This window comes from Aquarana catesbeiana, linkage group LG01 (assembly GCF_042186555.1).
Source record: "Aquarana catesbeiana isolate 2022-GZ linkage group LG01, ASM4218655v1, whole genome shotgun sequence".
Taxonomy (NCBI): domain Eukaryota; kingdom Metazoa; phylum Chordata; class Amphibia; order Anura; family Ranidae; genus Aquarana; species Aquarana catesbeiana.
The window spans coordinates 21,652,428-21,796,606 of record NC_133324.1 but is presented as its reverse complement, the minus strand read 5'-3'; the positions used below and the strand labels follow the sequence as shown (position 1 = coordinate 21,796,606).

At 44.9% G+C, this 144,179-nt stretch overlaps 2 protein-coding genes across 3 annotated transcripts; one reads left to right on the top strand and one right to left on the bottom strand.

Annotated features, from left to right (window-relative positions):
- The first annotated feature begins 57,641 nt into the window (after positions 1–57,641).
- On the top strand, positions 57,642–108,874 carry LOC141131556 (vomeronasal type-2 receptor 26-like). The gene is made up of 5 exons (XM_073618996.1): positions 57,642–57,706; positions 79,739–80,030; positions 94,367–94,597; positions 105,360–105,483; positions 107,952–108,874. The coding sequence occupies exons 1-5, from the start codon at positions 57,642–57,644 to the stop codon at positions 108,872–108,874; spliced, it is 1,635 nt and encodes a 544-aa protein (XP_073475097.1).
- Positions 103,364–133,917, bottom strand: LYRM2 (LYR motif containing 2). Of its 2 annotated transcripts, XR_012242495.1 has the most exons (4): positions 133,762–133,917; positions 125,862–126,002; positions 111,287–111,446; positions 103,364–103,657 (listed from the first exon to the last, which is right to left on the bottom strand). XR_012242495.1 is itself a non-coding variant. In XM_073618157.1 (3 exons), the coding sequence occupies exons 1-3, from the start codon at positions 133,801–133,803 to the stop codon at positions 120,507–120,509; spliced, it is 264 nt and encodes an 87-aa protein (XP_073474258.1). In that variant the 5' UTR covers positions 133,804–133,917; the 3' UTR covers positions 117,978–120,506. The 2 variants fall into 2 exon arrangements, 1 of the variants encoding a protein (XP_073474258.1); XM_073618157.1 differs by lacking the exons at positions 103,364–103,657; positions 111,287–111,446 and adding an exon at positions 117,978–120,587.
- Positions 133,918–144,179: the final 10,262 nt, after the last annotated feature.

Here is a 144,179-nt window from a genome sequence, read left to right as displayed (position 1 = left end):
TTTGCCCCGTTTCCATTGGATTTTATCTATTGCTTTGCGCCTTTCTTCTGAATTATTACTAATTATAAAATAATCTGCCCCAACTTTAAACTCTCCCGGTGTGAGATCATAATAGATCAGATTCGCAGGGTAAATCACAGAGGGTAATTTCTCCTCTCTCATTAAAGAAGACCTTCTCTCCGGTGGGGTCGATATAATCAACTGTCCGGATGTATCTCCAAAGCTTTCAAAGGAAAAAAAAAATGCATTATTCCCATTTCATTCCCCCAAATTCACCACCTCGAAGTAACGATAGGCTCTACAGGAGAGGCTCATCAAGGGCTTGTTTACAAGTGTTTTGATTATGAAAAACGAACCAATGCTCTTTAGCTCTAATTAGCGTTCCTATAGCATTTATGATGTGTTTATGATGTGTTTTCGTTGTGTTTATGAAACAATGAAAAAGTTTCATGAATGCTCAATAGGTGCCCAAGCACTAGTGGGAGGTGCTTAAAGGGGATGTGATGTAGAGGAAATGATCTACTTTGACGTGGGGTTATGCAACGAGAGGGAGAAACAGAAGCACCTCTAAGTGTAGACTTTTAAAAGATTTATTAGGTAGAGTGCCAGAGCAACTTACATTTTCCAGGTTAAAATGGGATCAGTCTGTCATGCTCTGTCAGCTTCTCAGACTAACCACTACTCTCGGTCCCCGAAGCTGACTGAGTGTGGATGGAGACCAGGAGAGAATGCTCGTGGAGCGCAGCGTTAGGGGTGATCATGACATGTTTTTTGAGCATGCGCACTGAGAATGGTCTGGCAGGAGAGATCCTTTGTTGGGTTAGGCTGGGTATGCAGAGCAATGGAATTTCATATATATATATATATATATATATATCGCTATCTACTAGTGACAATCGGTGATACATGTATCACATACCTGGTGCTGGAGGCCACTGGAGAGAGGGCTTCCCTTGTGGCAAAGTTCCAGACTCCGCTGAAGGTGGAACAGGAGGAGTCAGGCCCATAGTAGCACAGGCATACCTTCCAACCGTCCCGGATTCGCCAGGACTGTCCCGGGACGTGATGCATGTCCTGGTGTCCCGGCAAATGAAGGCTTTGTCCCGGGGTGGAGCCAAATGCTGGAACAAGTTCCAGCACTTTCGCCCCAGTGGCTTGCCTGCATGCACTAGTGCGAGCAGCAGTAAGACCTGCCGTGTGGCTTGTGCGGGGTGTCTGGCTATAGCTGTGTAAATGTAAATGGTGTGGGGTTGTTTTTCAGGGGTTGGGATTGGCCCCTTAGTTCCAGTGAAGGGAACGCTTAAGGTGTCAGCATCCCAAGGCATTTTGGACAATTTGATGCTCCCAACTTTGTGGGAACAGTTTGGGGACGGCCCCTTCCTGTTCCAACATGACTGCACACCAGTGTACAAAGCAAGGTCAATAAAAACATGGATGAGCGAGTTTGGGGTGGAGGAATTTGACTGGCCTGCAAAGAGTCCTGACCTCAACCCGATAGAACACCTTTGGGATGAATTAGAGCTGAGACTGCAAGCCAGGCCTTCTCGTCCAACATTCTGTGCCTGACCTCACAAATGTGCTTCTGGAAGAATGGTCAAACATTCCCATAGACAACTCCTAAACCTTGTGGATGGCCTTCCCAGAAGAGTTGAAGCTGTTATAGCTGCAAAGGGTGGGCCAACTCAATATGGAACCCTACAGACTAAGACTGGGATGCCATTAAAGTTCATGTGCGTCTAAAGGCAGGTGTCCCAATATTTTTGTTAATATAGTGTATATCTATATATCCATATATGTAAACGTTTCCATTACCATGCATGCCCAGCTTGACAAAGGAGTGCACTTGACAGACCATTCCCAGCGTGCATGCTCAGAAACGCATCGTGAACACGCCCGGTGACGTCATCAAGCCCGATGCTGTGGTCTACGAGTGTTCCAGCCCTCTCTCCTGGTTTCCTTCCACGCATAGCCGGCTCCTGGGACCCAGACGACCGGCTGGTTTGAAAAACAGCTGATAGCGTGACAGACTGATCTCACAGGAGATGGATCTGTTTTTACCCTGGAAAATGTAAGTTGCTCTGACACATCTACCTAATAAATCTTTTAGAAGTCTACACCTAGAGGCGCTTCTGTTTCTCCCTCTCTTTGCATGTACCTTTTGGAGATCCCTTCTACTTCCAGAAGAGGCTTGTCCTAAGTCGCCGACATCCTCAATTATCCGCAGCTTTGTATGTAGGATGTGGGATCAGGTTGTGGTGTGATAAAAGATGTTTTTGTAAATTCTCTAAGAGATGGATTTGTGTTCTTTGCTCTTTTTGACACTTGACTTGGTCCAGCTCAGCTTTGCTGACACAAAAAGCTTTGCCACTGACAATTAGGCATGTGCAGAACAAAAGAATGTACTTTGTTTCCATTTGTTATTTTCATCAATTCATTTAGTTAAAACCATTGAATTCATTTTCAATGTTTCGTTTATTTGAATCGATTTGATTCGAATTCTAATTTTACATAAATTTGTTTAGTTAAATTTGAATTTTGGAAGATGGTTGTATTCTTTCTATTCCATTCTCTTCTATAGTTTTTTTCTATTCTATTTTTTCTATTCTTTTAATTTCTTTTTCTATTCTATAATTTCCTATTATATTCTATTCTTTTCTATTCTATTCAAATTCAATTAAAATTTTTTGGAAATCTGAATTTCGGAAGATGGTTATATTGTTATAGTCTTTCTATTCTATTCTTTTGCTTTTTATATTCTATTCTTTTATATAATTTCATTTTCAATTACTGTATATTCTTTTCTATTCTATTAGTTTCTGTTCTATTCAAATTACATTTTTTTTCTATTTGAAATTCGAAGATAGCTATATACAGTACTATTTTATTCTATTCTATTGTTTCTTCTATTCTATTCTTTTATTTTCAATTCTAATCTATTCTTTTTTATTCTATTCAAATTCAGTGGTTACTGGTGGTCATTTTTTTGGGGGGGGGCAGCAAACAGTAACACCGGGTCGGGTGGGTCTGGTGCACTGGTGTACCCTATCTATGGAGGGCAGCGCTTCTCCCGGGCTTCACCGGTAGCTTCCCTTTCTCTGCTCTCCACGGCCATTGTGGCGGCTTCCGTTTCCTCCCTCCTCCTCAGCGGCCAATTGGGACTCTTCTCTTTTCGGCCAATCAGAAAATGGGTCTCAGACCTGCTTCTGATTGGCCGGATTGAGGATCAGTGTTTCAATAGCGAATTTTCATTCGCTGTTGTAATGCCGTGTACACACTGTCGGACTTTCTGGGAAACTAGGTCCGACGTACTTGCCGCCAGACTTCCGTCGGACTACCGCCGGACTTTCTGAACGGACGGACTTGCCTACACACGACCGGACTTTCCGGAATCCAGTCTTCCCGACGGACTTCCGCCGGACTTTCAGAATGAACGGACTTTCCCACACACGGACAAGTCCATTCATTTTGAACATGACTCGGGAACAACGGGACTAGAAAAGGAAGTCAATCTCACCGCTTCTATCGGCGAGATTGAAACCTTGAGAGCCCCGTCGCAGGCATCCCAGGCCCTTAGGTCTGATATGGAACTTTAAGGGGAACCCCCATGCCGAAAAACCGGCGTGGGGGTCCCCCCAAAATCCATACCAGACCCCGATCCGAGCACGCAGCCCGGCCGGTCAGGAAAGGGGGTGGGGACGAGCGAGCGCCCCCCCTCCTGAACCGTACCAGGCCGCATGCCCTAAACATCGGGGGGTGCTTTGGGGGAGGGGGCGCCCTGCGGTGCCCCCCCACCACAAAGCACCTTGCCCCCATGTTGATGAGGACAAGAGCCTCTTCCCGACAACCCTGGCCATTGGTTGTCGGGGTCTGCGGGCGGGGGGCTTATCGGAATCCGGGAGCCCCCTATAATAAGAGGGCCCCCAGATCCACGCCGGTTTTTCGACATAGGGGGTTCCCCTTAAAGTTTCATACCAGACCTAAGGGCCTGGGATGCCCCCCGCGCTCGCCGCAATAGGAAAATTTGTTTTTCCTATTGCAGCGAGTGCAAGATGCAGTACCCTGCTCCTCCGTCGTATCTGGTCCGTCGGACCAGCATACAGACGAACAGGCTTTCCGTCAGAAACTGAGTCCGGCGGAGTTACGACGTAAAGATTTGAAGCAAGTTTCAAATCTAAAGTACGTCGGATTTCCGACCGAAACGGTCCGTCGGAAGTCCGATGGAGACCACACACGGTCGGATTGACTAAATCCGGCGGCGTCCGTCGGACTTTTGTAGGTGAAAAGTCCGACCGTGTGTACGTGGCATAACACCTGGGTGGGCTCCTGGCGCTATACTCTGCACCAGGTGTCCACCCTATTTTGAAGCCTATTAGATCCTCTAGCTTTAATTAGGTGCTTCAAAAAACACCCCCGCCACTGTAATTCACGCGCCCGGCATCCTGAAAGGGGCCAGACACCTGAATAGGGGGGTGGAGGTGTCCTGTCAAAATAGCGGCCGTGGTTAGAGCATAGGGGTCATGGATAGAAGTGGGTGGCGCTCCGGCGCCCCTAATGGATGGGCCGTCCAAGTAACAAAGACACAGATGCTGGTATCATGTTGAGCTTAACAGAATCCTGCAATAAAATGATCTACTGCTTTATTTATACTGTAAACATGAATAACAAAGGAAGTTGGTGGCTTCAGAATCAGCCAATCAAATACTTGTATTCTTTCAAAAGAACCAATCACACACTTGTATATATTCAAATAGAATTCCAGTAGTGACGTGTGCTGAGCCATGTGGCCAGCCCCCTGTGAGACACAAAGTGTCTCACAATTTGAACACTAACTACATGGCTCTGAACACGATTGTGTGCACATTCCTACCGCTACTAATGACGTGAGCCATACTCTATCATGGCTCAGTGGGCCATAATTTTGTATGGTTATGCTATGGTTCCCATGTACGCAGATCTGCTTACTAGGAGCGTTAATGCAGTCACCATGAAGTGGCCAGTCTCGTGGTGAGGCATGAACGAACATCCTTAAAAGAGCAAACAGATCTGAAGGTTTCCGCAGCCAATGGTCTTCCACCAACGTCTGTGTGAATACACCCACACGAGCGTATTACAGCAAAACTGTCACTGGGGGACATCTGACAACATACATTAATAAAAATTTACACAACAGGTATTATTCTTTCTATTTTATTATATTCTATTCTGATGTTTTTTTCTGTTCTATTCTTTTTTTTCTATTTGAATTCAAATGTATTCTGTTTGAAATTTGAATTTGCAGAAGATAGTTATATTCTTTCTATTTTATTCTATACTATTCCTTTATTTTCTATTCTATTTTATTTTGTTCTTTTATTCTCTATTCTGTTTTACTCTATTATTTTCTATTCTATTCTAGTCTATTCTATTCTATTCTATTCTTTTATTTTCTGGTGACTGTGGAGGCCATTGGAGTACAGTGACCTCATTGTCCAGTGGTGAGATGATTTGAGCTTTGTGACATGGTGCATTATCCTGCTGGAAGGAGCCATCAGAAGATGGGGACACTGTAGTCATAAAGGGATGGACATGGTCAGCAACAATACTCAGGTAGACCGTTGTGTTTAAACGATGCTCAATTGGTACTAAGGGGCCCAAAGTGTGCCAAGAAAATATCTCCCACACACCATGACACCACCACCACCAGCCTGAATCGTTGATACAAGGCAGGATGGATCCATGCCTTAATGTTTACACCAAATTCTGACCCGACCATCTGAATGTCGCAGCTGAAATCGAGCCTCATCAGACCAGGCAACATTTTCCAATCTTCTATTGTCCAATTATGGTGAGCCTGTGTGAATTGTAGCCTCAGTTTCCTGTTCTTAGCTGACAGGAGTGGCACCCGGCGTGGTCTTCTCCTGCTGTAGTCCATCTGCTTCAACGTTCAATGTGTTGTGCATTTAGAGATTGTATTCTGCATACCTTGGGTATAATGAGTGATTATTTGAGTTACCGTTACCTTTCTATCATCTGGAACCAGTCTGCCCATTCTCCTCATTCTCCTCTGACCTCTGACATCAACAAGACATTTTCCTCCACACAACTGCCACTCACTGGATATTTTCTCTTTTTCGGACCATTCTCTGTAAACCCGAGAGATGGTTGTGTGTGAAAATAACAGACAACCCGTCTGGCACCAAAAACCATGCCACGTTCAAAGTTCAGAGTTGTTGCCATGTGATTGGCTGATTAGCAATTTGTGTTACCAAGCAATTGAACAAGTGTACCTAATAAAGTGTCTGGTGAGTGTATATTCCATGCTTGTTTGTCCCCAAGTGATAGCAATACATTTTTTTTCATACATTTTTATTACATTTCAACAAATAACACAATTAAATTGTTATAAAATAAATACATTTAAAAAAATAATAATTAAAGCACATCCCATCCCCTGTGTATGTAAACAGTGATTGCTCATTGCACACCACATAGGAAGTATTGCTGAGAAACATCAGAGTGAGAGCAATAATTGTAGGGACTTAATTGATGGTAACACTAAACCGATAACCTGTAAAACCTTTTAAAGTATAATTTATAAAAAAAAAAAAATAATTAAGTATCATAGTTTTGCGCCATTTCACGGGCACATGTAAATTGAATCTTGACATGTTTGGTATCTGATTACTCAATAGAACCCCATCCTTTATATTTTATAAAAATGTATTTATTATATTGTGTTTGTGTGCGCCAAAATTCATTTTAGTGTATATATATATGTATGTGATTCTGCGCTTCCGCCTGGAGGGCGCACGTACACGCCACCGGGGGGGGGGGTGCGCTTCTGCTGTGATTACAGCAGAGGCCAACCTGCAGCTGCTGGGCACTGGACATCTGCCGATTGTCGGGCAGAGACACAGAATGTAGCTCTGCCTATGTAAACAATGCAGACCTCCGTTCTGACAGGGGGAAAGGAATGGATTGTGTGTCCCTGCAATGCAGGGAATAAAATCCATCACTTCCCTTATTAAAAACAGCACACATAGTACACATAAACACTGGTTAGGCACACAGTTAACCTTTGGTTGCCCCTGATGTTTAATCTCTTCCCTACCAATGTCATTAGTACAGTGATAGTGCATATTCTTAGCACTGATCACTGTATTAGTGTCACTGATTCCCGCAAAGTGTCAGTTAGTGTCTGATTGTCCACCACAATATCGCAGTCCCGCTAGAAGTCGCTAATCACCAATTACTAGTATGTAAAAAAATAAATACAAATTACAGTAACACATATCCCATAGTTAGTAGAAGCTATAACTTTTGCGCAAAGCAATCAATATTTGGATTTTTCTTTTTTACCAAAAATATGTAGCAGAATACATATTGGCCTAAATTAATGAAGACATTTGATTTCTCCACCCACACAGCCGCATCATTCATTCACACGGCTCTGTGTGTGTGAATAAACTATAACCTTTGTAATTGTCGGCTTGTAGTTCTCAATGCTCCACAGCACCATGGTAGTTCATTGATTCTTCCTGTTAGATTGCATCTGCTTGCCCGTACGGGATGTACAAGCACACGGATACACTGGCAGATCTGCAGGAGACCTGCATGGCACCAGAGATCTGCTGACTACAGGTGCAATGCTTTACAGGCTTAAAGTGCATCCTTAACCCCTTCAATACCAGGCACTTTCCCCCCTTGCTGCCCAGGCCAATTTTCAGCTTTCAGCGCTGTCACTTTTTAAATGACAATTGCGCGGTCATGCTACACTGTTCCCAAACAAAATTTTTTATCATTTTGTTCCCACAAATAGAGCTGTCTTTTGGTGGTATTTGATCACCTCTCGGGATTTTATTATTTGCTAAACAAATTAAAAAAGACAGAAAATTAAAAAAAAAAAAATTCTGTTATAAAATTTTGTAAATAAGTACGTTTTTTCCTTCACTGATGGTCACTGATGGGGCTGCACTGATGGGAAATGATAAATGGCGGCACTGATGAGGTGACACTGATGGGCACTGATGATGGGCACTGATAGGCAGCACTGACAGGTGGCACTGATATGTAGCACTGATGGGCATTGATAGGCGGCCCTGGTGGGCACTGATAGGCGACACTGATGGGCACGAAAAGGCTGCACTGATGGGTACTTATGGGTGGCACTATAGGTGGCACTGATGGGCACTGATAGGTGGCATTGATGGGCACTGATGGGTGGCAGTGATAGCTGGCACTGGCAGGCATTGCTGATGGGCACTGATTGGCATCTGCCTGGGCACTGATTGGCATATTGGCTGGTTGTCCAGGGTGGCATACCTGGTGGGCGTCCTTTGTGGGCATCTCTGGTGGTCCTGGCGGCATCCTTTGTGGGCATCCCTGATGCTCCTGGCAGCATCCCTAATGGTCCTGGGTGGGCATCTGCAGGGGGGCTGCGCTGATAAACAATCAGCACAGACCCCCCTGTCAGGAGAGCAGCCGATCGGCTCTCCTCTACTCACGTCTGTCAGACATGAGTGAGGAAAAGCCGATAAACGCCTCTTCCTGTTTACACTGTGATCAGCTGTGATTGGACACGGCTGATCACATGGTAAAGAGCCTCTGTCAGAGACTCTTTACCGAGATCGGTGTTGTGGTGTGTCAGACTGACTTCATATGACTCCCAGTCAGGATAACTGAACCACCGCCCGGCCGCCATTTTGCTATAGGCCGCGTGGGAAGTGTTTAAAGTGCTAGTCTCTGCTGGCAAAGCCACACCTCCTATGTAAATCTACACTCACTGGCCACTTTATTAGGTACACCTGTCCAATTGCTTGGTAACACAAATATCTAAACAGCAAATTCGCTGGCAGCAAATCAATGCACTTAAGCATCTAGCACAGTGAAGAGGACCTGCTGAAGTTCAAACCGAGCATCAGAATGGCAAAGAAAGGGGATTTAAAGTGGTTGTAAACTCTTTACTATCACTTTTACCTACAGATAAGCCTATAATAAGGCTTACCTGTAGGTACCGTGAATATCTTCTAAACTTGCACCGTTTAGGAGATATTCACTATATCCGCATGTGCCAACGTCATCGGCACATGCGCAAGAAGAAACGGATTGCTCGTGCGATGCATACTAGCTCATTATGCTTTTGTCTTGCAGGTTGTTTTTTTTTTTTTTTTTTTTTTTTTGGAGAGTTTACAACCACTTTAAGTGACTTTGAACGTGTCATGGCTGTTGGTGCCAGACGGGCTGGTCTGAGTGTTTCAAAAACTGCTGATCTACTGGGATTTTCACACACAACCATCTCTCGGGTTTACAAAGAATGGTCAGAAAAAGAGAAAATATCCAGTGAGCGGCAGTTGTGTGGAGGAAAATGCCTTGTTGATGTTTAAAGGTCAGAGGAGAATGGGCACACTGGTTCCAGATGATAGAAAGGCAACAGTAACTCAAATAACCACTCGTTACACCTGAGGTATGCAGAATACCATCTCTGAACGCACAACACATCCAACCTTGAAGCAGAAGGGCTACAGCAGCACAAGACCACACCTGTCACCTATGTACAGGAAACTGAGGCTAAAATTCACACAGGATCACCGAAATTGTACAATAGAAGATTGGAAAAACGTTGCCTGGTCTGATGAGTCTGGATGTCAGCTGCGACATTCACATGGTAGGGTCAGAATTTGGCATAAACAACATGAAAGCATGGATCTATCCTGCCTTGTATCACTGGTTCAGGCTGGTGGTGGTGGTGTAATGGTGTGGGGGATATTTTCTTGGCACACTTTGGCCCCTTAGTACCAACTGAGCATTGTTTAAACACCACGGCCTACCTGAGTGTTGTTGCTGACCATGTCCATCCCTTTATGACTACAGTGTCCCCATCTTCTGATGGCTCCTTCCAGCAGGATAATGCACCATGTCACAAAGCTCCAATCATCTCACCACTGGACAATGAGGTCACTGTACTTCAATGGCCTCCACACTCACCACATCTCATCCAATAGAGCACCTTTGGAAATGTGGTGGAACGGGAGATTTGTATGATGGATGTGCAGCCAACAAATCTGCAGCAACTGCATTATGCTGTCATGCCACTATGGACCAAAATCTCTGAGGAATGTTTCCAACACCTTGTTGAATCTACGCCATGAAAAATTAAGGCAAAAGGGGGTCCAACCCGGTACCAGCAAGGTGTAGCCGGTCAGTGTATATCCATCAAACTTACATTTTCTCTTAATCCATATTTTTCAGATTTATTTTTTCTCAATTTCATATTATTTAATGCCTGGGCCAGCACGTATACTGCAGTATAGATGAAATAAAATTTAGCATTATGCTTGTTAGTAAAGTGATATGCGATGGATTCTGCCCTAGTGCAGGTCGCATTATGGGGAAATCCTGATAATTGAAATATATTGTTTTTAATCGGGTCAGAAGAAGAACAATGAAACTTCTTAAGCCAAATGTCCTCCAGCAATGGATCAGTTGGGCGTTTGGATGGTCTTGCATTATCCATGTAAACATCTAATCCCGGAATGTAGCGAGCAGGATAGATAGGCATTATGCTGCAGTTAAATAATTTTCTTAGGCTGAGGTCTGAATAGCCAAGGACATTCCATGACTGATTGAGGATTAATGTGATATTTTCTTTGAGAGCGTTCAATTCCTCGAAAAAATCAATATATTCAATTAGAAAACGACCACACACAACAATGACACCCGTAGTTGACTTCCCAATAACCATTGCCTTCTGCCTGTTTATGTCTTTATTGCTGGTCAGGTAGATGACAAATTCTATACAGATCTCGTGTCTGGTCATCTCTTTTCTCAGTTCCCGTAGTTCCGATTCTCCGGTGCCGTCACTTGATGTGATAATTCCAACCCAATTCCATCCAAAAATGTCCAATAATTCTAGAACCCTCTCATACCAAACCAAGCTACTAGGAACGGTGTGGTAAAAGTTTTGGAACTTCTCTCTGTCACTCAGGAGAGGATTGGTGACTCGATGGCTGATCTCAAGAAACACAATATAGGAGGCTTATGTGTTATTTCCATATCTGAGATATTTTCTGTCGGGGGCCTTTGATGAAAAGGTAAATGACATGATGGAACAGAGAGGGAGCATAAGGAGTGTGATGCTACATATGCCTTTGAGAACACATTTCACAGTTCATATAGATTAACCACTTCCCGACCAGCCTATAGCAGATTGACGGCCGGGCGGTGGTTCTGTTATCCTGATTGGACATCATTTGACGTCTGCCAGGATAACATGCTTTCGCGGGCCCATGGGGGCGCGCAGCGTTCGTTGGTGCTGTGTGTCACTCTGACACACCGCATCTCCGATCGTGGTAAGGAGCCTCTGACGGAGGCTCCTTACCACGTGATCAGCTGTGACCAATCAGGAAGTGCCGGTAAACGGCTTTCCTTGGTTCGCGCTGACACGCCGATCAGTGGCTCTCCCTGTCAGAGCGGGGGTCTGTGCTGATAATCAGCACATTAATTATCAGTGCAGCCCCCATGAGAGGTGCCCATCAGCTGCCAGTCTGTGCCCCATCAGTAACACCTGTCAGTGCCCATCAAAGTGCCAATCAGTGCCCATAAATGTGCCAATCAGTGGCCCATCAGTAATGCCTATCAGTGCCCTTCAGATGCCAATCAGTAATGCCTGTCAGTAGCTCCTCATCAGTGCTGCCTATCCATTGCCATCCATCAGTGCCCATCAGTGCTGCCTATTAGTGCCCATCAGTGCCACCAATCAGTGCCCATCAGTGCCCATCATTGCCACCTATCAGTGCCCATCAGTGCCACCTATCAGTGCCCATCAGTGCTGCATATCAGTGCCGCCTATCAGTGCCCATCAATTTTACATATCAGTGCCTCCTCATCAGTGCCCATCAGTGCCACGTTATCAGTGCCCATCAGTGCCACCTCATCAGTGCCCATTAGTGCAGCCTCATCAGTGCCCATCACTGAAGGAGAAAACAAAATTTTATAACAGAAACAAAGAAAAACGAAAAAAAAAAATCTGTCTTTTTTAGTTTGTTTAGCAAAAAATTAAACCCCAGTGGTGATCAAATACCACCAAAAGAAAGCTCTATTTGTGGAAAGAAAATGATAAAAATTGTGTTTGGGTACAGTGTTGCATGACCGCGCAATTGTCATTCAAAATACGACAGCGCTGAAAGCTGAAAATTGTCCTGGGCAGGAAGGGGGCAGAAAGTGCCTGGTATTGAAGTGGTTAAAAAGTTTTTTTATTAACGTTTATACAGATAAAAGATGCCTCATAGCATTAAAAAGACACACGATTAATACCATACAGTATAGAGTACATATCATGAAGACACAGAGGTATGTGTTCATTGTTAGCTTGGTCTGGTCAACGTGTTTCGTGGAACTCACGTTTTTCTCAGGACCATTCAAGCACATATAGTATGTAACTCTTAACTTTCATGAGAGTACGTGGCTCATACAGGCATCATAGCAATAAAAGAAAAAGCTGACATAGATCTCCAGATGGGGATAACGCCTACTGGTCCATGGGCATAGCCCACCACATTCAAATCTGCAGTAGCTAGTATTACATAGTTACATAGTTACATAATAGGTGAGGTTGAAAAAGTCCATCAAGTCCAACCTATGTGTGTGATTATATGTCAGTATTACATTATATATCCCTGTATGTTGTGATCGTTCAGGTGCTTATCTAATAGTTTCTTGAAACTATCGATGCTCCCCGCTGAGACCACCGCCTGTGGTCCGCCATTTCCAGTACATCCTTCCTGAGGACTGGTACCCAGAACTGGACAGCATACACCAGGTGCGGCCGGACCAGAGTCTTGTAGAGCGGGAGAATTATCCTTTTATCTCTGGAGTTGATCCCCTTTTTAATGCATGCCAATATTCTGTTTGCTTTGATAATACCATGATATTTAAAAAGTCATAGTATGGAAACAGGAATCTTGGATAGACAAGAGATAGCAGATATGGGTATTTATACACTTGTATAGTCAATAATGCTGACATTCCCAGAATGGTCAAAGTCCTGTATCCAGATCTCTCCCATGTATCACTACATCAACGGCCATAACGAGTCCATCTCAATCAAGTGGAGAATGAAGAATGAATGCTTTGAAGCACAGATTTCAGGTGGCACAGTACCTGTAAAGTGGTAGTAAACCGTGGAATTTAGAAACACAAATCCCCTGCAATGCAATGGCATGATGTACTAGTATGCATCACATACTAGCACATTGTGAAATACTTTCCTTAGAACGAAGCCCTCCAGGGGTACACTGTCACCACTGACAGGGCTTCCATCTTCACCAGGTCTTCCTTCTGGGTTTGCTGGCTCCAGCAGCTTGAATAAACGAGCCCCGATAGCGTCACTCTTGCATATGTGCGCAGGAATCATGGCCATGGCACAGCGCTCTGAAGGAACGGCGCAGGTATGCCATTCCTTCAGAGTGCATGCGCTGGTGACGTCACCGGCTCCTAAAAGAGCAAATATCTACTAAATGGTGCACATTTAGGAGATACTCATTTTGCCTACAGTTCTAATCAAGGTTGTCAAATGATGTTTCAGATGGAGCCAGATAAATATGGACCATGAGTGACCCCAGGAGGTCTGTAAAGGGGATTAACTATATATAAAAATATAGAAGTAGTATATTTAGTTAATCCCCTTTACATACCTCCTGTGGTCACTCATAGTGCATATTTGTCTGGCTCTTTTGGAAACATCATTTGACAACTTTGATTATACAGTGGAACCTTGGATTACGAGCATAATCCGTTCCAGGAGAATGCTTGTAATCCAAAGCACTCGTATATCAAAGCCAGTTTCCCTATAGAAGTCAATGGAAACAAAGATAATTTGTTCTGCATTGAATTCTATTACATGCAATACCGCATGTGGCCAGAGGTGGGGGGGCGCCGGAGAGCCTCAGAGATACTCGGGGACAGCTCGGCTGAACTCGGAAAGCCTCGGAAACACTCGGGAACGGAGTATTTCCGAGTATTTCGAAGTCATTCAGAGTATTTCCGAACGGCTCCGAATGGCTCCGAACCATTCTGAGTGTCCCTGATGCCCCCCCACCTCTGGCCAAATGCGGTACTGCACTGCCCATTAGCTTGAATTATGCTTGTTTTGCAAAACACTTGCAAACTGAGTCAGAGTTTTAAAAAAAAAGTTGCTCGTCTTTCAAAACGCTTGTTAACAGCGTTACTCGTAAACCAAGGTTCCACTGTATATTCTTTTGTATTTGGTAGTAATTATGGGGTAAGCATCAGCATTTCTGAATATTTGCACACAATTTTGAGATCCATGTATATTTTTATTTTTCCTTTATTTCATTTAGTGCCATGACCTTTTAGCGGACGGTACATCCCCTGAAGAAGCCCAGCGGGTAAAACATGTTAAGATTCACCACCCTAATACCGCTATGGACTAAAGGACTATAGGAGATGACTGTACTCAATTTTTTATGGATATATTGTTTTTTTACATTTTTTCAATAAATATTGCAATTTTAATGAATTCTCTATAGTTGTTGTGTTGCTTGTCCCAAGGATCCCCCTGTCTTTACCCTAATCAACTCAAGGGATGTGGTGCTTTACTTAAATGACTACACACCCACATTAATCCATATATAGCAGTCTTGTGACTTCTATCAGTGTATGGTTAAAGCTTCTAGGAGGAGTTTTCATTTTCCCCTGATTGTCCTATGAGGATACAGGACCCCTGACCCTCTGTCTGGACAGTGCTGATTGGCCCTGTGCTGATCACATGCACTCTCCCAAGAAAAAAAAACCTATCTAGCAGTACACACCAAACTGAGCATGTGCAGCTTGTCCCCTAGCATCTGTTCTATCAGGAGATGGATCGGGGACAGTGGAAGAAGGGGAGGATCAGAGTAGACAGGATCAAACAGCCTTTTTACACAATGCAGAGGATTAACCCCTTATAAATAGCAGTCTTGTGACTTCTATCAGTGTATGGTTAAAGCTTTTAGGAGGAGTTTTCATTTTCCCCTGATTGTCCTATGAGGATGAAGGACCACTTACTCTCTGTCTGGACAGTGCTGATTGGCCCTGTGCTGATCACATGCACTCTCCCAAGAAAAAAAAAATATCTAGCAATACACACCAAACTGAGCATGTGCAGCTTGTCCCCTAGCCTCTGTTCTATCAAGAGATGGATCGGGGACCGTGGAAGAAGGGGAGGATCAGAGAAGACAGGATCAAACAGCCTTTTTGCAGAGGATTAACCCCTTAGGTTCCACAGTAAGTATAACAAGCATGCTCTACTGCATATACAGACTGATTTTACTGTTGTGGGTTTAGCAACACTTTAAGAGGCATAGTACATTTTTTGAGGTTGTTAATTTTTTCACAAATTGTGGCAAAATTAAGAAATTGAATAAAATGTGTTTTTTTCACACACACACACACACACACACACACACACACACACACACACACAGAATGGGCATAATTAAAGTTACACCCCATTACATTCAATTCTACTACTCTTTCTGTGTATGGGAATACCACATGTGTGAAACCTTTTCACAACCTAAATGAATAGAGGGGCCCAAAATCCAAAGAGCATTTTAGGACTTTCAAGGAGAATAAATTACGCTTATAATTTCCTGAAAACCTATCACCAACAGAAACACCCACAGATTGACAACATTTTGAAAAGAAGACACCCAAGATATTTTCTGAAAGGCATTATGATTTTTTTGAAAATTTTATTTTTACCACAAGTTTTTGAAAACTGTAGAAATAAAAATGTCAATTAATAGGATATTTCTAACTCACAGCATAGGCATACGTAGAATTACACCTCAAAACACATTCTGCTACTCCTCCCCAGCATGGGGATACCACATGTGTGAGACTTTTTCACAGCCTGGCTACACAGAGAGGCCCAAAATCCAAGGAGCACCGTCAGGTTTTCCTGGCCCATATATTACACATCTAATTTGCTGACTGCCTATCATATTTTTGGAGGCCCTGGGGAACCACAAGATGACAACATTTTTGGAAAGCAAACCCCTTAAGTATTTTTCTAAGAGGCTTGGTGAGTCTTTTGAAGACTTCATTTTGTTGGAACAAGTTTTTGAAAAATGCAAAAGAAAATTATTTTTTTTAACACAAAGTGTATTGACATATTTCTCACACACAGCATGGGCATACTTAGAATTTCACCCCAAAGCACATTCTGCTATTCCTGCTGAGTATGGGAATACCACATGCGAGACTTTTTCAGGGTTTGGACTGATTATGTATGAGATATTGTATCTGATGTATCACAAATGAACTGTATTGGTCGCCTCTCTTCAAGTGTCAGGGAATATAGCTTAGTGTAGCATGTCCTTTAGCAGTCCCAGTTCTTATGAGATTAGCACACCTACTGGTACGTGACTGCCCTCACTCCCTTTTCACGCACATGAAATGGAATGGCATCCTAGTCTTAGTCCGTAGGGTTCAATATTGAGTTGGCCCACCCTTTGCAGCTATAACAGCTTCAACTCTTCTCGGAAGGCTGTCCACAAGGTTTAGGAGGGTGTCTATGGGAATGTTTGACCGTTCTTCCAGAAGCACATTTGTGAGATCAGGTATTGATGTTGGGTGAGAAGGCCTGGCTCGCAGTTTCCGCTCTAATTCATCCCAAAGGTGTTCTATTGGGTTGAGGTCAGGACTCTGTGCAGGCCAGTCAAGTTCCTCCATCCCAAACTCACTCACCCATGGCTTTATGGACCTTGCTTTGTGCACTGGTCCAGATCATTTGGTGGAGGGGGGATTATGGTGTGGGGTTGTTTTTCAGGGGTTGGGTTTGGCCCCTTAGTTCCAGTGAAGGGAACTCTTAAGGCGTCAGCATACCAGGATACTTTGCACAATTTCATGCTCTGAACTTTGTGGAAACAGTTTGGGGATGGCCCCTTCCTGTTCCAACATGACTGCACACCAGTTCACAAAGCAAGGTCCAAAAAGACATGGATGAGTGAGTTTGGGGTGGAGGAACTTGACTGGTATAATTTTCCATAACCTTTTATGGCATAGATAGAATATCCAAACACAGGAGAGGTACATATCTTAAACAGGGGGTTTCCAAGAATGGAACTTCCTTTATTTCATTTGGTTATACCGGCTGGCTGCATAGTACCCAGCCGGTATGAATATAGCTTTAGATTTAAACTGCTTTCTTACTAACGAATAAATTGGGTCCCTTAATGAATTAAAAAGTGTTTTTAGGTTCCCAACATTTCATCATTGGATAATTAGGTGTGTAACATGGTTAGATTATGTTCCATTAACTGGTTGGTGGTTTAATTATAATAAAAGGAAGACATTAATTTTCTTTCATTTTGTTTTTTAAAAAAAAGATATTTTTCATAATTTTTGACAATTTAAAAAAAAAAATTGTTTTATATTTTTTATTGTAATTCAAATGTATTACATTACATAGTGTGCAAGTATTGTATTAATATATAATTATTGTTTATGAATCATGTTAGAGCTATGTGGGATTTGTATATTATGCAAGGGTGCCTAATACAGAGATTGTAAGATCAATAGATAGCTGCATGAATTGTTTGGTTTTTTTTCCAATACGAGTGTGGAGAGTGGAGACTTGCATCTCCACCAATCGCAGTCATTTCCTAGCCACATAGGGCGACATTCACGCTTCCTGATGACGTCATTCTTACGAAACGCGTACGTTGAGGCGCTTTCGGATCCCAGCTTCCGGTCTCTCTCCCAGCACGAGTGGAACGCACATCGTTTTGGAAGTGAAGCCCAGTGGTGAGAGGTTCCCCTATTACAATTTATGCAAGCTATTCTCAGTGCCAGGCTAAGGCACCTACAAATGTAAGCAGGCACCCCCGTTTTTTGTTTATATTCGTTTGAAATAATAAAGAGTATTGCGCTATGGATTATCTTTTTTTTTCCTTATGAGATAATTTGGAGGAAAGGAGGGCACAGCACAGAGATCTCATCCATTAGCCCCTTTTTTTAATTAAAGAGGTCATATCCATCTGGTAAGCAATTTTTTATATCTGAGCACTTCTGGGGGTGTTTTATGTTTACGGTGAAGGATTTCCTTTCTGCTATCAAGATTTAAAGTCACCAATAATTCACTGTATGGACTTTATCACAGTTATTTTCATTTTTTTTTTCATTTTTTTAAAAGGTTTTGTTGTATTGGCACATATATTGTTGCACTTTATATTTTAATTGATTTATTCAAGTCCTGTAATTTTTTCTGGAAGGTAGTAGATACCGCACATAGCACTTTTTAGCACATGTCATTTAATGTTATGTGATCTATTGAGATTAGATACATATTATAATCTCACAGCGCCCCCTGTCACTCATATTTTCAAATTGCACAGTGTTTTACATTGTTTTTTGGGGAGCAGTTATATATACAATTAGTTTGGTTATTTCTGAAAGTATTATTTTGGCGCCAGGTTTCTTTCCTTCATTAACATTGCATGTGCCTGCAAAACAGCATCAAACTTCCTTTGACCTATATTTTCAATAAGTGAAGTCCCTACATGTCATCAGTTTATAGTTAACCATGAATACTGGTCCTAGAATTCTTGCTGTCATACTCGTGGGCGTGGCGATATATAATATGTGTAGCCGAATTAGAAATGTGCAATTCGTTTAGTTCCAAATTCGTTTTTTAACAAATTTCGACAAATTTGTTACTTCGTAAATATCCGAATTGACAAATTTTTCAGAATATCCGTAAATTTGAATATTCGTAAATTCGTAGATACGGAAAAATTACAAAATTCAGAAATTCGAAAATACGAAAACCCGAAAATCTAAAATAATGATAACTAACTAATAATAACTTAAGTATTTGTTTAACAAATTTTGACAAATTAGTTAATTCAGAAATATCCAAATTAACGAAAACCCGTTTAACAAATTTTTCCGAATATTTGTAAATTCGAATATTCGTACATTTGATTATCCAAAAATTCGGAAATTCGGAAAGTCGAAAATACGAAAACCCAAAAATCTAAAATAATAACTAACTAATAATAAATTAAGTTTTATTTTTTTTAACAAATTTTGACAAATTCGTTGATTCAGAAATATCCAAATTAACAAAAACCCGTTTAACAAATTTTTCCGAATATTCGTAAATTCATATATTCGTTAATTTTGAATATTCGAAGATTCGTAAATTTGAAAATACAAAAACCCGAAAATCTAAAATAATAATAACTAACTAATCATAACTTAGGTATTATTTTTTTTAACGAATTTTGACAAATTTGTTAATTTGAATTAACGAAAACCCGTTTAAAAAAATTTTCCGAATATACGTAAATTCGAATATTCGTAAACTCATAAATTTTGAAAACCCAAAAATCTAAAATAATAATAACTAACTAATCATAACTTAAGTATTAGTTTTTTTAACAAATTTTGACAAATTCGTTAATTCAGAAATATCCGAATTAACGAAAACCCATTTAACAAATGTTTCCTAATATCCGTAAATTTGAATATTTACAAATTCGTAAATACGGAAAAATTAGAAAATTCGGAAATTCGAAAATACGAAAACCCGAAAATTTTAAATAATAACTAACTAATAATAACTTAAGTATTCGTTTTTTAATGAATTTTGACAAATTCGTTAATTCAGAAATATCCAAATTAACGAAAACCAGTTTAACAAATTTTTCCAAATATCTGTAAATTCGAATATTCGTAAATTTGAATATTTGAAAATTCGTAATTCGTAAATTCTAAAATACGAAAACCCGAAAATCTAAAATAATAATAACTAACTAATAATAACTTAAGTATTAGTTTTTTAAGGAATTTTGACAAATTCATTAATTCAGAAATATCCAAATTAACGAAAACCCGTTTAACAAATTTTTCCGAATATTCGTAAATTCAAATATTCGTAAATTTGAATATTCGAAGATTCGGAAATTCGAAAATACAAAAACCCGAAAATCTAAAATAATAACTAACTAATCATAACTTAAGTATTACTAACTATTAAATTATAGGTGTTGGAATTTCCTTTCAAATTTGGCTGTTAGTGAATGTAACGAATACAAATTTATCCGAAGTTACAAATTATCTTAAATAATGTATGCCGTATCTAAATGAATAGAGCGTAAAAAATGAATAATAATAAATAACAATAATAAAAAATTGTTATTATTATTTATTATTCAATTATTCCGTTCCGTTTGTTTAGATTAGTTATTTCGGATAATTCGTAACTTTGGATAAATTTGTATTAGTTACGTTCACTAAAACAGCCAAATTTGAAAGGAAATTCCAATACCTATAATTTAATAGTTAATTATCATTAGTTAGTTAGTTACTCTTTCTAAATTTCGGATTTTCTTTCTTATTTTCAGATTTTCGAATTTTCAAATTTACGAATTCTCGAATTTACGAATTGTTTAATAGCCAGTATGGCTCCTTATGCTTGATTCCGAGCATGTGTGGAATTTTGTGCGACGGACTTGTGTGCACACGCTCGGACTTTCCGACAACAAGTTTTGTTGGCGGAAAATTTGAGAACCTGCTCTCAAACATTTGTTGGTGGAAAGTCCGACAGCAAATGTTCGATAGAGCATACACATGGTCAGACTTTCAACCATCAAGCTCACATCCAACATTTGTTATCGGAAAATCCGATCGTGTGTACGGGGCATTAGTGTTGGTGGTGGTGGGGGCTCCAGATATTTTGGGCGGTTTAGGTGCTTGGGTGTAAATTTATTTTTTTATGCCTTTTTCTCAGCAAACTTTATTTATTATACAAATTTTTTGTGACAGGTTCTTATTAATAGGGCATCAGGGATCTATTAGACCTCCGATGTCCCACTTGCCCTCCATTGAAGCTAATGGACAGCAGATAGGACACCATCAGCTTCTTCCCAGAAACAGCGTAACAGCCAGACCCAGAGAGTCACATACTACACATCACTCCTGGGTTCTTAATAGGAAGGGGTGAACATTCATTGGTCTCCCTACCCTCTACATCAGCCTTTCTCAACCTTTTCAGCACAGAGGAACCCTTAAAATAACTTTCTGGCCTCGGGGAACCTCTGCTAATATTCCTGTATCTACATCTCATGATACATTAATGTGATGATCAGTGGGAAGAATTCTTCTTACACTTGTGGTCGCTGGGAAGAATTGCCCCCTTCTGGACAGCTAAAAAGATCAACGGTGTCAGTAGGAACTTTTTGGCAGGCAGAACTTGTTCATTGCTCAAGGAACCCCAAGCAACCTCTGGAGGAACCCTAGGGTACCATGGAACCCTGGTTGAGAAACTGTGCTCTACATAATGGAACCTGCCAAGCCGGATTCTACAAATCTGCCTTGATCAGAACCCAAGTATGTTCAGCTCATCCCTTCTTCATAGAAAGAAGTGTTCTTGAAATTTTCAGAAGAGACAACCTACCTGTGTGTACTGGTAAACATTCAAGAGCTCAGCCACGGCAAGTGTTGATGGGAAAATGGTATCACCCACAAAACCAGCGACTTCAGGTCTTTCCACACCAAAGTAGTTTGGAGCTTTCCTCTTATGACCAGAGAGTATCTTGATAGTGGATTCGATGGCCTTCAGACTGTACCCAGACGTGTCAAACAAGTGATAACCCAGAGTAATGTTGGGAAGGAGATGGGGATCCTTGTTGATGTCATCAATGGCAAAGAAAAATGCCATCAAGTATTCATATTCTTCTGGATCCAAACTGTGAAGGGTTTAAAAAGTCAAACATATAAAACTCATGATGGACTTTGAAGAAATTAACAAATAATGGCTTTAGATGTGTAACATGGCAGCAGAGATAAAAGAAATGCCAAATATTCTTTACAAAACACTTCCTAATACAGTTATTTTTTGGAAAATTCCAATGAATAAAAAAAGACATATTTGGCTACAAATCAAAACTCTCCTTCTATATCATACATCACAGGACATGGGAGGTTAATTATGGATTTCTTTCCAGAGCACTGACTAGTGTGAACCTGGCCTCAAGACTAGTACACGTGGGCCGAATGTCGGGCGGCGGAGGATGGTTCAATAGAAACCGGACATCGTTCGGCCCGTGTGTATAGCAGCCGGTCCGACAGAAGCCTTCTTCGAAGGGGCATGATTGAAAAAGGTCTGCTGATCATCAAACAACCAGCGCTCTCATCCAATGGATGACCGCTGTGTTCTGGTGGGGGGGCGTCTCCCTATCAGAACACAATAGTAGACATGTGCAGAACAAAAAATCTTGTTTTGTTTCGTTTCGCTATTCACATAAATTTATTTAGTTAAATTCATTTAAATCGTTTATTTCGTTTTGGGAATTTGTTTTGTTTCAAATTTGAATCGATTTCAATTTTTGTAATCAAATTACCTTTGAATTCCATTTAAAATCAAATTTATTCTATTCGAAATTCAAATTTTGGAAAATGGTTATTTTTTTTTTATTCCATTCTATTCTATTGTTTTTTCTGTTCGGTTCTTTTCTTTACTATTGGATTCTATTCTTTTCTTTTCTATTCTATGCCAATTTTATTCTATTTGAAATCTTAATTTATTCTATTTCAAATTAGAAAGTCAGAAAATGGTTATATTGTTATATTCTTTTTATTCTATTCTTTTCTATTGTTTATTCTATTCTTTTCTATTCTATTTTATTTTTTATTTTATTCTATTCTATTCTATTCTATTTGAAAATTTGAATTTCAGAAGATGGTTAAATTATTTCTATTTTATTCTATTCTATTTTATTTTTTATTTTATTCTATTTTATTTATTCTATTTTATTCTTATATTTTCTATTCTATTTTATTTTATTCTGTTCTTTTATTTTATATTCTATTTTGTTCTGTTTTACTCTATTCTTTTATTTTATATTCTGTCCCTTTTTTTCATTCTTTTATTTTGTATTCTGTTTTGTTTTACTCTATTATATTATTTTATTTTCAATTCTATTCTTTTTGCCATTACCGACATATCCATCTTTAACTGCTTGCCGACCGCCAGCTATCAATTGATGGCCAGGCGGCGCAGCTCTCGTTGCGGGAGGGCGTCATATGATGCCCTCACTTTCCAGGTCCACCAGGGGGCGCGCACCCGCCTTGTCACTGGGTACGCGGTGCACGTGCCCGGCGGCCGCGGTGTCCGCCGGGCACCCGCGATTGCCCGGTAACACAGCAGGACCGTGGATCTGTGTATGTAAACACACAGATCCATGTCCTGTCAGGTGAGAGGAGACCGATGGTGTGTTCCCAGTACAGAGGAACACCGATCGGTCTCCTCCCCTTGTGAGTCCCCTCCCCCTACAGTTAGAAACATTCCCTAGGAACATAAATAACCCCTCGATCACCCCCTAGTGTTAACCCCTTCCCTGCCAATCACATTTATACAGTAATCAATGCATTTTTATAGCACGGATCGCTGTATAAGTGTGAATGGTCCCAAAAATGTGTCAAAAGTGTCCGATATGTCCGCCGCAATGTCACAGTCATGATAAAAATCGCAGATCGCCGCCATTACTAGTGAAAAAAATAATAATAATAAAAATACCATAAATCTATCCCCTATTTTGTAGACGCTATAACTTTTGCGCAAACCAATCAATATACGCTTATTGCGATTTTTTTTTTTACCAAAAATATGTAGAACAATACATACCGGCCTAAACCGAGGAAAACATTTGTTTAAAAAAAAAAAATTGGATATTTATTATAGCAAAAAATAAAAATTATTGTTTTTTTTTCAAACTTGTCACTATTCTTTTGTTTATAGTGCAAGAAATAAAAACCGCAGAGATAAATACCACCAAAAGAAAGTTCTATTTGTGGGGAAAAAAATGATAACAATTTCATGTGGGTACAGTGTAGCATGACCGCGCAATTGTCATTCAAAGTGTGACAGCGCTAAAAGCTGAAAAATGGCTTGGGCAGGAAGGAGGTGAAAGGGCCCAGTATTGAGGTAATTAACAACTTAAGGACCGGAAGATTTGCCCTTAATGACCAGGCCATTTTCTGCGATACGGCACTGCGTCGCTTTAACTGACAATTGACGTCCTTTTTTTCCCCACAAATAGAGCTTTCTTTTGGTGATATTTGATCACCTCTGCGGTTTTTATTTTTTGGGCTATAAACAAAAAAAGAGTGACAATTTTGAAAATAAAAACAGTATTTTTTACTTTTTGCTATAATAAATATCCAAAAAAAAAAAAAAATGTCTTCATGAGTTTAGGCTGATATGTATACTTCTACATATTTTTGGTAAAAAAAAATAGCAATAAGCGTTTATTGATTGGTTTGCACAAAAGTTATAGCGTCTACAAAATAGGGGATAGATTTATGCCATTTTTATTATACTTTTTTTTTTTTTTTTTACTAGTAATGGCGGTGATTTCCAAATTCCGAATTTCCGAAATTTCGAATTTCCGAATTTTGAAATTTCGGAAATTGAAAAATTCGGAAATTCGGAAATTTCGGAAATTAACTAATTTGTCAAAATTCATTAAAAAAAACTATATCGGAACTAAACGAATTGAACATGTCTAAAATTTAGGCCAATATGTATTCTGCTACATATTCTACAAAAATCCCAATAAGCGTATGTTAATTGGTTTGTGCAAAATTTATAGTGTCTACAAACTATTGGATTTTTTTTTCTTATACTAGTAATGGCGACGATCAGCGACTGCGATATTACGGAAGGCAGTCGGAAGACTAATGCCGCGTACACACGGTCGGACTTTTCGTCTACAAAAGTCCAACGGACGCTGACGGACTAAAGCTGGCTGGTAATCCGATCGTGTGTGGGCTTCTCCGGACTTTCAACGGACTTTTTTAGCCTCAAATCCGACGGACTTTAGATTTGAAACATGCTTCAAATCTTTACGTCGTAAGTACGACGGACCCCGAAATCCGCTCGTCTGTGTGCTAGTCCGACGGACAAAAACCCATGCTAGGGCAGCTATTGGCTACTGGCTATGAACTTCCTTATTTTAGTCCGGTGTACGTCATCACGTACGAATCCGTCGGACTTTTGTGTGGTCGTGTGTAGGCAAGTCCGTTCGTAAGAAAGTCTGCCGCAAGTCCGCCGAAGGTACGTCGGAAGTCTGTCGGACAGGCTGTCGGACTTTTGTAGACGAAAAGTCCGACCGTGTGTACGCGGCATAACTGACACTTTGTGGGAATCAGTGACACTAAAACAGTGATCAGTGCTAAAAATATGCACTGTCACTGTACTAATGACACTGGCTGGGAAGGGGTTAACATCAGGGGCAATGAAAGGGTTAAAGCGTTTGTTACCCCAACACTTCATACTCCTGATATGTGCCTCCTGTACCGTGTGTTTGTGTAATATGTGGGAGAAGCTTTTACTAGGGGAAGGCATTGATCCATGTACAAAAAGTTAGCCACTGCCCCCACCTATAGCTGGTCTTTGCAACAAGGAGCATCGGAGAGCAACACTTGGTCAAAAAATGGTCAAGGAAAAATCCATGGAAAATTCCAAGCTCTACTTACCGATCAGTCTGTGGACAACCGAATTGACCTATATAACTGTATGCGTTTAAACAGGGGTTCAGGCTCTCTGCCTAATGATCGGCGGGTGCTGGCGGACATCGAGTCCGCAGTACCTGCAGATTAGCTCCCGATGTGCCTTATCACAGCAGGAGCGGGTTACCGGCTGCAGGCATGCACGCCCCAGGCCCAGAAGCATCGGATCACGTACCTAGTATGTGATCCGGAGCAGAGCAGCCGCCCTGCCGCAGTATATGTGCGGTGGGCGGTCGTAAAGTGGTTACATTTGCAGATATTGGCTGTTAAAGGAACCTGACAAGTAAAAAAAAAATATTTTTTTTTTTTACTTTCAGTAGATTTTTTTTAGATTTCCAAATTTTTACAAGGAACAATGTCAACACAGACAACAATAGGAGAAAGAAAAAAAGGAAGGAAGCTCCAGCTAAGTGTAGTATCCCGTTTAGAAGTTTTAATAACAATGGATAAAAACCACTCACAAGAGATAAAGGGCTCATCTGGTGCAGAGTCTGGAGGTGTAGGTTCCTCCTTGATCCTACCTGTAGGACTGCTGTGACAAATTCCAGCTGCTGGTAAAGGAGGATGGCCAGCTCTGGAGCCTGGAGGAGCCCCGGGACACCACGCTAACCAGTGTGGAATGCACAATGAAAGTGAGGTCACCAGAGAATGGGGGACCAGACGAGAAGGCAAGACACAAGGCTACACGCTCGGAGCATTTAGCGCTTCTACAGAGCTTCTAAAGGCCGGTAGAAGGAGCTAGATGCTCCAAGAATGTAGCCTTGCCTTCTCTTTTTCTCTATCTCTCTTTCTCTCTTTCTTTTTTTCTTTCTTTCTTTCTTTATATGAAGATCCATCATCTGCTGAATACTAGTACCATGCATGAGGATCCGCCATCTTCTGAACACTAGTACAGTACATGAGTTACCATCATCTGCTGAACACTAGTACAGTACACGAGGATACAGTATCTCACAAAAGTGAGTACACCCCTCACATTTTTGTAAATATTTTATTATATCTTTTTATGTGACAACACTAAAGAAATGACACTTTGCTACAATGTAAAGTAGTGAGTGTACAGCTTGTATAACAGTGTAAATTTGCTGTCCCCTCAAAATAACTCAACAACACACAGCCATTAATGTCTAAACCACTGGCAACAAAGGTGAGTACACCCCTAAGTGAAAATGTCCAAATTGGGCCCAAAGTGTCAATATTTTGTGTGGCCACCATTATTTCCCAGCACTGCCTTGACCCTCTTGGGCATGGAGTTCACCAGAGCTTCACAGGTTGCCACTGGAGTCCTCTTCCACTTCTCCATGACGACATCACAGAGCTGGTGGATGTTAGAGACCTTGCACTCCACCTTCCTTTTGAGGATGCCCCACAGATGCTCAATAGGGTTTAGGTCTGGAGACATGCTTGGCCAGTCCATCACCTTTACCCTCAGCTTCTTTAGTAAGGCAGTGGTCGTCTTGAAGGTGTGTTTGGGGTCGTTATCATGTTGGAATACTCCCCGGTGGCGGCAGCACTCATGCAGCCCCAAACCATGGCAGTTCCACCACCATGCTTGACTATAGGCAAGACACACTTGTCTTTGTACTCCTCACCTGGTTGATGCCACACACACTTGACACCATCTGAGCATGCAGCCCAGCCGGTCAGGAAAGAGGATGGGGACGAGCGAGCGCCCCCCCCCTCCTGTACCATACCAGGCCACATGCCCTCAACGCTGCGCCCACCCACCCCAAAGCACCTCGTCCCCATGTTGATGAGGACAAGTGCCTCTTCCCGACAACCCTGGCTGTTGGTTGTCGGGGTCTGCAGGCGGGAGGCTTATAGGAATAAAGAGGCTCCCAGATCCCAACCCCCCACCCTATGTGAATGAGTATGGGGTACATTGTACCCCTACCCATTCACCTGGGGAAAAAAGAGGCTCTCCGGCCTCTTCTCCCGGTCTCCAATTTTTCTGCCGCTCTCCGGTTCTTCTGACGGGCTCCTCCGCTATCTTCTGCTCTTTTGCCGCTCTTTTGCTAGCGGTGGCCTGGTCTTCTCCGTCGTCTTCTTCCCTCCGGTCTTCTTCCGATGTTGACATGATGCTCTCTCCCGCTGTAATGCCGGGTGAGCGGTGCGCAACGACTAATATTGGCATGGGGTGTGGTCACCGGGTGATGTCATCCGGTGACCCCGCCCCTTATGCCGTCATATTCCCATTATGCACCAGGACTGTGACGTCATAAGGGGCGGGGTAACCGGATGACATCACCCGGTGACCACGCCCCATGCCAATATAAGTCATTGTGCACCGCTCACCCATCATTACAGTGGGAGAGTGCATCGTGTCAACATCGGAAGAAGACCGGAGGGAAGAAGGCGACAGAGAAGACCGAGCCACCGCTAGCAAAAGAGCGGAAAATAAGCAGAAGATATCGGAGGAGGCCAGAGAGCACGGAGAAGAAAGAAGAGACCCCCAAAGTCGGAAGAGACCCCCCCGGAGCTGACTAATAAACTACTTTAAAAATCTGTGTAGTGTGTTTTATTTTTGACACTTTTTTCCCCAAGTGAATGGGTAGGGGTATGATGTACCCCATACTCATTCACATAGGGTGGGGGGCCGGGATCTGGGGGCCCCCTTATTAAAGGGGGCTCCCAGATTCCGATAAGCCTCCCGCCCGCAGACCCCGACAAACAACAGCCAGGGTTGTCGGGAAGAGGCCCTTGTCCTCATCAACATGGTGACAAGGTGCTTTGGGGTGGGGGGGTGCAGCACCCCCCCTGCCCTGAAGCACTTACACCCATGTTGAGGGCATGCGGCCTGGTACGGTTCAGGAGGGGGTGCGCTCGATCGTCCCCACCCCCCTCCTGACCGGCCGGGCTGCGTGCTCGGATAAGGGTTTGGTATGGATTTTGGGGGGTCCCCATGCCGTTTTTTTGGAGAAGGGGGTCCCCCTTAAAATCCAAACCAGACCGAAGGGCCTGGTATTGTCTGAGGGGTGAACCCCACGCCAATTTTTTTTTTCATTTTGGCGAGGGTTCCCCTTCATCCTCAGCACACAAGTCACACCGCAAGTCGGATCATGATGATCCGACTTGCAGTGCGACTTCTATTCAAATCAATGGGCTCCCATAGGGAACCATTGATTTTGAATAGAGGTAGAGAAACGCAGTTAAAAGCTAGCGCCGCTAAACGTGCATTGATGGAAATGCAAAACGCTGATAAAATCGCGTTTTTAAAGCAGCGTTTTCCTGCCAGCAATCCGACGTTCAGAACGGCCGTTTATGAGCTCCAGTGTGCATGGAGCCTTATACAAGCTGTACACTCACTTCTTTACATTGTAGCAAAGTGTAATTTCTTCAGTGTTGTCACATGAAAAGATAGAATAAAATATTTACAAACATGTGAGGGGTGTACTCACTTTTGTGAGATACTGTACATCATCTGCTGAACGCTAGTATAGTACATGAGGATCCACCATCTGCTGAACACTAGTACAGTACATGAGAATTCATCATCTGCCGAACACTAGTACAGTACATGAAAATGCATCATCTGCTGAACACTAGTACAGTACATGAGGATCCATCATCTACTGACCACTAGCAGAGTACATGAGGATCCACCATCTTTTGACCTCTAGTACAGTACATGAGGATCCACCATCCGCTGAACACTAGTACAGTACATGAGGATCCATCATCTGTTGAACACTAGGGATTGGCTTTATGTTCGGGTCGAACATGAGTTAGACTCGAACATTGGCTGTTCGCCAGTTCGCCGAACAGCGAACAATTTGGGGTGTTTGCGGCAAATTCGAAAGCCACGGAACACCCTTTAAAAGTCTATGGGAGAAATCAAAAGTGCTAAGTTTAAGGGCCTATATGCATGGTATTGTCAGAAAAAGTGTTTGGGGACCTGGGTCCTGCCCCAGGGGACATGTATCAATGCAAAAAGAAGTTTTAAAAACGGGCATTTTTTCGGGAGCAGTGATTTTTATCATGCTTAAAGTGAAACAATAAAAGTGTAATATTCCTTTAAATTTCGTACCTGGGGGATGTCTATGGTATGCCTGTAAAGGGGCACATGTTTCCCGTGTTTAGAACAGTCTGACAGCAAAATGACATTTCAAAGGAAAAAAAGTCATTTAAAACTACTCGCGGCTATTAATGAATTGTCGGTCCGACAATACACATAAAAGTTAATTGATAAAAACGGCATGGGATTTCCCCACAGGGGAACCCCCCAACCAAAATTTTTTAAAAAATGACGTGGGGGTTCCCCTCAAAATCCATACCAGACCTGAAGGTATGGTTTTAGGGGAACCCCGGGCCAAATTTTTTTTAAAAAATGGCGTGGGGTCCCCCAAAAATCCATACCAGACCCTTATCCGAACAGGCAGGCCGCAGGAAAAGAGGGGGGACGAGAGAGCGCCCCCCCTCCTGAACTGTACCAAGCCACATTCCCTCAACATTGGGAGGGTGCTTTGAGGTAGCCCCCCAAAGTACCTTGTCCCCATGTTGATGGGGAGAAGGGCCTCATCCCCACAACCCTTGGCCGGTGGTTATGGGGGTCTGCGGGCGGGGGGCTTATCGGAATCTGGAAGCCCCCTTTAACAAGGGGACCCCCAGATCCCGGTCCCCCTGTGTGAATTGGTAATGGGGTACAAATGTACCCCTACCATTTCACAAAAAAAGTGTCAAAAAGGTTAAAAAACACAAGAGACGGTTTTTGACAAGTCCTTTATTAATTTCTTCTTCGTTCATCTTCTTTCTTCTGGTCTTCCTTCGGTGTTCTTCTTCTTCCTCCATCTTCTTCTTCTCCATCTTCTTCTTCCTCCGCTCTTCTCGTCCCGCATCTTCCTCCAGGCATCTTCTCCACTCCGTCCGCACGATCCGCCTCAGTGGGAGTCTTCCACCGTGTGACACTTCGGTTCTTCTGACATTTCTTATATAATAGAGGGCGGGGCCACCCGGTGACCCCGCCCTCCTCTGATGCACTGGGACTTCCCTGTGACTTTCCCCGTGTTGTCAGAGGGGGGCGGGGTCACCCATTTACGTAAACGTCAGTGGCCCCACCCTCTCATGCCCTCTCGTCCCCCCTCTTTTCCTGTGGCCTGCCAGGTTGCGTGCTCGGATAAGGGTCTGGTATGGATTTTTGGGGAGACCCCACGCCATTTTTTTTATAATTTTGGCACGGGGTTCCCCTTAATATCCATACCAGACCTAAAGGGCCTGGTATGGAATTTAGGGGGACCCCCACACATTTTTTTTTTTAATTTTGGTTCGGGGTTGCCCTTTGGGGAAATGGGGGCATGTTGGACTATTGCGGTACAGTAAATATTGGTAATAACTGTACCGCAATAGTCCAACATGCCTCCATTTCCTTTGGTCACCTGACTGGGCATCAGGCTCCCAATTTTACTAATTATTGATTTCTGGATGATGGTACATGTCCTTATTTTTACTTATCTCAGTATTTTACCATAGAGGCCACTCGTCTACCGTTTTTATCAATGAACTTTTATGTGTATTGTCAGACCGACAATTCATTTTAGCCGCGAGTAGTTTTAAATGACTTTTTTTCCTTTAGAAATTTCATTTTGCTCTCGGACTGTTCTAAACACGGGAAACATGCGCCACTTTACAGGCATACTATAGACACCCCCCAGGTACGAAATTTAAAGGAATATTTCACTTTTATTGTTTCATTTTAAGCATTTTTAAAATCACTGCTCCCGAAAAAACGTCCGGTTTTAAAACTTTTTTTTGAATTGATACATGTCCCCTGGGGCAGGACCCACACTTTTTATGACAATAATTTGCATATTAACCTTTAAAATTAGCACTTTTGCTTATTCATGTTTATGTCCCATAGACTTTAACGGTGTTCGCGTGTTCGAACAAATTTTTTGCCTCTTCGCATGTTCTGCTGCGAACCGAACAGGGGGGTGTTCGGCTCATCCCTACTGAGGATCCATCATCTGCAGAACACTACTTCAGTACATGAGGATCAACCATCTGCTGAACACTAGTACTGTACATGAGGATCAATCATCTGCCGAACACTAGTACAGTACATGAGGATCCATCATCTGCTGAACGCTAGTACGGTACATGAGGATCCGTCATCTGCTGAACACTAGTACAGTACATGAGGATCCGTCATCTGCTGAATGCTGGTACAGTCCATGAGGATCCGTCATCTAGGTCCAGATTAAGAACATCATGAGCCTGGTGCTGAGGATTTTGGTGGGGCTTTTTATAAAATAAATAAAAATGCAAACTATTTTTGTTATAACAAATTAAATTAAATGGAGAGAGGGAGGATGAGAGAGAGAGAGAGAGGAGATGAGAGAGGGGTGAGGGGTAAGGGAGGGGGGATGAGAGAGAGAGAGAGAGAGGATGCGCATGAGCATGCGTGGGAGTGACAGCAACGCAGCCCGGCCAAGACAAGGCACAGAACCCGGAAGATGGAAGTGCCCGGGACCCGCCGGATTGATCACAGCACAAGAGGGATCAGTCTGACAGGTAAGTACAGTAATGTGCTAATATGCTGTGCATACTAGTACATTATGGCATAACCTACTTCAGAGCCTCTAAAAAGTAGTAATGTTAGCGAAGTTTACTACCGCTTTAATATCACAGGATCCTAGGAAACTCATGGGGCCCCCTACTGACCCGGTGGCCCTTGGGCAGTTCCCAAGTGCAAAGTTGACAACATTTAAAAAATGTTTTCAGGGACACTTTTTTTACCAGTGGTATATTTAGAGTAGCTGACTTCCCCTATGTTCTTCTATACATCATAGTAGTAATCACAAAATTAAATGAGTACGAATAATGGGCACAACAAATATGAGGACTGAGAAGATTTCCTTTAGTTCAACTAACAAAAGTGTGCCCATTCTAGAGCTGGTAACATTGAGGATATTCAATATAATTTTAAAGAACTGTTTTTGTGGGTAAGAGGCATAGGGGAGGAGGATGGATGTTATAAAAGTGGGAAGTATGTGCAGGTGAGGGAGAGGAATGTGGAGGGTATAAAAGTGGGCATTATATACAGGAGAGGAGTGTGGAGGGTATAACAGTGAGCAGTATGTACAGGATAGGAGTGTGGAAGGTATGACAGTGAGCAGTATGTACAGGAGAGGAGTGTGGAGGGTATGGCAGTGGGCAGTATGTACAGGAGATGAGTGTGGAGGGTATGACAGTGAGCAGTATGTACAGGAGAGGATTGTGGAAGGTATGACAGCGGGGAGTATGTACAGGAGAGGAGTGTGGAGGGTATGACAGTGAGCAGTATGTACAGGAGAGGAGTGTGGAGGGTATGACAGGGGGCACTATGTATAGGAGAGAAGTGTGGAGGGTATAATAGTGGGCACTATGTATAGGAGAGAAGTGTGGAGGGTATGACAGCGGGCACTATGAGCAGTTGAGGAGAAATAAGGAATCTGAAAAGAAAAAAATTAAAGGTTTGTGGAAGGATGTTTAGAGACCAGCCACAGTCGATCTATGTATGGGCTAGCTGGTTGTACACAAGTCAATCTTTTAACCGACTTGAGTACAACCAGCCTGTCAGCTTTTTCCCAAAACAATCAGTACTGCCAGCTATAGTTAACAACACTGATCATTGTATTCTGTGGGTAGGGAAGGCTCCCCAGTGGCAGAACACAATAACACTGTGGGAGTGATTCCCCCATCCGCAGGTCAGCAGGTGAGAGGGTGTGTGGGGACCGGCTGGGGAGAGAGGTCTGTCTGGCGGGGGGGTGAGGTGGTCATAAAGGGATATTAATCAGCGGGTGGGGGGAGTAACTGGGAGTGATATCTTTTGGGGTAGGGTCTGTCATCTGCAGGTTGGGAAATGGTCACCTGTGATATAAGTTGAAGGGGGGCCAACATGGGAAGTCGCTGGGGAGTGATCTGGTTGGTGAGGAGTGTGAAATGAATGATGTGTTTCAAGTTTCTTTCACATTTGCGGTCATGCTTACTGCCCTCTGAAAAGTGATCTGTGGTGGATTGATTTTCAACAAGTGGTATAGCAGCAGCTGACAGGCGGGCATGAGGTGCTACTGCCACCTCCTTGTTTTTTTTTTTACATTGCTGAATGGTAGTTTTACATTGCTGGACTATGCTGCTACTGCAAGCGAGTTTGGCTTGCAGTTGTCGATTGGCCCCATTGCAATCAATAGGCGAGTTTGACAGGCGGTGCTGCCTGTCAAACTCTGCAGGCTCCAAGCTTTCCCCTGAGCTCAGTGCCTCTGACAAGAAGTGAGGAGAGGCACTGTGAGCTCATCCTCTCAGTCTGCTGCAAACAGAGTGTGCCAGTTTGTATTTAAACTGCCTGCTCTGTATGTAGCTTCTGACAGGCTGCACAAGGAGCCCCGTATCTCTGGAACCATAAATCGAATGAGCCCCAATTTTGACCAGTGGTGGGGTAGGTCTTCAGCTACATACCTTTCAAATTTGGGGTTTCTGTGACCCCTGAAGTCAATCATTTTTTTTTTAAATTTCTTTAGTGATTTTTTTTTTTTTTTTGGTAAATGGGCCTATCTTAAGGTAAGGGGCCTGGAGCTGCAGCTCCAATAGCCCCTATGTTAATCTGGCCCTGCCGTCATCTGCTGAACACTAGTGCAGTACACACGGCTCTGGCATCAGCTGAACACTAGTACAGTACGAGGATCCATCATCTGCTGAACAATGGTACAGTACATATAGATCTATCATTTGCTGAACACTAGTACAGTGCATGAGGATCCACCATCTGCAGAACACTAGTACAGTACATGAGGATCTATCATCTGCTGAACACTAGTGCAGTACACACGGCTCTGGCATCTGCTGAACACTAGTACAGTACGAGGATCTGCTGAACAATGGTACAGTACATAAGGATCTATCATCTGCTGAACACTAGTACAGTGCATGAGGATACCTCATCTGCAGAACACTAGTACAGTACATGTGGATCTGTCATCTGCTGAACACTAGTACAGTACATGAGGATCTATCATCTGCTGAACACTAGTACAGTACATGAGGATCCACCATCTGCAGAACACTAGTACAGTACATGAGGATCCATCATCTGCTGAACACTAGTACAGTACATGAAGATCCATCATCTGCTGAACACTAGTACAGTACGAGGATCCATCATCTGCTGAACACTAGTACAGTAAATGAGGATCCGCCATCTGCTGAACACTAGTAAAGTATATGAGGATCCATCATCTGCAGAACACTAGTACAGTAAATAGGATACATTTACAGAATTATTCTGAATACCAGAAACATGCAGCTTCAGCTACATACCTTTCAAATTTGAGGTTTCTGTGACCCCTGAAGTCAATCGTTTTTTTTTTTAATTTCTTTAGTGATTTTTTTTTTTTTTTGGTAAATGGGCCTATCTTAAGGTAAGGGGCCTAGAGCTGCAGCTCCAATAGCCCCTATGTTAATCCGGCCCTGCCGTCATCTGCTGAACACTAGTGCAGTACACACAGCTCTGGCATCAGCTGAACACTAGTACAGTACGAGGATCCATCATCTGCTGAACAATGGTACAGTACATATAGATCTATCATTTGCTGAACACTAGTACAGTGCATGAGGATCCACCATCTGCAGAACACTAGTACAGTACATGAGGATCTATCATCTGCTGAACACTAGTGCAGTACACACGGCTCTGGCATCTGCTGAACACTAGTACAGTACGAGGATCCATCATCTGCTGAACAATGGTACAGTACATAAGGATCTATCATCTGCTGAACACTAGTACAGTGCATGAGGATACCTCATCTGCAGAACACTAGTACAGTACATGTGGATCCGTCATCTGCTGAACACTAGTACAGTACATGAGGATCTATCATCTGCTGAACACTAGTACAGTACATGAGGATCCACCATCTGCAGAACACTAGTACAGTACATGAGGATCCATCATCTGCTGAACACTAGTACAGTACATGAAGATCCATCATCTGCTGAACACTAGTACAGTACGAGGATCCATCATCTGCTGAACACTAGTACAGTAAATGAGGATCCGCCATCTGCTGAACACTAGTAAAGTATATGAGGATCCATCATCTGCAGAACACTAGTACAGTAAATAGGATACATTTACAGAATTATTCTGAATACCAGAAACATGCAGCTTCAGCTACATACCTTTCAAATTTGAGGTTTCTGTGACCCCTGAAGTCAATCGTTTTTTTTTTTAATTTCTTTAGTGATTTTTTTTTTTTTTTGGTAAATGGGCCTATCTTAAGGTAAGGGGCCTGGAGCTGCAGCTCCAATAGCCCCTATGTTAATCCGGCCCTGCCGTCATCTGCTGAACACTAGTGCAGTACACACAGCTCTGGCATCAGCTGAACACTAGTACAGTACGAGGATCCATCATCTGCTGAACAATGGTACAGTACATATAGATCTATCATTTGCTGAACACTAGTACAGTGCATGAGGATCCACCATCTGCAGAACACTAGTACAGTACATGAGGATCTATCATCTGCTGAACACTAGTGCAGTACACACGGCTCTGGCATCTGCTGAACACTAGTACAGTACGAGGATCCATCATCTGCTGAACAATGGTACAGTACATAAGGATCTATCATCTGCTGAACACTAGTACAGTGAATGAGGATACCTCATCTGCAGAACACTAGTACAGTACATGTGTGTCACGGAACGCCCCACACTCCGCTTGAGTGCTTCCGTCATATACCGCTTCCTAAGTTCTGGAACACGAGTCCAATGGATCTGGCTATAGGAACCCCCAAGAACTAGACAACAACAGTCTTGGAGTACATCAGAACTGCCTTTATTTTGAGATCTCACAGACCTTTATACAGCAGGGATGACTCAAAGCTAACCTAATTAACATGACCTAATTTACTACAAAATGTACCCAGACCAGATGACAGTCTTGTGGGCACCGAGCTTCACACATTAATACAATTAACAATACAAACAACAATCTCCCCCCTCCTCAGCCTAGACCATTTGTCTATTAGCCAGGGCTGGTGGCTAATGTGATCAGCTCTCTCAATTAACATAAACACATGTTGATAACACCAGCATCTCCTCACAGGATGTGTCCCAGCAGAATGTGAATCAGTCTTATCAGCAGGGGGCTGCTGGAGGAATCCCCCCTCCCTCTTCAGGGACACAAATATACAGTAAGGAGTCCCCATGCAATATATACATGACTGAGTCCGATTAATACAGTTCAGACTGGATTTCTCATTCACCTCAAATGCTAGGGCCCATAATCGGTGGGCAACAGGCTTGCACACAGTCCTCTCCAACAGCCTCCGCTCTGGCCATGCCCGTGACATTTCTCCCCTTTCGGCAGGAGACTAACACAGGAGGAGACCCCAGACGGGTTGACTCCGAAGTTAGTAAACAGCTCCAGTCCTCTACTGCCTGTACCCACACATTACCCCAAACAAATTATCCCAAACAGTGCATTACTCACCCAGCCATCCTCTGCCTCTCTCAGAGAACATATCTGCCGCTGGGGAGAAGACAGGGTGACTGGGCTCACTCTGTCATGCTGTTGGGGATCTGGGCCCACTGCCCAGCATCCCTGGGGTATACAGGTGGAGACTGAAGTCCCATCCACCTTCACAGGAAATCCATCCTCTGTTAGTTGAGGGCAGAGTCCAGCAGTCCTCGGCCCTGTTGCCAGCCCTTCTGCTGGAAACCCCACACCATCTGTTCCGGCTAACTGTTGGAGAGGGAGGCCGACTGCCCCGCCTCCCTGGAACTCTGTAGTTGTTGCCGGTGCTGGGCAGAGGTTGGTAGCACTCTGCCCTGTTGCCAGCACTTCTGCTGGGGACTCCGCATCCTCTGCTCCGGCTAACTGTTGGGGCAGGCAGCTGGCTTCCTCCACTCCCAAACTGTGTAGCTGCCATTGGGGAGGTGAGCCGGCTGCTTCCTTTTCCATTCCCTCATCTGGCTGCTGGGACGACATGTCGATGGTACTGTCTCCCAGGTACACGGATCTTTGCTGGGGAGGAAAGCCCACTTCCTCCACCCTGGCCAACTGTTGGGGAGGGACAACACACACCTCCTCTCCCTTCTCCCCCTGTATCTGCTGCTGGGAAGTGATTGCCATCTTCTCACCCTGAGCCTCCACAATTGCTGCAGGTGTGGGGCAGAGGTCTTGGACCCTCTGTCCGGTTGCCAGCACTTCTGCTGGGGGTTTGCCAGGTGGTTCCTCCTCTACAGAAACGTCTATTAAATCCCCAGTCTCTGGAATTGGTAAAAGTGTGGGACAGAGGTCTTGGACCCTCTGTTCAGTTACCAGATCTTCAGCTGGTATTTCCTGATAGTCCCAGGCAAAGGGAGCCCAGCCCTGGCACTGAGCAATGTCTAGCAGCCGTCTGTAGGCGATCTCTAGCTCCCATTCCTGAACGGCCAGAAACTCCAAATCTTCCTGTGCCCAGTGCACTTCCGAAATGTTCAGTAGCCCTTCTCTGAAATCCATGATTTCGTCCACCCGCCGCTCCAAATCACTCCCAAAGTTAGGGTCCCCTGTCAGCTTCACAAACAACAGTCCCAAGCCGCCGTAGCTTAAGCCTTCCGTTGGGCTGTCATCCGCTATCCAGGGACATGCTTGGGATACATGCCACCGGAGGGCTCTGTAGCTCTCATCCAGCTTTATCTCTGCCCAGACCAGCCTGCTTAATTCAGCTGTCTGCTTCTTGTGTGGTTTTTCTCCCAAAAACCGCACCCGCAGTCCGTACTGCGACCAGTACCTTTCCTCGATGGAGGGGAGAACTTTTCCCTGGTGTCGCTGCTCACGGGCTAGCGCTTCCTTCCAGAGTTTGCAGCGAATAGAATCACACCATCCCAGCAGGACCTGCTCCGATACTGGTCCTCTGTGCTGTATCTGCATCTCTCGCAACCTCCTTCTGAATTCCTCATCCATGGCGGCTGGTATCTGTACCTCTCCTCTCCTGCTATCTGGACCTTGGATCCAGATGGAAGTTTGGATGTCCCAGACTGTAGGAAGCTTTCCCGCTGCTTGCCACCAATGTCACGGAACGCCCTACACTCCGCTTGAGTGCTTCCGTCATATACCGCTTCCTAAGTTCTGGAACACGAGTCCAATGGATCTGGCTATAGGAACCCCCAAGAACTAGACAACAACAGTCTTGGAGTACATCAGAACTGCCTTTATTTTGAGATCTCACAGACCTTTATACAGCAGGGATGACTCAAAGCTAACCTAATTAACATGACCTAATTTACTACAAAATGTACCCAGACCAGATGACAGTCTTGTGGGCACCGAGCTTCACACATTAATACAATTAACAATACAAACAACAATCTCCCCCCTCCTCAGGCTAGACCATTTGTCTATTAGCCAGGGCTGGTGTCTAATGTGATCAGCTCTCTCAATTAACATAAACACATGTTGATAACACCAGCATCTCCTCACAGGATGTGTCCCAGCAGAATGTGAATCAGTCTTATCAGCAGGGGGCTGCTGGAGGAATCCCCCCTCCCTCTTCAGGGACACAAATATACAGTAAGGAGTCCCCATGCAATATATACATGACTGAGTCCGATTAATACAGTTCAGACTGGATTTCTCATTCACCTCAAATGCTAGGGCCCATAATCGGTGGGCAACAGGCTTGCACACAGTCCTCTCCAACAGCCTCCGCTCTGGCCATGCCCGTGACAATGTGGATCCGTCATCTGCTGAACACTAGTACAGTACATGAGGATCTATCATCTGCTGAACACTAGTACAGTACATGAGGATCCACCATCTGCAGAACACTAGTACAGTACATGAGGATCCATCATCTGCTGAACACTAGTACAGTACGAGGATCCATCATCTGCTGAACACTAGTACAGTACGAGGATCCATCATCTGCTGAACACTAGTACAGTAAATGAGGATCCGCCATCTGCTGAACACTAGTAAAGTATATGAGGATCCATCATCTGCAGAACACTAGTACAGTAAATAGGATACATTTACAGAATTATTCTGAATACCAGAAACATGCAGAACCCACATATGGTGTGATCTCTGAACATCCTACACTGAGCACTGTAGCGGCGCCCCCCGTCACATAGCAATTATTCTCTATTGTCACAGCTACCTGACAAAGATCGTTTTACATTGTATTTACCAGTCTTAGCTGAGATAATGATCTCTTTTGCTTGCAATAAAACAAAAGACAATCCCCATAGTTTTAAAGTGCACAATCATGATCCATTTCTGCCTGAGCAATCAGCATTTTGTGCCTGTAACCGAATACGAGTAGCGGCCTGAGCTACGCACACACACGCACATGCACACACACACGCACACGCACACACACTTATTTAGATGGCAGTGTGTAGTAAAACTAATATATGGCTGCCAATTTGTGATGTTAAAAAAGTTGGAAACATACTTACTGTAAACAAACGTATTTTAAATCAAATACACCATCACTCACTTTCAAATATTGAATAGAATTGTGTACAGAGAAGAGTCCTCCGATGATCACGTCTCCTGTCTGGTAATACTCATATTCAAATAAAGGATACAAACAGGAGAGCCAACACCCAGATAAAAGCCTTTCATATTTAAATGGAATGAAATGATATCCTTGCAGGACAGACAAAAGTGGGAAAAAGGTAAAGAGGATCAGAAAGTAATCCTTCGCAGACGACATCGCCGACAGCTGTGTATTTCTTCCACACCGGAGGGGCACATCTCCAGCACTTTATATACAATATCTGAGATTTCTTTAGACTGGAAGAGACATGTCTGAGGAAAACGAATCCAGTAACACAATTACCAACATCTAAAATTATTTTTTGAACTGAATATTAATATCAATCCTCTGCTTGCTTCACTCCAGTTATTGACAACTGTTGTCACATTCAGTATCTGTGAATGGGATCACAGCCAGCTTACAATAACTCTTTTATGGGGAAGGTTAAAAACTGCTACCAGATTTAATATATGGTCACCTAGAGCAGTGGTTCTCAACCTCAGTCCTCAAATACCCCCAACGGGCCATGTTTTGGGAACTTCCCTTAGATAAAATAGCTCTTATCATTACCATGTCGTTGATATTGATTTAACCACAGAAAAAGATATCCCCCTTGAACTGGGACTTTAATAGACCACCAACTCTTGCAGTAAAATATGTAAATTTTATTAATGTACTTAAAAACGGACATGAAAACGTCTATAACATACAAAAAAGAACATGCATTCCATGCAGAATAAATATGAAATCAGAACAGGAATTATCCAAATGTGATATTAGATGTACTCTCCTGGGGTTGAAGTACCCCAATATCCGACGCGTTTCTAGTATTCTGATACCTTCATCAGGGGATTGGGAGCTGCAAGCATTTTATAAATGTATGGATTCCGGTGGAATGACTTTGTGTTCAGGCAGCACCTATGACCTCCAAAGTTCAATAATGTGTTTTTCATGGATGTCAGACCCAGAGCCTAAATAGGTTGTGTACATAATGGGTTGCCATTGTCCGGGTTCATTGGATGAGCCAGAGTGGGATAAGCATTAGTTGGAGCCTGTATTATGCCGGCTGTATGCCAGGTGGATAAATATCCAAAAAAGGCTCTGGGACAGACCCTTGGTGTGTCCGGGTCCAATGGGGGGTGCCTTCCGATCGTGGTGCTCCGTCTCATTGGACCCGGACACACCAAGGGTCTGTCCCAGGAGCCGACCACGGTGCGCCTTTTTTGGATATTTATCCAGCCGGCATACAGCCGGCATAATACAGGCTCCAACGAATGCTTATCCCACTCTGGCTCATCCAATGAACCGGGACAATGGCAACCCATTATGTACACAACCTATTTAGGCTCTGGGTCTGACATCCATGAAAAACGCGTTATTGAACTTTGGGGGTCATAGGTGCTGCCTGAACACAAAGTAATTCCACCAGAATCCATACATTTATAAAATGCTTGCAGCTCCCAAGCCCCTGATGAAGGTATCAGAATACCGGAAACGCGTCGGGTATTGGGGTACTTCAACCCCAGGAGAGTACATCTAATATCACATTTGGATAATTCCTGTTCTGATTTCATATTTATTCTGCATGGAATGCATGTTCTTTTTTGTATGTTATAGACATTTTCACGTCCGTTTTTAAGTACGTTAATAAAATTTACATATTTTACCTCAAGAGTTGGTGGTCTATTAAAGTCCCAGTTCAAGGGGGATATCTTTTTCTGTGGTTCAATACGCTAGGGATGGGACCACCATACTCTATACTTGTCATGATGAAAGCCCCCCCCCCTTTTGTTGATATTGATTTAAAGCAGCTGTGCAAAGTAAAGGAAAACATGGCCAGTTGGGGGTACTTGAGGACTGAGGTTGAGAACCACTGACCTAGAGGTTCCTGCAGATACCTACAGCACCGCATACAGTAAGTTCCAATCATTTTGCCTGAATGTTGAACCACTCTGACTGCCAGAAGTCCGCCACTTTCCAGTAGTGTTAAAGCTTGATCACCCCTTTCTTTCTCTAATGCCCCGTACACACAAGCGGAATTTCCGTTGGAAAAATCTTGGATGGTTTTTCTGACGGAATTCCGCTCAAGCTTGGCTTGCAAAAACACGGTCACACAAAAGTTCTCTGAACTTTCGACCGTCAAGAACGCGGTGACGTACAACACTACGACGAGCCGAGAAAATGAAGTTCAATGCTTCCGAGCATGCATCGAATTGTTTCCGAGCATGCGTCGAACTGTTTCCGAGCATGCGTGGTTTTTTGCACGTCCGAATTGCATACAGACGAGAGCATTTTCGGATAGGAACTTTTTCCAACCGAAAAATAGAGAACCTGCACTCAATCTTTTACTGGCTGGAATTCCGCCAGCAAAAGTCCGATGGAGCATACACAAGGTCGCATTTTCCGACCAAAAGCTCTCATCGGAGTTTTGCTGGGGGCATTTCCGATCGTGTGTACGGGGCTTTACACATTCCTATTGGTCAGTGAAACAGCTCATTATATGGCCCAATAGGAATGTGAGGGGGGAATGCCTAGCTTCAACACTACCAGAAAGTGTCGGAGCTTGGCTTATTATAATGTTCTTGAATTAGGGCAGAAAGTCTTAAACTTGGGGGTCATTGCAGATTCCTTTATTTCTTTCATTTCCTTATTTTCAGGATGAAAGGGCCCTGAATTTGAGCATGGTCTCAATAAGGACACATACACTATATTACCAAAATTATTGGGATGCCTGCCTTTACACGCACATGAACTTTAATGGCATCCCAGTCTTAGTACCTGTAGGGTTCAATATTGAGTTGGCCCACCCATTGCAGCTATAACAGCTTCCACTCTTCTGGGAAGGCCGTCCACAAGGTTTAGGAGTGTGTCTATGAGAATGTTAGACCATTCTTCCAGAAGCGCATTTGTGAGGTCAGGCAATGATGTTGAACGAGAAGGCCTGGCTCGCAGTCTCTGCCCTAATTCATCCCAAAGGTGTTCTGTCGGGTTGAGGTCAGGACTCTGTGCAGGCCAATCAAGTTCCTCCACCCCAAACCCCCTCATCCATGTCTTTATGGACCTTGCTTTGTGCACTGGTGCTCAGTCATATTGGAACAGGAAGGGGCCGTCACCAAACTGTTCCCACAATGTTGTGAGCATGAAATTGTCCAAAATGTATTGGTATGCTGACGCGTTAAGAGTTCCTTTCACCGGAACTAAGCCCAACCCCTGAAAAACAACCCCACACCATAATCCTCCCTCCACCAAATGATTTGGAGGGGTGGCCAAATACTTTTGCCAATACAGTGTGGATGAGCGATTTTGGGGTGGAGAAACTTGAATGGCCTGCACAGATTCCTGACCTCAACCCGATAGAACACCTTTGGGATGAATAAGAGCAGAGACTGCAAGCCAGGCCTTCTTGTCCAACATCAGTTCCTGACCTCACAAATTTGCTTCTGGAAGAATGGTCAAACATTCCCATAGACACACTCCTAAACCTTGTGGACAGCCTTCTCAGAAAAGTTGAAGCTGTTATAGCTGTAAAAGGGCGGGCCAACTCAATATTGAACCCTACGGACTAAGACTGGGATGCCATTAAAGTTCATGTGCGTGTAAAGGCAGGCGTCCCAATACTTTTGGCAACATAGTGTATCTATGAATGGGAACACAGCCAGCTTACAGTAACTCTTTCATGGGGAAAGATAAAAACTGCTACCAGATTATATTTGCAGGCACATAGAGGTTCCTGCAGATACCTAAAGCACCACATACATTCTAGCCATTTTACCTGAATATTGAACCACTCCAGAAGTCCAGAAGTCCACCACCTCCTAGTAGTGTTGATGCTTGATCACCCCTTTCTTTCTCCTACACAATCCTATTGGCCAGTGAAACAGCTCATTGGCCCAATAGTGAGGGGAAAATAGCTAGCTTCAACACTACCAGAAAGTGTTGAACCTTTGCTTATTAGAATGTTCTTGAATTAGAGCAGAAAAGCAGACTTGAGGGTCACTGCAGATTCCTTTATTTCTTACATTTCCCTATTTTTAGGGTTAAAGGACCCCAAATTCGAGCAAGGACTGGACAAGAACACATATTTATCATAATATGCTGGTTTGTTCTCAAGACTCTAAAAATTAGGGCAAAAAGGGATGAGCTGAAGGTTAAGATCAAGCTTTGGCTGTTTAGGTGTTTGGACAAATGGCCAAATATTTGCCTGTTCAGTAGGAATCAAACGTCACGAATAATAGCAGTAATAGTGCCGCTAATACACATGACAACTTCCCAAGGTCAATGGTTGCTGACCACTTGCTGCCCGGCCACCGTCAAATGATGGAGGGATGGTGCGGCTCTTGTTCTGGGTGGACATTATATGACGGTGCACCTAGAGCGGTCACTCTTGTGTGCCCCCGGGGCGTGCAGCATGTTGATGGCGGCCGCGCTGTATTGCTAGGACACTGCGCAACCTCGATCTCTGTAAAGAGCCGTTGACGCAGCTCTTTAACTATGTGATGAGCTGGTCCAATCACAGCCGGTCACATGTAAATGCGGAAATGTCATAAATTGGCTCTCCTCGCCTCACACTCACAGAGTGTGTGGCGAGGAGAGCCGATCAGCAGCATCTCCTCGCAGAGGAGAACATGGAAGGTAATCAGGGCATTGATCATCAGTGCCCTGATTACTGGAAAGCTGCAGCAGTGCCACCAATCAGCGCCAATGAGTGCCACCAATCAGTCCCCATGAGTGCCACCAATCAGCGCCAATGAGTGGCACCAATCAGTCCCCATGAGTGCTCATCAGCGACACAAATCAGTGCCCGTCGGTGACACAAATCCAGCCCATTACTTGTGCCAGTCAGTGCTGCCATTTAGTGCCCATCAGTGCCTGCTTATCAGTGCTGCCCATCAATTCCCATCAGTGCTGCCTATCAGTGCCGCCAATCAGTGCCCATCAGTGCCGCCAATCAGTGCCCATCAGTGCTGCCTATCCGTGCTGCCTATCAGTGTCCACCAGTGCCCCCTATCAGTGCCGCCTATAAGTGCTCATTAGTGCGGCATAATAGTGCATCCTCATTAGTGCCATCTCATCAGTGCCCATAAGTGCCACCTCATTAGTGCCACCTCATCAGTGCCCATAAGTGCCACCTCATTAGTGCCATCTCATCAGTGCCCATAAGTGCCACCTCATCAGTGCCCATCAATGGAGAAAAATTACTTATTTACAAAATTTACTGACAGAAACTAAGAAAAACTTTTTTTTCTCCATTTTTGGTCTTTTTTCATTTTTTTTGTAAAAAGTAAAAAACCCAGCAGTGATTAAATACCACCAAAAGAAAGCTCAATTTGTGTGAATAAAATTATTTAAAAAAATATCTGGGTATAGTGTTGCATGATACAGTTGTCATTCAAAGTGTGAGAGCGCTGAAAGCTGAAAATTGGGCTGGGCAGGAAGGGGGTGAAAGTGCCCGGTATTGAGGTAGGTAACGGAGTTGTAAAGGCAGAAGGTTCATTCTATGCATTAAAATAAAAAATCCTTCTGTGTGTAGCAGCCTCCCCAGCACCCCCTAATACTTACCTGAGCCCCACCTCTGCCCAGCGATGTCCGGACATGCACTGTGAGCTGTAAGGTCTTATATAGACAGGTGTGTGGCTTTCCTAATCAAGTCCAATCAGTATAATCAAACACAGCTGGACTCAAATGAAGGCGTAGAACCATCTCAAGGATGATCAGAAGAAATGGACAGCACCTGAGTTAAATGTATGAGTGTCACAGCAAAGAGTCTGAATACTTAGGACCATATGATATTTCAGTTTTTCTTTTTTAATAAATCTGCAAAAATGTCAACAATTCTGTGTTTTTCTGTCAATATGGGTGCTGTGTGTATATTAATGAGGAAAAAAATGAACTTAAATGATTTTAGCAAATGGCTGCAATATAACAAAAAGTGAAAAATTTAAGGGGGTCTGAATACTTTCCGTCCCTACTGTAAATTCAAGCAGCCAGCACAATATCGGTGAACAACAATAAGGCAATATATAAAATAGGTGCAGCGCTAGAAAAATAATCCATAGACCCTCTGTACATCAGGTGTGGATAATGATCATATAGTCCAGAAACCATGAATCAGACCGAGACAGAAGTACAGTTAAATCACACTTGTTTAATAATAAAAGTAAATAGAACAAACGTAGCCAAAGTTCGGTAACCGGAACGGATAGTCAGACAAGCCAGAAATCAGGAAGCCAGGGATCAGCGTAGTGGAACAGGAAGCAGAATCTGGAGCTAGAAGGAATGTCAGCCAAGCAAGTCTTTAACAGGAATGCAGGAGATAGTCTCTGTGATGTTGACCAAGGCGAAGGCAGAGATCATCTGGGCTGGACGGCTTAAGTAGGCAGGACTGACGAGCAGGATATCAACAGGTGAGTCACTGTGGAGAGATGGGAGCTGGCAGTTAGCCGACAGTTGAGCAGCCATCTCAGAGAAGGAAGGGCTGAGCCCAGCCCTGACAGTACCCCCTCCTCAATGAGCCCTCCCCCTCAGAGGACCACCAGGCTTGACGGGATATTACTGTTAGTATTGAGGAGGATGGTAACATCAATACTACTTTATATTGAAAGGAGACAGCTGGCAACACTCTCCTACATGCTAGTAGTTTAGATGTGATCTTTGTTTTGAACCTTTTTATCTTTTGAATATAGACCCTCCATCACCTACTGGGTATTTTTTGTCAGGGCCTCGACAATAGGCCTCCCTAATAGGGATATCTGCTACATTGAGACATTTTAGGTTGGTATGTGCTAACTGACCTACCAATGTGATCTTTCAACTGGCTCATACCGGTACTTAGTAGTTTCTTATAATGTTTCCCTCTCAGATGTTACCCTTTCCCTCTCAGTTGGGAGAAACGCTCCTTTCTGACATCTAGTCACAGCACTTCAGGATCAGGCCTATATGTACTTGGTAGGTGCTACTTACATATTTTCGGTCACGCTTGATGTGATCACCTATATGGCTACGCCTTTACCCTGTCTATATCTCCTAGATATTTTTCTTGGCTGATGTCCTATGCCACAGTGTGCCAAAATATATAGTCTTATCACGGGGCTTGAACTCTGCTCTCCGATATGTGGTTGGTCTAGTCACTACTATTTAGTAGGTGAGAACTATTTTTAGCATTGTTCTTGTCAGGGCTGGGCTCAGCCCTTCCTTCTCTGAGCTGGCCACTCAGCTGTCGGCTAATTGCCAGCTCCCATCTCTCTCCACAGTTACTCAGCTGTTGATGATATCCTGCTCGTCAGTCCTGCCTACCTAAGCCGTCCTGTCCAGAGGAGCTCTGCCTTTGCCTTCGTCAACATCACAGAAATCTCCTGCAATCCTGTTCAAGACTTGCTTTGCTGACATCCCTTCTGGCTCCAGATCCTGCTTGCTGTTCCACTACATTGATCCTTGACTTCTGGCTTGGCTGACTATTCGTTCCTGTTACTGAACTTTGGCTATGTTTTGACTATGTTTGTTCTTTTTACTTTTATTATTAAACAAAGTGTGATTTAACTGTACTTCTGTCTCGACCTGATTTCATGGTTTCTGACAGTTCTGATCTTAAAGGATCCTATATGTTTGTATTACTATTTCGAATATTTAGGAAATTTCATCTATATAAATCAGTTTTTTTTTCCAGATTTTTGAAACTGGTTCTATAGTTGCGTATAGCCATTATAAACAACCTTTCATGCATTGACCTCATTTTGTTAAGCTCAAAACTATAGATCTTTGAATGTTTGTTCAGTTTTGTAGAGTCTCCCATATCCTTGGACACAGACCTACCAGGCAAGCATACAGTCAGGTCCATAAATATTGGGGCATCGACACAATTCTAATCTTTTTGCCTCTAAACACCAGCACAACGGATTTGAAATGAAACTAACAAGATGTGTTTTAACTGCAGACTTTCAGCTTTAATTTGAGGGTATTTACATCCAAATCAAGTGAACGGTGTAGGAATTACAACAGTTTGCATATGTGCCTCCCACTTTTAAAGGGACCAAAAGTAATAGGACAATTAGCTGCTCAGCTGTTCCATGGCCAGGTGTGTGTTATTACCTCATTATCCCATTTACAAGGAGCAGATAAAAGATCCAGAGTTAATTTCAAGTGTGCTATTTGCATTTGGAATCTATTGCTGTCAACTCTGAATATGGGATCCAAAGAGCCATCATTAGGCTGAAAAAACAAAACAAACCTATCAGAGAGATAGCAAAAACATTAGGTGTGGTCAAATCAACTGTTTGGAACATCCTTAAAAAGAAAGAACGCACTGGTGAGCTCAGCAACACCAAAAGACCCGGAAGACCACGGAAAACAACTGTGGTAGATGACGAAGAATTCTTTCCCTGGTGAAGAAAACACCCTTCACAACAGTTGGCCAGATCAAGAACACTTTTCAGGAGGTAGGTGTATGTGTGTCAAAGTCAACAATCAAGAGAAGACTTCACCAGAGTGAATACAGAGGGTTCACCACAAGATGTGAACCATTGGTGAGCCTCAAAAGCAGGAAGGCCAGATTAGAGTTTGCCGAACAACATCTAAAAAAACCTTCACAGTTCTGGAACAACATCTTATGAACAGATGAGACCAAGATCAACTTGTACCAGAGTGATGGGAAGAGAAGAGTATGGAGAAGGAAAGGAACTGCTCATGATCCAAAGCATACCACCTCATCAGTGAAGCATGGTGGTGGTAGTGTCATGGCGTGGGCATGTATGGCTGCCAATGGAACTGGTTCTCTTGTATTTATTGATGATGTGACTGCTGACAAAATCAGCAGGATGAATTCTGAAGTGTTTCGGGCAATAGTATCAGCTCATATTCAGCAAAATGCTTCAGAACTCATTGGACGGCGCTTCACAGTACAGATGGACAATGACCCGAAGCATACCACAAAAGCAACCAAAGAGTTTTTTAAGGGAAAGAAGTGGAATTTTATGCAATGGCCAAGTCAATCACCTGACCTGAATCCGACTGAGCATGAATTTCACTTGCCGAAGACAAAACTGAAGGGAAAATGCCCCAAGAACAAGCAGGAACTGAAGACAGTTGCACTAGAGGCCTGGCAGAGCAACACCAGGGATGAAACCCAGCGTCTGGTGATGTCTATACGTTCCAGACTTCAGGCTGTAATTGACTGCAAAGGATTTGCAACCAAGTATTAAAAAGTGAAAGTTTGATGGATGATTGTTAATCTGTCCCATTACTTTTGGTCCCTTAAAAAGTGGGAGGCACATATACAAACTGTTGTAATTCCTACACCGTTCACCTGATTTGGATGTAAATATCCTCAAATTAAAGCTGAAAGTCTGCACTTAAAGCACATCTTGTTCATTTAATTTCAAGTCTATTGTGGTGGTGTATAAAGCCAAAAATATTAGAATTGTGTCAATGTCCCAATATTTATGGACCTGACTGTATGTGTGTCCGTGTATTTGTTTTGTGTGTTGTTGTCTGTCTCTCTTGGATATGTAATGAAATAATTACTGTTGTGTCTATACAAATATATACCGTATGCAACACTTATACACAATTCTTTGTCTCTGTTTTTTAAATATACTAGCACCAACCCAGTACTTGTCCTGAGGAAGCTAATATCTAGTGAAATGTGTCGACGAGCAAGTGTGAAGGGGTTATAGGATCAAATTCTTCTACTTTAATACGATATGAGATATCTTTATACTTAAATCCAACATTCATAACTGCATTATTGGGTAACTGGTAACCTGTGTTCATATGGGGTATTGAATGGATGTTTTTCCGTGTGTTTTAATCATATTGTAATAAAATTATATTTTTTACTAAATTACCCTCTCAGTGCCCACAAAGTCCACTTATTTTTTTGAGTCTCTCAATCCTTTATTGTTTGCAAATATGCATAGCCTTGACAAGCTTCAGTTGGCCTGCACCTGTAATTCCTGAGGCTTTGCACTGAATATTATTTACTATAGATATTTACTGTATATAGCACAAACAATGTATGCATCACTTTACGTATATTGTACATTCACAACAGTCCCTGCCCTCAATGAGCTTACAATCTAAGGTCCCTAAATCACATTCATATATACTAGGGCCAATTTACCTACTAGCATTTCTTTGCAGTGCAGGAGGAAACCCACACAGGGGTTTAATAAGTTATTGTTATTAAATGTAAAGCTAATAAATGCTTATTTATTATATACTGCATATTAAATAATAGGTGTAATAATAGCAAACATATTATCATTATTATCATCATCATCGTCATTATTTCATTATCATGTTTTATTTTATTTATTTTTTAATTAGTATTACTTTACTACTATCCACCTAAACTAAATGGGTGAATGAATAGTTAAAGTGAAGGAGACATAGTAAGACTTGTATGATGACAGTTTGTATTGCAAAGCAGATGGTGATCGGTAAATTCAGCGTCTGTTTCCTGGGGGAATCCGGCAGAAACTTTCATCCAATAAAATCTCAGGTTTGTTGTTCTTTGGTGACTTTTGTTCTATTGTGAATGGAGCGGTCCCACCACTGTAATCATGTGCCGGTCTTGTGGTGTCTCTATTGAGCACTCAGCTCAGGTGTCAGTAGTCCCCGGAGAACGGCACACAGAAGGTTTACAATCACTCTAAAAATGAAGAATGATGTCACCGGCTTTACTATTCTCTACAATCTTCTGCCATGTGTGAGATGTTGTCATCATATGGTAAACAGCCTCCAGAATATCACCTATCAGGGGAATCCAACACAACACGGAAATTAAAGATACAAGAAATACAACATTCTAAATGTGTCTCTAAACTTTCATCCAATAGAACAAACTCCGGCTGTTCCCTGAAGAAGATGTCTAATAATACGTTACTAAAGAACTGCTTACCAGTATCAGCAATGCTGAGAAATAAAAGTTATAACATTTAGTACTTTCTTTTGCTGAATATTTAACTTATACAAATGTAACATTCAGATACAATTTTTATAAAAGGTCTAATATTTTTCTGCATAGTAGATGTTAAACTACATTTAAACCCTATTAGCTATATTTTGATAGCAATAACAAATAATAAAATAATAAAAACAATAACAGCAACAACAATATTTAATAATATTAAAAATAATAATAACAACAATAATAACAAAAACAATACCCTGTTTCCCCGAAAATAAGACCTAGCGTGATTGTCGGTGATGGCTGCAATATAAGCCCTACCCCTCAAATAAGCCCTAGTTAAAGTCCTTGTAGGTCTTATTTTCAAGGTAGGGCTTATTTTCAGGGAAACAGGGTAGGGCTTATTTGGGGGGTAGGGCTTTTATTGCAGCCATCACTGACAATCACACTAGGTCTTATTTTCAGGGGAAACAGGGTAATAACAATAATAATAATAACATTACATTATTATTATAATTATTTTTTATTTTTTTCACAGAAAAGCAAACATTTTAAAATCCTGTCAAAAAGTTTCCTTCATGGTCCCCACAGTCCCTGCATTGTGTGGAAATCTATGGTCAACTCAGCCATCACCTTATACAAGGAAACTTATTTGAATAGGGGATGCCCTAAGAAATTTAACAAAGTATGGGATGTCTGGCTGGAATCTGAGACCACTACCACAGGGCAGGATAGCCCTGCGGATAGCCTACCTTAAACCATCAGACCCTTACCCGGTTGCAGCTAGATCCTCTATGCCAAGGTGCCTGATGAACTACAGCTGTCAGAAACCATGAATAAGACTGAGACAGAAGTACAGTTAAATCACGCTTGTTTAATAATAATAAAAAAGGAAAACAGAGTAAACATAGTCAAAACATAGCCAGAGTTCAGGAACCGGAACAGATAGTCAGACAAGCCAAAACATCAGAGAGCCAGAGAACAGCGTAGTATAACAGCAAGCAGGATCTGGAGCCAGAAGGAATGTCAGCCAAGCAAGTCTTTAATAGGAATACAGGAGAGAGTCTCTAGAGATGTGACCAATGCGAAGGCAGAGATCATTTGGACTGGACAGCTTAAGTAGGCAGGACTGACGAGCAGGATATCAGCAACAGCTGAGTACCTGTGGAGAGATAGGAGCTGGCAATTAGCCGACAGCTGAGTGGCCAGCTCTGAGGAGGAAGGGCTGACCCCATCCCTGACAGTACCCCCTGCTCAATGACCCTTCCCCCTCGGAGGACCACCAGGCTTGAGGGGAAGACATTTATGGAAATCATGGAGGAGGACAGGGGCATGTACGTCCGAGGATGAGACCGAAGAGCGTACCCCTTCCTATGCACCAGGTACTATATGTGCCCACGGAACCTACGGGAGTCAACAATGGACTGTACATCATACTCCTCATGGTTCTCACCCTGTACAGGGTGAGGACGAGGCACCGAGGTGATAAAGCAGTTGCAGACCAAAGGTTTTAATAAGGAGACATGAAATACATTTGATATACGCATATTAGAAGGAAGGTCTAATGCATAAGCCACTGAGTTAATCCTGCGAAGAATACGGAAAGGCCCAATAAACCGAGATGCAAACTTCAGAGAGGGAACACGAAGTCGGAGGTTGCGAGATGACAGCCAGACCCTGTCCTCATCCTATTAGGAAGGCGCAGCATGGAGTCTATTCCTATCATTAGCATGTCGCAAAGCCTCCTGGACTTGTGCCCAAGTGGAACGAAGACCACGGAGATGCTCCTTTAATGCAGGAATACTCTGTGGAACAAATTAGTCAGGCAACATGGAAGGTTGGAAACCATAGTTCGCCATAAACGGAGACAATCGGGAAGCAGAATTCAAGGCACTATTGTGAGCGAACTCCGCCCATGGTAAGAGGTCTGACCAGTTGTTATGATGGTCAGAAATAGAGCAACGTAGGAATTGCTCCAAGGACTGATTGGCTCCTTCTGCAGCCCCATTAGACTGCAGGTGATACGCAGAGGAGAAAGCAAGTTGAATTCCCAACTGTGCACAAAAGGCTCACCAGAAGTGGGACACAAACTGACTACCCCTGTCTGAGACAATCACTTTGGATAGCCCATGTAAGCGAAAGATCTCCAGAGCAAAAATGGAAGTCAGTTCCTTAGAAGTGGGCAACTTCTTAAGTGGAATACAATGAGACGTTTACGAGAACCGGTCAACCACCATAAGGATAACTGTGTTGCCCTGGGAGTTGGGTAACTCCACAATGAAATCCATAGACAGGTGGGTCCAGGGCCTCTCTCCATTGGGTATGGGTTGTAGGAGGCCCACTGGAAGGTGTCGTGGAGTCTTACACTAAGCACACACAGAACAGGCAGCTACGAAGGCGGTTACATCAGCATGTACACTAGGCCACCAGAATTGTTGGGAAATGGCCCAAAAGAGTTGATCCTTCCCAGGGGAGCCAGCAGCCTTGGGAGAATGGTAAGTCTGGAGCACGGCAGTACAGAGACTCTCTGGGACAAAGCAGAGGTTACAAGGTTTCTCAGGAGGAGCATGGACCTGAGCAGCAAGAATTTTGTCACCCAAAGGAGAAGTGAGACTGGTGCGAGCCATAGCCAGAATATGATCAGGAGGAATCACAGGAACCGAAACCGACTCCATCTTGGAAGTGGAGGAAAATTGTTGTGACAAAGCGTAAGCCCTTACATTCTTAGTACCGGTAAGAATGAGACAATGTAATTGAAACTAGACAAGAAAAGAGCCCATCGCACCCTTCTGGGAGAGAGGTGTTTAGCCTCAGACCATAATGTGAGATTCATATGGTCAGTAAGAATGAGAACCGCCACAGTGGTACCTTTAAGGAGATGTCTCCATTCTTTCAGAGCTAAAATGATCACTAACAGCTCTCTGTCACCAATCTCGTAATTGCACTCTACAGGTGGCAATTTCTTGTAAAAGTAGCCACAAGGATGCATAGCACTCTCAGAGGTAGGACGTTGAGATAGAAGGGCGCCAAATCCAGTCTCAGAAGCATCAACCTCAAGGATAAATGGTAATGTAGGATTAGGATGTGCCAACACAGGTGCAGAAACAAAGGCAGCCTTGAGACTCTCAAAGGCCTTAATGGACTCCGGAGACCAACTCTGTGGGTTACTGTCCTTTCTGGTCATATCAGTCAGGGGCTTGACCAGAGATGAGAAGTTACGAATAAACTTCCGATAATAGTTGGCAAAGCCAAGAAAACGCTGCAGAGGATGTAAACCCATGGGTCGGGGCCACTGTAGGACTGCTGAAAGTTTCTCTGGGTCCATCGGAAAAACCAGTAGTGGAAATTACATAACCCAGGAATTTAACCTGTTGTCACGTACCTAGTGGAGATTGGGCTATAGAGAGGGCTTCTCTTGCACCTCCTGTCCAGCCCCCCTGGTAGAGATGACAGGGAGTGAAAGACACGGAGTGGCATGAGGGCAGATGTAGGTAGCTCTAGTCGGGTCTTGGCAGGAACCCGATGGTCATGGATCACCGGATCGACACCGAGAACAGGAACTTTGTGTTGCTGGATCAGCAGGCAGAAGCGTGGTCGAAACGTATGCCAGGGGGTCATCAACAGCCAAGCAGAGCAGGTACAGGAATGTGAGGCAGAAGAAAGAACAGCATACAGGCCAGGTTCGGTACACAGTCGGGCAGCGAGGTACAGGAGCATGAAGCAGGAACAAGGTCAAACACAAGCCGGGGTAACAGGAAGGCAGGCAGAAGTCCAAGGGAAGGTTCAGGTACAAACTGGGTCAAGCAAAGCAAGACTGGAACAGATCAAACACAGGTAAACAGGAACAAGCTGAAAGACCACTCAGCAATATATGTGTGTCATTGCTCCATTTAAATAGACTTGCTGGCGCCAGTGCGTGTGCGTCCACACTATTATACACTATTCTTGTCGCACACACTACTGTGCCCACACCTGTGCGCCAACGCGTGTCTATCAACCGGACTTCTCTTACTTTGCCTCCCCCATTGGGCAACCTCCGGATGCCCATCTGCAACTTCTTTTCGGGGTGAGCCTGAAAAAAAGCCTGTATCAACCTCTTGGCATGTAAATTGGACTCTGGTTCCCAAGAGTTGTCTTCAGATCCATAGCCTTTCCATTTAATCAAAAACTGGATTACATTTCTACTCTTTCTACAGACTAAAATGGTCTCAACCTCATACTCCTCATTACCGTCAACTAAAGTAGGTGTAGGTGGACCCGACTCACGACCAGGGAAAGGATCTAACCTTGCATTTTTCAGTAATGAGACATGGAAGTACGGATGAATCTTGTAATTCTCAGGGAGTGACAGTTCGTAGGCTGCAGGGTTGATTTGTCTTTTGACATAAAAGGGCCAATATATCTAGGTCTGAGTTTCTTGGATGGACAAGATAATTTTAGGTTGGTAGTGGATAACCAGACCTTGTCTCCAACCTGAACTTTTAGGTCCCCTCTTCTTTTCATATCAAAGAATTTTTTATTGTCTTGTTGTGCTTTGGAGGTGTTTCTTTGTAGAACTTATTGTTCGATTGAAGGATGTTTAACCTTTCTTGAACTGCAGGAACCAAGGAATCAGGCAAGATGTCAGGCAGATATTGTTCCAGAGTCTGGTTTGTACGTTCAGCTTGACCATTAGTCTGGGGGTGGTATGCAGAAGAAAAGTACTTTTCAATTTTCAACATCCTACAAAGCTCTTTCCAAAACCTGTATGTAAATTGCACCCCCCGATCCGAGGTGATGCTCTTAGGTACCCCATGGAGTCTCACTACTTCCCTGATAAAGGTGCGGGCGGTCTCTGTTGCTGACAGAGTTCCTAACAAAGGAATAAAATGGGCCATTTTGGTCAATATGTCTACAATCACAAAAATGGTGGTAAATTTTTCGGATGGCGGTAGTTCAACAATAAAATCCATATTAATCATTTCCCAAGGCCTCTTAGGAATGGGTAGTGGTCTTAATAGGCCCCAGGACTTGATTTTTTCGCTTTTGTTTCGGGCACAGACCCCACAGGTGCTCACATAACTCTTGCAGTCAGGCCTTAAACCTGGCCACCAAAAGGAACGATGCACAAGCTCCACCGTCTTGGTTACACCCAAATGTCCTGCCAAGGGATGGTCATGACAGAGACTCAGGATCTTGGGGCGCAGACTCGAGGGTACAAACACCTTTTGATCGTATAGGAATAATCCCTCTTGTTCCTGAAAACAGATACTTGGTGGTAGAATGTCCCTTGCGGATGCCTGCTTGAGCTGGGTGATCAGGTCTACTTGTAATAGTAAAAAACTTTGAGCCGGCAGGATCGTGTCTGCCTAATGAGGTACTCCTTCTTCTGGGTACATTCGTGATAGGGCATCAGGCTTGCCATTCTTGGAACTCGGTCTAAAAGTAATGTGGAAGGAGAAGCGAGAGAAGAATAGCACCCACCTGGCCTGCGGAGGTCTTAACCACTTGGCTGTTCTAAGGTATTCAAGGTTTTTGTGATTGGTAAAGATCAAAATGGGGTGGGCTGCTCTCTCCAACAAATAACGCCATTCTTCCAGGGCCGTCTTTATGGCTAATAATTCACGGTCACCCACGTCATAATTTCTCTCTGCGGGGCTACGTTTTCTAGAAAAGAAAGCAATAGGATGTAGCAGTGACATCCCTTGGCGCTGTGACAGGATGGCACCCATAGCATTCTCAGAAGCATCTACCTCAAGAACATATGGTGATGCAGGGTCTGGATGTTGTAGGATGGGAGCCAAGGTAAACAGAGCTTTCAGCTGGTCGAAGGCGGCTTGCGCTGCAGGTCTCCACTGAAAGTGGGTATTCTGTTTCTTCAATTGGGTGACAGGAGCGATAATGGCGGAGAAATTTTTAATGAACTTGCGGTAGAAGTTGGCAAATCCAATGAACCTCTGTGTACTCTTACTGTCTGTAGGAGTGGGCCATTCTAGGATGGATTTGACTTTGTGGGGATCCATGGAGATGCCTGAAGTAGAGATGATAAGTCCCAAGAGTTGGATAGTGTCCTTCTCAAATTGGCACTTCTCGACCTTTACGTATAGTCCATGGTCTCTTAGCCGACCAAGAACCTTTTTCACATGTTCGCGGTGTGCCGAGAGGGAATTAGAAAAGATGAGGATATCATCTAGGTATACGATAAGAAATAAATCAAGGAAGTCTCTGAAAATGTCATTGACAAAATGCTGGAATGTTGCTGGGGCATTACACAGCATGAAGAGCATAACAAGGTACTCATAATGTCCGAATCTAGTGCGGAAGGACGTTTTCCATTCATCCCCTTCGTGGATTCGTACTAGGTTATATGCCCCTTGTAAGTCAAGTTTTGTGAACACAGCAGATGTTTTAAAACGTTGAAAAAGTTCCCAGAACCAAGAGCAAAGGGTATCTCTTCTTGATGGTGACTTTATTAAAATTCCTGGTAGTCCCGCACAAGGGCGCAGGGTATGATCCTTCTTTTCCACAAAGAAAATTCCAGCGCCCGCAGGGGACGTGGTAGGCCGGATGAAACCTTTCTCCATGTCCTCGTCAATGTACTGTCGTAGCACCTTAAGTTCCAGTTCAGAAAGGGGAAAAATGCACCAAAAAGGGATTTCAGAACCAGACAACAGTTCAATGGGGCAGTCATACGGGCGATGGGGCAGCAGAATATCTGCCCTTTGTTTAAAAAAGACCTTCAGGAATTTGTGATAAACTGCAGGTATGAGCTGTGCCACAGGAGAGTCAATATGTATGCCCAGAAGAGGTGCAAGTATTGTGGAAATGGGGTGAAGGCAGGACTGCTGGCAGAGTATGGAGGGTAGACTCTGCGGTAGCAGTGCGCTGGGGGTCATCATAGAGCTGGGCCATTGCTTCGAAAAATGAAGAGTGAGACCAGGACTGAGCTATTCTGTTCTAGGAGTTGGTGGGCCCAAGACTGTGATTCTCTGAGAAGTAGGGGGATATGACAAATCCCACCTCGGTGGTTTCAAGTGAGAAGGTTCTTGGCTGCAAAGCAAAGTATAGTTCACAAGAGTTCTTAAACGCACAAAACTTGTGCCGATCGCCGGAGAATCGCTCTAGTGCAGGGACTCAGGGTTCTGGTGTTGGCATGATGCTTGCGGATGGGAAAACAATCTGTTTAGATGTGGGGTAGCCAGGTGTGATAGCAGGTGCAGGAGTTGCTGAAGCAAAGGTTTTGATGCCACCTTCCAGCTGTAGGTGACTCTTTTGCAGGGAGCTGACTGCCTGTGTGAGGGAGGCAAGTTGCAGACACAGCAATTCCAAAGGTGAGGCCCCTCCCTCAATCTCCGACACCTGGCTGAGTGGTACTGTCAAGTACCTGGTGGAGATTGAGGTGTAGAGAGGGCTTCTCTTGCACCTCCTGTCCAGCACCTCTGGTAGAGATGACAGGGAGTGAAAGACACACAGTGGCACGAGGGGCGATGTAGGTAGCTCTGGTTGGGTCTTAGCAGGAACCCGATGGCCACGGATCACTGGATAGACACCGAGAACAGGAACTCTATGTTGCTGGATCAGCAGGCGGAAGCGTGGTCGGAAAGTAAGCCAGGGGGTCATCAACAGCTGAACAGAGCATATACCGCAACGTGAGGCAGAAGCAAGAACAGGATACAGGCCAGGTTCGGTACACAGTCGAGCAGCGAGGAACAGGAGCATGAAGCAGGAACAAGGTCAAAAACAAGCCGGGGTCACAGGAAGGCAGGCAAAAGTCCAAGGGAAGGTTCAGGTACAAGCCGGGTCAAGCACAGGAAGACTGGAACTGATCAAACACAGGTAAACAGGAACAAGCTGAAAGACCACTCAGCAATGTATGTGTGTCACTGCTCCATTTAAATAGACCGGCTGGTGCCAGTCCATGCACGTGTGTGCGCACATGTGCCTGTTCGTGGCCTTGCACATTCACGCATGCCCCAATACACACTATTCTTGGAGCACACACTACTGTGCCCGCGCCTGTGCGCCAACACGCATCTAACAACCGGACTCCTCTTACACCTGTTCACGATGGAATTCGCACTTCTCTAATTTACAATAGAGATTGTTCTCTCTAAGTTTCTGAAGCACACGACAAACATGTGTGTGGTGGCTCTCCAGGGACCTGGATAATATGAGAATATCGTCAAGATAAGACACCACACATAACTGCAACAAATCTTGGAGGACATCGTTAATAAATTCCTGGAAAACTGCCGGGGCGTTACAAAGGCCAAAAGGCATTACGAGGTATTCATAATGGACTGTTCTGGTATTAAACACAGTTTTCCACTCGTCGCTCTCCTTAATCCTCACAAGATTATATGCCTCTCTCAAATCAAACTTTGGGAAAAGTGTTGCTCCCTTGAGGCGGTCAAATGAATCCGTAATCAACAGAATCGGATAGGCATTCTTAATCGTGAAACAATTGAGACCCCTATAATCAATACAAGGTCTCAGTTCACCACTCTTCTTCTTCACAAAGAAGAAACCAGCACCAGCAGGAGATGAGGATTTGCGGATGAAACCTCGAGAAAGTGCATCTGCAACATACTCCTCCATGGCCTTATCCTCCAAGACTGACAAAGGGTAAACCCGGCCACGAGGGAGTATGGCACCAGGTTGAAGGTCAATTGCGCAATCATAGGACCGGTGTGTAGGCAAACTACCGGCTTGAGCTTTGTCAAAGACATCGCTAAAATCGTGGTACTCCTCAGGGAAGGGAGGAGAGTGAAGAGGTGCACAGAACCTTGGCTACCTTCTGGAAGCATGTCTTACTGCATTGTGGCGAACAGGAGAGAACATCAGCACGGAGCCAATCAAAAGAGGGGTTGTGCCTCTGTAACCAAGGATAACCATTAACCAGCGGAAACTTAGGTGAGGAAATAACTTGGAATTGGATTATCTCATGGTGAATAGCCCCTACGACCGTGGACAACGGAACAGTGCCATGAGTCACATGGGCAGGCTGTAGAGGTCTCCCATCAAGAGCCTCAATGGCAAGTGGAGTGTCACGCAGCTGCAGCGGAATCAAGTGCTTTGATACAAAGGCAGCATCAATGAACAGGCCTGCAGCCCCAGAGTCGATTAGCCCCTTTATCTCGATGGACGACTCAGCCCAAGAATAGGTAACCGAAACCAGGAGCTTATCCTTCAGGATAACTAGGGACAAAACAATGCCACCTAAGGTCTGTCTATGACAGGACCTCAAGGTTCGGGCATTCCCTGTACGGGTAGGACAAGACTTCAAAAAGTGACCTGCCTGGCCACAATAAAGGCACAATCTCTCCCTCCTCCTAAGGGTTCTACCATCTGCAGAGAGACGTGTGAAGCCCAAGTGTATGGGTTTATCTTCACTGACTGACTCTGTACCAGGAGGCATGGGAGGTGAGGGTGGCAAGGGTGGGACTGCAAAGCTCGGAGACAAATGTACAGGAGGCTTCCGCAAGCGCTCCTTAAAACAGAGTCTTTCACTGAGTCTGGAGTCAATAAGGATGGCAAAATGTGATCAACTTCTCCAGCTCAGTGGGTATATCTCGGGCTCCTATCTCAGCCTTGATGGTATCCAAGAGACCATGAGAAAAAGCAGCCTTGAGGGCCTCATTGTAACATACAACCTCTGCTGCCAGAGTATGGAATTCAATGGCGTAATCGGAAACAGTTCTCATACTCTGTTTGATGGACACGAGGCACCTGGCAGCAGAAGATGCGGAAACGTCAAATACACTTTTAAAAGAAGCCACAAACTCAGGGTAACTCAAGACAACAGGTTTTTGCGTCTCCCATAGAGGGTTTGCCCAGGCCAAGGCTCTCTCAGAAAGAAAGATATCACGAAACCTACTTTGCTTCTATCCGTGGGAAACACCTGGGGCCGCATCTCAAAGTATATCTCAACCTGGTTGAGAAACCCTCTGCATTGGACTGGATCGCCCCCAAATCTCCAGGGAAGCGGAGCAGAACCAGACATACCTCTTATAAAGGTAATACTTAAGCCGGATGCCTGCACAGAGACTGGAGCAGCAGCAGGGATGGCCTGCAACACAGGTTGTACTGGAGCAGCCACAGTGGGAGATTGCAGGTGAGCCGTGCGACTCAGGAGTGTTTGTAACGCCATGGCAAACTGATCCATATGGTGATTCTGCTCATCCACTCTGGAAAAAATATTACCAACAAGTGGATTGACTGCATCTTGTAAATTCATGGCCTTTGCCTTCTGTCAGAAACCATGAATTAGACTGAGACAGAAGTACAGTTAAATCTCACTTGTTTAATAATAATAAAAAAGGTAAACAGAGTAAATGTAGTCAAAACATAGCCAGAGTTCAGGAACCGTAACGGATAGTCAGACAAGCCAAAACGTCAGAGAGCCAGAGAGCAGTGTAGTAGAACAGCAAGCAGGATCTGGAGCTAGAAGGAATGTCAGCCAAGCAAGTCTTTAATAGGAACACAGGAGAGCATCTCTAGAGATGTGACCAACGCGAAGGCAGAGATCATCTGGACTGGACAGCTTAAGTAGGCAGGACTGACGAGCAGGATATCATCAACAGGTGAGTCACTGTGGAGAGATAGGAGCTGGCAATTAGCCGACAGCTGAGCAGCCAGCTCAGAGAAGGAAGGGCTGACCCCAGCCCTGATAACAGCATATTGTATGCCCAAGTACGATTTTATTTTTCTGTCCTCAAACTTTTGGGGTGCGGTTGTGGGGGTGACGAACGTCCTTTAAGGAGGCAACTGCTAGACTCCCTCATTCTGCTTTGGAATACCCTCCATGTGCTTGAGCACTTTGAATACCCATTTGGCAGCAAGCAATGGGATGTTTAAGTTTAGTTTGTTTTTCTCTTGATATGTTTTGTGTTTGTTTCTGTTTTGAGCCGGGGTATGCCCAGAGGCTCTGTTTTGTATCTCTTATATCTGCCAACAATAAAAAGAATTTGCCCAAAAAAAGTCCCTTTATACAGCTTATCAAATAGCCAATAGCCAATATGTATCAAGTTCAATTACAAAAAACATTTTTACCTTTCAGGTCTAGCCTTAATAATTCATCATAGTTAAATATTTACATAGTTAGTGAGGTTGAAAAAAGACACAATTTCATCAAGTCCAACCTGTGTGTGTGCTTTAGGTAAGGTGACCTAGTCCAACAGTTTACGAGCTTCATCTGTGTTTATGGGTTCGTTCGCATAAAGATTGGTATAATATAATTCTAGAATTTCATGTATGTCCTTGGGTAAAGAGGAGAGGGTGCCCCTGGCATTTTTTAGGGAGGTGATGTGGGTAGGATGATATGTGCCCTTGCATAACCTAGCTAGCAACTTTCCTGCTTTGTTTCCAAATTTATGGAATTGTAGGTCTGTGTGTGAGAACTTGATGTGTTCTAGGTTTTCCACTTAGATGTTGAAAAGCCTCTTGGCTTTGTGTCACAAAAATAAGTTGTTAGGGGTATGTTGATTGTTTAACCGAGTTTGTGCTACTCGTAGTTTCTCACTAGGGATGAGCCGAACACCCACCGGTTCGGTACGCAGCAGAACATGTGAACAGGCAAAAAATGTGTTCGAACACGTGAACACCATTAAAGTCTATGGGACGCGAAAGTGAAAAATCATAAGTGCTAATTTTAAAGGCTTATATGCAAGTTATTGTCATAAAAAGTGTTTGGGGACCTGGGTCCTGCCCTCGGGCAAGGGTTGTGGGGATGAGGCCCTTGTCCCCATCAACATGGGGACATCCTCCCCATGTTGAGGGCATGTGGCCTGGTACGGTCCAGGAGGGGGGGCGATCTCTCGTCCCCCCCTCTTTTCCTGCAGCCTGCCAGGTAGCGTGCTCGGAAAAGGGTCTGGTATGGATTTTTGGGGGGGGACCCCCACACCATTTTTTTTATTTTGATGTGGGGTTCCCCTTAAAATCCATACCAGACCTGAAGGGTCTGGTATGGATTTTGAGGGGGACCCCTATGCCATTTTTTTTTTAAATTGGCGCAGGGTTCCCCTTAATATCCATACCAGACCTAAAGGGCCTGGTATGAAATTTGGGGGGACCCCACTCAGTTTTTTTTTTTTAACTTTGGTTCGGGGTTCCCCTTAATATTCATACCAGACCCAAAGGGCCTGGTAATCGACTGTGGGGGAATCCCATGCCATTTTTTTCAATGACTTTTATGTGTATTGCAGAGACCCGACAATTCATTATAGCCGCGAGTACTTTTAAATGACTTTTTTTCCTTTAGAAATGTCATTTTGCTCTCGGACTGTTCTAAAGACGGGAAACATGCGCCACTTTACAGGCATACTATAGACACCCCCCAGGTACGAAATTTAAAGGAATATTTCACTTTTATTGTTTCACTTTAAGCATTATTAAAATCACTGCTCCCGAAAAAACGTCCGTTTTTAAAACTTTTTTTTGCATTGATACATGTCCCCTGGGGCAGGACCCAGGTCCCCAAACACTTTTTTGACAATAACTTGCATATTAACCTTTAAAATTAGCACTTTTGATTTCTCCTATAGACTTTTAAAGGGTGTTCCGCGGCTTTCGAATTTGCCGCGAACACCCCAAATTGTTCGCTATTCGGCGAACGGGCGAACAGCCAATGTTCGAGTCGAACTCATGTTTGACCCAAACATAAAGCTCATTCCTATTTCTCACTAGCTTCCCAGTATTGTTTTTGAGTGTTTTTCTTGTAGGATGCTACATATGATATTATCCTACCTCACAGGAAGCTTTACCCACTTGCCAATATAGATTAGGGTTGGTTTTATGGGGGGCATTTGTTTCTGCATATTGAGACCATGCGTCTTCCAGCATTCATTTGAAGGGTTCATTTTGTTTTAGATAAGATGGAAAACGTCATTGTCTGGTATTATCGTGTGGTAAAAAATCTTCCAGGGCTAATGAAACAGGGCTATGATCTGAAATTATCAGGTCATGTATTGTAGATTCTCGTATTCTTGGTAACAGGGAGGCTGTGCAAAAGAGGTAATCTAAACTGGCAAAGGAATTGTGTGCATGAGAGTAAAAAGTATACTCTCTGTCTTTTGGATGTGATATTCGCCATGAGTTGACTAGCTGTAGGGCATCAGTCATCTGAGACAGTAGGGTGTCACGACAATGTGTATTGTCTAGTTCTCTAGTACAGGTTATTTGGTTGTCTGCAAGCTGGTCGGTAAGTTAAGCTTGGTTTTTTCCTTGGATTTATCCTTGGCCTTGTTTATACCTGTTGTTAGCCTTCCAATGCTTCTTACTGCGATAGCCAGCTATAGATTGGGGCAAGTGGTGTCCTTTTTGTATCACTGTCATGTTTTTTGGTCAGGCAACGCACTGACACCTTTGCAGCCATTGTTCAGTCCACCTGCTCTCACCTATCCATCAGAATGCATGTGCCTCCACTGTGGGGACACTTATAAGTTAGTGTTAAGTGCCACAGATACCAGGGTGCCTTGTCCTAAGGATTTTTATTCTCTTGATTGGGGATCTTAACCCCTTAATGTTCCAAGAAACTATTTTCATATGATTTGCAGTGGGGTTTATAGTGGTAAGGCATTCTAGTGATTTTTCCCGCGATTGGGAGAGGTGAATGAATTTCAGGTGTATGTATCACATAGATGGGTTCGTGGCATGTAGGATGGGGACAATTCCTCGCTAGTAGAAAAAAAAGTGGAAAAAGGTGTGAAAAAGGAAAGAGAACGAAACTAAAACAGAAAACCATTTAACTCATTGACCTCACTTTTTTCCGCATGTATCTTCCAGTAAGGCCACCAGCACACAGGCATGTGGAACAAGGATAATGCCTGGCTGCAGTTCCCCTGGTATAGCAGCAAAAAGGAGGGTATGGAGTATATATGATCAAGGCTGGATACTCCCCCTAGTGGAACTCACTGGTAGTGGAATATGTTTGAGGTCTTTCAGACTTATTACTAATGTGAATTTATTTCTAATGTGGTAAAAAGCTATGGATGAGTCAATAGACCGACATCATCATGAATACACTGTGTAGGTGTATAAAAGTACCATCTAGTGTCTCCTGGGGAGGAATAAAAAGCATATTACCATTAACATGGGGGAGGACCAGAGTATAAGATTGCTCAGCGATGAGTGGGGCCTGCAGGAATGTTTGATTTCAACTTTTTAGGAGAAACCTTTCTGGGGCTTCTTGGTTCCCTGGGCCCCTGCTTGGCTTTCTCTTGAAAAGAGTCGGCTGCTGTTGATCTGGATGACAGGGAACGAAGAAACGCAGCGGATTTTTCTGGAGTATGGAATGTAAGTTGTTCCCCATCTGGGGCTTGCAAGTGTAGAATGGCTGGGTATGACAGTGTGAATCGAATGCCTTTCTTAAATAGCTCTGAGCAGACTGTTTGGAATTCCTTACGTTTGCGGGATACCTCTGCTGAGTAGTCGGCAAAGATTAGGAGCTTGTGCCCTTCAATTTCTACAGATCGGGCTTTTCGGAAGCTTTGCAGGATAGTTAGACGATTCGCATAATTAAGGTATTTGACAATCACTGGTCTGAGTTTGGTGCGATCGTTTGCTGGGGCGCCGATTCAGTGTGCTCTTTCAGTTTGCACAAATGTTTAACAGAGATCCAGGCTTATAAATTTCTTGAAGACCACTGATTCTTAAATTGTTTCTTCTCGAGCGGTTCTCTAAATCTTCTATTTTTTCATGCAGGAGTTCTTGCGCCTGCGTATACTTTTCTATGGCAGCGTTCGTTTGATATTGTTCATCTTCCAGTGATGAAATACGCTGTTCAGCTTCTGTCAGCCTCTGGGAGTGCTCCCCTATCTCTTTCATGGGCTCTGCTCTGTCCACGGCTGAGGTAATAGTAGGGGTCAGAATTGCGGCTACTGCCTGGGCTATTTTTCTATAAGAATCCTGTGGGTCTTGTGTCCCTATCTGACTAGCCTCCATACTGTCACCCGTCATCTCCCTGAGGTCCACTGTATCGTTAGTGCCTGGGAGTGAGTCATCCCGTGAGGGAGATGGAGATCTCGCTATAGCGGCCATCTTGGGATCCAGGGCTGCCTGTGAAGGAGACGTGTGCCGCAATAGAGAGCCCAAGCATGATCGGGATTGTGACAGGTACCATTCCATACCGCTGAACACAGGGAGGTGGAAGGAGAGATCTGGTGGTAGAGGAACTGCCCTGGGAGTGTAGCTACTGGCTCACCCATCCACTACATACGGCACTGACTGGAGTGGAGCTACTGGCTCACCCATCGACTACATACGGCACTGGAACTGGAAGTCCTACGCAGTTTAAGGTTAAACCGCTTCTCTTCTAATTGTAGTGAATGGCCGCTTGTCTTTTTAAAATCCCTTGCGCAGAAGAGTTTTATCCCTATTGTGGGGTCACCAGTATGGTATTTGCACATTGAAATCATATCCCCTCTCAAGCGTCTCTTCTTCAGAGAGAATAAGTTCAGTGCTTGCAGTCTTTCCCTGTAGTTGAGGTCCTCCAGTCCCTTTATTAGCTTTGTTGTCCTTCTCTGGACCATCTCTAGTTCCATCACATCCCTCCTGAGGACTGGTGCCCAGAACTGGACGGCATACTCCAGGTTCAGGCGGACCAGAGTCTTGTAGAGTGTGAGAATTATAATTTTATCTCTGGAGTTACATAGTTACATAGTAGGTGAGGTCGAAAAAAGACACAAGTCCATCAATTCCAACCTATGTGTGTGATTATATGTCAGTATTACATTGTATATCCCTGTATGTTGTGGTCGTTCAGGTGCTTATCTAATAGTTTCTTGAAACTATCGATGCCCCTCCGCTGAGACCACCGCCTGTGGAAGGGAATTCCACATCCTTGCCACTCTTACAGTAAAGAACCCTTTACGTAGTTTAAGGTTAAACCTCTTTTTTTTTAATTTTAATGAGTGGCCACTGGCCAATACCTTTATTCCATATGCTCTTAAACCACTCCCATTTTTCCTCTGTTTTCTTTGTTTCTAGGATTTTATCCAATTTAATATCTTCTAGCAAAGAGTGCAGTTTAGGGAAGTTGTCTCTTTTAAAGTTCAGTGTCTTTGTATTACCCTTGTGTTTCCTATTTGTGTGATTTATGCTGAAACGAATTGACCTGTGATCACTGTTTCCTAAGTTGCCCCATATTTCCACATCCGCAATCAGGTCTGTATTGTTAGTAATCATTAGGTCTAGTAACGCATTGTTTCTTGTTGGTGCATTTACCATCTGACCCATGAAATTGTCCTCCAAAACATTTAGGAAATGGCGAGCCTTAGCCGAATGCGCGGTTTCTTCCGCCCAGTCTATGTCGGGATAATAAAAAATCCCCCATTATAATGACACTTCCCATCCTTGCTACATTTCCAGACTGTGATAGGAGGTCCACCTCCCCCTCCTCCCCCTGGTTAGGGGGCCTATAATGTACTCCCAGTATTACTTTCCCCTTAGTTCCCTCCCTTTGAAACGCTACCCGTAAGGATTCCACCTCCCCCTTGCACATTCACTTGAACATCATTCCTGATATACAGGCATATCCCTCCCCTTTTTTTACCCTCCCTATCTCTGCTATATAAGGAATACCCTTGAATGGTTGCCAGCCAATCATGGAAGCTGTTAAACCAAGTCTCTGAAATTCCCACAAAATCAAAATCCTCCTTATACAACAGCAGCTTTAGTTCTTCCAACTTGTCTGCCAGACTCCTGGCATTAGTGAACAAGCCTTGTAGTTTTGGCCAGTTGCGTAATTTCTCCTTGTTGGTTGTTCTGAGGCTGCAATTAGGGTTTGTTAATTTACTTACCTCGGTTTAGGTGCTTAAGTCAACCTACTACTAATGCCCCCAATACTACCCTCTTAAATTTGTTCCACATTGGCTATCTCTACGTCTGGACCCTCCCCCCCATTGCCTAGTTTAAAATCCCCTCTAATTTTTCGGCCATCTTCTCTCCCAGCCGAGCTGCACCCTCCCCATTTAGGTGCAGTCTGTCCCTGCTAAAGAGTCGGTAACCAACTGAGAAGTTGGCCCAGTTTTTCAGGAACCCAAAACCCCTCCTTTCTACACCAGCTCCTCAGCCACTTGTTAACTTCCCTAATCTCCCTCTGCCTTTTTGGTGTGGCTCCAGGTACCAGTATTATTCCTGAAAATACTATCTTGGAGGTCCTATTCCTCAATTTAGCTCCTTAAAATCGTTTTTTAGAACACTCCATCTTCCTCTGACTTTGTCTTTGGTGCCAACGTGCACCATGACAGCAGGGTCTTCCCTGGTCCCTCCCAGTAATCTGTCCACCAGATTCGTGATGTGCCGAATCTGCTTCTCACAGTACATAGTGCTTGATATAGAAAGATTAATTTTGGTGATATTATCTTTCAATTTTATATAAAAATTTAAAAAATGTTTCTATATCCACAAAGAGGTCCAGCAACATGGACGGGAATGGTATTTAAAATTCACAGCACACCGGGCAAATAAGATGGTAGCTGGAAAGGATGCAGGAAGGGACACAAGTCTGTAACTGGTGGTGGCGTCCCATGTCCTGCACCTTGGTGATGGTGTCAGTGAGGTCACTCTTAATGTCCTTAAGTGGTCACTCCTCAGAACCACCAGTCCCCTTCAAGCATCCCAGAACCAGTGCTGCAGCTTTGCAACTTGTATTCCTGTGGGACAAGGACCACGCTGGGACACAGATTCTGGAGACACTCTAGGGACAGGCAGGCTGAGGCTATGCCAGCTTGTGCCAGGCCAGAAGTGACCAGAAGAGTAAGCTGCAATGAGGCTCAAAATCACATTAGTATTCATGCTGGCACCTACATGGTGTAATAGAATGGCCACTGGAGACACAGCTACAGGAAGAAGAGGACACCTTCCTATTGTCACAGGGCCAATGAAATGCTTTGCCTTCTGCCTCCATCCCTGTGTGGCACAGGCACCAGGTGGAGAAAAAAAAATAAAAGGAGGAGGGTTGGGGCACTGCTGGTGAGGATGAGTAGGATTGTGCCACTGGTGGTGTGGAGGATGGTTGGTGGGGGCATTTGGGGTGACTTCTTTTGGAATGTTTAACTTTACCCCAATTCAAAAGAATATTGGTATGGGGATCTCTACTCCAGCATCCAAGAAGGGGCACAAAACACCAAAACCTCTTTGCCACACCTCCTAATCAAAGCTGGAGCCACTAGCCTGTAGACATGGGTGTTTTCCTACCCTCCCAAGATGGGAGTCTTGGTCTGCAGATTTGTTACTTAAAGTGTTACTAAACCCATGACCCAGCATTTACTATATCTGGTCTCCCACAGTACACAGAACATGGAAATGCAGTAGGTTTAGTAAATATAAACTGCTAAATACCTTTTCTCATTAGCAGTATATAGCAGTCTTGTGACTTCTATCAGTGTCTGGTTAAAGCTTGTAGGAGGAGTTTTCATTCTACTCTGACTGTCCTATGAGGCTGCAGGACCCCTCAAAAGCCAATGATGCGTTTCAAGGGTGCCGGAAAAGAGGGGACATCCTTGAAACGCGTCAGCTGCTTTTGGACTACACATCCTACCATTGTAACTGGCCAGCTGATCTTGCTGGATGGTGCAATTGATGGGCTGTACATTATATGCTTGACTCAATACTCGTTTGTGAGTATGAATTTTTATCCTTTATAAATTAAAGTGTTGCAAAGGTAATGCACAAGGCTGGTGCGCCCTCTGTTTGTTTTTCTTTTTAGAGTTTCTTCTGGATTTCCCCTGACCTGTTATGAGTGGCAGCACAGCTGGCGTGGTGGTTTGATTAGTGAAGACTGCTTTATACCATTCCTTCCAATCTACCACATGGCCATCTCTCAAGCTCAGGAGTTCTTTGGCTTTTTTCTGTACTGACCCCTGATCCCCTGTCTGGACACTGCTGATTGGCTCAGTGCTGATCACATGCACCATCCCAAGGAAAAAAAAAAAAACTCTCTAGCAAAACACCAAACCAAGTGTGTGCAGAGTGACTCCATGTCTCTGTTCTATCTGGACATGGATTGGGGACAGTGGAAGAAGGGGAGGATCAGAGAAGACAGGATCAAACAGCCTTTTCACACAATGCAGAGGATTAACCACTTAGGTTCCACAGTGAGTATAACAAGCATACTTTACTGCATATACAGACTGATTTTACTGTGGTGGGTTTAGTAACACTTTAAGTCAACGTTGCCTTTTGTGTATTGCATATCCCAGCACAATTCTGCACAACAGAGGCTGGCATCAAAGCCCCCTACGTATATTTTGTGCCGCCGTTTGCCATACCTGCTATAACATTTATTTAATCTGGAAGTTTTATTCCAGTGCGCTGGAGCAAAAACTGCATGAGAGAAAACCAAAGAGCCTATGCTGGGCAATCCTCCCACGTGGCTTGGTTCTGTTTTTCCCACTTGTATCTGACACCAGCAACGCTGCCCTTTATATAAGGTTGAAACTAATACATATTTTTCTTATTCAAGGAGTGAGAGGCTCATCGTCTCTGAAACAATAATAGAAAGGCCAGCAAGATGACCGAACACTGGTCAAGCCCCGCTTATATTCCCTCCCGTCAACGGTATTGTTTTATGCAATGTTATTTATTTATTTAGAATAATATTTCAAGATTGGCATGTGTTTATCGTTCAAGATTTTTTTCACAAAATGTTTTTATGTGATATTTTTTTTTCATTGTAAAGCTCTTTCTGTGCTGAACAAGCAAAAACAGAAGGTTGGGATGGCGCAGCTGTAACTGAAACATTTACAAGCAGGGCTGGGACCAGAGGTGGGCAAGAGGGGCGGGAGTAGTGACAGCAGCTTCAGTAAACAAAACAAGTGCCAGTGTTATTTTCGGGTCTGGTATGGATATTGAGGGAAACACCATGCTATAATAAAAAAAAATAAAACGGCATGGGGACCCTCCATAGTCCATACCAAACCCTTATTCAAGCATGCAGCCTCCCCCACCCCCTTCCCGAACCATACCAGACCACATGCCCTCAACGTAGGGGGTCCTTTGGGGGAGGGCAACAGCAATAGTACTAATACACCCAGCATAGATTTCTAATTCCCCGTACACACAATCAGACGTTGCAACAACAAAACCGCGGAATTTTGTTCGAAGGTTGTTGGCTCCAACTTGTCTTGCATACACACGGTCACACAAATGTTGGCCAACAATTACGAACCTAGTGACGTACAAGATGTACGCGAGCCGATAAAAAGGAAGTTCAATAGTCATGTGATATCTCAATCACGAATGCTAGTTTTACAAGACCAAGGGGTTCCGGCTCGTACTTGATATCGAACATGCATGGACTTTTGTGCGACGGAATTGTGTACACACGATCGGAAAGTCCGACAACAAAAATTTGTTGGTGGAAAATTTGAGAACCTGCTAGCCAATATTTGTTGGCGGAAAGTCCGACAACAAATGTTCGATGGAGCATACACACGGTCGGACTTTCCATCAACAAGCTCACATCCAACATTTGTTGTCAGAAAATCCGATCGTGTGTACGGGGCATAAGAGTAAAGATATGCAGACATACCAGCAGGTGATTAGTGTAACTTTATATATGATAAAGTGATGGCATTACATACAACCAAAGCAATAACAAGAAAAATGTACATATGTCTGAGAAGAACAGTGTATATATGTATCTATATACAGTGCCTTGAAAAAGTATTCATACCCCTTGAAATTTTCCAAATTTACCAACACAAAGTGGCACATAATTGTGAAGTGGAAGGAAAATTATAAATGGTTTTCAAAATTTTTTAGAAATAAATATGTGAAAAGTGTGGGGGGCATTTGTATTCAGCCCCCTTTACTCTGATACCCCTAACTAAAATCTAGAGGAACCAATTGCCTTCAGAAGTCACCTAATTAGTAAATAAAGTCCACCTGTGTGTAATTTAATCTCAGTATCAATACAGCTGTTCTGTGAAGCCCTCAGAGGATTCTTAGAGAACCTTAGTGAACAAACAGCATCATGAAGGCCAAGGAACACACCAGACAGGTCAGGGATAAAGTTGTGGAGAAGTTTAAAGCGGGATTAGGTTATAAAGAAATATCCCAAGCTTTGAACATCTCACGGAGCTCTGTTCAATCCATCATCCGGAAATGGAAAGAGTATGGCACAACTGCAAACCTACCAAGACATGGCCATCCACCTAAACTGACAGGCTGGGCAAGGAGAACATTCATCAGAGAAGCAGCCAAGAGGTCCATGGTAACTCTGGAGGAGCTGCAGAGATCCACAGCTCAGGTGGGAGAATCTGTCCACAGGACAACTATTATTAGTATTATTATACAGGTTTTATATAGAGCCAACAGTTTGCGCAGCGCTTTACAACATGAGGGCTGACATTACAGTTACATGACAATTTGGTACAAGAGGATTCAGAGGGCCCTGCTCATTGGAGCTTACAATCTAAAAAGGAAGGGTCAAATGATACAAATGTAATAGCTGTGGGGGGATGAGCTGATGGAGGAAGTAGAACAGTGTTAGTTAGAAGCAGGATAGGCTTCATTAAAGAGAAGGGTTTTCAGGGATCGTCTAAAGATGGATAGATTAGGGGACAGTCAGACAGATTGGGGTAGGGAGTTCCAAAGGATGGGAGAAGCTCTGGAGAAATCCTGGAGGCGAGCATGGGAGGAGGTGACAAGGGAGCTAGAGAGCAGGAGGTCTTGGGAGGACCGAAGCGGCTTGGTTGGTATTTTGTGACTAGGTTAGTGATGTAGCTGGGGGGGCAGAGTTATAGATGGCTTTGTAAATTATTGTTAGTACTTTGATTTTCATTCGTTGGAAGCCAGTGGAGGGATTAGCAGAGAGGGGTGGAGGACACTGAATGGTTGGTAAGGTGGATGAGTCTTGCAGCGGCATTCATTATAGACTGAAGGGGGGATAGTCTATGTAAAGGTAATCCAATGAGGAGGGAGTTGCAGTAGTCGAGGAGAGAGATAACCAGAGCATGAATTAGAAGCTTGGTGGTATCATTAGTTAAAAAGGGGCATATTCTGGAAATGTTGCGGAGGCTAAGGTGGCATGATTTGGACAGGGATTGTATGTGGGCCTGAAAGGACAGTTCGGAGTCTAAGGTTACCCCTAGCACCACGGCATGTGGGGACGGACTGATAGATGTGCCATTGATCTTGACAGAGAAGTCAGGGGAATGGGCACGTGGGGGAGGAAATATTAAGAGCTCAGTTTTAGATAGATTCAGTTTGAGGAAGTGGTGTGACATCCAGGCTGATATGTCTGTTAGTAGATCAGTGAAGCATGAGGAGATTGATGAGATGAGCTGAGGGACAGAGAGATAGATGTGGGTGTCATCAGCATATAAATGGTAGTGGAAGCCATGGGAGGTTGTCAGCTGACCCAGGGAGGACGTGTAGATCGAGAATAGTAGAGGTCTAAGGACAGAACCTTGGGGGACCCCAACGGTAAGAGGAGTTGGAGAGGAGGAAGTAGAGTTGTAAGTCACACAGAAAGTGCGATGAGATAGGTAAGATTCGAACCAACGGAGAATGCAGCCATGGAGTCTAAGCAAATTGAGTTTTTTGAGGAGGAGGGGGTGGTCAACTGTATCAAAGGCAGCAGAAAGGTCCAAGAGTAAGAGTACGGAATAATGACCGTTGGTTTTTGGCTGTTAGTAAGTCGTTTGTGAGTTTTAGGAGAGCAGTTTCTGTGGAGTGCTGTGGGCGAAATCCAGATTGAAGGGGATCAAGAAGGTTATTCTCAATGAGGTGGTCGCTCAGTCGGTTGTAGACTAAACGTTTAAGGAGTTCGTTAAGATTGATTGGGTCTATTAGTCGTGTAATCCACAAATCTAGCCTTTATAGCAGAGTAGCAAGAAGAAAGCCATTGTTGAAAGGAAGCCATAAGAAATCCCATTTGCAGTTTGTGAAAAGCCATGTGGGGGACACAGCAAACATGTGGAAGAAGGTGCTCTGGTCAGATGAGACCAAAATTGAACTTTTTGGCCTAAAAGCAAAACGCTATGTGTGGCAAAAAACTAACACCGCACATTACCCTGAACACACCATCCCCCACCGTGAAACATGGTGGTGGCAGCATCATTTTGTGGGGATGCTTTTCTTCAGCAGGGACAGGGAAGCTGGTCAGAGTTGATTGGAAGATGGATGGAGCCAAATACAGGGCAATCTTAGAAGAAAACCTGTTAAAGTCTGCAAAAGACTTGAGACTGGGGCGGAGGTTCACCTTCCAGAAGGACAACGACCCTAAACATACAGCCAGAGCTACAATGTAATGGTGTAGATCAAAGCATATTCATGTGTTAGAATAGCCCAGTCAAAGTCCAGACCTAAATCCAATTGAGAATCTGTGGCAAGACTTGAAAATTGCAGTTCACAGACGCTTTCCATCCAATCTGACAGAGCTTGAGCTATGTTGCAAAGAAGCATGGGAAAAAATGTCACTCTCAAGATGTGCAAAGCTGGTAGAGACATCCCCAAAAAGACTTGCAGCTGTAATTGCAGAGAAAGGTGGTTCTACAAAGTATTGACTCAGGGGGGCTGAATACAAATGCATGCCACACTTTTCACATATCTATTTGTAACAAATTTTGAAAACCATTTATCATTTTCCTTCCACTTCACAATTACTGTATGTGCCACTTTGTGTTGGTCTATCACATAAAATCCCAATAAAATACATTTACATTTGTGGTTGTAAGATGACAAAATGTGGAAAATTTCAAGGGGTATGAATACTTTTTCAAGGCACTGTATATCCAGATATATAACTAAAGGCCTTTAACACCAATACCTCCAATTAGGCCCTGTGGCACAGTTCAGTTGCAGTGGCTCCTGATGAGCTGGCTTGCAAGGCCTAACACAATCCGGCTTGAGATGATGCGTGGAGCAGTGGCTTCCTGGGGACGCTTGTACAGATGAACACACTGATGGCGAAGAAGTCTGGAACACGCCACTTGCTAGGCAAATCAGGTTTATCTAGCCTATCTCTTGGTCCCTAACCTCTTGACTATAGGCTAGTAATGCTACCGGACCTCTACCTATCTGAATGTCCGTCGGAAGCCTATCCTCTCGCTACCCTGAGCTGTTTACAATTCCCTAGGCTAATACTAGCTAGGAACCGCCCAGACCAAAAAGGGACACTGTTGCTTTAAATAATGAAGTGACAGATATACATTCAACACAAACCAGTCACTTGATAGGTTATTATCAAATGAGCTTTGCTCCTATACACTTATGAATAGCCTTTTAGAAACCATTAAATCATGCCGAGACAAAAGTACAGTTAAATCACACTTGTTTAATAATAAAAGTAAAAAGAACAAACCTAGTCAAAAAACAGCCAAAGTTCAGCAACCGGAACGGATAGTCAGCCAAGCCAGAAGTCAGGGATCAATGTAGTGGAACAGCAAGCAGGATCTGGAGCCAGAAGGGATGTCAGCAAAGCCAGTCTTTAAACGGGAACGCAGGAGATAGTTTCTTGTGATGTTGACCAAGGCGAAGGCAGAGATCCTCTGGGATGAACAGCTTAAGTAGGCAGGACTGACGAGCAGGATATCATCAACAGCTAAGTAACTGTGGATAGGAGCTGGCAATTAGCAGACGGAAGGGCTGAGTCCAGTCCTGACATAGCTCAAGTATATTGCAGTATGCAAATAGAAAGTTTGAGTGCATCAGAAAATATCAGCTATCTCTGATTCCCACACAGGAGTGACAGTAATATAACAAACATTGAGCTACACAGTGCAGTAACACTTGCCTATTGTCCCTTTGCAGCCTGGATGGATGCAACACACAATCAGCCTCAAGCACCCCCTGGCTTGCTCAGCATGTGTCTGCACACTCTCGCCTTCACTTCCTGTAAGACATCCATATATATAGCCTTGAGGGGTCTCCTGACCCATAAGCAGGGATGTAGGAAACAACCTCTTAACAGGAAGAATCTGTTTGTGACAAGAACTCTATGATAGCTACCAGGCATGAATATAAACAACCTCACAGACAGTGTACAAGAGAACACGTCCCTACACAGTGAAGTGTCATTTTTTTGATCTGTTAAACAATGGTGGTGTGCCCTCTTCTTTACACACCTATCCTTTCTATGTCTTTTGAATTTTTGTTTTACTGCTTTAAAAACTAATAAAGTCTGTTCTTCAAAAAAAACAAAAAACAAAACAAAAAAAATGTTTTAGTTAAGTAGAGAAGACAATGGCATTATTGCTCCTTGATTGAAATAAAAAAATTGGAACTTATAGTAAAGCTCCCATTGCAAAGACTGGATAACTAAATGAACACAAGTCCACCTGATTTACTATAATTCACTTTACTTCTCGAGTAAATAAATCACATTGCATGAAGTATACACTTACAAATCTGCCATGTAAAAACTGCATTTACCCAGAAATACCCAGCATTTCATTTTTTATGGCTTTGGAAAATCAGTAGAATTATCATACAACCTAAAGTAATAATAAAAGCTGATTTATTTTAAATAACAAACACGTCATACTCAGGGGTGGCCCATCCATTGTGGGCACACGGGCACCACCTCCCCTACCCACCACCGCCGCCCTCCCTATCCATGCACCCAGCCCCATTCAGGACATGGGCACATGAATTCTGATGGCGGGGGTGGGCGGGGGGGGGTGTTTTTTGAAGCACCTGATTAGAGTCAGAGGCTCTAGAAGGCTTCAAAATAGGGTAGGCTTGGGATGCAGAGCATTGCGTCTGGAGCCCATCCAGGTGTGTTGGGACAGCTAATGAATATTCGTTGTTGCAACACCGATCCTCCTCCAATCGGGAAGCGGGTCTGATACCCGTCTGAAAGGACAGGCAAACCTATTGGATGCCTAGGAGGAGGGAAGGAGACACACAGCGGAAGTGAGGATTAGAAGAAACAGGAGCCGCTGCCAGATGCCAGCCCCAGCCTAATGTCCACTGATGCCCCGATCCCTGCCCGCTGCCCCGATGTGCCCACCGATTACCCGATATCCCCGTCGCTGCCTGATGTGCCGCTTCTGCCCAATCCCTGCCACTGCCCGATGTGCCTGCCGCCTAGATGGGGTAGGTACCAGTGGACCGGCAGACAGCGAGAGGGGGTGGGGGGTTTGAGGTGCTGCAGGGGGGGTGGTTGTTTGCAGCCCCCCCCCCAAACAATAAAACACCAACCGCTACTGGTCATACTTACATGCTCTGTACAGTGGATTTGCACAGAGCAGCCCCGATCCTCCTCTTCTCAGTTTCCCTGCTGGTGCTCCAGACTCCACCCCCCCCCACCAAGTGCCCCCATAGCAAGTCACTTGCTATGGGGGCACTTGTAAGTGCTCTCTCTTGAGCCTTACTCTGTGTGTCCATAAGAGATGCAGAGTGGGGCAAGGCCCCATCTCCCACCTCCTCACTAGCTCTGATTGACAGCACTAGGAGCCCATGGCTCCTACTGCTGTCTCAGCCAATCAGGAGGCGGAGACCCGGGAGAGCCGCTGCTCTTGTGCACAATGTTGGATCGAGATGGGGCTAAGGTAAGTATTAGGGGGGCTGAGGGGGCCACTGCACACAGAAGGTTTTTGTTACCTTCATGCATAAAGGTTGAGCCTGAAGGTAAAAAAAATACCTTGAGCCTTTACAACCACTTTAAGCTGAACCAGATGTGAAATATAGGAATAAATCAACTTTATTAGTCAGACTGTCCATTATAGATGTTATTTTTGGTTTAGATTGATGTTACCATTATGAAATCAGTTCTTTGTTCTGCAGCTGAGTGTGTAGATGTAAAATAGTCTCACTTTGTGTATATAAAGTGCTGCTGACTCCTTCTCTCCTCCTGTGCTGAGGATGTGAAGATCTGCCGGTGACCACACTGTGTCAAGCAATAATCTGGTGTCTACCATGCTCTGGTCTCCTGTCCACTCCGCCTGTTACCTTCTGATTGTCCCCCTTCCAGTCATATATTATGGAGTGATGATATCCTGGAGCTCAGACTCTAACTGTAGACTCAATGCCTCAAAGTTGATATTTGAGTATGAGTATTACCAAGAGGGAGATGTGATTGTTGGAGGATTGATCTCTGCTCACTCAGGAGCCAGATTATACGATAATAGTTCGTTATCTTTTTTCTGTCATGAGTAAGTCTTTGTTATCTGTTTTTGCTTTCCACGTACGTTTCTGAATTAGAGGGAACCTGTCAAGAGGTCCTTTATCCCGGGCAGGGTTCAGGATCTCATCCAGGTCTGGAGGCTGTGATTGCCCCACTTCTGGAAGCAGAGCCACTGTTAGGGCAGAGCACATTTCTGGGGCTTCACTCACTGATAGGTCTGTCCCGGGGCTAGCATTATCCGCTAGGAAGGAATAGAGCAGGTAAGTAAAAAACAATGTGTTATAAAGTTTTCAAAAGTTTCAGCAACAGAGCAGATCTCATACAAATCTCCAGTCTGCTGTATGAGGTGATCAAAGCCATAAGGTGAAGGAGATCACATGTACTAGAAGCCAACGTCACATAGTATCAATATAGTCTCATATGAGCACAATCAAGTGTCTCTCTTATCAGGTTTCAGACCCATCATCCTGACATTTTGTTGCTCTTTACATACTGAAGACTGTGGTCATCCAACACAACACTAACCAGACAACATATGTATGAATCAGGGGTAAAACAGGGCCAAGGTATACCACTGAGGGCACTAGAAGGTCCAGCCTGGCTCTGGCATTGGCAGACAAGTTGTGATGCCAACTGCTGAATCAGTAAGCCGGCGAGCACCACAACAAGCTTGCCAGTGCCAAGCTGGACTGTCAGTAGCACAAGCAATAGAAAACTCAGCTTAGCCTCAGTAAACTGTCAGTAACACAAGCAATGCAAAATTTAGCCCAGCAAGCCTCAATCACATACTTTGCCAGTTGCCACACAGAATCACAGACAGTCTCTCACTGACTCACGATTACCTAGTATGGACAGCAGAATGCCAGCAGCAGCACAGCAGTCTGAGCAGTGGTAAGTCTGAGGACACTCTCTGAGACTAGGCCAGAACAGAAAGAGTGACATACCTGGACAAGACAGTAGCAGTTCATCCATGTGGGGGGCCGGTGGCTACACAGCACTTTACAAGCACTCTGCGCTCCAGGGCCCAGACAAAGCTCCTCTCCCAATCCCAAGGTGGGAGTGTCACTGTAAGCCAACGGGAATACATGGTGTGCAGTGGGCAGGACTACACGCACTGGTGATAGATCTGTCAGCCTTCAGCCCGAGCCCGATAGACCGGCCTGGCGGTGTACCACAACATGCGTGCGGGTATGCCTAATGATCTATTATACTTGCTGCAGCGGAATTATTACACTCTGTCTGCCACTCACTGCAGTGTTGCCTGTCGCTGGTGCCATGTGCAGCTGCAGAGCAGGGACACCATGTATTTCATTTTGGCCCTGGGGGTTTGAACACCCCGGACCCCCCCCCCCCTTATCTACGCCCCTGAACCAGAGGTATCATTGCTGAGCTCTCGATCTTCAGCCAGTATAGCTTGTTTAGCTGCTGTTAAATATTATATATCTTTTCAATTCCTATTTTTTTTTTTATTCATCTCATAGTCACTTGCTCAGTGTTGCTGATGTATCTGCATAGGTTGAATTGATGAGACACACACATTACCACCATCTTTATCTCCTGCAGTTTACACATACATTTTCGAAGCCTGACAGCTAAACGTACAGTACCTGTGTACCGTAAATTGATACAGCAATGAAAATGCTTTGAAAAAGACAAACCAGTTTTCTCCAAGGTGCTGAAACCATTCCATTGTCGTTTGTAATAGTTCTTTATTTCCCACAGCCTTAAAATTGGAGAGTATAAAAGTATCCTTGCAATGATCTTTGCTGTTGATGAAATTAACAAGGACCCCGATCTTGTACCCAACGTTACTCTGGGTTATCATATATATGACACTTGTGGATATCCAGAGAGAACCTTAGGATGTGTCCTGCAGATATTGTCTGGTAAAAAGACTGAGGCTCCTAATTATTCCTGTAGAAGACACGGGGAAGTGGCTGGTTTTATTGGTGACTCCAGTTTACATACAAGTCAAGCCATGGCCCAGCTACTTAGTCTGTATCGGTACACACAGGTAAGTGGTCAGTTCACTATATATTGCAGGTAGGTGCACACCCTCCTTCATTAATTAACCACAATATCACTCCAACCAGGCAAAAAAAAGTTGTATTGGATTAGTTGTATTAGTGTTTCATAGTAACATAGTTAATCTGGTAAAAAAAAAAGACACAAAGTCCATCTAGTTTAACTGAAAAAAATAAAAAATACAACCTCATATGCACAATCCTTCACCCACAGTTGATCCAGAGGAAGGCGAAAAGGAAGGAATCCAGAGGAAGGCCCCGGGAAAGCATGATCCAATTGGCTACAGCAAGGGAAAAAATTCCTTCCTGATCCCCTGTGAGGCAATTGGATTTTCCTTGGATCAACTTTACCTATAAATGTTAGTACCCAGTTATATTATGTTCATTTAGGAAAGAATCCAGGCCTTTTTTTAAAGCAATCTACAGAGTTTGCCAGAGCCACTTCTGGAGGGAGTCTATTCCACATTTTCACAGCTCTTACTGTGAAGAAACCTTTCCGTATTTGGAGATAAACTCTTATTTCCTCAGATGTAAAGAGTGCCTCCTTGTCCTCTGTGATGACCTTAAAGTGAATAACTCAACACCAAGTTCACTATATGGACCATTATGTATTTATACATGGAGATCATATCCCCCCTTAATCTCCTCTTCTCAAGAGAGAATAAATTCAGTTCCTCTAATCCAGGGATATGCAATTAGCGGACCTCCAGCTGTTGCAAAACTACAAGTCCCATCATGCCTCTGGGTGTCCTGCTTGTGGCTGTCAGAGTCTTGCTATGCCTCATGGGACTTGTAGTTCTGCAACAGCTGGAGGTCCGCTAATTACATATCCCTGCTCTAATCTTTCCTCATAGCTGAGTTCCTCCATGCCTCTTATCAGTTTGGTTGCCCTTCTCTGCACTTTCTCCAGGTGCCCAAAACTGAACTGCATATTACAAATTAGGTCTTACTAATGATTTGTACAGGGGCAAAATGATATCTCTCTCTGGAGTCCATACCTCTCCTAATACAAGAAAGGACTTTGCTCACTGTAAATTTATTTTTTAGACAAACTTTTGCAGCCAGATTCAGCAGCTTTTTGATAATGAATATGTGGAATTACAGCCTCCTATCATATGATTCTGCACCGTATTACCATTCTCCTGTTCTCCAATGTTTGGAGGTGAGGATGGAATTGACTTACAGAGGGGGCAGTCCTGCAACCAGAAATCACACCGGATTTCATTGCAGAGATTTCACCTTACTTTGTATATAATCACAGGGACAGCAAATGAGAGAGCATCTATTGTTCAAAGATCCCAATCCTTTCCCATGCTATCCAAAATGAACAAAAAAAAATGATACCTGTTTTACATCAGTGCATGGCCACAGTGGCGTCGTTAGGGGGGGCAGGCGGCACCGGGGCACACCCGCCAGAGGGGTGACACCTGTATACAGCGGAACCGCTAAGGCCACACGGTCCTCCCACCTACACTGATGTCTCCCTGGCTACCTCACACAGCGGAGCGGAACAAAGCCGCCTCCCCCTCCTCTCTGTTTACATATACAGGAGGGGTGCGGCTTTGGTTGGCTCCGCTGTGTGAGAGGGAGGAGGGAGTCCAAGGGACACACTGCTGTATCCTGTGCTGTTCTGAGGTCTGTCAATTTTAATGTCTGCACTGATGGAGGAGGAGGAGGAGCAAGGGGGGGTGTCTGCACTGATGGAGGGGGGTCTTAACTGATGCAGGGGTGGTCTGCACTGAGGGGGGTTGGCACTGATGGAGGGGGGTCTACACTGATGCAGGGGGGGTCTGCACTGAGGGAGGTTTGCACTGATGCAGGAGGGGTCTGCACTGAGGGGGGTTTGCACTGATGGAGGGGGTCTGTACTTATGCAGGGGGGTCTGCACGGGGGGGTCTGCACTGATGGAGGGGGGGTCTGCACTGAGGGGGGTCTGCACTGATGGAGAGGGTGTCTGAACTGAGGGGGGTTTGCACTGATGCAGGGGGGGTCTGCACTGAGGGGGGTTTGTACTGATGGAGGGGGGTCTGCACTGATGCAGGGGGGGTGTCTGGACTGAGGGGGGTTTGCACTGATGGAGGGGGGCCTGCACTGATGGGGGTTGGCACTGATGGAGGGCGGTCTGCACTGATGCAGGGGGGCTGTCTGCACTGAGGGAGGTTTGCACTGATGGAGGGGGGTCTGCACTGAGGGGGGTTGGCACTGATGGAGGGGGGTCTGCACTAAGGGGGTTTGCACTGATGGAGGGGGTCTGCACTGATGCAGGGGGGTCTGCACTGAGTGGGGTTGGCACTGATGGAGGGGGGTCTGCACTGAGTGGGGTTGGCACTGATGGAGGGGGGTCTGCACTGAGGGGGGCCTGCACTGATAGAGGAGGGGTGTCTGCACTGATGCAGGGGAGGTCTGCACGGATGGAGGGGGGTCTGCACTGAGGGGGCCTGCACTGATAGAGGGGGGTGTCTGCACTGATGGAGGGGGGGTCTGCACTGAGAGGGGTCTATACTGATGGAGGGGGTCTGTAATAAGGGAGGGGGATCTATACTGAGGGATGGGGGTCTATACTTAGTGGGAGGGGTCTGTACTGAGGGAGGGGATCTATACTGCAGGAGGGGGGTCTGTACTTAGTGAGGGGGTCTATACTGAGAGAGGGGGGTCTGTACTGAGGGAGGGGGTCTGTACTTAGTGGGGGGTCTATACTGAGAGAGGAGGGTCTATACTGAGAGAGGGGGGTCTGTACTTAATGGAGAGGGGTCTGTACTGAGGGAGGGGGGTCTGTACTGAGGTTGGTCTATAGTTGGTAAAGGGGGGGTAGACACCAATTTTTTCCGCACCGGGTGACACCAACCCTAGTGATGCCACTGCATGGCCAGATATAAATCAAGAGACTCATAAAGAAAGGACACCCAATGGGAATGTAATAATGATAAAGTATTACGCTGCAATCCAGTATATATTATATATACAATGTACAAAAGTCATTAAAATGCCCAAAAAAGAGCAGTTACATACTGTATTTACTCAAATGTATGAGACTGTGGGTGTCAATACTATTGGCATCTAGACTATAGGAGATAACATGCGCTGTCCCATACACTGGGCAAAAATGCATGGTAAACTCTGCATCAGATCTCCATCAGTTTATCTCACAATATCTAATAAAGAATGGCACTGATCCAGAAAAGAAAACCCCACATAGCATAAATCATGAATGTATTAATAGCTGTATATACTATATATGGTGTGTTCATGTCAAATACCATTTCACATATCCCTGCATACTGTGTTCGCTAAGGTATTTTAAAATTATACTCCCCTCTGACACCACCAATTGTGAAAGGGAGTTCCACATCCTTACTGCCCTGACAGTGAAGAACCCCTTACACAGTTTAAGGTTAAATTGCTTATCTTCCAATTTCATTGAGTGGCTGCGTGTCTTCTTATACTCCCTGAGACGAGATGGAAGACTAGAATCACTATGAAGATATTTGTATATCTCTATCATATCTCCTCTCGAGCGTCTCTTCTCAAGAGAGAATATGTTTAATGTTTGTAGTCGTTCCTCGTAAACTGAGATCCTGCAGTCTCTTAATTAGCTTGGTCGTCCTTCTCTGGGCTCTCTCCAGTTCCAGCACCTCCTTCCTGAGGACTGGTGACCAGAACTGGACGGAATACTCCAGGTGTGGCCGAACCAGATTTTTATAAAGTAGCAGAATTATCATTTTATCTCTGGAGCATATCCCCTTTATTATGCATGCAAATAACATTAATCCTCATTTGCCATGTAGTTGCCCACCCCGTTATTTTATTGAGGTCTTCTTGTAAAATTTAAATATCCTACATTGGTATTATTGCCCTGCTTAGCTTCATATCATCAGCAAACACTGGGATTGAACTATTTATACCAACCTTTATATCATTTCTAAATATATTAAACAGAATTGGTCCCAGAACAGAAGCTTGTGGTACTCCACTTACAAGTACTCACTATTTATCACCTTTGGACGACTTCCTGTAACCAGTTTTCTGTCCAGGTACACACCTTGTGGTTCATGCCAACAGAACTCAATTTATAAATTAAGCATTTATGTGGAACTGTATTGAATGCTTTTGCAAAATACAAATATTCCATGTCCACAGGTCTTCCCTAGATGACAGCTCACCTCCTCGTAGAATGTTAATAGGTTGGTCTGGCAAGAACGACCTTTCATAAATCCATGCTGATTACTACTAATGATTCTGTTTTCATCTGCATTTTTTTTGGATATAGTCCCTTATCATCCTCTCCAATAGTTTACATACTATCAATGTTAGACTGACTGGCATTTAGTTTCCATGTATATATCTTGGTTCTTTTTTAAATATTGGTACTACATTTCCTTTTCTTCAATCAGCTGGTACCTCATGTCAGTATGCTGTCCATAAAAATTAGGAATAGCAGTCTAGTTATAATCTGACTGAGTTCTTTGAGGACTTTCGGGTGTAAGCCATGTGATCCTGGTGATTAATTTGCGTTAAGCTTTTCATGTCTTTTTCAAACATCAGCTCCTGTTAGCCACAAGGGTACACTCTGTGATCTTTTACCAATGATACAGTCTTTATTAGAAGAGAAGAAAGCATATAGTACATTTGCTTTCTCCTTATCATTTGTAACCAACTTCCCCTGATCATCCTTTATGGGACCAATGTGCTCTGACCTCGCTTTTTTACTGTTAATATATTATATTTTGGGGGAATTTTTTTTACTCTCCTCCACTATGTGTCTCTTTTGTCAATTTTAGCTGCCCTCCTTTTGCCATCCTTGTAGTTTTGGAATGCCGACAATGACCCCTCTGCCTTATAATTTTTAAAGGTAATTTTTTTCTTTTGAATATATGTTTTTATGTAAAAGATTAGCCACCCAGGTTTAACCTTCACTCTTCTATCTTTTTTGCCCTTTGAAATACACTGGATCATACCTTTAGTTAATATGTTCCTAAAGTGCTCCCATTTTTCATCAGTATTCAATGTTTCTAGGATTTGGTCCCATGTAATATAGTATTGTAGTATTGAGTGCAGTTTAGAAAAGTTTGCACTTTTGAAATTCAGGATTCTTGTACTACCCTCATGCCTCCTTTTCCTATGATTCATGGTGAATGTAATTATCCTGTGATCGCTGGTTCCCAAGGTGTCCCATATTTCCACATCTGCGATCAGATCTGTGTTATTTGTAATTAATAAGTCTAGCAATGCATTCTTTCCAGTTGGGGCATCTATTAATGGCACATAAAGTTGTCCTGTCAGACATTTAGGAAATGGCGAGCCTCTGATGTGCTAGCTGTTCCTTAAGCCAAGTCAATATCTTGATAGTTAAAGTTCCCCATTATAATGACATTTCCCTGACATGCTGCCATTTATATCTGTGATAGGCAATCCAGCTCCTCCTTCAGGTTAAAGCGGAGTTCCACCCAAAAGTGGAACTTCCACTTTAAGGCCTGCTACCTGACTCCCGTTTGTGAAACAGAGCTTTTGGGGAGGAGGGGGGAGCAGGTAACTGATTTTGACACCTGTTATATATAAGATACCTGTTCCCACTTCCTTTCTGGTCATCTTAGGTGATAGGAAGCAGAATTTCTCTTTCCCAAAGTCTTCTGGGACACGTGACAGGTCCTGAAAGACTTCGGGACCAGTCACAGAGCGTGTGCAGGCGCAGTGGGCACCCTGCTGTGAAACCACAAGCTGTCAAGGCCAGGTGCCCATAGTAGAGATGACGGCGTCGTTGTTGGAGGACTCAGGAGAACACGCCTGTGGTGAGTACACCGCTGGATCGTGGGACAGGCGAGTGGCTGTTTATTATTTTTTAATAAACAAACAAATGACTGGAACTCCATTTTAAGGGCCCTGTACATACCCCCAAAATTAAGTTCCCATTTGTCCCTTTCATTTGAAGCTCCACCCACAGCTACTCCACCTCCTCCCTTGCCCCAATTGCAATGTCATCCCTCACGTTCACTAGTAAATCATTCTTAATATATAGGCACACGCATGCCCCTCTTATACCCTCCCCGTCCTTCGGATACAAGGAATACCCCTGGGTAATTGCCAGCCAGTCATGTCAGCTGTCAAACCAAGTTTCTGATATTCCCTCAAAGTTGAAATCCTCCTTGTGTATCAACAGCTCCAGTTTGTGCATTTTGTTAGCTGGGCTCCTGGCATTTGTGTATGTGCCTCTCAGTTTTGTATGGGTGCATATTATTTCCCCCTTAGTTGCTCTGTGGCTGTAATTTTGTTCTGCAAACTCACTCAGCCCTGGTTTAGGTGTTATAGTTATACTACCACTAAAGCCTCCATTAGCACCCTCTGACCTTAGCTCATTGCTGGCTCTTGCTTTTTCTGAGCCCAACCGCCTAGTTACATAATAGGTGAGGTCGAAAAAAGACACAAGTCCATCAAGTCCAAACTATGTGTGTGATATGTCAGTATTACATTGTATATCCCTGTATCTTGCGGTCATTCAGGTGCTTATCTAATAGTTTCTTGAAACTATCAATGCCCCCCGCTGAGACCACCGCCTGTGGAAGAGAATTCCACATCCTTGCCGCTCTTACAGTAAAAAACCCTCTACGTAGTTTAAGGTTAAACCTCTTTTCTTCTCATTTTAATGAGTGGCCACGAGTCTTATTAAACTCTCTTCTGCGAAAAAGTTTCATCCCTATTGTGGGGTCACCAGTACGGTATTTGTATATTGAAATCATATCCCTCTCAAGCGTCTCTTCTCCAGAGAGAATAAGTTCAGTGCTCGCAACCTTTCCTCATAACTAAGATCCTCCAGACCCATTATTAGCTTTGTTGCCCTTCTTTGTACTCGCTCCATTTCCAGTACATCCTTCCTGAGGACTGGTGCCCAGAACTGGACAGCATACTCTAGGTGCGGCCGGACCAGAGTCTTGTAGAGCGGGAGAATTATCATTTTATCTCTGGAATTAATCCCCTTTTTAATGCATGCCAATATTCTGTTTGCTTTGTTAGCAGCAGCTTGGCATTGCATGCCATTACTGAGCCTACCATCTACTAGGACCCCCAGGTCCTTTTCCATCCTAGATTCCCCCAGAGGTTCTCCCCCAGTGTATAGATTGCATTCATATTCTTGCCACCCAAATGCATTATTTTACATTTTTCTACATTGAACCTCATTTGCCATGTAGTTGCCCACCCCATTCATTTGTTCAGATCTTTTTGCAAGGTTTCCACATCCTGCGGAGAAGTTATTGCCCTGCTTAGCTTACTGTCGTCCGCAAATACAGAGAGTGAACTGTTTACCCCATCCTCCAGGTCGTTTAAGAATAAATTAAAAGCCCCTCTAACTTTTTGGCTCTTCTTCCCCAACAGAGCTGCACCCTCCCCATTTAGGTGTAGTCCATCCCTACTATAGAGCTGGTAACCGACTGAAAAGTCAGCCCAGTTCTCCATGAACCCAAAGCCCTCCTTCCTGCACCAATTCTTCAGCCACTTGTTAAGTTCCCTGAATTCCTGCTGCCTCTCTGGTGTGACTTGAGGTACAGGCAGTATCACTGAGAATACCACCTTGAAGGTCATTTTCTTCGATATAGCTCCTAAGTCCCTGATATAATTTTTTAGGATGCTCCACCTTCCTCTAACTTCCTGTACCATGAGAGCTGGGTCCTCCCCAGCCCCACCCAACAATCTGTCCATCCGATCCGCGATATGTCGGCAGGGTGAAATAGGGAGAAATAGGAAGAAATCCGAGTCCAATGAGATTTCAAAATCTGTATATTTTTATGATGTACGCCTCAACCAAAAGGTCTGGAGTGTATCGCATTTCCAGAAGATGTGCAGGAGGTCTTTTATGACCAGTCCGCATCTTCAGCAGGTGTCTGAGATTAGTGGACACAATCAGAGGAGTCTATGGAGATTTCAATACCATTTGTCAGGATTTTAAATACGGATTCCTGAAATTTAGTGCATGAGGGGGGGCTAGGGAGGTTTTGTGTGCTAGTATATTTGTACCCTTATTGGATTAGTTGACAACTCATTTTACTTTACAGATTGATTATCAAGTCACTTACCCTCTCCGGAGTGACAGAAAATTATATCCAACTTTATACAGGATGACATCAAATAATCAGGTTTTTTATGCTGCCATCATAAAATATTTGCAACATTTCGGATGGAACTGGGTTTGGTTGGTGGCACCAGCTGATGGCAGTAGTGATAAGGAGATAGAAGAACTGAGTAAGATGATGAACCACAATGGCATCTGCATTGAATATGTGACAAAACTTGCTATATACCAGAATGAAATAGCAAAGAAAAGGACACCTACTGAGGAACCAACAGCTAAGGTTGTAATCATATTTGGCCTTTTATCAAATTTTCTCTTTTCATTTCATGGCCTGCAAATTTTTAAAGAAAACATTACTTTAGTTCTCCATGAGTCCCAGGATAATATCAGATATGGATTAGAGCTTTACTTTTCAGCAGTAAACTGCAGCTTAATTTTTCTTTGGCCTCAGAAATTAATCCCCGGACTGAATTCTTTCATTAATGGAGTCACTTCATTTACCCGTCCAACTGACCCGATACAAGAAGAGCTCTTGTTTTACATATTTAACTGTCTAATGAGGCGCCCCACCAACAAGGTGTTTTTTAAAAACATCCCAAATTATACTGCAGGGAACTGTACAGAAGAACTCAGTATTTGGACAACCTTTTCTGGAATAGAGGATGGAAAACCTTCCTTTGCATACACAGCGGTGTATATTCTGATTAACGCCCTGCATAGCTTGATGGAAGTTAAGTCTGGGAATTTGGGAATAAGTCAAGTAGTAAGTTGGATTTTTATCATTAGAGATGAGTGAATTGATCTGCCAAGTGGCCCAATAGCTAGTGTTGAGGACCATCCAGGGCAGGGAGGGGACAGTAGGATGTGGTGGATGAGAAGAGAATATTTTTAGAAAGTGGAGGATTTTATCTTACTGATAGTACATCCTGGGGTTAAGGGTTGACATTGAGATATGAGGCTACAGAATTCTGCAGCCTAAAGCTCAAACAGCTTTGCATCCATGCCAAGATTCATTCTTACTTGTGTCTAGAATGACAAGAATATAGCAAGTGCTACAAAGAACACACACAATATAGGAAATTCAGACAGGGCCGCCATCAGGAAGGACAGCCCATACACTTATGCCGCGTACACACGAGCGGAATGTCTGACAGAAAAAGTCAGACGGAAGCTTTTCATCGTCTATTCCGATCGTGTGTGTGCCTCATCGGACTTTTTTTATTCGAAAATTCTGATGGACCTGGAAATGGAACATGTTCTAAATATTTCCGACGGAACCAATTCCTATCGGGAAACCCGTTCGTCTGTATGCTGTTCCGACGGACCAAAAATGATGCATTCTCTGAAGTAAGTACGAGACGGAAGCTATTGGCTACTGGCTATTGAACTTCCTTTTTCTAGTCTAGTTGTACTTCACCGCGTTCTGGACGGTCGGACTTTGGTGTGACCGTGTGTAGGCAAGACCGCTTGAGCGGAGTTCCGTCGGAGAAACCTTCGGAGTTTATTCCGACAGCAAAACCGGTCGTGTGTACAGAGCATTATAGGGTGCCTGGCATCCCGAGGGGGCCAGCAGAAGGAAGGCGTGGGTGTACAGACGCTCTGTGGCTGCTCTGGCTTTCTGCATGCGTGTGAGTCAGCAGCTCCTGCTGCTCTGTGTCATTGAGCTGACATCAGGTTCTTTTCTGCCACCTCTGGCTACTTCCTGCATGTGCACTCCTCGTGTCTGCTGCTTGTACTGTATTGCGGACTGTTCTTGGCTCTCTGTGTCTCAGCGACATGTGGAAACAAGAGCTGAGAACAGGAAGACCACCTTACAAGTAAGGGCTGTTGTACAAGTGAAGGGTGTGTGTACATGTGTGTGTGTGTACAGGTGTGTGTACATGTGTCTGTGTGTGTGTGTGAGTACAGATGTGTGTACAGGTGTGTGTGTGTATAGATGTCTGTGTGTACATGTGTCTGTGTGTGTGTACGTGTGTGTGTACATGTGTATGTATACGTGTGTATGTGTGTGTGTGCGCATGTGTATGTGTTTGTACATATGTGTGTGCACAGGTATGTGTGTGTGGTGTGTGTACCTGTGTTTGTGTGTGTGTCTGTGTGTGTACATGTGTATGTGTTTGTTGGTGTGTGCACACGTGTGTGGGTACATGTGTGTGTACATGTATGTGTGCGTACATGTGTATGTTTGTGTGTGTGTGTACATGTACTTGTGTGTATACATGTGTGTACATGTATGTGTGTATAAATCATGTGAGTGTATACGTGTGTGTGTGTCTGTCTGTGTACATGTCTGTGTGCGCATGCCTGTGTGTGTCTTTCTCATATATACATATGTGAGGAGGGGCTGAGTGCATACAGGTGTGAGGGGGGGCTGAGTACGTACAGGTGTGAGGGGGGGCTGAGTACATACAGGTGTGAGGAGGGGTCTGAGTACGTACAGGTGTGAGGAGGGGGCTGAGTAAGTACAGGTGTGAGGGGGGGCTGAGTACGTACAGGTGTGAGGGGGGGCTGAGTACATACAGGTGTGAGGAGGGGGCTGAGTACGTACAGGTGTGAGGGGGGCTGAGTACATACAGGTGTGAGGAAGGGGCTGAGTACATACAGGTGTGAGGGGGGGGCTGAGTGCATACAGGTGTGAGGAGGGGGCTGAGTACGTACAGGTGTGAGGGGGCTGAGTACATACAGGTGTGAGGAGGGGGCTGAGTACGTACAGGTGTGAGGGGGGGCTGAGTACATACAGGTGTGAGGAGAGGGCTGAGTACGTACAGGTGTGAGGGGGGCTGAGTACATACAGGTGTGAGGAGGGGGCTGAGTACGTACAGGTGTGAGGAGGGGGGCTGATTACGTACAGGTGTGAGGAGGGGGGCTGAGTATGTACAGGTGTGAGGAGGGGGGCTGAGTATGTACAGGTGTGAGGGGTGGTGAGTGCATACAGGTGTGAGGAGTGGCTGAGTGCATACAGGTGTGAGCAAGGGCTAAGTGCATACAGGTATGAAGGGGGCTGAGTGCATACAGGTGTGAGGGGGGGCTAAGTGTATGCTGGTATGATGGGGCTGAGTGCGTACAGGTATGAGGGGGGCTGAGAACATCCAGGTGTGAGGGGGCTGAGTGTGTACAGGTATGGGGGGGGCTGAGTGCGTACAGGTGTGAGGGGGGCTGAGTGAATACAGGTATGAGGGGGGATGAGAGCGTACAGGTGTGAGGGGGGGCTCAGTGCGTACAAGTGTGAGGAGAGCTGAGTGTGTACAGGTGTGAGCAGGGGCTAAGTGCATACAGGTGTGAGAGGGAGCTGAGTGAATACAGGTATGAAGGGGCATGAGTGCGTACAGGTGTGAGGGGGGCTGAGTGCACACAGGTGTGAAAGGGGCTGAGTGCATACAGGTATGAGAGGGGCTGAGTGCGTACAGATGTGAGGAGGGGCTGAGTGCGTACAGGTTTGAGGAGGGGCTGGGTGCGTACAGGTTTGAGGAGGGCTGAGCATGTACAGGTGTGGGGAGGCTGAGTGCGTACAGCTGCTGGATTAGGATGTCTCTTTGCTGAATATATTTGTTTTTTTGTTTTAGAGGTTTTTTGTTTTCTTAGATGTGCTAGGGGAGGATAGATTGGGGGGAGGGGGGGTTCCTGGAAAACGTAGTATAGTTAGTGTTAGTGTAGGGTCCTGTTCAAAAGAGTCTACCTTGTCGTGGTGGCAGGCTTCATATTTCTTGGCCAAAGTATAATTCCTTGCTGTTTGAAAGCACCGGTGACTTGGGATACACTTTTCATTTTCGTATATTAAAGTGGTTGTAAGCCCTTACAGACAACTTTTCACTACATGTAAGCCTATAATAAGGCTTAACTGTAGGTTCTGGAAATATCTCCTAAACCTGCACGATATAGGAGATATATACCATATCCCCGTCCGCCAATGTCATCAGTGCATACGCACTTTAGAAAGGGCACAATCGTGATGTTTCTATAGAGCCCGCAGAAGTGACGTAACGCGACTCCAGCCAGTCACAGATCTGGAGTCCGTGGCCCCAGAAGGAAGAGGGGTGAAGATGGATGCTTCCACCAACGGGAACATCTTGGACATCACGGGCTTCGTTTGCAGGTAAGTTATGCTTTTACTTTGCAGGGGAGTAAAGAGAAAGTAAAACTCAGCAGGATTTACTTCCTCTTTAAGTTGTAATGCCCCGTACACACGGTCGGATTTTCCAATGGAAAATGTCCGATCGGAGCGTGTTGTCGGAAATTCCGACCGTGTGGGGGCTCCATCGGACATTTTCCATCGGATTTTCCGACACACAAAGTTTGAGAGCAGGATATAAAATTTTCCGACAACAAAATCCGTTGTCGGGAATTCCGATCATGTGTACACAAATCCGACGGACAAAGTGCCACGCATGCTCAGAATAAATGAAGAGATGAAAGCTATTGGCCACTGCCCTGTTTATAGTCCCGACGTACGTGTTTTACGTCACCGCGTTCAGAATGATCGGATTTTCCGACAACTTTGTGTGACCGTGTGTATGCAAGACAAGTTTGAGCCAACATCCGTCGGAAAAAATCCTAGGTCCAATCGTGTGTACAGGGCATTAGAGTGTTAAAATAAAAGTGGGTGCACTGAAGGACTCAGTGGGATGGCCAGTGGGCGGATTCGGTGGGATGGACAGTGGGTGCGCCCTGGGGGAATGTTGGTGGTCAGGCCCGGGAAGAGACCAGGTCTAAAGCTATGCAAGGTGCCCCCAAAATCTCTGATGGCTTCCTTTCTTGGAGAAAGGCCATCGAGTACACCAAAACATTGTAGTCTGATGCCTGAAAACCAAAGAGCAAAAAACGAGCACAAGATTGGTGTTATGTGGCAACTATTCAGGTTTCACATTTTGTTCTTTGCAATTGCAATAATGAAATAAGAGTTCTGAATTGTTGTTGCGGACAGCAGTTCCTATATTATGCTCTATGTTCTTTTCTCCATTTTTCAAGGAATCATCCCTCTTTAACAAGTTGTAGACCTTATGTATATTACACATGTCCAAGAAAACTCCATCCTAATACTTGTGTAGTACACCCTGCTCCTCCAACTGTCCCACAGCTCTTTGGCCACAGTTAACAGCAATTACTGGCTGTCATTTTGACATCTGGGACTTGTTCTCTATACCTGGAGCAGATATTTATGTTCCTGTTTAAACCGACAATCACAGGACAGCATATGCAGTGTTCATGAGAGTTACAATGTAGCAATAATATTATTGTAATTATTGTAATATTATTGTACTCGATGACTTGGGGGTACAAAAATGTGCAACAGCAGCCATTCTTAGGCAGTGGTCTCCAAACTGTGGCCCAGGCTTTGCGGCTTGCTTTTATCCTGCCCATAGGATATTATTCTCCCCATTGTCAGCAACAGTGGGGCATAGCTCCGGCCATCGACACTGATAATGGGGCACTAGGCCTCTCACTGACACCAACAATGGGACAATATTCTTCAAACTAATACCAATGGGCCATAGTTTGGAGACCACTGCCTAAGAGTGGCTGCTGTTGCACATTTTTGGGAAAAGATCCTTGGACAAATCAGTGGCTTCTGCAGGGAAGTGCTGCATCAGCTACAAGGACTTTTGTTTTAAAACTTACACTGGCCAAACTAGAAAAAAATATTATTTTGTTTTCATTTATTTACATTGTTCATCTATAGCAGCCTTTCTCAATCCTTTAAACATGGAGGAACCCTCGAAATAACTTTTAGTTCTCAAAGAACCCCTGCCAATGTTTATAATAATTACAGCTCACAGCCGGGGGGGGTCAATAGATCAATGCTTCTTACATTGTGGTCAATGGAAAGGATTCTCCCCTTACCAACAGCTAAAAAGATGGTTGGTGTCACCGGATACATGTCTGAGAGGCAGAAACAGCTCATCGTTCAAGGAACCCCTATCAACCTCTATAGAAACTCTAAGGTTCCATGGAACCCTGGTTAAGAAAGGCTGGTCTATATATTACATAGAAAATAAAATTACATAAAAGTAAATAAAGCATGTTCTTTGTTAGCACATGCGCACTGCAACTTGAATGATTAGTTCGTTGTGCTGCTTCTTTCTTCTCCAATCAGAACTCTGCTGTACTGGGACTGCTAGAAGTCAAATTCAGGAACCTACGCTCTTTGAATTTAGCAAAACACTTTCAATGTTGTATTGACAGATACAGAGCTGCATTATGTGTACCTACTGCGTTCGACTATAAGAACTCTTGTAACTGTTTATATGTGTTTCCATCCCTCTTGGAAAGCTGCATCGCTTTGTGAGGAACATTCATTACACCGACCCAACCGGAGAAGAAATCTTCTTTAACAATGACGGGGAAGTCCAATCCAGGCTGATTTTAGCCAACTGGATCATTCATAAAAGAGGAAAAGGTTATGAATCCACTTTCCAACCACTGGCCAGCTTTGATGGCAGTAAAGCCATAGAGGAAATATTCAACATTAACCCAGAAGATATCGCCTGGAAGGGCGGCACAGTAAGAAATTAAAAAATATTTGTGTTTTGTGTGCACAGAGAAACAAGTACAGTTTTAATTACGAAGATGGCTCAAAATGTTAAAATGTTTTAAATCTTTTTTTCTTCACAATTGTGTACATTCAGCTGCTTATGAAAAAAAATTAAAGGCCTTAAGTACAAAGGCTGGCCGGAGGCTAGCCTGTATTTGTGGGAGGGGTCTGAGAGGGCTATTTAAGCCTCCTCCTCTGTCAGGCCAGGGCTCGTTGGTGTTCTGGGTGGACGCACGTCACTTCCGGCCTCTTCACAGAGCGACGGTCAGCCGCAGCATGGTGTTGGTTCCTCTCCCAAGGACCACTCAGTCCCCCCACTGTCATCCCTGGGTTCCACCACTGCCCAGTCTGTCCCCCTTACAGTCCCATGCTCCATCCAGCATTGTGGGGGGGGTGCCCGCCCGCTTCTCCTGGGGGGGTCAGTCCATCCATCCTCCACCCACTTTCCCCAGGGCCCCATGTAGTCTGCGTGCAGCCCGCCCATTGTTCCCGGCGCTCATGCCGGGGGGGAGCCGTCCTTCCCCCCCAGAGCTCCATGTGACCGTTTGTTTGTCATGTCTCATTGTATTAGCGTTTCTGCCCCGGATTTCCAGCGTGCAGCCCGACCGCTTCTCCCGGCGCTCATGCCGGGGGAGCGGGGGGGGGCGTCCTTCCATCCTCCACAGCTCCGCGTGGCCTGCGTGCAGCCCACCCACTTCTCCCGGCGCTCATGCCGGGGGAGCGGGGGGGTGTCCTTCCATCCTTCCCAGCTCCATGTGGCCAGCATGCAGCCCGAGCTTCTCCTGGTGCCCATGGGGTGGGGGGGGGGCGCGTCGCGGCCGTTCATCCATCTTTCACTCACCCACTTCCCCAGGGCTCGGTTTGGCCAGGGCACCGCCCGCCCGGTTCCCATGGGTTTGGGGGGGGTGTCATCTGTCCATCCTCCACCTTCGCTGGGCTCAATCCCGCATGGTCGGGGGGGCACCGCTCGCTTCTCCCTCATCCCTGGGTTTCCTGCCAGCGCTGGGGGGCCGGCCACCCGCTTCTCCTGGGGCTCAGGTGGAAGACTACACGAATATACATTCGGTTTCTACATCAGTATATTCCTTATTTTACTACTTTGTTTATTTAATGTTATTGCATTAGACTTTTCCTTATGTATATTTTTGTATATTTGTATCAATAAAATCATTTTTATTACTTTGTTGCCTTTAACGTCCCACCACTTCCTGAGGGGTTATTCTTTTTTCACCCGCTTCTCCTGGGGGGAGCAGGGGGGCGTCTGTTCGTCCATCTTTCATCCACCCACCCACTTGCCACTCACCTGCCAGATCACCTCACCTCCCTGGAACTCACACCGTGCATCACAGAGGAATCGCCCGCACGCTTCCCGGTTCTCATGGGGGGGGGGGCGCTCACCCGACTGCTCACCTCCCGGTACTCACGTGGGGCATCATGGGGGGGAGATCCCTGCACGCCTCCCGGGCATTCACCGCTTCAGTCACAAGTGTTTCATCATGGCGTTTCGGCCCCAGGATTTCTGTCATAGCGCTTCAGCCTCAGGTTTCCGTCACAGCATTTCTATCTAGGGGTTTTAGTGTCAGCGTTTTGCTATCATAGCGCTCCTGTCGTAGTGTTCCTGTCATAGCGTTTTCTGCCTCAGCAGTTCTGTCGCAGCATTCTCCCCCCAGCATTTCTGTCAGGGTGTTCTGCCCCAGTATTTCTGTCATGGCGTTTCTGCCCCAGCATGTCTGTCGTCACGTTCAGCCCTGCATTTCTGTCATGGCGTTTCTGCCCCAGCGTTTCTGTCGTCATGTTCAGCCCTGCATTTCTGTCAGCATTTATACCTCAGCATTTCTGTTGTAATGTCCAGCATTTCTGTCTTGGCGTTCTGCCCTAGCATTCCTGTCATAGTGTTCTGCCCCAGCATTTCCATCATAAGCGTGCTACCCTGGCATTTCTGTCTCAGCGTTTTTGTCTTAGCGTTTCTGCCCCAGGATTTCTGTCTTAGCGTTCTGACCCGGGATTTCTGTCATAGCGTTCTGCCCCAGCATTTCTGTCACAGCGTTCTGCCCCAACATTTCTGTCACAGCGTTCTGCCCCAGCATTTCTGTCACAGCGTTCTTCCCCAGCATTTCTGTCACAACGTTCTTCCCCAGCATTTCTGTCACAACCTTCTTCCCCAGCATTTCTGTCACAACATTCTTCCCCAGCATTTCGGTCATAGCGTTCGGCCCCTGCATTTCTGTCATAGCGTTCGGCCCCTGCATTTCTGTCATAGCGTTCGACCCCTGCATTTCTGTCATAGCGTTCGGCCCCTGCATTTCTGTCATAGCGTTCGGCCCCTGCATTTCTGCCATAGCGTTCTGCCCCTGCATTTCTGTCATAGCGTTTGGCCCCAGCATTTCTGTCATAGCGTTCAGCCCCTGCATTTCTGTCATAGCGTTCGGCCCCAGCATTTCTGTCACATTGTTCGGCCCCAGCATTTCTGTCATAGCATTCGGCTCCAGCATTTCTGTCACAACGTTCTGCCCCAGCATTGCTGTCATAGCGTTCTACCCTTGCATTTCTGTCATAGCGTTCTCCCCCTGCATTTCTGTCTCAGCGCACAGTCTCGGCATTTCTGTCAAGCCGTTTCTGCCCCAGGTTTTCTATCACAGCATTGCTGCCCAGGATTTCTGTCACAGCGTTTTTGCCCAGGATTTCTGTTATAGCGTTTCTGCCCCGGATTTCTGTCATGGCGGCATTCTGCCCCAGCATTTCTGGCTTGGCGTTCAGTCTCAGCTTTTCTGTCTTGGTGTTTCTGCCCCAGGTTTTCTGTCATTACATTTCTGCCTTAGCGTTCTGTCATAGCGTTTCTGCCCCAGGATTTCTGTCATGGCATTTCTGCCTCTGCGTTTCTGCCCCAGGATTTCTGTCATGGCGTTTCTGCCTCTGCGTTTCTGCCCCAGGATTTCTGTTTTTGCTTTTCTGCCTCAGCATTTCTGTCATAGTGTTCTGTCATAGTGTTCTGTCATAGCATTCTGTCATAGAGTTTTGCCCCAGGAATTCTGTCATTGCATTTCTGCCCCAGGATTTCAGTCTCAGCATTTGTCATTACGCTCTGCCCAGGGTTTCGGTTCTCACGTTCCTGCCTCGCCTTTCAGTTTCAGCATTTCTGCCGTAGGGTTTTCTGTCAACATTGCTGTCAGTGCGCTTCTGCCCCAAGATTTCTGTCATAGCGTTTCTACCTCAGTGTTCAGTCTCAGCATTCCTGTCACAGCGTTTCTCAGAGGGGCGTTGTTGTTCAGTCACGGCATACTCCGGTAGCTGTTTTTTATCTTGTTTGTCATGTCTCATTGTATCTTTGTTCATGTTTGTACCTGGGTCAGTTAGCTAGGGCTCATATGTCAGGATCTGTCACGTCTACAGATCCATACGGGCTGAGGTTTCGTTTGTTAATGATTGTTGACCACAATCTTCTCGCCTGTATAACATACGTCATACGATGGACGTTCATTCACCATACCTGTACGATTACCCACCACGGTCTGTGGGTACACCAGCCCTGAGTTTTCAGTTAATTACCTGTCTCTGCGCAGCAGGTTACTCAGGCTCATTCACTACTTACACGAGGGGGGGGGTCCGTCATCAGCTTCATTCACGCGCAGTGGTCTTGACATTTCTGCTCATGTTCTCATACTTGGGTAGGCACAGAGGGGGATTGCTGTTCTCGTGTATTGTTGCCTGTCATTTCTCTTGTTCATGTTCTCAGGTTGGGCCGCATTGGCACTCATCATCCCCTTGTTGGTCCTTAAGTGGTAGGTTTGGGCAAACGTCGTCATGATTCTGGATTCTACTCTCGGGCCTGATATCTTGTCTAGGATGTGGCCTGGAAGACTGCTCAGGTCCAGTCATCTTTTTCGTTCCCCAGCCAGTTTCAGGTAGGGGGGTTTCAGTCACTTTGGGTATGACTGTTTCAGGCCATGGGACTTATTTCCCCCAGGGTGTGGAGTCTGGCCCTCCTTCCTCGGTTCAGGATTCAGACTCGGCTGCAGCACGACCCGATCAAATCAAGTGGGACCAGCATTCGATGTCTGGCATGGTTTCTCCATGTTGTCAGTGCTTATTGCCATAGGAATTGGGCCTCATCTACCTACTCCATCACATCCTTCAGGTATTTAGCATTTTGAACTCCTGCCAGTTGTCCTTTGGCACTTACCCTCGCTCTTTCTCATACCAGTATGGATAGGCCAGGGCTTGGGGGGAGGGTTTCACGGAGCACTTCCCAGGGTCTGGTTGAAGTTTTGATCTTCTCGGCTATCATTTTGCAGGGGCTCCTCGGGACAGCCATGGCTCCCCTTCCCCCACGCATTCTCTCATTCACAGCAGTTCATTCTCATGTCTGGGTCGTCTCGGGCTTCAGGCTCTGTCCAATCGTTCATGGGACGTTTTCGTTGGGTTCTGGGTAGCTTCGCAGGTTTCTATAAGGGGTTCTGTCTCATCACAGGGTCAGGAGTCGGGGGTTTCTCCTGTCATAACGGACAATTATCAGATATATACTGTTGCCATCCGGGCGCACGCTACTCCACTTGAAGGAATTTTACCTTTCCCTTTTTCACCTAAATTTGTGTCTTTTTGTCCTCTTTTCAGGCATACTGACCAGTCAGACCAAGGCACACCTCAGGCTTCCGTGTCTAGGAGTATCACTTTCTAACTCGAAGACTCTGACTACAAGTACAAAGGCTGGCCGGAGGCTAGCCTGTATTTGTGGGGGGAGTCTGAGAGGGCTATTTAAGCCTCCTCCTCTGTCAGGCCAGGGCTCGTTGGCGTTTTTGGGTTCCCACCCACCCGTTTCCCCCAATCTTCATACTTACTCATAATACTTTTTCTTACATTCAGGGTATGCCCTCTTTTCAGGCATACTGACCAGTCAGGCCAAGGCACACCTCAGGCCTCTGTGCTTAGGAGTATCACTTTCTAACTCGAAGACTCTGACTACAAATGTATTTTAAAAACAATGGCAGACAAATCAGTCTTGGAATTATTGTCACATTACTGACACATGCTGACACTGATAAATCTTGGTATCTCACCATCAATGGCCTTTCTGAAGTCTTCAGGCCGGTCATGTGAAGCGTAGGCTCTCTTCCTCTGTGCCTCTTCTCATGCACTGGCTGGTCCTTTAAGTATAACTAAAGGCTCCTGTATGACAGTCTAAACAACTACCAAATCCAGTTACTATGTGATGCACAAGCCCCATAAACTTAAAATGTCCTTTACCTTTCCTGACTGAGCCAAATCCTCCTTCATTTCTATCTCACACATTCCCCTCCCAGACACTGCAGCTCACAGTGGGAGGCTTTGAGTAACAGGGGCAGTGCTGACAATCCAGAAATAAGTGGGCAGAACTAAAAATACCGTACTGGTGACCCCACAATAGGGATAAAACTTTTCCACGAAAGGGAATTTAACCCCCTTCCTGCCCAGGCCAATTTTTAGTTTTCAGCGCTGTCGCACTTTGAATGAAAATTGCGCGGTCGTGCAATGTTGTACCAAAACAAAATTGATGTCCTTTTCTTCCCACAAATATAGCTTTCTTTTGGTGGTATTTTATCACATCTGTGGTTTTTATTTTTTGCGCTATAAACAAAATAAGAGCAACAATTTTGAAAAAAACACAACATTTTTTTACTTTTTGCTATAATAAATATCCCAATTTAAAAAAAAAAAAATTTTTTCCTCAGTTTAGGCCAATATGTATTCTTCTACATATTTTTGGTAAAAAAAAATTGCAATAAGTGTATATTGATTGGTTTGCGCAAAAGTTATAGCATCTACAAAATAGGGGATAGATTTATGGCATTTTTTTTTTTATTACTAATAGTAATGGCGGCGATCTGCAATTTTTTTTTCGTGACTGTGACATTATGGTGGACACATCGGACACTTTTGACACTATTTTGGGACCATTCACATTTATACAGCGACCAGTGCTATAAAATTGCACTGATTACTGTGTAAATAAATGTGCAAGGCAGGGAAGGGGTTAACACTAGGTGGTGATCGAGGGGTTAACTGTGTTTGCTAGGGAGTGTTTCTAACTGTAGGGGGAGGGGACTCACAGGGGGAGGAGACCGATTGGTGTTCCTTTGTACTGGGAACACGCCATCGGTCTTATCTCACCTGACAGGACGTGGATCTGTGTGTTTACACACACAGATCCACGGTCCTGCTCAGTTATCGGGCATTCGCAGGTGCCCGGCGGACATCGCGGGTCCCGAGCAACGTGGCACGCGCCCTCTAGATGGCGGGGAAGCCCAAGACGTCATAGGACGCCTACCCAGGATGGGAGATCCCATCTGTGAGTGTCATATTACTATGGGCGGGTAGGGAAGTGGTTAAAAGGACAAGCGACCATTCACTAATGTTGGAGGAGAAGCGGTTTAAGCTTAAACTGCGTAGAGGGTTTGTAACGAGCCCCTTGCTCGTTCGGTTCCACTCTCCCGACACTCCTCTGCAGCTATAGAATCAGACTGCAGATCGCGCCATCTGATTGTTCGGTCATCCGATGCTCCAGGATTAGAACTACAGCTATGTGCCATTTTAACCCAGTTGTGATAGCTCAGAACGAACACCAGGCAGGCTGTATGTAAGTTCAACCAGGAATCTCTTTTATTCAACAATACAGGCTCTTTTATACACTAACAGTGGAGGTGCATACCTCCTGCTCATATTACTTTAACAATACACCTGTAACCTAAATAACCTAATTAACATGAGCTAATTAACTAATCCCTTTAGACAGCCTAGATGACTCAGACATGACCTTTGTCCCAGACTGGCCGTCTTGTAGTTCAGAAAATCCAATCAACATTATCACAATAGTAGAGTTAATTAAACTCAAACAACAATGGGGATCTAATGACTCTTAGATCCCATACTAGAGACTTATTTACAATACACATTTTAGCAGACAACAGACAGGTAGCTGGAATTGATGACATTAGCATTTAACAGTAGGAGTCCCAACTGTATGAATCAGTCACTATTCCAATATGGCAAATCCAGGGTCCCCAGAGTCTGTGTGTCCTGGGGGACCAGGACCCGAATCCACAGTAATAACGCCTCAAGGGTCCCCAGGCATACAGCTCACAAAGAGCACCTTTCTTCCCCCAAATGCCAGGGCCCACGATCGATCGGCAAGAGGCTAGCATACAGTCCCCTCCAAAAGTCTCTCTCCCGGCTAAGTCTGTCACAGGGTTCTTTACTGTAAGAGCGGCAAGGACATATAATCACACACATAGGTTGGACTTGATGGACTTGTGTCTTTTTTCAACCTCACCTACTATGTAACTATGTATGTAACTAGGTGTGGCAAAGTTCAGATTGACAAACTATTGGAGAATCAGCAGTGACAATGCTAATAGCCACGCCCCCTGCAGCATTTTCTCCTCCCAGTGCAGTACAAACAGATATAGCCTACATGAGGGTGGTAACTCTGCACTGACTTCAGGAGCAGTGCAGCATCATTGTCACCCCATCATAGGAAGCTGGACATCACTAGTGAGAGCAACAAGACTTTGGGGTAATTTATGGGAGCAAAAGAGAAAACTCTGCGTGCAGATACACCTATAATTATGTTCTGCAGCATATATATTTTTTTGAGGCCATAGTTTTACTGTATTGTGACTTCAGGGGCCCCACCAAGATCTCTGTTCAGAATCAAGCCCTATGGCACTGACAGGCAGAGGGTTTAATGATGCTGAGCGTCATGCAACCCGGTAGAAGATGGGTGCTGGAAACAAATCAGTGACTGTAATCAAAGTCATATGAAGGGTATTTTTTGCGGAAGAAGTCATCAATGACAGCCAACGTATAATTATCAAGAATATCTGTTATCTGTCCTCATTATTCATAAATAGTTGTTGGAAAGTAAACAACCTGAATGTTTCATGGCTAAAAGCAAAAATCCAATCACCCGCAGGGAAGTTATGTGCCAAATGCATAACAACACTGTTTTCAAGTGGAAGTTCTGATTGGAGAAGCATATGATCTTTATGGGGGTGTGGGGAGGGGCAGACCATAGGATTGCGATGAGCTGAATGTGCCTGGGCTCAGTTCGAGGGATGTTCACTGAACAGGTAAAAAGTAGTTTGGAAATTGAGAACATTCCTCGAACCCCATTCAAGTCTATAAGGGGTGAATTCTGCAAATTCATTTTGCCAATTAAGGCTAATAGGATATAGAGTGCACTGGGTGGGGGGGGAACATGTACCCCATGCTCTTATTCAGATAAGAGCATGGGGTACATGTTCCCCCCCACCCAGTGCACTCTATATCCTATTAGCCTTAATTGGCAAAATGAATTTGCAGAATTCACCCCTTATAGACTTGAATGCAGCCTAACTGGTTTTGAAAGGCAGGGCAGCAAGTGTTTCCCTCCTCCCCTTTCCCCACTTAACCATACCAGGCTATGTGTCCTCAACATAGGGAGGGTACCTTGCTGGGAGAGACCCTGGCAAAGCACCATGTCCCCATGTTGATGAGGACAAGGACCTCATACCTGCATCCCTAGCCTGGAGGATGTGCTTGTCTGCATTTTGGAGGACCTATCAGAATTTGGATGCTCTCTGTAAAATAAGTGGGACCCCAGATATCCACCCCTCTACATGAATGAGTAAGGGGTACCTATTAAAATAATAATAATAATAATAATAACGTTTCAACAAGTCCAAAAGGTTGTCAGAAACCATGAAATCAGACCGAGACAGAAGTACAGTTAAATCACACTTGTTTAATAATAAAAGTAAAAAGAACAAATGTAGTCAAAACATATGCAGAGTTCAGTAACCGGAACAGATAGTCAGCCAAGCCAGAAGTCAGGGATCAATGTAGTGGAACAGCAAGCAGCATCTGGAGCCAGAAGGGATGTCAGCAAAGCAAGACTTTAAACAGGAACGCAGGAGAATGTCTCTGTGATGTTGACCAAGGCGAAGGCAGAGATCCTCTGGACTGGATGGCTTAAGTAGGCAGGACTGACGAGCAGGATATCATCAACAGCTGAGTACCTGTGGAGAGATAGGAGCTGGCAATTAGCCAACAGCTGAGCAACCAGAGAAGGAAGGGCTGAGCCCAGACCTGACAAAGGTATCTAAAATAATGTTTCAAAATAATGTCCCAGGATGTTCAAAAGATAAGGTCCCTTGAAGTAAATGTCCCATGATGATCCCCTACCTCTGATTCTCTCTCCGAGAATGACAGTGAAGCTAAAATGTTGTCATTCACTGCAGGATAGTGGTTGCTCAGGTGTTGACTGATTCAAATCCTAGTCTAGCAGTTGAATGTGAGCAAAGGGCCCAAGGATGCTGACTGATATCATTGGCCAAAATTGGTCACATAGCCATATTTCATCAAAGACATCAGCCAGTCCCTGGACTTCATTGCTTCCTTTCATCTGAACAGTGGCGGTGCGTCCATAAGGGCGCTGCAACCCCCTTTTTTAGGCGCACGGCCCCTTTTCGGCCGCAGGGCGCCTGAATTACAGCAGCGGGGGGTGGTTTTGAAGCACCTGATTTAAGCCATAGGTTCCAATAGGCGTAAAAAACAGTGACCTGTGAGCGCCATGCTGAGCGCTCGCAGGTCACTCAGCTGTGTTAGAAAAGCGAATGAATATTCGCTTTCCTAACACTAAACCGCCTCTCCGCCAATCAGGTGCTCGGATCTGTTACCCGTCACCGGATTGGCTGAAACGACAGGCGCTGTGATTGGACGCCAGGCATCCAATCACAGCAGAGGATGGGTGGAGAGGACGGGAGAAGACATCGAGGAGCTGTCCCACCGAGACAGATAAGTGCAGGCGGCGGGCCGGCAGGGGGCACACTGACAGCATTTGATATGGCACAGTGGCTGCATTTGATGGGGCACAGTGGGAGCAATTGATGGGCACAGTGGCGGCAATTGATGGACACAGTGGGAGCAATTGATGGGCACAGTGGCGGCAATTGATAGGCACAGCGGCTGCATTTGATGGCACAGTGGCTGCGTTTGATGGCACAGTGGTGGCAATTGATGGGAACAGTGGCTGCATTTTATGGGGCACAGTGGCTGCATTTGATGGCACAGTGGCTGAATTTGATGGCACATTGGTGGCAATTGATGGGCACAGTGGCTGCTTTTGATGGGCACTTCATCTGAATGGGGCTGTAGATGCATGGGCAGATGCTAGAAAACTGGCAACCACAGTCCTGGGTGGAGAGTCATCTTTCATTAGTGGGGAATCCCTGTAGTAAAAGTTAATGTTAAAGTAGATGGGTAAAAAGGCTATGTAAATAATTCATTTATTAAAAGGTGAAGAGCTAGAATTGGGGCCAAACCCCGCATCGCCCCAAACTGGAACCTTACCCCTACCAGAGAATTGCAGCTGACACCAGCTGATTAGTGGAGAAAAAAAGCGATGGAAATATATTTAATAAAATTATTAATCAGTTGTCCTCCCCCCAACAACGGCAGCTATCTGGCTCATGTGACACCCCCAGGCCTGAGATTATCTCTGCTTACACCTCCTGTAAGAAAACTGCTAGAGGACAGACTTATCAATATGTATATAAAATATGAATCTAAAAACAGGAAACAACAAGCAGGTGCAAATGCAAAGTTTATAATTAAAATGTAAAGGGTCTCTATGGTGAGCATTTTAGTAATAGCCAAGGAATGTCTGATAGGGTCTCTTAAATGTTTTACTGTACACCTGACTGTGATTGTATGTACCAGATGCCGATATCCCGATGTAATGACAGATGTCCTCCTGGATACAGAAAAGCTCCCATTGAGAGTATCCATGCCTGCTGCTATAGCTGCGTCCCATGTTCCGAGGGGGCGGTGTCCAATGTAACAGGTAGGAGTGGCCAAAAGAGAGTAAAGAAAAATACAACTGTAATTGTCACGTATGTATTCAGCAAGAATGGTTCAATTTAAATAGAAACTGCACTTTCTGTTGAATGTCTTAACTAAAAAATGACAAAGGTGGCCAAGCATGTACAAGTGTGGGATCATTTATCATTTTGGTGTCTTGGAAATGATGTCTTCATACAGCCTTGGCTGCATCCAGTGATGGAGATTTAGCTTAGAATTGAACTCCAGGAATTATCTGTATTGCATGCTTACATTGGTGTAGCTTGGCACAATGCAAGTATGCATACCTCATACATGGTGGGCAGGACCGGACTTTCCATTGAGCTTGACGGGGACCATGGGCCCATAGGGCCAATAGGGGGCCCCGCTGGCCCCGCCTGTTCCGAAAGCCGCCGAGAACGGCCAAGAGTGGCCGAAAGCGATCGAAAGCCGCCGAGAGCCAACGAGAGCGGCCAAAAACCGCCGAGAGTGGCCGAAAGCCTCCGAGAGCGGCCGAGAGCCACTGAAAGCCGGCTCTGTATCTCGGCGGCGCCATTTTTAAACTGAAAGGCTGCAATGACAAGGCAGCAATGACACTGAATCAAGGTTACGCTGACAAGTCTGCAAATGGCACTGGGCAAGGCTGCAATGACACTGACAAGGCTGCAGATGGACACTGATGAGGCTGCATTGATGGGCATTTAAATGTAAGTTTTTTTCCTTAAACTTACCTCCTAAAAGTTTTTTTCCTTAAAATTCCCTCCTAAACTTGGGGTGCGTGTTATACGCCGATAAATACAGTAATTATCATTTTATCCATTTTTATTGCTTTTATTAATCGTGGACCCAGGACGAATACCAGTACAGTATCCCCCACTTATACGCTTATATATTATCTACTTTTGTGAGTAGCCATTTGGCTGTTTTGTCTCGTCCAATTAAACAGAAGTTCTTTAATACTGAACTGAGTCTGGCACACCTTGTCCTTTTCTATTTGTTTTATAGAGCTGTGCATATGTATAGAAGGGTAGGGCCCGAAAGTGACTCAAGCCCAGGGGCCCCCCACCACCCTGCCCTGATGGTGGGCCTCTGGTTAAGCTGAAGATCCCCATAGAAGTTGGTGCTACTACAGTATTAGCTGAAATATTCTGGGCCTTGCTCATGTTCTGTGTGAGTGACTTCCCCTCTTGCAAACAGGGAACCACTTGTTCGGCAATACTGACATTCGTAGGATATCTTGTATTTATTTTTAATGAATACAAGGCATTCTGTGATTAACCTCTTCCCGTCCGCGCTATAGCCAAAAGACAGCTGCAGTGTGGACTTAATTTGCCAGGAAGGCGTCCCTGGACGTCCTCCCGTGCTTGAGCGGCCTGCGCGCCCCCTGCAGGCCACGCGCGGTGCGCTCTGTGATCAGTGATTCTATGAGACTCGGCTGATCACAGATGGGAGTAAGGGGTCGATCCCGACCCCTTACCATGTGATCAGCTGTCAGCCAATGACAGCTGATCATGTGAGGTAAACAGAGCTGGTAATCGGCTATTTTTTCTCCTCACGCTGGTAGGGTGAGGAGAAAAAAAAAGCCGATCACCACCGGCTGCGAGAGGGACATCGCCCACCAGCGTCACCTACCAGTGCCCACAGTGTCACCCATTAGTGCCCACAGTGCCACCCATTAGTGCCCACACTGCCACCTATCAGTACCCACAGTGCCACCTATAAATCACCAATCAGTGCGTCATCACCAGTGCTGCCTATCAATACCACCTACCAGTGCCCATCAGTGCCACCTATCAGTGCCCATCAGTGACACCCATCAGTGCCACCCATGCCGTCTTATCAGTGCCCATTAGTGCCATTCTACCAGTGCCCATCAGTGTCGTGTTATCTGTGCCCATCAGTGCCCATCAGTGCAGCCTCATCAGCGAATATCAATGAAGGAGAAAAATTACCAGTTTGCAAAATTTTATAACAAACTATGAAATATGTTTTGTTTTTTTGTTTTTCAAACATTTCTGTCTTTTTTTGTTTGTTTAGCAAAAAATAAAAACCCCAGTGGTGATTAAATACCACCAAAAGAAAGCTCTATTTGTGTGAAGAAAATGATAAAAAACTTCATTTGAGTACAGTGTAGCATAACCGCGCAATTGTCATTCAAAGCGTGACAGCGCTTCAACCTGAAAATTGGTCTGGGCAGAAAGGTTGTATAAGTGCCCAGTAAGCAAGTGGTTAAGCAAGGTGGAGATTGTCATGTCTCCACCCCCCTTCTCAACCTCATTCAAACCCTTTGTATTTACTGAAAAAATGGGGGAGAGTGAGTGACCCCCCCCCCCCCACCACCACCACCACCAGTGTGAAAAGGTAGAAGATGTACTGTATATTTTTTTTAACATACACTTTAAAATTTAAAGTTCCTGCACTTTTCCTTATGTTAGGTACAAAATCAGCCTTTTCTCCTTTTTTTCATTGCAGACAGTGACAGCTGTTTTCAATGTCCTGATGAAGAGTGGCCTGATGACAAAAAAATGAAATGTGTTTCCAAAATATATGAATTTTGGTCCTATGAAAATGATGTGATGTCTCTGATATTTTCATTGATATCCTTAACATTCTCAGCCGTGACATTATTTGTATTAGGAAACTTTATTTATTACCGGGACACTCCAATTGTGAAAGCCAACAACCGAACTGTGAGCTTCATCCTCCTGACCTCCATCTTGCTGAGCTTCCTCTGTGTCTTCTTCTTCCTCGATCGTCCTGTGGATATAACCTGCATGCTGAGACAAAGTTTGTTTGGGGTCTTCTTCTCCATCGCTGTCTCTTCTGTTCTGGCCAAGACCACCACTGTCTGTTTTGCATTTAAAGCCACCAAACCCGGCAGTTACTGGAAAAAATGGGTCACAGTCAAAGTATCACATTTTTTGGTCCTGTTCTGTTCCTCTGTCCAAGTTTTGATCTGTATTTTTTGGCTGTCAGTGTCTCCTCCCTATCAAGAGTATGACATGGACTCCTATCCTGGGAAGATCCTCATTCAGTGTAATGAAGGGTCAGTTATCGGGTTCTACTCTGTGTTGGGTTATATGGGGTTTCTGGCAGCTGTGAGTTTTGTTCTGGCTTTCATGGTGAGGACATTACCGGACAGTTTTAATGAGGCCAAGTACATCACCTTCAGCATGCTGGTGTTCTGCAGTGTCTGGATTGCCATGATCCCGGCCTATCTGAGCACCAGAGGGAAATACATGGTGGTTGTGGAGGTATTCGCTATATTGGCTTCTAGTGCTGGAATATTAGGATGCATTTTTTTCCCAAAATGTTATATTATAATTTTCAACCCTGAGCTAAACATCAGGAGAAAAAACAAGCTGCAGAAGCAAAAAATAAATATGAGAACATAATACGCAATAGAGAAATCTTAAATATATGTCAGGAAAACACTTTGAAATGTAGAGTTTTGATAACTGTTAAAAATAAAGTAATAATTGTTAAAGCTATATGAAGCAGTGACCTTGCATCATTACAGTATATAGAACATCTGATGATGGTAAATATGTTCCTAAAATATAATAAAGAAAAGTTAAACACCAGCTATTTTTTTCCAAAGCCAAATATTAAGACTAACTAGACTTCCCCCTCTGACCTTTTTTGCTTAGGCTCTCCAAATAGAATGATACCTAACGCGTTTACTTGCTTTTCCAAATTGGTAGCAATGCTGCCCATGAAGTCCATCCCAAGCCCATCATCATTCCACTGTTCCAAAAATGTTTAAAGGGTGTTACTTTCACTCTGTTGGGTTTTTCATTTATTTTAGATCATATTTTAGATCATAGAGAATGTAGGGAAACAATGGGAACACTCATCAATAAACCCAAATGCCAAAACCTCTAGGATAGATGGAAAGAGATCTGGGAAATACGAGGTTGTTTACTTTTTAGCAATTATAAGATAGCCTACCATTTGGAAAGCTTGAATTTTTTTAAATTTTACTGCATTGGCCAATAAATGGTATGCCTTTTATTTTGTTTTGTGTAATGTGTAAATGTCAAACAACAGAGTAGACACAAAAGTTCAATACACTCACTTGTTTCTTCACCCAACTATTATTTTTGTCCAGAGCTTTTCACAAAATGTTTCCCCCACAGAGGCAAAGTACAACATAAGGTAAAGTTCAGCTTCCTCACAATCTCTGCTCCCTGGTCATTCAACGCCATGATACGCACACAAATCATATTCACCCTAAAAACAGGCCCCTTCCCATTAAACAAAACAAATCTGGAGCTATAACCAGCCAGCTAAAGTCACTGCATGGACAACTGACCAGTGAGTCCATAACATCTCTCCCAGACCTAGTTCAGAGGGCATTCCCATTCTTGCCTGTTCAAAATGTAAGTGCAGCTACTACTTTGTTGTTTTAGATTTAGATAGATTGGAGAAGGATAAGAACCCCTGTTGAGATTTTAGTTCTATCTGGGTCTCCTTAACCGCTTCCCGCCCGCCCACCGTCAAATGATGGCGGTGCGGCTCTCGTTCTGGGACAACGTCAGAACGGCCGCTTTCGCGTGCCTCGTGGCCGCGTTGTTTTACTAGGACACGATGCGACCCTGATCCCTGTAAAGAGCCACGGCCGCGGCTCCGTAACCATGTGATCGGCTGTGTCCAATCACAGCCAGTCACATGTAAACACAGAGATGCCGGTGATCGGCTCTCATCGCCTCACACAGACAGTGTGTGTGGCCAGGTGAGCCGATCAGCGACATCTCCTCCAAGGGGACATCAAGACATGTAATCAGGGCACTGATCATCACCAGTGTCAGCAATCAATGCCCACCAGTGCCAGCAATCAGTGCCCATAAGTGCCACCAATCAGTGCCCATTAGTGATGCCAGTCAGTACTGGCTATCAGTGCCGCAAATCAGTGCTGCCCATCAATGCCCATCATTGCTGCCCATCAGTGCCCAGTGCCACCCATCAATGCCCATAAGTGCCCACAAGTGCCACCAATCAGTGCCCATCACTGCCGCTTATTTGTGGCACCTATCAGTGCCCACCAAGGCCGCCTATCAATGCCCATCAGTGCCACCTATCAGTGACCACCAGTGCCACTTATCAGTGCCACCTATTAGTGCCCATAAGTGTGCCATATTAGTGCCTCCTCATCAGTGCCACCTAATCAGTGCCCATAAGTGCCACCTCATCAGTGCCCACAAGTGCCACCAATCAGTGCCCATCAGTGCCACCTATTTGTGGCACCTATCAGTGCCCACCAGTGCCGCCTATCAGTGCCACCTATCAGTGACCACCAGTGCCACCCATGAGTGCCACCTAATCAGTGCCCATAAGTGCCACCTCATCAGTTCAGCCTATCAGTGCCGCCTGATCAGCGCACATCAGTGAAGGAGAAAATTTATTTATTTAGAAAATTTACTGACAGAAACTAAGAAAAACTTTTTTTAATTTTAAAATTTTCGGGATTTTTTTTTGGGAAAAAAAAAAATATCCCAGCAGTGATTAAATACCACCAAAAGAAAGCTCTATTTGTATTAAGAAAATGATAAATATGTCACATGGTTACAGTGTAGTATGACCGCGCAATTGTCATTCAAAGTGTGACAGCGCTGAAAGCTGAAAATTGGCCTGGGCAGGAAGGGGGTAAAAGTGCCCGGTAGGCAAGTGGTTAACAAGAGTTTGATAGAAACTCCCTGGACCCTACTAGTGATATATATTAATAGTGTAGAAAAAAATATATACATATAAATATATATTTAAACATTTAAATAACAGTACACATTTAAAGAAAGAAGGTGACGAACCTCAAAGATGCACCATTTCCCAGGTTTTTTTTTTGTGGGATTCTGCAAAAACTCCCCCACTTTTCTCGGGCAAACGGGAACACAACTTCCATTACTCCCCCTCAGAGTCTCAAAAGGAAAATATTACAATTATTTCATACATCTTCAATGGCGCTCCAAACTAGAAAAAATAAATTACAAACTTGTATATGCTGTAACTCCAGTATCGCTACATAATTCTTCACAATTTACTCAGAGAGAGGCTTAGGAGATTTGGTCTCCTAAACTCACATACACTATATTACCAAAAGTATTGGGACGCCTGCCTTTACACACACATGAACTTTATTGGCATCCCAGTCTTAGTCTGTAGGGTTCAATATTGAGTCGGCCCACCCTTTGCAGCTATAACAGCTTCAACTCTTCTCGGAAGGCCGTCCACAAGGTTTAGGAATGTGTCTATGGGAATGTTTGACCATTCTTCCAGAAGAGCATTTGTGAGGTCAGGCACTGATGTGGATGAGAAGGCCTGGCTCACAGTCTCCGCTCTAATTCATCCCAAAGGTGTTCTATGGGGTTGAGGTCAGTCAAGTTCCTCCACCCCAAACTCGCTCATCCATGTCTTTATGGACCTTGCTTTGTGCACTGGTCCAGATCATTTGGAGGAGGGGGGATTATGGTTAGGGTTGCCACCTCATCCCTTTAAACCCGAACACACACATTAATTACACAGGTTCTGTGGCTGATTAAGGTAGTAGTTAATCGGGTTGAGGTCAGGACTCTGTGCAGGCCAGTCAAATTCCTCCACCCCAAACTCGCTTATCCTTGCTTTGTGCACTGATCCAAATCATTTGGTGGAGGGGGATTATGGTGTGGGGTTGTTTTTCAGGGGTTGGGGTTGGCCCCTTAGTTCCAATGAAGGGAACTCTTAAGGCGTCAGCATATCAAGACATTTTGGACAATTTCATGCTCCCAACTTTGTGGGAACAGGGGGGATGGCCCCTTCCTGTTCCAACATGACTGCACACCAGTGCACAAAGTAAGGTCCATAAAGACATGGATGAGCCAGTTTGGGGTGGAGGAACTTAACTGGCCTGCACAGAGGCCTGACCTCAACCGATAGAACACCTTTGGGATGAGTTAGAGCAGAGACTGTGAGCCAGGCCTTCTCATCCACATCATTGCCTGACCTCACAAAAGCTCTCCTGGAAGAATGGTCAAACATTCCCATAGACACACTCCTAAACTCTGTGGACAGCCTTCCCAGAAGAGTTGAAGCTGTTATAGCTGCAAAGGGTGGGCCAACGCAATATTGAACCCTACGGACCAGTGCTTTACTACTTTGGGGGAGGTGCTTTGGCTAGGAGAAAGCATGGATCAGTGCCTCTGCTTAGGAGACCGTTGTTTTGTCAGTGTTCCAAGACATCGTGTTCACCGTACTCACCAATCAGCTCCCGCTGTGTCTAAACACAGTAGGAGCGGGCCGTTGGCAGCACGTACCCCGGACCCGGAAGTGCAGGATCACGTACTAGGTATGTGATCCAGGGCATATATATGCAGTATAGCAGTGGTTCTCACTCCTGTCCTCAGGACCCACTAACAGGCCAGGTTTTAGGTATTACCTTGGGGAGATGCAGACTAGAATACTGCAATCACTGAGCAGCAAATGATATCACCTGTGATGTATTTCAGTTATCTTGAAAACCTGGCCTGTTAGTGGGTCCTGAGGACAGGATTTGAGAACCACTGCAGTATAGGGTCAGCAAGCAGATAATCTATAACAAGCTCACCTCTGTCCATGACCTTTTAATCACTGATCCCCTCAGCTGCTGTTACTCAAACCTGGCTTCAAGAATCTGACTTTGCCTCTACTGCTGCCTTCCCCCATGGGGCCCCCATTACCCAGACCTACTAGACGAAAGGGAGGTGGATCGTCCTCAAACCAACATCTTAAATCTCTTGCCCTCTACTGATATCTTCTCCAACCTATAAAACACGCATTGGTTATTCCCATATTTAAAAAGCCATCACTTAACCTCACCAATCTTAAAAACTTAAGATCCATCTCCTTGCTCTCGTTTACCTCCAAAACTCCTACAATGCCTAGTCTACAGGCATCTGAGCTGTCACCTCACTTATAAAAACCTTCTTGACACCTCTCAGTCTGGATTCTGCCTCCAACACTCTCCAGAAACTGCTTTCCTAAAACTCAATAATGACTACCGGCTCAAACCAATGATCACTTTTTTTTTTACTCTTATGTCCCGTACACACGATCAGGTTTTCCGAGAACAAATGTTGGATGTGAGCTTGTTGGTGGAAAGTTCGACTGTGTGTATGCTCCATCGAACATCTGTTGTCGGACTTTCCGCCAACAAATGTTGGCTAGCAGGTTCCCAAATTTTCCACCAACAAATGTTTGTTGTCGGACTTTCCGATCGTGTGTACACAAGTCTGTCGGACAAAAGTCTGTGCATGCTCGGAATCAAGTACGAGCCGGAAGCGCTTGGTCTTGTAAAACTAGCGTTCATAATGGAGATATCATGTACGTCTTGTACGTCACTATGTTCGTAATTGTTGGCCAACATTTGTGTGACCGTGTGTATGCAAGACAAGTTGGAGCCAACATCCTTCGAACAAATATCCACGGTTTTGTTATCGGAAAGTCCGATCGTGTGTACGGGGCATTAGACTTCTCTTACGTTAACCACCTGCTCCTCCTCAAAAAACTTCACTCCCTTGGCCTCAGTGACTCTGCTCCTCCTTCTCACCTTCATTGTCACCTACAACTCTACCTCCTCCTCTCCACTGCCTCTCTCTATCGGGGTCCCCCAGTATTTTATCCTTGGATCTCCCCTATTCTCTGTCTACACTACTTCCTTGTGTTAGCTGATATCATACCATCCAATAATATTTCTATGCTGGTGGCATCCAAATCTATCTCTCTACCTCTCTGCTCCCCTTGCCAAACTCTTTGACATTACTAATTGACATATCAGTATGGAAGTCACACCACTTCCCCAAACTCAACCTTTCAAAAACTGAACCAATATTTCCTCCCTCCGTTTCCCCCTTTCCTGACTCTTCAAAAAGATCAGTGGTACAACTATCAGTTCCTCTCCTCATGCTAGAGTGCTAGTGCTAGGTGTAATCCTGGACTCTGACCTCTCCTTTTGGCCCCATATCCAATCACTGTTCAAATCTTGCCCCTTCTTAACCATCAACACCGCAAAGCTGCTAATTCCCTTTCTGGTAATCATTCACCTCAACTGTTGCAGCTCCCTCCTTGTTGGTCTACCTTTAAACAGGCAATCCTCCTTGAGTCCATCATAAATGCTGCAGACTCTTCCACCTTATCAATGCTTCAGTGTTCACTACCCCTTCCTGCCAATCCCTTCACTGGCTTCCATTCACTAATAACATTAAAAATACTAAAAACAACATACAAAGCCATCCATAATTTTGCCTGGGCTGCATCACCAACCACATCTCAAAATGCCCACCAAACCATTCTCTTAACTCCTCCTAAGACCTCCTGCTCTCTAGCTCCCTTCTCAGCTCCTCCCACGCTCACCTCCAGAGCCTCTCCCATCCTCTTGAACTCCTTACCCCAAACTGTCCGATTAGCTCCTACTCTGTCCACCTTTAACCACTTAAGGACTGGGCCTATTTTTGAGACTCTGTGTTTACAAGTTAAAATCATTTTTTTTTTTGCTAGAAAATTACTTAGAACCCCCAAACATTATATATGTTTTTTTCTAACACCCTAGAGAATAAAATGGCGGTCATTGCAATACTTTCTGTCACACCGTATTTGCGCAGCGGTCTTACAAACGCCCTTTTTTTTTTAGAAAAAAATACACTTTTTTGAAAATAAAAATATATTAGACAACAGTAAATTTGGTCCAATTTTTTTTATGTTGTCAAAGATAATGTTACACCAAGTAAATTGATACCCAACATGTCAAATGCTTCAATGGAATGGCGACAAACTTTTACCCTTAAAAATCTCCATAGGCGACATTTAAAAATTTCTAGAGGTTACATGTTTAGAGTTACAGAGGAGTTCTAGGGCTAGAATTATTGCTCTGGCTCTAACAATCGCGGCGATACCTCACGTGTGGTTTGAACACCGTTTTCATATGCGAGCGCTACTCACGTATGCGTTCGCTTCTGCGTGCGATTTTTTCAAAAAATTCTTATTTATTTTACTTTTTATTTTGACACTGTCCTTAAAAAAAAAAAAAAAAAAAAAATTGGGTCACTTTTATTCCTATTACAAAGACATCCCTTGTAATAGAAAAAAAGCATGAAAGGACCTCTTAAATATGAGATCTGGGGTCAAAAAGACCTCAAATATCATATTTACACTAAAATGCAATAAAAAAAAAGTAATTTAAAAAAAATAAAAGTAAAAATTTCTCCTTTAAGAGCATTGGGCGGAAGTGACATTTGACGTCGCTTTCGCCAGTCAATGCTATGGAGCCGAGTGGGGGCCATCTTTTTTTATTTTTTTATTTATCAATAATATAACTGCCATGGCCCATAACGTCACCGCGGGGCTCCCTCCTCCTTCCCCTGTCGCCAGTCCAGTAGGAGAGAGAAGTGGGGCCCCGCGCATGCGCCTTAGGGTTTCCGGCGTGAAGCCATAAGGCAGCGCCCAACAGCTTCTTGTAATTGTTTATCAGCTACGATGACGGCATGGCTGGACGCTTTTAATTTGCTTTTAAAATCCCACTCGGGGGGACCTTCCTTTTTTACACATTACAGAGATGTGGCAGCAATCTACCACTTTCTGAGAAGGTGAAAACATATTTATGTTATTGAGCCACAACATGCAAAAGAGTTGGTGGAGTGGATAACAAAGCTGCCCTCATCCTCCTCCTCCTCTGTCACCCAGGCTCAGAGTAGTTTGCCTTCCAACGCAGCTGCCAAAGCGGCCTATTCCACCGGCTCCTTGTCCACAGTCACTTCTTCTGTAGCCCCACTAGGGAAACAGAAGATCAAACAATCCCGGGTCTGTTCGCACCAGAACATGCGAACAGGCAAAAAATTTGTGCAAACACACGAATACCGTTAAAGTCTATGGGATGCGAACGTGAAAAATCAAAAGTGCTAATTTTAAAGCTCATATGCAAGTTATTGCCATAAAAAGTGTTTGGGGACCTGGGTCCTGCCCCAGGGGATATGTACCAATGCAAAACAAAGTTTTAAAAACGTCCGTTTTTTTGGGAGCAGTGATTTTAATCATGTTTAAAGTGAAACAATAAACATGAAATATTCCTTTATATATCATGCCTGGGGGGTGTCCTTAGTATCCCTGTAAAGTAGTACATCTTTCCCATGTTTATAACAGTACCACAGCAAAATGACATTTCTAAAGGAAAAAATGTAATTCTAAAACTGCTCGTGGCTGTAATGTATTGTCGGATCCCGGCAATATAGATAAAAAAATCATAGAAAAAATGGCATGGGTCCCCCCCACCCCAGTCCATTGCCAGGCTCTTTGGGTCTGGTATGAATATTAAGAGGAACCCTGCGCCAAAAAAAATAAAAAATGGCGTGGATGTCCCCCCCAAAATCCATACCAGGCCCTTCAGGTCTGGTATGAATATTAAGGTGACCCCGCACCAAAATTAAAAAAAAAAAAAAAAAAAGGCATGGGGGGCCCCCAGGCACTATATACTCTGAACAGCAGTATATATACTATATGGCCTGCCCTATATACTCTGCAGAAAAACTGGGCCTTAGGTATTGGTGGTACCAGAACACTGAAACCCCTCACAGTTACTCTTGGAACGGACCCTGCTGTGAAATATTATATCAAAAATAGTAATTACATGCCCCTATTAAACAGGGGCAGAAAAATTGGGCCTTGGGTGGTGGTGGTGCCACAACACTGTAACCCCCCACAGATACTCTTGTTGGGCGCAGGAACGGGCCCTGCTGTGAAATATTATATCAAAAACTGTAATTACATGCCCCTGTTAAACAGGGGCAGAAAAATTGGGCCTTGGGCAGTGGTGGTGGTGCCCTAAACCAAAAATATTGTTGGATGCTAGCATCATCAAGAGTGAGGAGGAATAGGATAGTCAGCATAGGCAGTCTTCAAGGGATCCCAGATCCATAGCAAATAAAATCAGTTGCATCAGGTGCTTGATAGCTGCTGATCCAAGACTGATTCATTTTTATGAATGTGAGCCTATCAACGGAGTCTGTGGACAGGCACACTCTTTGATTCATTACAAACCCTCCAGCAGCACTGAATGTGGGTTCAGCAAGCACGCTGGATACAGGACAGGCCAGTAGCTCGATTGCATATTGAGCAAGTTCTGGCCAGTGGTCCATCCCAGTAACCCAGTGGATGCTCTGTTGGAAAGGTCTCCAAGCCTGCTCTTGCCCCTAGATATTCCTGCACCATATAATGCAGACGCTGGCAATGGTTGCTTGAACCAATCAGACCTTGGCGCTGAGGACTTAAAAATTGTTTAAAAGAGATTATATATATATATATATATATATATATATATATATATATATATATACACACACACCGCCTGACGTCTATTAGAAAATCTACACACTGTATTAGATACTGTGTACACTGCCTGAAGTGTATTAGAAACAGTACACCACGGAATGCACTATATTAGATATAGGCTACACTGGATGCAGAGTATACAGTATCTCACAAAAGTGAGTACACCACTCACATTTTTGTAAATATTTTATTATATCTTTTCATGTGACAACACTGAAGAAATGACACTTTGCTACAATGTAAAGTAGTGAATATACAGCTTGTATAACAGTGTAAATTTGCTGTCCCCTCAAAATAACTCAACACACAGCCATTAATGTCTAAACCGCTGGCAACAAAAGTGAGTACACCCCTAAGTGAAAATGTCCAAATTGGGCCCAATTAGCCATTTTCCCTCCCCAATGTCATGTGACTCGTTAGTGTTACAAGGTCTCAGGTGTGAATGGGGAGCAGGTGTGTTAAATTTGTTGTTATTGCTCTCGCTCTCTCATACTGGTCAGTTCAACATGGCACCTCATGGCAAATAACTCTCTGAGGATCTGAAAAAAAGAATTGTTGCTCTACATAAAGATGGCCTAGGCCATAAGAAGATTGCCAAGACCCTGAAACTGATCTGCAGCACAGTGGCCAAGACAGTGGTTTAACAGGACAAGTTCCACTCAGAACAGGCCTCGCCATGATTGACCAAAGAAGTTGAGGTCACGTGCTCAGCGTCATATCCAGAGGTTGTCTTTGGGAAATAGACGTATGAGTGCTGCCAGCATTGCTGCAGAGGTTGAAGGGGTGGGGGGGGGTCAGCCTGTCAGTGCTCAGACCATACACCGCACACTGCATCAAATTGGTCTGCATGGCTGTCGTCCCAGAAGGAAGCCTCTTCTAAAGATGATGCACAAGAAGGCCGTTTGCTGAAGACAAGCAGACTAAGAACATGGATTACTGGAACCATGTCCTGTGATCTGATGAGACCAAGATAAACTTATTTGGTTCAGATGGTGTCAAGCTTGTGTGGCGGCAACCAGCCAGCTAGCAGCCAAGCCCGTGTGTTTTTCTGGGTCAGGGTTGTGAGGGACTCAGGTACGCTAGATGACTCAGCAGCAGCGTCTCTGGTGACTCCTCACCTGCTTGATGGAAACTTAGAGAAGGTTCCATAAGCAGTTGGGAGGGGTATAGGAGGAGCTGGCTGGAGTGTCCTGAGGGCCCTGACCAATCCACAAAAGAAGGGTTGGCAGGGAGCAGGCCCCCTCAAAGGGTCAGCCCAGCTGGTGCAATGTGGAGTTCGAGTGGAAGATGGAGTGTTAGGCTGTCGGGGCCTTTGAGAGTATCTCCCCAGTCTGGGGGGGTGAACTCATTCCTAAGCTCGGGTTGCGGAAGGGACCCCTTCTCATGACACATAGAGGGATCCTGACCAGGGGGCACGGGAGCAAGGAAAGGACAGCAGGAGGACACTGCCGAGCAAATCTCCAGGGAGGAAGACAACCAAAGAAGCTGGAGAAGTAGCCAGGAGGGCTAGTGAGAGGGGTAGCTGCACCCTCTATTTTTGCTGCACTAATGGGGCCTGCGGTCCCTGCATGCAAAGGGCATCTGCTATGGTCTGACCATCCTGTCAGTACTAGCTGGTCCTGGGAGTTGTAGTGCTACAAGCAAGTCTGTGCTGGAGGTAGAAGAGGAGAAGAGTGTATATAACGGATGTATATAGTGGAGTACCTAAAGAGTTTTTAGTGATCAAATGGGCATCCCATAACAACCCTTCCTCATCCGAGTTTAATCCCTCTAAACAAAAAAACAAACAAAGCTGCAAGGACTGTTTCTTGTCTCCAGAGAGTGGAAAATTAATGTGCCTGGCTGTGCAGGGTGGGAGATAACCATATTCACCAACGGCTAATATGGCGGTAGCTCTACAGTTGGAAAAAATTAAAACACATTTCTTTTTTTTTAGCTGCAGTCTACTTGCTCTCTTTGGTCAAGAAAAGGTGGCTTGGCCAAAAAAGGATTACACCCTTAGCAGCAAATCTGTCACATTTATGTTTATTCAGTCTGCAGATGCAATCTGTTCACTGTCTCCTTCATAAATTGTGGTCTATCCAATGAAGGCTTGGAAAGCGTGGTGCAATTCTTTTTAATGTTAATGTTTTCAATTTAAAACAAAATGAATCTCATGTTTTAGTTCCAGATGCAAGATGCCCACACAGTCATTTAGAAGTTGAAGCATTCCCATACACACTTAATATCAGTGGTGCAAATCTCTAACCTTTTCCCACTGCTAATTTATGAAGTTGAAACCTGGAATAAGTATCTGTAAGGTACAATGATATCCAATCTTTATATGAACTGACTAAGTTCAAACTGCACACAACAGAGATAGAATTCACAGAAGGACTTTCAAAATAAATTAAAGAGACAATAAAGGCACTTAAGGTGGCCACCTGACATTGCCATTCATCACATAGGGTTTTGATGTTCTGTTGGCTCCAAAATAAACCTCCAGGCTGATTGAGTCCATGAATCTAGTCATATATTAAGAGTCCATGTTTATTTTTCTCCAAGTCAATGTTCTTGAAGCATCAAGCAACCATCCCTTCCAATGACCGGAATACTGTCCCGACTTTGTGTCCTCCCCTTGTAAGTCCCTCCACATGACAACGAGGAACATGACCCAACGTCCTGTGCGGATATACAATGGTTGGTGGTAACCAAAGGGGTCTATGACCTTGCCAGCTGAAGAGCTGTCTCCAGTTCCTTTACCTGCTGCTGTCCTTGTGTGATCATCATCCGTATGGTGATCTGTAAAAGCAGAGAAAACAGAGCCAGCTGAGAGGTCGAAGACATGGATTTCATGGACTTCAAGAATATCTAAAGCCAAAATTTTTTGTCTTTATTTTGGATGAAGAGTCAAACGGTTAACCACATGACCTCCAGAATGTTCCTGACCAGGCTATTTGTTTGTAGAGATGCACCGAAATTTGGCCACCGAAACATATCGGCCGAAAATAGTGTTATCAGCAATTTGCCGATAAGAGAAAAAGGTGCCGATAATGGTGCAGAAAACGCCGCAATATTACTGTGCTTATGGCTGTTTTTTCATAGGTCATGTGACTTAAAAAACGCATTAAAAACATACCATTAATCTAAATATGTTAATGCATAATTTGTATGACGTCATTGAAAATAAAAACATATTGAAAGTAAAAACATACCATGGGTACGTTATTGATGCGTTCTTGCTGCGTTTTTAATGGATTTCAACAGGGAGGTGCGTTTTTGGTGATTTTTTTTTTTTTGGGGGGGGACAAAAATGTATCAAGCAAGATTTTCAGGCTGGGTTCACACTGGTGCGATGCGGGAACCACAGCGATTCCTGTGCAAGTTCCCACATCGCATTTGACTCGCAGGCAGTTCACACTGCTCTGTGCAAAACTCTGCGGGTGTCGATATAAAGTTAATGACACCCACCCCCCAAATCTGTTTACAGAACGCAGTGTGAACTGTGGAATCGGATAGAATCAGATCGCATGTGTCTGAACACACACATGCGATTTCATTCCTGTGCGGAATTTCCATTCGGTGCACCTCTAATTTTTTGCTATTCAGCACTGCGCTCTTAACTGGCGATTGCGCGATCATGCAGCTCTGTACCCAAATTAAACTAACCACTTCTGGACCGCCCGCCATTGTTATAAGCCGGTATTTTGATGTTGAATACTGTTGTTATGACATCAGATAACTGTCATAATCCCGGTATTTGTAAAAACGGCGGGCGGTCCGCTTTACAGTAAAAGTGGTCTCTGCGGTGGATTCGCCGCAAGATCACTTTTATCAGTGGCGGGAGAGGTGCCCACCCCCCTCCAGCTGCGTCCCAATCATCTCCACCACTTCGAGATGATCCGATCCTTTCCCCTTCCAGAGGCTGGAAGTTGAGTGAGGGAAAGATGGCCCCCACTCGGCTCCATACCACTGGATGACAGAAGAGACGTCAAACATTACTTCCGCCCAATGGCCTTAAAGGGGGGGGGGACTTTATTTTTTTTATTTTTTTTATTGCGTTTTAGTGTAAATGTGAGATCTGAGGTCTTTTTGACCCCAGATCTCATATTTAAGAGGACCTGTCATGCTTTTTTTCTATTACAAGGGATGTTTACATTCTTCGTAATAGGAATAAAAGTGGTCCAAATTTTTTTTTATAAAGGAAAGGTGTAAAAAAAAAAAAGAAAAGAAAAAAGTAAAGCGCCCCGTCCCGCCGTGCTCACGCGCAGAATCGAACTCATACGCAAGTCGTGCCCGCCTATGAAAACGGTGTTCAAACCACACATGTGAGGTATCGCCGCGATCGTTAGAGCGAGAGCTAGCAAAATATCTCCTCTGTAAGTCAAAACTGATAACCTGTACAAATTTTTAAATGTCGCCTATGGAGATTTTTAAGGGTCAAAGTTTGTCGCCATTTCACGAGCGGGCGCAATTTTCAAGCGTGTCATGTTGGGTATCAATTTACTCGCTCGGCGTAACATTATCTTTCACAATATAAAAAAAAGTGGGATAACTTTGCTGTGTATTTTTTCCAACAAAATTGTGTTTGTAAGACCGTTGTGCAAATACGGTGTGACATAAAGCACTGCAACGACCGCCATTTCATTCTCTAGGTTGTCTGAAAAACATATATAAATGTTTGGGGGTTCTAAGTAATTTTCTAGCAATTTTAACTTATAAACACCAAGTGTAAAAAATAGGCTTGGTCCTTAAGTGGTTAATATAATTTTTTCACACAAATAGAGCTTTCTTTTGGTGGTATTTGATCACCTCTGGGATTTTTATTTTTTGTTATATAAACAAAAAAAGAATGACATTTAAAAAAAAAAAATATATATATTTTTTTTACTTTCTGTTAAAAAAACATCCATTAAAATCAAAATTCTTCACAAAGTTAGGCCAAAATGTATTCTGCTACATGTCTTTGGTAAAAAAAAAAAAAAAAAAAAGGTGTAAAAGTTATAGCATCTACAAACTATGGTGTATGTATATACTGGAATTTACGCAGCTATGATGCTATACTGGTAATGGCAGTGAGCCGCAACTTATAGTGGGACTGTGATAGGGTGGCGGGAAATCTGGTGCTAAATGACATCACCAGTGACATGCATACAGTGATCAGTGCTAATACTATACACGGTCACTGTACTGACACTGGCTGGGAAGGGGTTAACATCTAGGGGCAATCAAGGGATTAAGTGTGCGCCTAATAATGTGTATAATATGGGCTTTTACTTTAATATCTGCCTCTTTTTTTTCTCCCTGCTTTGCAGGGAGAAGAAACAGCCAGATCGCTGTTCCCTGTACATGGAGTTCTGTGCTGTGATTAGACAAATCCAATCAAAAGGACTTCAGCCAAAACCATTGACTGAAATCATCTGGCAAACGCGTGCTGTGTCCAATCACAGCATAGGCCAGCAGGGGGCGTGCACGCGAATGCACGCCGCCCCCCCGGAAGAATAAGCCGATGTACAGCTACCCGATTGTGCCTGCCCCTGCTGCCTGCTTGCAGCATATTTACTGTGAGTGGATCAGCATCTTTCACCAGCTGTGTCTACGGCTTGTCTTTACCATGTGACCGCCCTGACCAATCACAGCAGTTCACATGACCGTTGTACGCAATGAATGGCTTCCTTTCATGCCATCCAGTGTGTACAATTGTGTTGCTAGCTGTGATTGGTCAATTTGATCACATGGTACAGACAGGGCCAATCACAGCCCATCTGTGCCATGTGATTAGCTTTGACCAATCACAGCTAATCACAAAAACCCAAACTGAATGATTCAGTTTCATTTGGTAAAATGGTTGCTTATAGCAATGTAATTCACTGCTATAAGCAATCTTAATATGTAAAAAAAAATAAAAAATCCTGATCGCTTTCCCAGTTTAATAAAGTGTTGTTATGGTAACACTGTTTTGCTGTGGTCACACTGTTAAAAAAAATAAAATAAATAAAAAAAATGTAAAGAAAATTTAAAAAAAAAAAGAAAATATTGTAAAAAAGTTTTTATTTTATTTTTTGTACTGTCACCAGTCAGTGTTTCTGCTCACCGCCACAACAGTTATAAGCAATCATAAGTAGTAAAAAAAAAAAAAAAATCCTGATCACTTTCCCAGAGTAGTAAAGTGTTATTATGGTAACACTGTATTGCTCTGGTCACACTGTCTAAAAAAAAAAAAAAAAAAAAAAGAAAATGTAATAAGATATTTAAAACTTTCTATACATTTTTTTTGTACTGTCACCAGTCAGTGTTCCTGCTCACCACCACACCAGTTATATGATAACACTGTACTGCACTGACAGTATGTTAAAAAAAATGTAAACTTTTTTTTTTTTTTATTTACTTTTTTTCTTTTTTTAATTATGACTAAAAATTACAACTTAAAAGAACTCGCCATGCCTCTTACTAAATACCTTGGACTGTCTTATTTCCAAAAAAAGGGGTCATTTCGGGGGGAGGGGTGGTATTTGTACTGTTCTGGCATTTAAGGGGCCTCAAGAAATGAGATTGATCAATTTTTAGATATACATCCCATAGTTTGTGGACTCTATAACTTTCCTACAGACTAAATAATATACACGGGTTTGGGTTATTGTCACCAAAGACATGTAGCGGAATAAATTTCGGCCTAAATTTTTGAAGAAAGATTATTTATTTGCAAAAATCTATAAACAGAAACGAAGAAAAACGCAGGGGTTTTTTGTCAAAATTTTCCGTATTTTTTCAGTTTATTAACCACTTCCCACTCGGCCTATAGCAGAATGACGGCCGGGAAGTGGTTCTGTTATCCTGAATGGGCGTCATATGACGTCCAGCAGAATAACATGCCGGGGGGGGCGCGCATAGCGGCGATCGTTGGTGCTGTGTGTCACTTTGAATCACCGCATCTCCGATCCTGGTAAGGAGCCTCTGACAGAGGCTCCTTACCACGTGATCAGCTGTGACCAATCACAGCTGATCACAGCGTGAACTAGGAAGTGCCGGTAATCGGCTTTCCTTGGTTCGCGCTGACAGGGAGAGGCGATCGGCGGCTCTCCCTGTCAGAGGGGGGGGTCTGTGCTGATAATCAGCACATTGATTATCAGAGCAGCCCCCATGAGAGGTGCCCATCAGCTGCCAATCTGTGCCCCATCACTAACGCCTGTCAGTGCCCATAAATGTACCAATCAGTGCCCATAAATGCGCCAATCAGTGCCCCATGAGTAATGCCTGTCAGTGCCCTTCAGATGCCAATCGGTAATGCCCATCAGTAGCTTCTTATCAGTGCTGCCTATCCTGTGCCCATCAGTGCTGCCCTTTTAGTGCCCCTATAAGTGCTGCATATCAGTGTAGCCTATCGGTGCCCATCAGTGCTGCATCTTAGGGCCACCTATCAGTGCCCATCAATTCTATATATATCAGTGCCCATCAATTTTATATATCAGTGCCTTCTATATATCAGTGAAGGAAAAAACTAAATTTTATATCAGAAACAAAGAAAAAACATTTTTTTTCTTCCTAAATTTTGGCCTTTTTTAGTTTGTTTAGCAAAAAATAAAAACCCCAGAGGTGATCAATACCACCATAAGAAAGCTCTATTTGTGGGAAGAAAATGATAAAAATATAGTTTGTGTACAGTGTTGCATGACCGCGCAATTGTCATTCAAAGTGTGACAGCGCTGAAAGGTGAAAATTGTCCTGGGCAGGAAGGGGGGAAAGGGCCCGGTATTGAAGTGGTTAAGCAAAAAAAATTAAAAAGCCAGCAGTCATTAAATACCACCAAAAGAAAACTATTTGTGTGAATTCAACAACTCCCTCCCCCCACCTTTCCCAATAAATGAAGGAAGAATGAAAGCTCAATTGGTGTCTGTAGGGTGATTTGGACCATTCCTCTTTCAGATAATTAAAACGAAGCAAACCATTTCCCAAACTGCAAAGTAGACTGTGAATGGATGCAGTGTACTGAATCCCCCTTCAGGGTTGAGCTCAGGGATGAGGCCATCACAGAACACAGGAAATCCTCCCCAGATGTCCCTCCCCCCTCCCCCTCACCTCATCAGTGGCCGTCTGATTCCTTCGGAACTCCCCTCGGGCCCACTCCTTCATATAGCGCCGGTCAGCGGGGTCCGGGATCTGCCGCACACCTCGGAGGATCCTCCGGTACAGACTGAGGACCTGCTGCCTGAGGAGGAACTGAGGACACAAATTTGGGATTAGAGTCTATGTAGCTCCTAATACCTGTTCTCTCTGCAGGACATTAGACATGATATGAAAGTCGTTGGAAAGTTCTCATATATCCAGGTTGTGGTAGATCTAGTAGTTGGTCACACTCAACTGGACTTGTTCTGTAATGTTGAAGATATTTCAAAGCTTCTCCAAGCTACTTCTTCACTTAATAGAAGGTCAGGAACATCCCCCAACATTTATTACCACACACTGACACCTTCATCCAATCACCGTGGGATGTTTCAAGGCAGATATTGATTGTCTATAAACAGGCAATCATTTTCATCCTGTTTTTGGATGATCAACATCTGCCTTGACACATTCAATGGTGATTGGATTAAAGTAAAATTGTCTACGAACTAAAAAAGTGGCTTGGATGAGCTATAAAATGTCTTCAGCATCACAGAACAAGTCCAGCTGAATGTGGCCAACTATTACAAGATATATTATGACCTGGATATACAAGAACCTTCACAGACAGGCGTTCAACCAGCCTTTCTCAACTTTTTCACCACAGAGGAACCCTTGAAATAACTTTCCAGTCTCAGGGAACCCTCTGCTAAAAAATTACTATATCTATATCTCATGGTCAGTGGGAAGAATGCTCCCTACACTTGTGGTCTTTGGGAAGAATGACCCTCTTACAGATCGCTAAAAAGATCAATGGTGTCAGCTGGAACATCTCTGAGAGGCAGAATTGTTACTTGCTCAAGGAACCCCTAGCAGCCTCTGCAGGAACCCTGGTTAGGAAACCCTGGTGTAAATGGTCCCAACAGTATAAATAGGCCCTTGGCATAGATGGATCCAATAGCATAAACGTGCCCCCAGTGTACATGGTCCAAATAGCATAAATGGGCCTTTAGCTTGGATGGTCTCAATACCATAAATGGCCCTTAGCACAGATAGTTCCAACACCATAAATGGACCCCTAGCGTAAATGGTCTCAAAGAAGATCAATGATGTTAGTGGGAACGTATTTGAGAGGCAGAAATGGTTCCTTGCTCAAGGAACCCCTAGCAACTTCTGGAGGAACCATGGTTGAAAAACCTTGGCATAGATGGCCCCAAAAGCATAAATGGACCTTGGTGAAAATGGTCCCAAGACCAAAATTGGGCCCTTCACCTAAATGGTCCCAAGACCATAATCGGGTCCTTAACGTAGATCAGCCTTTCTCTACTTTTTCAACATGGAGGAACCCTTAAAATACCTTTCCGGTCTCAAGGAACCCTCTGCTAAAAATGTCTACAACTCATGATACGTTAGTGTGATGGTCGGTGGGAAGAATGATCCTTATATTGGTGGTCATTGGGAAGAATGACCCCCTTACAGATAGCTAAAAAAAAATCAATGGTGTCAGTGAGAACATATCTGAGAGGGAGAATTTGCTAATTACTCAAGAAACCCAAAGCAACCTCTGGAGCAGTGGTTCTGAACTCCTGTCCTCGGGACCCAACAGGCCAGATTTTTAGTATTACTTCGGGGACATGCAGACTAGAATACTGCAATCACCGAGCAGCAAATTATATCACCTGTGATGTATTTCAGTTATCTTGCAAACCTGGCCTGTTAGTGAGTCCTGAGGACAGGAGTTGAGAACCACTGCTCTGGGAGGAACCCTTAGCAAACTCTGTAGGAACCCTAGGCTTCCATGGAACCCTGGTTGAGAAACCCTGTGTTAGATGCTGCTTCATAATTCTTATACTTCAATGAATAGAAGCTGTACCTGCACTGGTCAAACATTTGTCACACTGCTCTATTAGGTACATCCCGGCTTTTTCACAGAAAGTTCAGTGCGCTCAGGTCCATTCCCTGTCACCTTTCCCACCTCAAATCTTTCAAACCTTACAAATCGCATGACAAGTCGCACCCCATTGTCCGCAATGGAAGCAGTTAAATCAGTGCAACTACATTGAAATCGCACCGATTGAAAGTATTTCCGGCACTACCTTTTTGCAAGTTCAGGTGCGACTTGCATAGACATCTGTGCATGAATCTTCCAAATCTCACTGACATGCATCTCTGAAATCGTGCGCCTTCAAGTGAAGTCACACGATTTCAAAGTCGGATTCAGTGTGACTGAAGGGGGAATTCCTCCCAAAGACCACAAGTGTAAGGAGCATTTTTCCACTCACAATCACACCAATGTATCATAAGCCGTAGATTCAGAATTTAACAGGGGTCCCCCACCCGCCGCCTTTCTGAGCTTTTCCATCCTACCAGGGAGCCTGGGGCTGAAGCCACCGGAGCATAACATCACCCAGCTCGAGATGATCGAGCTGAGTGATGTTATGCCTCAGAATGTTTTGCGGTCATTCTCTGAACTTCTCAAATTCCAACTGCCCCAATGGATGCGGTTAAGTACCTGCAGTTGCATCATGCTGCTAGGGCCCAATTTCCCCAGTTGCTTCTCCTCCAAGCTGATCCTATTGAGTAACTTCAATCCTCTGGAGATCTCGGGGCACTTTTGGGCTCTAATTCTCCCAAGATGGACAGGTTATGGGAGATATGGCACAGGGATATACCATCACTGGATAAGGAGGATTGCCTCAACCAAGGTCCCAAATTGGTTATCTCCTCCAGGGATAAGCTTATTCAGGTGAAATTCTTACAGAGAATTGACTACACACCCCAGAAATGACATTGTATTTTTCCAGTCAAGGACCCTATCTGCTCCAGATGTAGAACGCATGTAGGGACTTTTTTCCATATGTTCTGGGATTGTCCAATTATATCATCCTTATTGGTCAGTGGTGTTCAATTAAATTAATCTTAGGTTGCAACTGCCCCTTCCGGTATTACTGGAATTGGCCCTGCTGTGGAGTCCATAAGGATGCCCAGCGCTCTCACCATTCAAAACTGTTAATTTCCTACCTCCTATTCTATGCCAAAAAAGAGATTCTCCTGAAATGGATTTCGCCATCTCCTCTGTCCCTTTCCTCCTGGGAAGCACCAATAGATGCAGCCCTGCCCATGTATAGGATCGCATACATAAATAGAGGTTGTCAGTGGAAATATGATAAAGTATGTGCTCCTCGGACCTCTACGTGAGTGTCAGGGCTGGGCTCAGCCCTTCCTTCTCTGAGCTGGCCGCTCAGCTGTCGGCTAATTGCCAGCTCCCATCTCTCAAAAAGTGACTCACCTGTTGATGATGTCCTGCTCGTCAGTCCTGCCTACTTAAGCCGTCCAGCCCAGAGGATCTCTGCCTTCGCCTTAGTCAACATCATAGAGATCTCCTGCATTCATGTTAAAAGACTTGCTTGGCTGACATCCCTTCTGGCTCCAGATCCTGCTTGCTGTTTTACTACGCTCATCTCCGGCTCCCTGACATTTGGCTTGTCTGACTATCCGTTCCGGTTCCTGAACTTTGGCTATGTTTTGACTACGTTTGTTCTATTTACTTTTATTATTAAACAAAGTGTGATTTAACTGTACTTCTGTCTCGGTCTGATTTCATGGTTTCTGACACTGAGCTCCCATTTGGAATTTTTATTTTTGACTGTATTACCCTTCTTTTTATCTGTATGGCTTCCTTTCAATTGTACCGTATGAGTCACTATGCATACTGTTTGTAATGTTCTCTTTACATATTTCTTTGCCTATGGTCAAAGCATTCTGTTTTGTTTTATGTCAATTTGCATACTGTTATTACCCTGTATGAAAACAATAAAGAACCTTTGATTGTTAAAAAACTAATAGTAAAAAATAAAAAAGAGATGATCGAGGACCAGAACTTCCCCAGTCATCTCTATGGTCTAAGAAACCAGAAGCAATGGGTATCTTGTAACTTCTGGCTTCACCAGGATGTAAACAAACCATTACTGGCTTGGGAAAGCATCAGATCAAACCAGTCTTGGTTTGATCCGATGCTTTTAAAAGGCAGGCGGAGTGATCTTGGGTCTAAATTACCCCAAATCTCTCAATAAAGAGTACCTGTCACAGCCCATGGTATCAAAAGAGATGTTGTTCGTAGCAATGTAAAATGTGATAACAATAAAGTTAATAAAAAAAAATACATTTTTAGTATTAATTGTTTTCAAAGCGCCCCACCCCACCATGCGCAAAGGCGAACACACACGTCGGTCCTGCACACGTACGTAAAGGCCCCAGCGTAGCATTTTCAGGCAGAAAGTTGCGCGATTATGCCACGTTTTTGCACAGGTCAAAAGGTTACCAATGTAAAAAGTAGAAAACGCCCAAATCTACCTAAAAAAAAAGTTCCAGAACTTGTTTGAGCTTCGGGCGTTTTGGAGCTTCAGGCGTTTTGGAGTGGAGATGTGAACCATCTCCGTAGAGAATACTGTATTTATCGGCGTATAACACGCACTTTTTTCCCCTTAAAATCAGGGTAAAAACGTGAGTGCGTGTTATAGGCCGATCCCCGCTAATTTTGTTTGATCGAAGCGTTCGCCGCCGACATACACAGCCGTGTGTAGATTCAAATATGGCGCCGAGATACACATAGCCAAGTGTTCTCGGCTCTTCTCGCCGCCGCTCACAGTCACGCCCTATGATGGGCATAACACAGGTCCAATGGCGGGACTGGGCGGGACTGGGCGGGACTGTGAGCGGCGCCGAGAAGAGCCGAGAACACTCGGCTATGTGTGTCTTGGCTCCGCCGAGTCCCTGCAGTCTCGGCACCATATTTGAATCTACACACGGCTGTGTATGTCGGTGGCGATCGCACAAAGCTGCACTGGGGCAAAGCTGCACTGACAAGGCTGCAATGGACACTGGGGCAAGGCTGCACTGACACTGAAAAGGCTGCACTGACACTGAAAAGGCTGCAGATGGACTGAAAAGGCTGAATTGATGGGCATTTTAATGTAAGTTTTTTTCCTTAAACTTCCCTCCTAAACTTGGGGTGCGTGTTATACGCCGATAAATACGGTAATTGATTTTTTTTCCCCCTCTAGCATTTTGTAGCTTCAGGCTTCAAGCTACAAAATGCTCAGGTGTGAATGGGGCCAAACAGTGACTACACCAACATCAGAGCGAGAGCAATAATTCTAGCACCAGACCTCCTGTGCAACCCTAAACTGGTGACCTGCAAAGGCTCTTAAAGCGTCACCTACGGAGATTTTTCAGTAGTGTAGGTTTGACGCCAATACACAGGCGTACGCAATTTTACCACTTCACGTACCTGTACGTCATTTTCTTGAAGTGGTTATACCGGTGTCATGCCTGCAGCCAGAGGCATCACCCCGGTACCGTTTTTTTTTTTTTAGAGCTAGCGGTCGGCTTTCAAGTGATAACAACCGGTGCAGCTAATGAGCCGCTCGGCCATTATCATGAGCAGCGGGAGGTGGACGTCCTTAACTCCCGTCCTACCGGGAGACCCAACCGACCAGCTGGCACATCCGCCAGCAGGCCCGGAGTCCTGAACAAAGCCGGAATCTACTTTGATCGGGTCTCCGATATAGTAACCCAGAAAGCTACGTCATAACATCACTTCCGGTTTACGCGACGAAGTGCAGAGGAGGGTTTTAGGGTCTTTAAGGAAGCCGGGGAGAAGAGGCCGATGCAGCAAGGGACCTCGCAGGCAGACAGACCATTGGGGAGTATTCCCGCCTCCACTTCCATTGTACTGCAGGTTGGGAACGTGCGCAAAATCACACGCTTTCCAGTGCGTAGACGAACGCACAACTCTTTAGGAGATGCACTAGGGTGCAATTAGTTTTTAACCACTTCAAGACCAGACAGTTTAACCCCCTACCTGACCAGGCTAATTTTCAGATTTCAGCGCTGTCACACTTTGAATGACAATTACTCAGTCATGCAATAAATTAAATTATTATTCTTTTGAGACAGATAGCACTTTTTTGGTGATATTTAATTCTACCACTGGGTTACTTTTTTCTTATTTTTTTTTACATGTTCCCACCAGTGCAGTGCATTGTCACTATAGTGACATTTTACTGCCCTGGGGAGGTGATTAGACTTTTTTTTTTTTTTTTTTTTTATTACACATTATGATCGCTTATAGCAGTAAATTACATTGCTTTAAGTAGGCATTTTACTGAACGATTGGTTATTACAGTGATGATTACTTTATAAGCAATAGTTTCTATTTGTAGTTTGGCATCCATTCACGGTGCCATTGTTAACTATTGTGACTGCTGTGATTGGCTGCAGCTATCACATGGCTCTGTACCGTGTGATCACTGTGGTAACCAACAGCGTCATGAATGGAAGCCACTGTTTACTACTGGTCACAGCGATCGCACGGCACCCGGGCCAATCACAGCAGCCCAGTACCCTGATCGGTGACCTGCTGTGACCACATACAGCATGCTTCTGGGAGGATGTGTGGGTACATTCCCCCCAGAACAACACCTGTCCTGCCTAGCCACTGTATATATACACAGCTGGGAGGGATAAGCATAGTTTTTGGAGGACGTACCTGTACGCCTCATGTATGCCCTCCAGGTTTATGAGGGACACAGCGGATCACTGATCGGGGTACTGAGCTGCTGTGATTGGTCACAGTGATCACATGGTACCTGGGCCGATCACAGTGGTGAGCAATGGCGTCATGAATGGAAGTCATTGTTTACTACTGTGACTACCGGTCATAGTGATCACATGGCACCCGGGCCAATCACAGCAGCCCAGTATCCTGATTGGTGACCTGCTGTGACCACATACGGCATGCTTCTGGGAGAATGTGTGGGTACATCCGCCCAGAACAACACCTGTCCTGCCTAGCCACTGCATATATACAGCTGGGAGGGATAAGCATAGTTCCGGGAGGACGTACCTGTACGCCTCATGTGTGCCCTCCAGGTCTATGAGGGACACAGCGGATCACTGATCAGGGTACTGGGCTTCTGCGATTGGCCCAGGTACCATGTGATCACTGTGACCAATCACATTGGTAAGCAATGGCGTCATGAATGGAAGCCATTATTTACTACTGCAACTATTGGTCACAGCGATCACACGGCACCAGGGCAAAACACAGCAGCCCAGTATCCTGATGGGTGACCCGCTGTGTCCACACAAAGCGTGCTTCTGGGAGTATGTGAATGACACGTATACTGCCTAGCCACTGTATACATACAGCTTGGCGGGATAGGCGTCCTTCTGGGAGGACGTACCCGTGCGCCATCCAGGGACACAGCAGATCGCTGATCAGGGTACTGGGCCACCGTGATTGGCCCGGGTGCCATAGGATTACTGTGATCAACCACTGCTTATCTCTGTGATTGGTAACAGTGATCACATGGTACCGAGTCAATGAAAAGGGGTGACTAATGGCAGATCTTATAATGAAGTTGAGCTTTGCAAAGCAGCGGGTTTACGTTAATACTGCAGCACATACTCATCATTACTGTCCTCCCCTGCCCCCCACCCACCCGTGTGTCCAGGCTCTCTCCCAGTCAGGCACCTGGTGGTAGGGAGCGAGCCACGTGATCCCTATACCTGGGCGGTAAGGATGAGCTCCGGCGTGTTTGCATGCGCCGAGCCCGCCAGGAAGTCGGCACTGCATAGCGCTAATCACAGGCGACTTCCTGGCGGGCTCTACACGTGCAGCATGCGAACACGCCGCAGCTCATCCTTACTGGGCAGTAGAGGGAAGGTGAGTATGTGCAGCTGCTTGAGCAGCTATTCACAAATCACAGGTTTTTTCCTTTAGCAGAATCTGAATGAGCAAAATAAACTGATCAGGGAAGAGAATCTCCCCCCCATACTATGTATACAGCCCCCATATACAGCAATGTGTCACCTGTCTGAGGCTGAAAGCAGCTGGAGGCAGTCTGGAGGACATTCTTCATACCTTCTATATCCTCCTTCACACAGCCTGTCCCTCTTCCCCTAACCATTATTTCATACTGTCCTCAAATTACAAGCCATTTTGCCTGAGCTCTCTCCATAGACTTTTAGTTCATGTCTGGTCTTCAGAAACATGGCCGCCCCCATTCATTAGTTATGGAGAGCCCGGAAGAATCGCCGACAAAATGGCTCAGTAGCTGAAGACGGGGTTCTAGAGGCCAAGGCGGCGAGGTTTTGGCGCTGGAGTCTCCCCGTCGGTGCGCGCCCCATCTGCCGGTCGGATGTATTTATTACACTTATCGATAGTGATTGGTTTTTGGTTATTTTAGCGCACGGTTAAGAAAGTTATATTACCCGTTACAGCTGCATTTGTTTTCTTACTCACACCGGGAATGAAGAGGAGCCAGAAACATCCGGAACAAAATAAAAATAAATAAGTTCCCTGGTGATCACACCCGGACGTTGCTGAACTGAACTGTACAGAGCGCTGATTTATGGTGCGGTAATTATACAAAGTGGCCACTAGATGGAGACATCGTACCACTTATTATTACTGCACCCTAAAGGCTTTTTTAATTTTCTTTTCAAATTACAAAGCAGCTTTCTGCGATAATTATTTATACTGAACATTGAACATCCATAACAGCCAATGTACTTTGCTGAAGATATATATATATATATATATATATATACCCAGTATGTAAATATTTGTTTATATAATTGTTTTATTTATTTATTTATTGTGTGTGTATGTATGTATATATATATATATATATATATATATATATATATATATATATATATATATATATATATATATATATATATATATATATATATACACACACACACACACAAAAATTAAATAAACAAAACAAATATATACAGTATGTATGTTTATTTATTTTGTGTGTATGTATATATATAGTCAGGTCCATAAATATTGGGACATCGACACAATTCTAATCTTTTTGGCTCTATACACCACCACAATGGATGTGAAATGAAATGAACAAGATGTGCTTTATCTGCAGACATTCAGCTTTAATTTGAGGGTATTTACATCCAAATCAGGTGAAGAGTGTAGGAATTACAACAGCTGTTCCATGGCCAGGTGTGTGTTATTCCCTCATTATCCCATTTACAAGGAGCAGATAAAAGGTCCAGAGTTCATTTCAAGTGTGCTATTTGCATTTGGAATCTGTTGCTGTCAACTCTCAATATGAGATCCAAAGAGCCATCATTAGGCTGAAAAAAACAAAACAAACCCATCAGAGAGATAGCAAAAACATTAGGTGTGGCCAAATCAACTGTTTGGAATACCCTTAAAAAGAAAGAACTCACCGGTGAGCTCAGCAACACAAGAAGACCCGGAGGACCACGGAAAACAACTGTGGTGGATGACCGAAGAATTCTTTCCCTGGTGAAGAAAACACCCTTCACAACAGTTGGCCAGATCAAGAACACTCTCCAGGAGGTAGGTGTATGTGTGTCAAAGTCAACAATCAAGAGAAGACTTCACCAGAGTGAATACAGAGGGTTCACCACAAGATGTAAACCATTGGTGAACCTCAAAAACAGGAAGGCCAGATTAGAGTTTGCCAAACAACATCTAAAAAAGCCTTCACAGTTCTGGAACAACATCCTATGGACAGATGAGACCAAGATCAACTTGTACCAGAGTGATGGGAAGCGAAGAGTATGGAGAAGGAAAGGAACTGCTCATGATCCAAAGCATACCACCTCATCAGTGAAGCATGGTGGTGGTAGTGTCATGGCGTGGGAATGTATGTCTGCCAATGGAACTGCTTCTCTTGTATTTATTGATGATGTGACTGCTGACAAAACAGAAGGATGAATTCTGAAGTGCTTCAGGCAATATTATCTGCTCATATTCAGCAAAATGCCTCAGAACTCACTGGACGGCGCTTCACAGTGCAGATGGACAATGACCCGAAGCATACTGCGAAAGCAACCAAAGAGTTTTTTAAGGGAAAGAAGTGGAATGTTATGCAATGGCCAAGTCAATCACCTGACCTGAATCCGATTGAGCATGCATTTCACTTGCTGCTGACAAAACTGAAGGGAAAATGCCCCAAGAACAAGCAGGAACTGAAGACAGTTGCAGTAGAGGCCTGGCAGAGCATCACCAGGGATGAAACCCAACGTCTGGTGATGTCTATGAGTTCCAGACTTCAGGCTGTAATTGACTGCAAAGGATTTGCAACCAAGTATTAAAAAGTGAAAGTTTGATGGATGATTGTTAATCTGTCCCATTACTTTTGGTCCCTTAAAAAGTGGGAGGCACTTTAAATAAACAAATATATACAGTATGTGAATTTTTTTTTTGTCTTGCTGTTGTATTACTGCACATTGTACACCATTTCAATGCCCTGCCTTATTGCCTATATTATTTCTATATGAGCGATGATCCTTTCCACACCAGTAATGCCGATATACACTCGTGTGGAAGGTCAAAAAAATCATGATGGGCACATTTCAAATTTTTTTGAGCCCCTTTGTTAACCCCCCTTTGTTAATCGGAACCATTAATCTGCTCCCTGTTCCATGCTGTGTCTGAGTGCTGTATGCTCCAGATTCCTCTGCTCCAGGGTGGATAAAAAAAAAAAATCAATGATTTTATTTTTTAATCAAAAAAATCTGATTTATATTTTTTAAAAAATCAGATTTTTGGGGATTTAAATCGGATTTATTTTATTTATTTTTTTTAATTATTAAATGCATTTTAATAAAATGCTTTCAGAGGAAAAATCTATCTAAAGATTGTTTTCTATTTAAGATACATTAGTAATTTAGTTTATCCAGCATGAAATGGAGCTTAGTTATGTAGCATGAGGCTGTATATTCTGCAATATTTACATTTTTTGGTAAACTCATTCAATGAATCCAAGCTCTGCAAGCTGAGATAACATGTACTGCATTGATGCATTCACACAATGTCACAGTAACCATGAGATAAAACAAAGTTCAGGAATAGGGATGAGCCGAACACCCTCCTGTTCGGTTCGCACCAGAACATGCGAACAGGAAAAAAGTTCGTTTGAACACGCGAACACCGTTAAAGTCTATGGGACACGAACATGAATAATCAAAAGTGCTAATTTTAAAGGCTTATATGCAAGTTATTGTCATAAAAAGTGTTTGGGGACCTGGGTCCTGCCCCAGGGGACATGGATCAATGCAAAAAAAAGTTTTAAAAACGGCCGTTTTTTCAGGAGCAGTGATTTTAATAATGCTTAAAGTCAAACAATAAAAGTGTAATATCCCTTTAAATTTCGTACCTGGGGGGTGTCTATAGTATGCCTGTAAAGGGGCGCATGTTTCCTGTGTTTAGAACAGTCTGACAGCAAAATGACATTTTGAAGGAAAAAACTAATTTAAAACTACCCGCGGCTATTGCATTGCCGACAATACACATAGAAGTTCATTGATAAAAAACGGCATGGGAATTCCCCAAAGGGGAACCCCGAACCAAAATTAAAAAAAAAAAAATGACGTGGGAGTCCCCCTAAATTCCATACCAGGCCCTTCAGGTCTGGTATGGATATTAAGGGGAACCCCGGCCAAAATTAAAAAAAAAAAAAATGACATGGGGTTCCCCCTAAATTCCATACCAGACCCTTCAGGTCTGGTATGGATTTTAAGGGGAACCCCGCGCCAAAAAAAAAAAAAAAAAAAACGGCGTGGGGTCCCCCCAAAAATCCATACCAGACCCTTATCCGAGCACGCAACCTGGCAGGCCGCAGGAAAAGAGGGGGGGACGAGAGTGCGGCCCCCCCCCTCCTGAACCGTACCAGGCCACATGCCCTCAACATTGGGAGGGTGCTTTGGGGTAGCCCCCCAAAACACCTTGTCCCCATGTTGATGAGGACAAGGGCCTCATCCCCACAACCCTGGCCGGTGGTTGTGGGGGTCTGCGGGCGGGGGGCTTATCGGAATCTGGAAGCCCCCTTTAACAAGGGGACCCCCAGATCCCGCCCCCCCCCTGTGTGAAATGGTAAGGGGGTACAAAAGTACCCCTACCATTTCACTAAAAAACTGTCAAAAATGTTAAAAATGACAAGAGACAGTTTTTGACAATTCCTTTATTTAAATACTTTTTCTTTCTTCTATCTTCCTTCATCTTCTGGTTCTTCTGGTTCTTCTGGTTCTTCTGGCTCTTCTGGTTCTTCCTCCGGCGTTCTCGTCCAGCATCTCCTCCGCGGCGTCTTCTATCTTCTTCTCCTCGGGCCGCTCCGCACCCATGGCATGGGGGGAGGCTCCCGCTCTTCTCTTCTTCTTCATCTTCTTCTCTTCTTCTCTTCTTCTCTTCTTCATTTTCTTCTCCGGGCCGCTCCGCATCCATGCTGGCATGGAGGGAGGCTCCCGCTGTGTGACGGCGCTCCTAGTCTGACAGTTCTTAAATAACGGGGGGCGGGGCCACCCGGTGACCCCGCCCCCCTCTGACGCACTGGACATGACGGGACTTCCCTGTGGCATTCCCCGTGACGTCACAGGGAAGTCCCGTCAAGTCACCGTGCGTCAGAGGGGGGCGGGGTCACCGGGTGGCCCCGCCCCCCGTTATTTAAGAACTGTCAGACGAGGAGCGCCGTCACACAGCGGGAGCCTCCCGCCATGCTAGCATGTGTGAGGAGCGGCCCGGAGAAGAAAATGAAGAAAAGAAGAAGAGAAGAAGATGAAGAAGAAGAGAAGAGCGGGAGCCTCCCCCCATGCCATGGGTGCGGAGCGGCCCAAAGGAGAAGAAGATAGAAGACGCCGCGGAGGAGATGCTGGACGAGAACGCCGGAGGAAGAACCAGAAGAACCAGAAGATGAAGGAAGATAGAAGAAAGAAGAAGTATTTAAATAAAGGAATTGTCAAAAACTGTCTCTTGTCATTTTTAACATTTTTGACAGTTTTTTAGTGAAATGGTAGGGGTACTTTTGTACCCCCTTACCATTTCACACAGGGGGGGGCCGGGATCTGGGGGTCCCCTTGTTAAAGGGGGCTTCCAGATTCTGATAAGCCCCCCGCCCGCAGAACCCCACAACCACCGGCCAGGGTTGTGGGGATGAGGCCCTTGTCCTCATCAACATGGGGACAAGGTGTTTTGGGGGGCTACCCCAAAGCACCCTCCCAATGTTGAGGGCATGTGGCCTGGTACGGTTCAGGAGGGGGGGGGCCGCACTCTCGTCCCCCCCTCTTTTCCTGCGGCCTGCCAGGTTGCGTGCTCGGATAAGGGTCTGGTATGGATTTTTGGGGGGACCCCACGCCGTTTTTTTTTTTTTTTTTTGGCGCGGGGTTCCCCTTAAAATCCATACCAGAGCTGAAGGGTCTGGTATGGAATTTAGGGGGAACCCCATGTCATTTTTTTTTTTAAATTTTGGCCGGGGTTCCCCTTAATATCCATACCAGACCTGAAGGGCCTGGTATGGAATTTAGGGGGACTCCCACGTCATTTTTTTTTTTTTTTTTTTTGGTTCGGGGTTCCCCTTTGGGGAATTCCCATGCCATTTTTATCAATGAACTTCTATGTGTATTGTCGGCAATGCAATAGCCGCGGGTAGTTTTAAATGAGTTTTTTCCTTCAAAATGTCATTTTGCTGTCAGACTGTTCTAAACACAGGAAACATGCGCCCCTTTACAGGCATACTATAGACACCCCCCCAGGTACGAAATTTAAAGGGATATTACACTTTTATTGTTTGACTTTAAGCATTATTAAAATCACTGCTCCTGAAAAAACGGCCGTTTTTAAAACTTTTTTTTGCATTGATCCATGTCCTCTGGGGCAGGACCTGGGTCCCCAAACACTTTTTATGACAATAACTTGCATATTAGCCTTTAAAATTAGCACTTTTGATTTCTCCCATAGACTTTTAAAGGGTGTTCCGCGGCATTCGAATTTGCCGCGAACACCCCAAATTGTTTGCTGTTCGGCGAACTTGCGAACAGCCAATGTTCGAGTCGAACATGAGTTCGACTCGAACTCGAAGCTCATCCCTATTCAGGAATATTCCTTTATCCCGTTGTTTTGCAAATCTATGTACACTACAAACTGTATGATTGAATCAGTTCTGATATCGCCGTTTTACTAACCTGACAGCTTATTATTCTAAAATAGGAAACCTTGCAAATATTAAAGATTCTAACTACCAGCAGGAATGAGTCCTTACATTTAAAGAGCACCTGTCATTTCAGATCCATCTCCATTTTAGCGCCTGTTAGCGGGCATTAACTCACCTTGCGCTGCCACGTCCCTCAGCTTGTTGTGTCACTACCGCATCACCAGCCCTCACATTAAAATGAATGGGACTGTTGGTGAGTCAACAGTGGGACAGAGGAGGAGGAGGAGCTGCAGGACAGAGGAGGAAGAGCTGCGGGACAGAGGAGTAGAAGGTGCGAGACAGAGGACTAGGAGCGGCGAGACAGAGGAGTAGGAGCTGCGGGACAGAGGAGGAGGAGCGGCGAGACAGAGGAGTAGGAGCGGCGAGACAGAGGAGTAGGAGCTGCGGGACAGAGGAGGAGGAGCTGCAGGACAGAGGAGGAGGAGCTGCGGGACAGAAGAGTAGGAGCTGCGGGACAGAGGAGTAGGAGCTGCGGGACAGAGGAGTAGGAGCTGCGGGACAGAGGAGTAGGAGCTGCGGGACAGAGGAGTAGGAGCTGCGGAACAGAGGAGTAGGAGCTGCGGGACAGAGGAGGAGGAGCTGCGGGACAGAGGAGAAGCCGCTGTGGGACAGAGGAGGAGGAGCTGCGGGACAGAGGAGGAGGAGCTGCGGGACAGAGGAGTAGTAGCTGCGGGACAGAGGAGGAGGAGGTGTGGGACAGAGGAGGAGGAGGTGCGGGACAGAGGAGTAGGAGCTGCGGGACAGAGGAGTAGGAGCTGCGGGACAGAGGAGGAGGAGGTGCGGGACAGAGGAGTAGGAGCTGCGGGACAGAGGAGGAGGAGCTGCGGGACAGAGGAGGAGGAGCTGCGGGACAGAGGAGTAGGAGCTGCGGGACAGAGGAGGAGCCGCTGTGGGACAGAGGAGGAGGAGGTGCGGGACAGAGGAGTAGGAGCTGCAGGACAGAGGAGTAGGAGCTGCGGGACAGAGGAGGAGCTGCGGGACAGAGGAGTAGGAGCTGGGGACAGAGGAGGAGGAGGTGCGGGACAGAGGAGTAGGAGCTGCGGGACAGAGGAGTAGGAGCTGCGGGACAGAGGAGTAGGAGCTGCGGGACAGAGGAGGAGGAGGTGCGGGACAGAGGAGGAGGAGGTGCGGGACAGAGGAGTAGGAGCTGCGGGACAGAGGAGTAGGAGCTGCGGGACAGAGGAGTAGGAGCTCCGGGACAGAGGAGGAGGAGGTGCGGGACAGAGGATGAGGAGGTGCGGGACAGAGGAGTAGGAGCTGCGGGACAGAGGAGGAGGAGTCGCTGCGGGACAGAGGAGGAGTCGCTGCGGGACAGAGGAGTAGGAGCTGCGGGACAGAGGAGGAGGAGGTGCGGGACAGAGGAGGAGGAGCTGCGGGACAGAGGAGTAGGAGCTGCGGGACAGAGGAGTAGGAGGTGCGGGACAGAGGAGGAGGAGCTGCGGGACAGAGGAATAGGAGCTGCGGGACAGAGGAGTAGAAGGTGCGGGACAGAGGAGGTGCAGGACAGAGGAGGAGGAACTGCGGGACAGAGCAGTAGGAGCTGCGGGACAGAGGAGGAGGAGCTGCGGGACAGAGGAGTAGGAGCTGCGGGACAGAGGAGTAGGAGCTGTGGGACAGAGGAGTAGGAGCTGTGGGACAGAGGAGGAGCCGCTGTGGGACAGAGGAGGAGCCGCTGTGGGACAGAGGAGGAGGAGGTGCGGGACAGAGGAGGAGGAGGTGCGGGACAGAGGAGGAGGAGCTGCGGGACAGAGGAATAGGAGCTGCGGGACAGAGGAGTAGAAGGTGCGGGACAGAGGAGGTGCGGGACAGAGGAGGAGGAACTGCGGGACAGAGGAGTAGGAGCTGCGGGATAGAGGAGGAGGAGCTGCGGGACAGAAGAGGAGGAGCTGCGGGACAGGAGTAGGAGCTGCGGGACAGAGGAGTAGGAGCTATGGGACAGGGGAGGAGCCGCTGTGGGACAGAGGAGGAGGAGGTGCGGGACAGAGGAGGAGGAGGTGCGGGACAGAGGAGTAGGAGCAGCGGGACAGAGGAGGAGGAGCTGCAGGACAGAGGAGTAGGAGCTGCGGGACAGAGGAGTAGGAGCTGCGGGACAGAGGAGTAGGAGCTGCGGGACAGAGGAGTAGGAGCTGCGGAACAGAGGAGTAGGAGCTGCGGGACAGAGGAGGAGGAGCTGCGGGACAGAGGAGAAGCCGCTGTGGGACAGAGGAGTAGTAGCTGCGGGACAGAGGAGGAGGAGGTGTGGGACAGAGGAGGAGGAGGTGCGGGACAGAGGAGTAGGAGCTGCGGGACAGAGGAGTAGGAGCTGCGGGACAGAGGAGGAGGAGGTGCGGGACAGAGGAGTAGGAGCTGCGGGACAGAGGAGGAGGAGCTGCGGGACAGAGGAGGAGGAGCTGCGGGACAGAGGAGTAGGAGCTGCGGGACAGAGGAGGAGCCGCTGTGGGACAGAGGAGGAGGAGGTGCAGGACAGAGGAGTAGGAGCTGCAGGACAGAGGAGTAGGAGCTGCGGGACAGAGGAGGAGCTGCGGGACAGAGGAGTAGGAGCTGCGGGACAGAGGAGGAGGAGGTGCGGGACAGAGGAGTAGGAGCTGCGGGACAGAGGAGTAGGAGCTGCGGGACAGAGGAGGAGGAGCTGCGGGACAGAGGAGGAGGAGGTGCGGGACAGAGGAGGAGGAGGTGCGGGACAGAGGAGTAGGAGCTGCGGGACAGAGGAGTAGGAGCTGCGGGACAGAGGAGTAGGAGCTCCGGGACAGAGGAGGAGGAGGTGCGGGACAGAGGAGGAGGAGGTGCGGGACAGAGGAGTAGGAGCTGCGGGACAGAGGAGTAGGAGCTGCGGGACAGAGGAGGAGGAGTCACTGCGGGACAGAGGAGGAGGAGCTGCGGGACAGAGGAATAGGAGCTGCGGGACAGAGGAGTAGAAGGTGCGGGACAGAGGAGGTGCGGGACAGAGGAGGAGGAACTGCGGGACAGAGGAGTAGGAGCTGCGGGACAGAGGAGGAGGAGGTGCGGAACAGAGGAGGAGGAGCTGCGGGACAGAGGAGTAGGAGCTGCGTGACAGAGGAGTAGGAGCTGTGGGACAGAGGAGTAGGAGCTGTGGGACAGAGGAGGAGCCGCTGTGGGACAGAGGAGGAGGAGGTGCGGGACAGAGGAGGAGGAGGTGCGGGACAGAGGAGGAGGAGCTGCGGGACAGAGGAATAGGAGCTGCGGGACAGAGGAGTAAAAGGTGCGGGACAGAGGAGGTGCGGGACAGAGGAGGAGGAACTGCGGGACAGAGGAGTAGGAGCTGCGGGACAGAGGAGGAGGAGCTGCGGGACAGAGGAGTAGGAGCTGTGGGACAGAGGAGGAGGAGTCGCTGCGGGACAGAGGAGGAGGAGCTGCGGGACAGAGGAATAGGAGCTGCGGGACAGAGGAGTAGAAGGTGCGGGACAGAGGAGGTGCGGGACAGAGGAGGAGGAACTGCGGGACAGAGGAGTAGGAGCTGCGGGACAGAGGAGGAGGAGGTGCGGAACAGAGGAGGAGGAGCTGCGGGACAGAGGAGTAGGAGCTGCGGGACAGAGGAGTAGGAGCTGTGGGACAGAGGAGTAGGAGCTGTGGGACAGAGGAGGAGCCGCTGTGGGACAGAGGAGGAGGAGGTGCGGGACAGAGGAGGAGGAGGTGCGGGACAGAGGAGGAGGAGCTGCGGGACAGAGGAATAGGAGCTGCGGGACAGAGGAGTAAAAGGTGCGGGACAGAGGAGGTGCGGGACAGAGGAGTAGGAGCTGCGGGACAGAGGAGGAGGAGCTGCGGGACAGAGGAGGAGGAGCTGCGGGACAGAGGAGTAGGAGCTGTGGGACAGAGGAGTAGGAGCTGTGGGACAGAGGAGGAGCCGCTGTAGGACAGAGGAGGAGGAGGTGCGGGACAGAGGAGGAGGAGGTGCGGGACAGAGGAGTAGGAGCAGCGGGACAGAGGAGGAGGAGGTGCGGGACAGAGGAGGAGGAGGTGGGGACAGAGGAGTAGGAGCTGCGGGACAGAGGAGTAGGAGGTGCGGGACAGAGGAGGAGGAGCTGCAGGACAGAGGAGTAGGAGCTGCGGGACAGAAGAGTAGGAGCTGCGGGACAGAGGAGTAGGAGCTGCGGGACAGAGGAGGAGGAGCTGCAGGACAGAGGAGGAGGAGCTGTGGGACAGAGGAGTAGAAGCTGCGGGACAGAGGAGTAGGAGCTGCGGGACCGAGGTGGAGGAGCTGCGGGACAGAGGAGTAGGAGCTGCG

What these genes read in the sequence shown, in the direction of transcription:
- LYRM2 (XM_073618157.1), bottom strand. Translation starts at nt 133,803, where the DNA reads ATGTCCTCCAGACTGCCTCCAGCTGCTTTCAGCCTCAGACAG. An exon ending in CTGCTTTCAGCCTCAGACAG is followed by an intron (nt 126,003 to 133,761) that starts GTGACACATTGC and finishes TTGTGTCCTCAG; the next exon opens with TTCCTCCTCAGGCAGCAGGT. An exon ending in ATCAGACGGCCACTGATGAG is followed by an intron (nt 120,588 to 125,861) that starts GTGAGGGGGAGG and finishes CTGCTTTTACAG; the next exon opens with ATCACCATACGGATGATGAT.
- LOC141131556 (XM_073618996.1), top strand. Translation starts at nt 57,642, where the DNA reads ATGGGGCAGCAGAATATCTGCCCTTTGTTTAAAAAAGACCTTCAGGAA. An exon ending in TCGCCTGGAAGGGCGGCACA is followed by an intron (nt 94,598 to 105,359) that starts GTAAGAAATTAA and finishes TGTATGTACCAG; the next exon opens with ATGCCGATATCCCGATGTAA. An exon ending in GGCGGTGTCCAATGTAACAG is followed by an intron (nt 105,484 to 107,951) that starts GTAGGAGTGGCC and finishes TTTTCATTGCAG; the next exon opens with ACAGTGACAGCTGTTTTCAA.